The following is a 114,146-nucleotide window of genomic DNA, read 5'->3' as shown; positions in this document are numbered from 1 at the left end:
ATCTAAGTGGATATCAGAACTTGGGATATATATATATATAGCTAACTCCCAGAGTTCTCAAGTAGCATAGGCAGTGGCCATTCTTGATGTGGGATTCTGTTAGTTATAGTCCAAAAAGTAAAAATTCCAAGTTTGGACACAGCACATATAAAAAGCCTAACATGTTGCATTACATCTGGGTATCTGCTACCCAATAAAATTAAAAAGTAAACAAGACTGATGGTTTTTATGCTGTTTGCAACTGCAGCATCTGCAGCATCTGTGGGGAATAGGCAAAATTTCTTGTTGTAGATTATTTTTAAATATTATTAAAAATTTAGAACAGGTTGACTTTTAAACTGTGTCAGTAGAATCATCCTATAGTTATTTTTAGCAACCTCTGAAGGCTTATCAGATAGATACAGTTGTAATCTGCTAAAGGATTTTCAAGTATTCATACCTTAATAAGTGAGCATGGTGGAATCAAAGCTCGCAGTTAACAAAATAAAGCTTTTTTTAAACTTTAAAATAAAAAATTAATATTTAATTACAAATCTTATCATAGATTCCATCAACAGTTTCAGGTCAGTAAACTGATTAGGGAATGGGTGAACATGTAATATGAATATTTAATTACGTTGAAGCTCTGTTTTCAACTGAAAACACTACAGTCTGTTTTAATCTGTTTTATTTCAACTTGTCTTACTCTTCTCAGCAACTCAGTAAATCAAGGTGCTAAATGAGATCTGCCTAATAAGAGAGGCATCAAGCTGTTGATTGCCTAAAAGGCTTTGTATCCAAAAAATGTTCAGATCTTCACATTTCCCTTTCTCAGTTGACATAGGAGACAACCAAAATGTAACATCCAAAGTGGAGAACAAAATTGTTTCGCATCCATCGTAGGGCCCTTCCGGACAGGCCCTATATCCCAGATCTGACCCCAGGTTTTCTGCTTTAAACTGAATTGTATGAGTTCACACTGCCAGATAATCTGAGATAAAAAGAAAACATGGAATCAGATCCTGGGATATAGGGCCTGTCTGAAAGAGTTCATTCTTAGTTTTTTGTGCTCTTAAAAATACAGAAGGCTAAAGGGTGGGCCCATAAATGATGTTAGATAGCAACGTCCATGCTCTAGCCAGAATAGCTGAAGCTGAAGTTTTCCAAGGACCCGTGGATACTGAGGGAAAGCCTGGTGAGTTACGCTAACTGCAAATTTTCAGAGACAGAAATCAGGATCTCACCAGTGTGAAGGCAAAGGATAGAAGCTTTATTCAATCTGCAGATTCGATGCCTTTACACCATTGGATGCTCAAAGTGTACAAGCATAAAGCACAAGCAAAAAGGAAGCATCTTTATACTTAAGAGTTTCCATGCATTAACATCACTATGGTTCAAAATTCCTGCCCATTCCCATGATTGGCCAGTGTGAGAAAGCCAGCCAGCCTTTCCCAGATCTCTGATTGGTCAAGAGGCGTACCTTAGCCAGTGCACACACTGATTGGAGGAGGTGATGATGTGGCTGGGGATCCCCTCCCAGCTGGGCAGGGAAGCCCTGGAGCCTCCAATTATCCAATGGAGGTGGCTTCTGGAGCAGGGAGGTCTCCAGAGGACTGAAAAACCCTGGGTGTATGGCAATGGAATGTAGGAAACAACGAGGGTCTGAATAGGTGAATTACAGGATTATGCAGATACCAGGTCCATGATGCGGGGACAATAGATGTTGGGTCTCCAGACATTTTCCCATGCCAGGAAGACAAATAAAAGGTCCAAAAATGTCTATTGAAGATCATTGTGTCATCAAAGTTTCTTCCTGGGTATATGGCCCAACTTACATGTCCGAACGCATCTCCCCTTAAGAACCATCTAGGACCTTAAGATCATCTGGGTAGGCTCTGCTCTTGTTACCGTCATCATCACAAGTACGTTTGGCGGAGACGAGAAACAGAGCCTTCTCTGTGGTGGCCCCTTGGCTATGGAATGCCCTCCCTATAGATATTAGATTGGCCACCTCCCTTTCAGTATTCTGGAAAAAAAGTCAAGACATGGCTTTTTAACAAGCATTTCCAAATGCAAAATAACTGACATAGGAAAATGGAATGATGACAATGAGACCGGACAACGTTTTTAACAAAGAGACAATATGAATTTATATTTTATTGATTTGTTTAGTTTTTATTATATGTTATGTTTTAAACTATATTTATGATATTGTGAGCATTGAATTTTACTCTGTTAACCACCTTGAGTCACCTACGGGCTGAGAAAGGTGATAGACAAATACAGTAAATAAGTAAATAAATAAATAAATTTGTCCAGCAGGCTGCTTGCATCCCCAAAAGGGGAGGTTTTGGGTGTCCAAGGATGGCTGCCTGCTGGGTGTCAGGAAATACTTTTAATAATAATCTTTATTTATAACCAGTTCTATCTCCCTGAGGGGACTCAATGGAGGACTCAACGTTTGTTCAATAGATTACTGTCCTGGCCAGACCTTGCATCCAGGGCAGAGGAAAATTCCTGGAATAATTTGAGGTTGCCCAAGAAGTCAAAAGAGTTCATCTTGGTTTACCTTCTATTTAATATATTTCATAATATCAAAAATAAAGAAATAAAATAGATAAATAAGGATAGAAACCATGGGAGGTTCCGCCATATGTTTATAGCTAGAAATAGGGGAGAAGTGGGGGTCTGTCTTGGCTGCGTAAAGATAGGAGAGGCTATTCCCTTTTATTTGTTCTTATGATATGCTCTGCGCTGAAGCGGAGGTTCAAAGTATAAAAAAAAGATACATAGTATAGGGCTAGAGGGGAAAGTGTTGGTGAAGTCCCAAAAATTGAGATAAAGTGTAGCATCATAGGAATTATGTGTCTATTTTGCTATAATGGAGGTTTTTTCTTAGGGATCTCCACTGAGGCCAGGCTTCCTTTGGTGCGGATCTGTTAGCAGTTGGGAAGCAGGAGGCTTCCTTTGGCCACTGCAGCATCGGGACCTGGATGACCATCTGGGAAGCTTGGGTGTCACTGGTGTTATGCTACAGCATAGCTAATTTATCAATGGGATTTACCTAAGTGTTGACTTAATACTCAGATGCTCATTCCATAGGTCTGTTTTGGTTAGAACTATCAATTGGATGACAGATATATGCTGGGTCTGAGATGTATATGTGTGTACTGTGTACATCTCAGCATGTAAAATACATGTATATATTAAAAAATAAAGTTATAGTTAAAGAAACAGATGGTTGGGAGATAAAAATAAAAATGCTTTTAATTGCCTACTTAAGAAAGAATAAATTTGATGTGGAATTGTTCTCTTTTAAGTAGGCCACGTAGAGGCCTAAATCCTTGTGTTAGGACACATCTACAATGCAGAATGAATGCAGTTTGACACAACTTTAAATGCTATGAAACCCTGGGGTTTATAGCTTGATGAAACACCAGCATTCTTTGACAGAGAAGGCTAAAGACTGTGTAAAGCTACAACTCCCATGATTCCATAGCATGGTGTCAAATTGCTTTAATTCTGCAGAGTAGTTGCACAGTCACAACTGGTGTGCAGTCATTTAACTGGTTGGATTCACCTATGTGTTGACTCACCATTCAAGAGTTAGAGTTGATTCAATGATGCTACTTTAGTTGGAACTCATCAGTTGGAATTCTAGTTGCATATTAAGGGATTTATAATTCTAGTTGGAATTCTAGTTGCATATTAAGGGATTTATAACATCAGTGAGGTGCCAAATTTCACCAAATATGGAAAACTTCCTGGAAAATTACAATCCCCTGCCCCAAGATTTCCATGTTCTAGTTATATGCAGGTTCTCTCTGTATGTTCATATGCTTTAAATTGCTTGTCAACTTATCATGACTCTATGGATTTTCAGGGGTGATTTTGCCAATCCGTTATCTGAAATATAGTCCACTTGTTATTAATTGGTTCTTTTCCCATCCAAGCATATAGACTAGCATTATTTTCTTTCACTATTTATAGATAGCACAATGTCTATGTTTCTCCTTCCAATCCTTGTCTTTTAGGCCCCTTTCATTTCCCTCTTTTTACTGCTTAAGACAGAGGTTAGAAATCTGTGACTTCCAGATGTTGTTGGATGATGACGTACACCTATGAGCTCCAGTCAACATAGCAAATTATCAAGGATGATGGGAGCTATGGTTGAAAGCATTCTGAAGGGCCATGTTTTCCCCTCTTACTAATCACTTTTATTTCATCAAGTACCTATTTTTTATGTTCCTAGCTCCTCTTTCTCTGGTGTCTTTTTTCCTAATGCTTAGCAATTGATTTTTCGCTTCCTTTAACTCCAGTTATTATTTTTTATTTTTTCCAAGCTGCATTTGATCTATGGCCAAGCTACAGATCTTCCCCTTGTAATGCATTCTTGATTTAACTGTGTTTTTTTGGGCACAGGCTGAGTATTTTCATAAAAGATAAATAGATGCAAAAAACAAAGATTCCTGCATCCCCACCTCAAATTTGCAATATACGCAAAAGGATTTGGCTACTGGAGATCCAACTGAGCCTTGGGGCAATTCTTGTTTTTCTCCAGTCCTTATTTGGATAGAAACTGAAAAACAGAACCCAAAATATTAAAGGAACAGCCAGCATGTGAATACATTTGGTTGGATCCATATCTATCAAATCTGGCAGCTTAATTAATTATAAGGTGTCACAAGACTCCCTATTGCTTTAGATTCATTAGCACTGAACAAGATTGGAGATGGGAGAACTTTTATCACTTCTGTGAACTGGGCAGCAATTTGAATATATTTGTAAACAAACAAGTTACTTGCAGTATATTCCTTTTTTGCAATAACTAAAGACAAGTAAGTTACATTATGACTGTGACATAAGGAGGGGATACCGTAACTCCTTCTTGCAGCATAACTGTAATTGCAACAATTTTTGTTATTTTTACAGTTACACTTAACAGCGGACATACTTGATCTCACTATTTAAATTGTGTTGTAATGCTGGCCAGCATTTTACAGTTTTCTGGCAGCATAAAGGGAAATAGTTTATCCTTTTGCATTGACAATAATGTACTGAAATTCTTGTTAATAAAAATAACTTTCCTATAATAAAATCCTAAACTCTGGATTTGGATGATAATTCCATAGGCATACCCAGAAATCTAGTGGAGCAGTGATGCTTGTGGGATATTGTTCTCTTCAACATAAAATATACTGTATAAAAGCAGGGGGAAACAGGATATGAAAGTTTGTTTTGCATTATAACTTGGAGAAAACATACATTCAAGTTGTTAAAATATTTAAAGGAACTTATGTAATAACACGGAGACTCTTGGTGTTATAGCCAGGGCCCCTCTACACTGCCCTTTAATACCATATAAAGCAGTTTGGAACTACACTATATGGCAGTGTATAGATGAAGCCCAGGTCAAAGAGGCTGTCTGATTCTGGGAATATACTGTTCTGGTCTAGTGCTGATCCTCATTGAACAGGCTGCTTCTTATCAGTGCATCTCACTGTATGAGGCAGGAAAAAAATATTCCTTGGATCAGATTGATTTGCAATCAGTGGGTCTTTGTAACTACTGTCCCAGCTTCCAGCTGGTTACTAAGGTGTCTGTGTAGATGTTCCACAGGGGACAGGGTTTACTTAATCCACATCCTGTTCAGTTTAAATAGCTGTTTAGATGCAGCCTTAGTGTGACTTGTGGGCTTAGTGAGGGGAGGGCTCACTGCAAAATTGGGATGCATGCTTCCTGAGCTCATCCCAAGGGCATCTATGTATTGTAAGGACCTCATCACACTAGAGCATGCATCCACTTTAAATACAGTTTCTGCCTCCTGCAGAATTCTGGAGCTTGTAGTTTAGGAAGGGGCCTTTAAATGGCTCAGCCAGGCAGGTCCTGGGCCTCATTAAACTACAAACCCTGGAATTTTTCAGGAGGCAGAAACCAGATTTAAAATGGATCCATGCTTTAGTGTGATGAGGAAGCAAGTCATGCCTTAAAACATTGACTGAATCAAATTGTTAGTCCCACCTAGAGAAGTTTAACTGAATACATTTCTGACAAATCAGCATTTAGGATTTTATCATATGAGAGGATTTTATCATATGATAGGCTTGTTGTGGATTTTAATAGGTTTTGTTCTGTGTTGCTACTCAATTTTCCCCCTGTTGTGATTGTTTCATTCCAGTGCTGTCTGGATATTCTGGCAGTCATGTGCTATGAGTAAGTGTGGTTCTCATTTTCTTGCCCTTACTATACCCAAGCAAGGTGAAGTCACTCTGTTCTCAGGTTTTATTTTAATTTTAATTTGTTTGGGTGGGGGCAGGATTTTGCAATTATATCAAGGCCCTCCATTTGCAAGAAGCATTAAATAATGCAACTGTATGACTGCAGCATAAAAAATTAAAAATTAAACAGCAAGCATTAACTATATACAGTAGACATGGATAGGAAGGCAGGATCAAGTGATGTAGTCCAGAAGACTGAGTGCAGGAATGTGCATTGCTGAAGTGGCACAATAGTGCTATTGGAGAAAAGGCATTGAAGTTATTGTTTTGATGCTAGTAACCCTCAATTTGCTTAAACAATGAGATTGTTGTGATACAACAGGCTGGTGGGATAAAGCCTTTTGATCAATCCCATTAAGGTGTTCAACTCTATTTGAGAGTAATAATTAGAATGAATTCAAGAATTGAACTGAAATGGAGACAAATCCATACCATGATATATGCAAGTGGAATATTTTCCAACAAAATTGTGTGCAGTCCTTATTTAATTTTGAAAGGAATAACATTTGAATGACTGAAAGTATTTTCAAGAACAAGCTGAAAAAAATAGCTTTCAACGGCAAAATTTTGTTTTGGGCCCTAATATTACTGAAAAATAAGAGAGCATAATTAAACTTTTTTCCAAAGCTCTAGATCTCAAATCAAATAGGATTATATTAATTTATTTTTAGTTTTTAAATTCATAATACAATCCTGGATATTTTATACACCAGTCACACCCTTTGGCTGGGTATCAGCAGAAAGTTATAAAAGCATTATTGTTGCTAAAACAGAAACAGCTTTTATTTCTTGATTTATTTTCACATAAGGATCAAATATTACCACTGTTAAATTTAGCTGTTGGCAGTTTTCTAACGAGTTTCATGGTCACATGAATATTTGTTATCTGCAGTTGTTAAGGCAACAAGGGATTAAAACATGCCTGATCTATTTAATTTTTAGTTTGTTTAGTAATCTTTGAGTTCATGTTTAAACATTATTAGACCAATACAATTGAAACCTTAATATTTTTTGGAGTTAGATAAGCACATATATTAAAATAATACAGTTAATCAATATTTTAAGCATTAGTCCAGCCCTTCCAAAAACAACTAATTTGATTTTTTTTTAAAAACCCTTTGCTTTCTTAAATAAATTTATTATTGTTTTGTACTTTGTAGTCAACTTTGTCATATGGCAACTCTATCATAGAGTTTTATGAGCAACACTTATTCAGAAGATGTTTCCTACTGCCTTCTCTTAGACTGAGAGAATGTGATTTGTCCAAGGTCACCTGCTTCCATTTCTGAGATCTGGTCTGGAGTTGTAATCCAACACTGAAACGATTACACCATTGGCTCACAACTAACACAGCTATAATTATTGTGTTATATAATTTCATTACGATATATGTATAAGTCTAGAAATTTTGGACAAAATTTTAACACAAAAACCATGTTCACCTTTCCATGGGTCAAGGAACATACTGTACTTCAGTGCTGATCATAGAGTGGCATTGGCATTGGTCAGAGGTAGCTGTCCCTTTGTGGTTACATTGGCTCTTCTCTCTCTCTTCTCTCTCTCTGCAGAATGATCCTCAACGTATCTATGGATTATATCTATGGATTATATAAAAATCCATAATTTTGGCCCCAAACTTGCCCTGAACTTGAACTTGATTTATTTCAATGTATTTCTACTTACCTTATATATGTATAAATCAAGTAAGTATTTTTACTTACATTAATTATTTTGTTCATGACATGCAAAGGGGGTGCTTTACCTCTTGGTGAAAGGGCCTTTCCATCTTTTGATGGGTCTTGAACCTTTGACATGCCCCTGAGAGAGAGAGTTGACTGTTGCACAGAATCTCCTTCCTTCCACTTGTTTCTTGACATGCTTTGACATGCCCCTGAGAGAGAGAGAGACAGGGGCTTTGACATGCCCCTGAGAGAGAGAGTTGACTGTTGCACAGAATCTCCTTCCTTCCACTTGTTTCTTGTGCTCCAAAACAGTGTTTGTGCGTTAAGATGTAAAATGTCCAGACATTTTGAAGCCATGAGAAGAGTCTCTCCTCACATTAAATCTTTCTTGAAACAACATGTGGAATATCAACAATCTTTAACGATTGAAGATCACTTAATTGCTTTAAGAAATAATAAAATATGTTATATATAAGACTTGGTTTGGTGTAAAATTATTGTGGCTGGTATATTAAAATACAGTTTATTAAAAAATAATTAGATGCACTTAAAAAATACTTCTTAATAGAGGTACAAGCCTTGAACATACATAAGGAACACATAAAAGCAGGCTCTGTTGTTTTGCCAATTTATGAGATTTAATAATCAATAAAAACAAGATAAATTATTTTGTCTCTATTTGACCTTCATAATTTCAAGCAGTCATTCCTTTTCAGAAAAAGAACTATAAAAGAAAATCAAGACTGGGAATTACAATGATGTCACACTGGTCATTAGTGCTTCTCAGCCATCTGATGTGGGGGAACAGGAATCCCCACCCCCACCCCCACCCCCACCCCAATGTGCCAAGAATTAGTATCATATTAGTGCCCTCTAGCACAATACATCTCACTATTGTACATAGTCTTACATAAAAGACTACATACTATATAGTTTAATAACAATGTCAGAGAATGTCTTCAACAATTTAATCATCATCCTAGTAGAAAATATTTCACAGTCCTTTCTATCTAATCTTTCTTTCAGGTAGATGATTTTTGGGTGTCATGGAAAATGGTTAGTTGTTTGCATTGTTATTGCAGTTTTTCTACCAGAAATGGGAGACCTGCTTGTGGAATTTACTGACTTATGCATCAAAATAACTTAGGCAGCTTTGAATACTCCTTTAATGAGTAGGAGGCACCATTTGCTGTTCAGCTTCAGGCAGCAAAATATATTGGATCATATCTGCCATTCAATAACTGGCACCATATCATGAACTAATAAGACTAATCCCATGAGAGTGGGATTATTATCAGGATTCAGTTGTGTCATATACTTTTTGAAAGGCAAGACTTGATTGTGGAACTCTTGAGTATAGAATAAATGAGAGTACAACTGAGCATGTGCAGAAACCTTGATTGGCTACTAGTATTCATTGTGATACTGAGCATTATCAGGGAGTAGGAAACAAAACTTTCTACTCAGAGGACTGACCAGACATGAGCCTCAATATCTTTAATCTTTAATATGAACAGTCTGAAAATGGGATGCAATTGTTTTAATAATGCAGGGCAACACAGACTTATATTACCCAGATATGTAAGTGATTGATGGAGGTATACTGCTGATTAAATCTTCCAACAAAGTATCATGAATATTATTTCATGATGCTTTTGGTAGTACCAAATTAAGCCCATAGGCCCTTGGTATCTCCACTGGAATTTGGCTTCAAAATCCATGGATGCTCAGGTCCCTACACAGGGGCAGAGTAAAATGATATTCCTAATATAGAGTGACAAAATCAAGATTTACTTTTTGGATTTGTTTTTGAATATTTTCAAGCCATACATGGTAGAATCTATGGATCCATAGTTATGGAGCGCCAACTGTATTCATTTCTCCAGATATTTACAGAATATTGGAAAGGTGACATATGAAATGGGGTGGTTCTACACAGACACTATAATCCAGTTTGGAAGTGGATTCAAACAAGCCGTTTTGTGTCTACACAAACAACCTGGTTCAAGGCTGGGATGGTGGCCTGCTGATTGTGGATCAGAACCTAAACACAGGTAGCACCCATGGCTAAACATCCACCCAAAAATGCAGAGGGTTTTTTGTACTTGGCCTGCTGATGCACATATCCATGTCAGTTTGATATCCGCACTTGACCATAATAAGTGACAAAACATAAAACAAAGGGATGAAAAGCAAGCATTGTCATGGGAATTATGTGGGGGTTTTTTCTCCAAGGGGAGTAATTGTTTACCTTTCAGCCAGCCATGTTTCGGCATCTTTAATGTGCTTCAGCACTAGAGGTGTCCTGACAAGCGCTCCAAATTTTCAGTTCTGGTTTCAAGCCCTGCATGACATATACTCTGATCCAACTGCAGCACATTATCTACCATATTCCAGACTTTCTGGTTAAGTTTTTTAAAACATGCTATTGCAGGCTTGATGCATCCCTGTGGGTGTGTGTGTGTGTGGATTTTGTCGACAACCTGCTCTGGATCCAGCTTTGAATTGCATTATAGGTAGAACTGCCCAGGAGGAGGAGACTTTAATTTTTCCCTTCTTCCCCAACATACAATCCTTATTAAAAGCAATTGAGGAACAATATTAATTATTTAAATTGCCTTATTTCAGTCAGTCCAAATGTACTTGAAATATCAGGGCAGAGTAATTCTCTGAATTGGACATATGGTCAAGAACTGCCTCTTCCAGGGCTATTAGCCGAGCTTTGCCTAAAGCTCCCTTTAAATCTGAGCTGTCTTGTGGTTATGACTGACTACACCCAGGCATTAATTCTGCTTTCTAGCTCAAATGCAGCAGGAATAGATATTTTGTTTCTGTGGGGCTGGATTTCTTCCTTCTCTCCAACACAGGTGTATGCTAGAAAAAGTACGGTGACATGGTATGGTATATCCAAAACCTGGTGTTCCACCCCGCTTTGTACAGCTGGTCTCTAGCAATCTCTAGTGAGATGCCAAACACAAAGCTGCTTTTAGCCAGCATTACTCACTTGACTTTACTAGCCCTGTCACTGATAATTGGATTTGTAACATGGTGAGATGTTTATTTCTTGACTCCCTTTCCCCGCCCTTTTCTCCCACGTGACACATAAATGCAGGAGCTAATGCAAAGCAGAGTTACAATATGAAGTTTCTTAGACATTCTGTATTTACACCTAAACAAATGTGCTTATTCTAGCCGGGGGTGCAGAAGTACAATTAGCTGCCTATATTTGTTGAAATAGAAAGCAGAAGGGATTAACATACAAAGTAATTTCTCATTTAAATTGCATGGTAATTGTTTAGTAGTTCAAAACATACACATCTCTAGCTGGCAAGGATACAAGAGAAGAGCTTTATAGCGACTTCTAGTGGAACTCCCTAGGCAAGGATTTGTTCTGTTTCCGTTCTTTATTCAGAAGCAAAACTTTTAATCACTTTATAATCTCTATATGTACTTATTTTTTCCTTCCTTTTTGTCAATATAGGAACTCAAGGCTGCTGCTGGAAGGGGGGGGGGTGTCTACCTAGTTGGGTGTCTATTATTGTTGTATTTTTATTTCTGTTATTTATTTCGAATGCATATTTTATTATATTTTATATTCTATTTATAACTAACTGGGAGGGGGAGGTGAAAATATGGGAAATGATTTAAATAATAACTAAGAAGTACTATCAGTTCTCCTACATTTGCTATGGTTGAGGGTGCAGGACCCTTATGAAAATGGGAAAATGTGAATTTTTAAATAGTTATTTTTGCTACCCAAGAGAACAACTTGCTCAGAATCTCGAAGTTCTCCAATGCAACTCTATGGTCAGCTTCTGCCAGGATCTAAAGATCATATTAATCAAATCCATGAATAATCAACTCCATAAAAGTTAAATCCACAAATGTGGAGGGACAACTGAACAATTATAAAGCTGAGGTTAGTTGGATCATACTGGTGTCTGGTGACAGGCCCACTTTCTTCTCTGAAATTACTTTTCCTGATCAAGCCTGACTGGAATGGCCATATTTGAAAGATGAAAGGCAAACCAAAGATCATGTGAAAAAGAGGAAAGGACTCCTATATTTTTTATTAGTTATGTGAGAGAGATAATTTTTGAAGCTTGTATGATATCTGCAGAAATCCCATTTCCTATATTACTTTTAAATATATTGTGCATATACTGTTTGTGTTAGATAAGAACAGGGATAGAAACTAAAATAAATTAAGTTGAAATTTTTGTAATGATAAAAGGGTACTTTTTTTAAAATGAAAATTATCCATTTGTGCTGGAATGTCAGCATTAATGTAATTCTTGAGTTAGGTTATTAATTAATAAAATGAGAGGCAATGGTAAGAAGCTGACACATTTTATCTTTCCCAGATGGTTCTTTATTCAAAACCTAATTCTCAAAGATTTTTGCTGTATTCTAGTTCCCCAGGGTTGGGAAGCTATCACTTTTATGTAATTAAATCCATAACACTTGTCTTAGTTTGTGACTGGAAAATGATAGTTAATTCCAAGGTTATAACATTTTAACGCTTTAAGAGCAGCTTTAAAAGGCTTGCATCAGACACCCTATAGAAGCATTGTCCCAAGTGCCACTGTCATCACCCTTCGTCAGGATAGTTAGTGATAAGGAGCTGCAGCTCCACATCTGCAAAGCCAAAGTTCCCCGATCACTGATGTAGGTGAAGGGATACATTTTGTTGCATGAAAATAACATTCTATCCAGAATAAATGTGCTATTCAGAGGACTTTTAAAATTTAAAATGCATACTAACCTGCTGTATAATGCCACCTAGTGGAAAAACACTTTTAACACAACAGAAACACAGCTAAAAACGGTCCAGCAACTGTTTCATGAATCAGCTCTTTCTCTGTGCTTTTTCAGAACCTTAGGGCCCTTCCACACAGCCCTATATCCCAGAATATCAAGGCAGAAACTCCCACAATATCTTCTTTGAACTGGGTTATCTGAGTCCAAACTGCCATATATTCCAGTTCAAAGCAGATATTGTGGTATTTTCTCTCATGATATTCTGGGATATAGGGCTGTGTGGAAGGGCCAACAACAACATGGTACAAGATAGTAGGAAAGATAAGAGGAAGACCACATTTCAGATAGATAGACTCAGATGGATAAAGCTCTAAATGGTTCAGGTCCAGGCTATTTAACTAACCACATCTCCGCAAACAAACCAACATGAATACTGCAGTATATTATACTATATTATTATACAACAATACATATAATACACTACGAGTATTTTATACCATTAGTACTATATAATATATTGTACTGTATCATAAGGTGTATAAGTTAAGGTGAAGGTTTTCCCCTGACATGAAGTCCAGTCATGTCCAACTCTGGGGTGTGGTGCTCATCTCCATTTCTAAGCTGAAGAGTTGGCATTGTCTGTAGACACCTCCAAGGTCATGTGGCCGTCATGACTGCATGAAGCGCTGTTACCTTTCCACCGGACTGTTACCTATTGATCTACTCACATTTGCATGTTTTCGAACTGCTAGGTTGGCAGAAGCTGGGGCTGACAAGGGAAGCTCACACCGCTCCCCAAATTCGAACCTGCGACCTTTTGGTTAGCAAGCTCAGCAGCTCAGCGCTTTAACCCAAATTTGGAGACAATACACTTATCAGGCCAACAAGTGACCATCACTCATAAAAACACTGAAAAACACAGCGACAAAAACAACTCCAACCCCAAAAGGCTGCTAGGAAGGCTGTTAGGAATTGTGGGAGTTGGAGTCCAAAACCCCTGGAGGGCCCAAGTCTGCCCCTACTTGGTCTACACCATGGAATTATTCCACAGCATTAAGCCATGGTAGTTAAAGGGGCCCCATAGGCCATCCAGCCCCACCACTTTTTCAGTAAAGGAAGACACCATCAAAGCCCTTCTGACAGATGGCCATCCAGTTGGAACCCCAAACGCCATCCAGTCCAACCTCATTGGGCGGTAAAGGAAGACACCATCAAACCCTACTCGACAGATGGCCAACCAGTTGGAAGGGCGCCCCAAAGGCCATCTAGTCCAACCCCCTTTGGCCCCTTTAACATGTGTGTCTGTCTGATCATCCATCCATCTACCTACCTATGTTCTATCCATCTACCTTCTGTTCCATTTCTCAATGTCCCTTCCATATGTCTCTATTGTTCCATGCCTGGAATTCCTGTTTTCTGAGGGCCACAGCAACGCCTGGCAGGGGACGGCTAGTATATAATATTACAACATTATTAATATAATATAATATAATCACCCCTCCCTCAATAGGAGGCTTAAGGTTTGATTTAGGTGGAGGATCCATCTACACTGCAGAATTAATTCAGTTTGAGACCACTGTAAGTGCCATGGGCTCACACTACATTTATCTTACAGCGTAGATCAGGCATGGGCAAACTTGGGCCCTCCAGGTCTTTTGGACTCCAACTCCCACAATTCCTAACAGCCTACCGGCTGTTAGGAATTGTGGGAGCTGGAGTCCAAAAGACCGGGAGGGCCCAAGTTTGCTGCTACTTGCTATTCCCAAGTAGGCTGACATCCGGGTCCCTCTTCTCTTTTCCTGTCGGCCGCGCCCACTAAAACTTTGAAAGCTTCTAGCTCCGCCCACTGCAGGTTTTACGCACGTGACGCTCCCTGCGCTGAGAACAGCGAGGAGACGTTCGGGGCTAGAGAAGCTCCCATTCCCCGAACCGGAAGGAGAAGAAGAAGAAGCTCCGGGTCAGGCGCTGAGGGGGAGAAATTGGTTTGTTTGATTCGCGACTCCTCACTTTTCCCTCAGGCGGAGGCTTGTGAGGCGCGGAAGGCCTTGTCGTGGAGTCCGCCCAGGCCGCAGCTACCTCGGGAGCCTTCAGTAGAGCCACCCCATGGCGGCAGACAGAGGCGGAGGTGAGGACAAAGAGGCGAGGCCGGCGAGGGAGGGAAGGAGGCCAGCCCAGGCCCCTTGGCGGGAGGAAGGGTACCTATGACAGGGTTTCCTTCGGTATCTCTCTCCTGGCTTTCTCTCTGGAAATCTCAAGTCAAGGGAATCTCAAGTCTCTTTAAAGCCCTGGTCGCTCAGTTATGTTAGACTCCAGTTCCCAGAATCCCTGATTATTGGCCCAAGCAGCTGGGAGTTGGGAGTCTAAAACAGTTTGGGGATTGGGTTGCTCTGAGTTTTCTAAGCATTATGGCCATGTTCCAGAAGCATTCTCTTCTGACGTTTCACCCACATCCATGGCAGGCATCCTCAGAGATTGAGAGGTCTGTTGGAAACTAGGGGTTTATATAAATGTGGAATGTCCAGGGTGGGAGAAAACTCATGCCTGCTTGAGGCAAGTGTGAATGTTGCAATTGATCACCTTGATTAGTGTTGAATAGCCTCGCAGCTTCAAAGCTTGGCTGCTTCCTGCCTGAGGGAATCCTTTGTTGGGAAGTGATTAGGAGTCCCTCGGTGGCACAATGGATTAAACCAGGGGTCCTCAAACTTTTTAAACAGAGGGCCAGGTCACAGTCGCTCAGACTGTTGGAGGGCCAGATTATAATTTGAAAAAAAAAAACATTAATGAATTCCTATGCACACTGAACATATTATTTATAGTGCAAAAAAAACACATTAAAACAATACAATAATTAAAATGAAAAACAAATTTAACAAATATGAACTTATTAGTATTTCAATGGGAAGTGTGGGCCTGCTTTTGGCTGATGAGACAGGATTGTTGTTGTTGTTGTTGTTGTTGTTGTTGTGTGCTTTCAAGTCATTTCAGACTTATGTTGACTCTGAGCTAGGGCCAGGTAAATGACCTTCGAGGGCCGTATCCAGCCTCCGGGCCTTAGTTTGAAGACCCCTGGATTAAACCCTTGTGCCGGCAGGACTGCTGACCAATAAGTCAGCAGTTCCGAATCCAGGGAGAGTGCAGATGAGCTCCCTCTGTCAGCCCCAGCTCCCTATGTGGGGACATGAGAGAAGCCTCCCACAAGGATGGTAAAACATCAAAACATCCGGGCGTCCCCTGGGCAACGTCCTTGCAGACAGCCCATTCTCTTACACCAGAAGCGACTTGCAGTTTCTCAAGTCACTCCTGAAATGAGGGGGGGAAAAAGCTGTCCTGATTGTTTCTTGTCTGGAATTCCCCTGTTTGTGAGTGCTGTTCTTTATTTATAGTCCTGATTTTAGAATTTTTTTCCAAACTGGTAGACAGATTTTGTTCATTTTCATTGTTTGCTCCTTTCTCTTGAAATAGTCCACATGCTTGTGGATTTCAGTGGCTTCTCAGTGTAGTCTGACATGGTAGTTGTTATAGTGGTCCAGCATTTCTGTGTTCTTTAATAATATTCTGTTTCTAGGTTGGTTGGACACAGCTTGGAGATTTCTCCTTTCAGAGCCTGAGAGAAAGAAGGCAGGGGAAGAAGGAGCTAAAGTTGCAGTGGGGATGGATCTACACACCTAAATAATGCCTATAATGCAGTTCAACTGCATTACAGGCAGTCTCAGAGTTACAAACATCCAACTTAAAAATGACTCATAGTTAAGAACGAGGGTGAGACAGCAGGAAGTAAAAAAAATCTGCACTGCAGAAGGGAAATCCACTCCTGAAAGAGATATCATGGGGGAAAGGTGTCTCCACTGAAGCTCTATCACCAATCCTTGGGCCCTTCAGACAGATCATATATCCCAGGATCTGATCCCAGGTTTTCTGTTTATCCCAGATTATCTGGCAATGGGGACTCATATAATCCAATTTAAAGCAGAAAACCTGGGGTCAGATCCTGGGAATGTAGGATCTGTCTGGAAGGGCCCCTTGTTTCCACAACAAGCCAGATTTTTTCAAAATCCTATTATCACTGGAACAGAAAGTGAAGTAAAAGGGGGGGGGGGGGAGAGTTCCAACTGATATCTTCTCTCTAACAAGAGTAAAAGATTGTCCTTGAAGATCTGCGTTGATTTCTTTCATCTTCTTATATTTCCCTTCTTCTCTTCTCAATTATTTCTTACTTAGATCAAGGAACAGAAAAACATGAAGGAACGGGTATCTCTTCTGGGATTACTGATCAAGAGAAGGAACTATCAAACAGTGCACTGCAAGCATTTACGGTAAGATACGATTCTTCAATTTTGTTATGTTAAACAGAAGGTACATCTGGTTACAAATCTTCTTTTCTGCTTTCAGGAAATACTTTATTTGACATGACAAAAATATGTTTCACTAGGATCCCATCTACACAGCCATATAAAATCCAGATTATCTTCTTTGAATGAGATTACATTAGTCTACATGCCATATAATTCAGTTCAAAGCAGATAATCTAGATTTTATATTGCAGTGTAAATGGGGCCTAAGTGATTGGACTTTTATTATTAATTTCTTTATATGTGTGTGTTACAGATTTTTAATTGTTCTTCTGGAAATTTTTTAGATTAAATTAGAATATTTTATTTCAAAATCAATCTGCATCTTTCTTCCTCTACACTAAATAACAAAAGTACAGTACAAAGAAATCTTATAAATATGCTAACACAATACGGTTTTATGAAAATTAATGGAAGGTTTTATCATAGTCACATGCTGAGTTGCGTATTAATCCAAGAAAAAAATGGGTTTTTCAATGTCTCTCAACTATTAGTTCTTGCTTCTTGGCAGTTACTGTCTTTTCACTTCTGTTTCTGTTGCTAAAATGACATATGCAAAGACAGAAAAATGTTCCATACTTGTGTGCTTATATTTCCTAATAAGTATATTGGTGCTTGTATGTGGTTTAGTTATTACCAAGCTTAACATTCTTTTGCTGAAATGTGTAGTTTGATAACATATAAGGGGTGTTGCATACTGTTTCCTAAGTAAAAATCTAGTCAAATAAGCTTATTTAACATGTATCCTCCCTAACAACAGTAAATCACTGTAGTATAAATTGCCTCAGTTATCAGAATTTTACCATTGATTACGAAATTTGTGAAGAACTATTAGTAGTCAACTTTATTTTTAAATCACGGCTTTTCTTTTATGTCAAACATTATTTGAAATTAATGACCTTGCTTTGCAATTGTATGGAAAAGGTATTTTTCTGTCTCTCCTTTTCTACATTGAATAACATAACATATTGTAAAAAACTCAATTGCTGTATTCCCATGTCATTGGAGTCCCAAAAGATTATGCAACACTAATATTATATTGACCTTCTGCAGAGAACACTGTGGTCAAGGCATACCAAATCTCTAATGCTCTGCACCCAGGAACTCTTGGCTTAGAGCAGAATGGTTTGAGATAATTTTGCCGAACCAAGCGTAGAGGGGTAGTGTTTGGGTACAGACAAGATGTAGCATATATTGATTAAACATGCTTTATTTGGCATCTTTGCTAAATTGGATTTTATGGAAAGCTGTGGTTGAACAGACCAGCAACTGTTCTTCTAAACCTTGTGTTCAAAGGGTGGAGCCACATGTGATCTGCCTTTGTAAGTGTAAATGAACAGCAAGTGCTTTGGGATTCTAATTTTGTTTTTATTTCAACACAGATTTATTCAAATGTTGTAATTTTAACTTATAGATCGGAAACTATGATGTTTGTCTCCAACATCTTAGCTGTTTGCAAGAAATAAACAAGGATGACTACAAAATAGTTTTGAATATGGCAGTAACAGAATTCTGCAAAAGCAATCAGACAACAACCGATAACTTGAAGCAAACACTTAACCAGCTGAAAAACCAGGTATAGTTTTGCAGCATATCTATAATTGCAGTAACCTTTCCCAGTATGTAATTAAAGTTTCTTGTAATGTGCACACACTTCTCAGCACGCACAATTCTGTGAAAATATTTTGTCCTTTAAGGTAATGGAATTAAAAGGACAAACTAGACCAAACTAGACTGCTGTATTGTTTTCTTGTAATTGTGCTTTGTAACCAGACTGAGAAGTTGTTCTCTGTTTTAAAATGTCTTATCATTTTCCTGTAACATTAAGTATTTAATACTCATACATGCAATAAATACAATATAGTAAACCCAGTTACTTGCCTACATCTGTGGCCTTATACTACAATAGTCTAAGAATAGAACAGTGATCACTACTGATTGCTGCAGTCTTATTTTCTTGAATTAGTTCATTCTGGGAAGAATGGGGCCAATTAGTAACACCAATATAGTAACTCAGCTCTTTTTATTTGATTGTCTTCTGTCCGAAAATGTATGGGCAATGCTTCAGTTCTTTCTTTCTCAGGTTCATTCAGCAATTGAGGAAATGGATGGCTTGGATGATGTTGAAAACAGCATGCTGTATTACAATCAAGCTGTTATTTTGTATCATCTGCGACAGTACACAGAAGCAATAGTAATTGGAGAGAAGCTTTACCAGTTCATAGAACCTTTTGGTAAGTTTATAAGGAAGCAAAAGGCTCCTGGTTCTTCCTGTCTCCTCCAGCCTTCTTCTAAGTGGGGGGGGGGGGGGGGGGGCAAGCATCTGTTTTTCAGCAGTTGTGTTCACTTGGCAAAATCCAGTATGAGTCCTAACAAGAGCACACCCATTGAAATAAACAAGTTGTGTTAATTAATGTAAATTCCATTGATGTCAATAGGTAGGATTTACATTGGATTTAGTTTATTTAAATTGTAACTTACACCTGCACCTCAGCTAGAATCGTCAATTTAGAAAAAAGGAGTATGTGTTGCAGAAATATTGATCAATAAAAAAGCAGATGAATTCTACACATCCTTTTCTGAAATACATGTAAAGATGCCTCAACTATGGAAGCAAATAGGCATTTGGATGGACACCTGGCCAAATTAGCTCATTTTTATATGCTTATGTTCAGATCTTTGTAGAATATTATGAGTATGAGGAATATTCTGTTGCATGTAATGCCTTGCAAGGAGTCTTCAAACTAGATATATCTAAGTAAGTTTGATTTCATAAGGAATTCTAAAAATCATACAAGAAAAAAGTTTTCCAAAACATGTCAACCTATATTGGTAGCAACTTGGCACCTACTGGGAAAGGTATTACATCCCGTGTATTGAACTCCCACAGGCAAAAACTAAATGTTTGCTCTGTCTTTAGAGGAGAGGTTTGCCCAAGCAGTTTGCTTTTTGCTCGTGGACCTATACCTGCTCACTTGCCAAGCTGAGAAAGCCTTGCATCTGCTTGCTGTGTTGGAAAAAATGATTTCACAAGGTGGCAACAACAAAAATGGGAGAAATGAGGTGAGTCTAAGGGAACACAGTGACAGTGCAGTAATTGAGTTTTATCAAGCCTGGCCCATCTGTTTTGATCACGGGCTTTCGTGCAGCTTGGATTAGAGCTAGACACATAACCAGTACATTGCACTGGCCAACACACATTTTGGTGCCTCAAAGGTTAGCCCTGTTTTTGAGATACAAATCATACGTCATCTATCAGTCTTTATCTGCTTACTCATAAAAATAATTATAACTATATCTAAGAAACTAAAGCTGATGTGGTCTATCCAATGCAAGAAAGGGCCTAAAAACCCAGATGCCAAGAATTCATCTTTGGTTGGGCTGTGTTATAAATGGCATAGAAATCCCTCCTTTTTATACCCAAATTGTATGGTGGCCTCCTGCTACTGAGATATTTATGTTTGGTAATTTTAAAGTATTGCAGATGCCTGACTCATGATCAACTGTTTGCTATAGAGAAAGAAGAAATAGTTCATAAGTCAATGCCTTCAAATATATAATTAAGATAAAGTGGTCCTCTTTCAAGAGAATATGTTTCTGGAATTGTGAATTCCATGCATTCTGTAAAAATGTTTGGTGCTTTCAAACACTAACAGTCATTTCAATTTGTGACCAGACAGGTAATAACACTAGTAAAGAAGCATCCAATCATAAAGCTGAAAGCGGAACCATTACAGAAGCTGCTAAATCTAAAATACATCAGGTAAGATTCAAGATTCTGCTTTTGGCAATTGGGCTTGTACTTTTTCCACTTGCTATGATTTCAGAGCTAGTTGCTGGCCAGTTTTTTGGGGGTTTTTTTTTGTTTTTTGTTTTGTTTTTGTTTTTTTGTTTTGTTTTGGTGTTAGGAGCAACTTGAGTAAACTGCAAGTTGCTTCTGGTGTAAGAGAATTGGGCCATCTGCAAGGATGTTGCCCAGGGGACACCTGGATTTTTGATGTTTTACCATCCTTGTGGGAGGCTTCTCTCATGTGCCCACATGGGAAGCTGGAGCAGACAGAGGGAGCTCAACCCGCTCTCCCTGGATTCGAACTGCTGACTTATTGGTCAGCAATCCTGCCAGCACAAGTGTTTAACCCATTGCATCTCCGGAGGATTGTTGGTCAGTAAATTATATTTATGTACAGCTTGGCTTACAATAGGATTTTCCAACATTATCTGGTACCTATCACATGGATAAAATAATTAGCCCTGAGACATAGATGCTAATAAAAAATCCTTATTTTGTATAAAGAAAATTATTGTTTTCTATGCCACCTTTATATTTTTTTAATCTGGGGAAAAGGTCTTTTTGAACTTTTAATTCATTTGCAGATAAAGTATTATTAATTATCAGCATTGCTTAGAGTGCAATCCTTGAAATCTTGGATCACCTTGGTTTAGTTTTATTTGGAAGACTTAAAGGTAAAGGTTTCCCTGTGACATTAACTCTAGTCATGTCCGAATCTGGGGAGTGGTGCTCATCTCCATTTCTAAGCCGAAGAGCCAGCGTTGTCCGTAAATGCCTCCAAGATTATGTGGCCAGCATGACTGCATGGCGCACCATTACCTTCCCACCAGAGCAAACTGGTTGGCAGAAGCTGGAGCTAACAGTGGGAGCTCACCTTGCTTCCCAGATTCAAACGGACAACCTTTCAGTCAGCAAGTTTAGCAGCTCAGCAGTTTAGCTCACTGTGCCACCAGGGGCTCCAACCTTTACCATTACCTTTAAGTCTTCCAATCAAAACTAAATCGAAGTGTTTTTGGTTTTTATCAGTAAGTTGTATTATCCATACATGTTACATGTGTCTGAATTATGGAACCCAATGTGATGTAATTTTTGAGTAGTGGTCATAGTTTTAATGCAGGATAATGAAATTATTTGTTTTTAACAGTATAAAGTGCGAGCCTATATTCAGATGAAGTCTCTAAAAGCATGTAAGAGAGAGATTAAGTCAGTTATGAACACAGCTGGAAATGTGAGTACTCCTGATTGTTTATGTCACATAGATTCATTGTTTAAAAAAACCTCTGAACTGCTGATTTAATTATGGCATTATCAGGTTGTGATGTTGAAGGAAAAGTTAAAGCAAAACGAATGGTGTCTCATTTTGGTATTTCAGGAAAAATGTACATTTGTAGTTGTTTGTGACCAATTGCCTGTTCTTTTAAACTGGATAACTATATGGTACATAGTAACTGAATCTAAAAAAATATTTCACGATGCAGGGCTTCAGATAGTTCCTAAGAGTTCATTGACTTTGTGGGTTATTTTGTGCCATAATGTTTGATATTTTAGAACAAGTGTACAGTGGACTTCTAGTTAATATTCTGTTATGCCTTTCTATTTGTGGGATGCAGAAAGAGTTTTGCTTGGTTACAAAGTAGATGATTGCAGTATCTAACAGCTCTCTAACTTTTGTCTTCAAAGGATCACTAACCACAACTTTCATGCTTTTCACAGTCTGCTCCTTCCCTTTTTCTGAAAAGCAACTTTGAGTATTTACGAGGCAATTATCGGAAAGCAGTTAAGTTGCTGAACAGCTCAAATATAGCTGAACATCCAGGATTTATGAAGACAGGTAAGATAAGCTTTACCTGTGGGTTTTTTGGGACAGGGTATAAATGATGGTGTTGGATAGAACCACTCAATATATCCACACAGTATGAACTTGGGTTAATTGTATCCAGTTCCTGTACATAATATCCTCTTTTTTCTGACTTTTGAATGAGAAAGTGAGTAGTATCAGTTTAAACTTGCAGATATACTTCAGTGTACTTGGAGAAGAAGAAGCAGCACCCTCGTACAAAGATATTCAATGTATACCCTATACCCATGTGTAAATTTAGAAATTTTAGTCCAAAAATCAATCCAAAACATGGATCAACTTATCCATGGGTCAGTGTGAGTACTAAGGAGCCCTCGGTGGCACAATGGGTTAAACCATTTGCTGGCTGAACTGCCGACTGAAAGGTCAGCAGTTCAAATCCAGGGAGCGGGGTGAGCTCCCGTCTCTCAGCTCCAGCTTCTCATCTGGATACATGAGAACAACCTCCCACAGGATGGTAACATATCCAGGCATCTCCTGGGTAACGTCTTTGCAGATGGTCAATTCTCTTACACCAGAAACAACTTGCAATTCCTCAAGTCACTCCTCACACACACGCACACACACAAAAAAGTGTGAGTACTGTACCTGAACTCTTGCCAAAAAAAAAAAAAAAGAACCCTTCCCTTTGAGTAGAGTGGTGAACAGCAAGAACTTCGTTTGTCCTGGGAGAACCTAAAAGAAGCACTGACCCTTTCTAATCTCTCTTCCATGATGCCATCTCTGGCCTTTTTGCTTGAGTGGCCAGAGATGGTGGGCCTCCTGGGATGGAGCTCGTACTTGCTCCCTATGTGGAAGAAACTTTGACTTACTCATAGTTTGTAGCCCTCAATTTATACATGAGGGAGTTGTGGGAGTTGAAGTCTAAAACACCTGGAAGGCCAAAGTTTGCCCATACCTGGTATATTCAGTAAAGGATGGGAGATATTTCCAATTGTGCACGAGTCTTTAATTGTAATTAGCTATTATGGCTTTCTGATAGAGAAAATGAAAGTAGTAATATTAAACACCAAATGTGTTTGTTTCTCTACCTTTTTTTTTGCATTCTCCAGAATTCTATCATTTGATCAATATCTATTTCCATCAAGCCACTCAATTATTTTAAAATCTGAAAATGAAAAGCCCCCAAAATAAAAAATGTCACATATCCCTCTCTTAAAGCCTTGAATTGTATTTCTTCCTTTGATTCTTCTTAGGTGAATGCCTACGTTGCATGTTCTGGAATAATCTGGGATGCATCCATTTTGCCATGGGGAAACACAATTTAGGGATTTTCTATTTTAAAAAGGCTTTGCAGGAAAATGACAATGCCTGCGCGCAACTTGGAACAGGAGGCCCAGACCCAGGTAAGGTGGAAAGATAATTGTGTCATGTGGCAACAAAAGAGATATGAAACAACCCCCTCAGTTTTTGGGACAGATCAGTGTATGCAATATACAGTTTCTCTTCTATAGCTTTTAAAATGGAATTTACAATTAAATAATAAAGTTATATATGTGTGTGTGTATACACACATACACATACATAATACAACAATATATGTGTTGGAGTAACGAATAAAATACTTTTTACTGCACAGTGTTATTTTAATGTCATCCAAAACAAAGATTCAAGTCATTTTAATGTTTTCTTTAATGAAAAACAATTCCCTGCCACATCATTTGGCTTCTGAATATTCTTTCCAGCAGCTTTAAAAGGTAGAAGTGTAATTATGCAATATGTGTTGAAGGGAATAGACTAGTTAGAACTGAAAAACCAACAGACAGAGAGAGAGGTCTATAGATTACTTTTGTACATATGTTTTGTGTGTTTGATGTAATTTGTTTCTTTGGCTGTGCCTTTGTTTGCATAATGGTATGTTTGTTTCATTGAATAAAACTTAATACTAATAACAATGCATTTTGCAATACAGTCCAGGTAATCCAGTTTAGCCATTTTTGGGGGGTGTGTGATCTCCATAGCAGGCTGTCCTTCTCAGCTGCAAAGGAAGAGCAACACTTTCTCCCCCGATCATCCCAATTGCTTCCTTTGAGAAAAAAACAAAGAAAAAAACAAAGGTCCTTGCCTGCAACAAGCTGTTTCCCCTGTTAATTGCAGTATTTGTCTCAAGGACAGAACATTTTACAAAACTTACCACTTGTACATGGTTCCTTTTCATCTTACAGCTTCATGGTTAATCTTATTTTATTCCTTTATCACAGGTAAAAAATTCTCAGGAAGACCAATGTGCACATTACTGACCAATAAGCGTTATGAGTTGCTCTATAACTGTGGCATACAGCTTTTGCACATTGGGAGGCCCCTCGCTGCTTTTGAATGCCTGATAGAAGCTGTCCAGGTTTATCATTCCAATCCTCGCCTCTGGCTGAGAATAGCTGAATGCTGCATTGCAGCCAATAAAGGAGTAAGGCTGATTTTGAAGTTCTTTCTAATCCAAAATATTTTGAAAGCTTTTATATCTATTTTATATACCTGGCTTCACGTAAAAATTCCTTGAGTGGAAAGGGGTCGCTAGTGGAAAAGGTTTAGGAAGTCCTGTTCTAGAGGACGACATTTTGTCTGCCAGTAGCTAATCCTTTCTATTTATAGACTGCCCTCTGGTGGTTGCGTCTGAGTGCTACATACATATTTTCTAATTTGGGGGAGGTCTCCCCCCAAAATGAGGTGCTTTTTAAAGTTCATACTCCTCAGTTAAGCTGGATAATGAATGTTTGGTCCAATATTCAGCCATGTACGAGCCTTTGTAGATAAAACACGCAAACATAGGTTGACATAAATAGATAGATAGATGATCGATAATGTAAAAATAAAAGAATAGGTGCTCTTGGATTCATATGTCCCACTGTGCTCTCTCTTACATAGCTGTAGGGAGATCTGAGGTATCTAGTTGTTTTTAAATTAACCTGCTTTCATTTTTAGGTGGGGGAACTATTATTTAAGAGGTTATGGTCATGAGCCACAATTTTATCTTGGCTTCTTAAAACAACAAATTAGTGTTTAATCAGTTTGAACTAAAGGATGGTTTTGGTTAGTTTGAAAATGAGAACAAAAGCTTTTAGCCAGCTGCAGAGTGAGTGATGGGATAGGGAATGCATTTCAGACTTGCTAGGATGATTTGCATGTTTAACATTGAACTATGGTTTGATATAATGGCTGAATGTAGTCATCAGTGAGCTAATGAACTATTGAGTAATAACTTCTCCATTCAGACTTATTGTGCGTTGGTAGAAGTTGTGATGTTACCACTATTATATTTATTTATTTCAAACGTTTCCACTAAAACTGGAATTCATAGTCACATATAAAAATCAAAACAAGTATAGATAAATCTCATAGGGATTCAAAATAAAAGAACAGACAAAAATTAGTTTTCTGGGTTTTCTAGATTTTCAGGAAGGAAAAGATCAGTGTTGGATCTGCCCTTGACAGTCTTGAATTTTGTGATAACATATAGCTTTTAAATGCCACTATGACTCTCTGTAATAACTTCCTTCAAACTTTTTAAAATGTGTTTTAGTCTGCTAATAATAATAAGCATATGAAAGAATCTTCAAAAAGGGGGATTAATGCAAGTTGTGCACATACACAACATGTCTGGGTATGAGAAGGGAAGAATACAATAGAATAATAAAAAAAAAGATCAGGTAGAGAGGATATGTCTTTATTTAAAAGATATGTATTTTAACATCTGTGATATCTTTCTCTCTAGAGTTCAGAACAAGAAACCAAGGGCCTTCCAAGCAAAAAAGGCATTGTGCAGTCCATTGTAGGCCAAGGCTATCATCGTAAAATCGTCTTGGCATCCCAGTCTGTGCAGAACATTGTTTATAAGTAAGTAATTATATACAACTTCCCTTTGGTGTTACCTAAAAGGAAAGATGGTAGTTGGATACAAATATTTTCAAACTGTTTTTGCCTTTTTCTGTTGTTTTGTTTAAGAATACAAAGTATTGATTTATAGAAATGAAATGTGATTTTTGTTGTGATTGTTATAGCACTCATGCCTAAAATATAAGTATATTGACGTATTTATGCATATTATCAGTGTAAGCATAATTTAAAATAAACATAGGAGACTCCACTCCATTTGTGCAATGAGACTTCCCATCCGCTCATTCCCTCTATGTCCCTAAATCTGTTCCAGGGGGTCCTCAAACCCTCAAGGAGCTGGGTATGGACTACAAATTCATTCCTCCAGCAGTGCAGGAAAAACTTGAGTTGAGAATTTCCAAATCCTTGCATGTTAGCAATGTAGTGTCATATAGAACGAAAAATATTAATGTGCTCTTCTCTGTTGATTGGTTTGTTTTTTTCAAGTGATGGTCAATCTTCAGCTATCCCTGTAGCTAGCATGGAGTTTGCAGCCATTTGCCTAAGAAATGCCTTGCTGCTTCTTCCTGAAGACCAGCAGGAGTCAAAGCAGGAAAATGGGTCTAAAGTTGGGAACCAGTTGGGAAACAATGAGAGCAGTGAAAACAACGAAGCTTGCAGGTAAATGTGATAGTAGGTGCCTATTGCTTTTTTCATTGTGACCTCTGTTCTTACCCCAACTATAGACAGACATTCTATAGCTACTAATGTTACTTAGGTGGCTGAAACAAGGGGAGAAGTAGAAGTAATGTAAAGTGATTAAAACAAGTGAACTTTAATGTTCATAAAAACTACCCTATACACAAATGTATAAGTCTACAAATTGTAATAACAAAACCAAGCCAGAAAACCTGCATCAAGTTGTACATGTCCCAGACCCAGGAGAACCTAAAATAGTGGCATCATTTCCGCTGCAACATTGGCGCTTTCGCCTTTTATGTAATTACCCTCGACTTATACTGAAGTTGACTTTTATATTACTTATATGGTAATAATTATTAGGGTCTTTGAAGGAAAGATGCTGTAAGTGTACCAGTAGATTATGACATTTCATATTTATGCCGACTGAACAAAATGTAGGACATATTGCAGGTACGCTGTAACTGTTGGAGCTATGAATTTATCACTGTAATCTAGAAGTCGCCTTGGACATGCATTCTTGGAATTAAGTTAATGACTATATCTACTTGGTTCAGGAAAGAGAAAATGAGCAGTTGCATAAATCACAACTGATTTATGCAAAGAGATTTATGAGAAGTTGACTTGGTATCCATAATATAGTGGAAAGCATTTAAAAGCATTATACATAGTCATTCCCCACATTTGAGCTTAGCCTTCTCAGCTAACCCTATAGATTGTTATCTACGTTTGGATGATCTCTCAGGTTTGCTTCTCCCAGCATCTTCAAGTTCCCAGAGACCATTAGATCCCATTAGACTATGGAGTTTGTCCTATATCTGCTGGGCAGAAGGATGTATATATGACAACCTTTTCTGGAATGAATAAATGTGGCTGCTTTTTAAGGTCTTTTTAAGAAGCACTGCTTTAATATCAAGCAAAAAATGGGTGCTAAAAATAATATCATATGAAAGCTGACTGGCACAACCTGGGGGTGACAACCAGATACAGTGAAGACATCTGCCCTTGCACTTTGCTACTCTGTTGCTGAATATGCATGCCCAGTGTGGAATACATTGCACCACATTAAAACAGTGGATGTGGCCCTTAATGACACATGCCATATTATCACAGGATGTCTACGCCCCACACCACTGGAGAAATTATACTGCTTAGCTGGTATTGCACCACCTGACACCTGTCGGGAAGTAGCAGCCAATAATGAAAGAACCAAGGCAGTGACATCTCTGGCCCATCCTCTGTTTGGATATCAGCCAGCTTGCCAGCAGCTAAAATCAAGAATCCAAAAGTGTCAAGTTAAAACCGAACACCTTAATCAGTGGCTGAGACTGGATGAGAAACACTCTCCTGGGCACACAGAAGATTGGATGAGCTGGAAGGTGCTGAAAAGGCTGCACTCTGGCTCCACAAGATGCAGTGCTAACCTTAAGAAATCGGGCTACAAAGTGGAGTCCACGACATAGGAGTGTGGAGAAGAGCAAACCACAGACCACCTACTACAATGCAACCTGAGCCCTGCCACATGCACAATGGAGGACCTTCTTAGTGTAACACAGGAGGCACTCCAAGTGACCAGCTACTGGTCAGAGGACATTTAATAGAATGCCAAGTTTTTAAAACTTAGTATTTTTAAATGCATTTTAACTGTACCCTCAACTTGCTTCTGACATGATAAATAAATAAAAATTTAAGGCCATCCGATCTCAAATATACTACATCTGAGGAATGAAGGGAAGAGATTTTGTTGTTGTTGAAACCATGTGCAAACTCTGACTAATAAGGTCTGCCTGGGGGAAATCTATTCGTTGAAGCAAAGCTTTTAACATCTAAAGACTGCTTGGTCTTTATCTGATTTGTGAAGCAATCATTCTTCTGTATCTCTCAAGACATTTAAGAATGATAGAATCAAAAGTTGGAAAAAGCCCACAAGGGGCATCCAGTCCAACCCCCTGCCACACAGGAACACATAATCAAGGCATCCCCAACAGATAGCCATCTAGCCTCTGCTTAAAAACCTCTAGGGAAGTAGACTCCGCCACTCCAAGGCAGCATATTTCACTGCTGAACATCTCTTGGCATTAGGAGGTTCTTTCTAATATTTAGTTGGAGTCTCTTCTCCTGTAATTTGAATCCATTGCTCTATTCCTAGTCTCCAGAGCAGTAGAAAAACAAGCCTTCCCCCCTCAATGTGACAACCTTTCAAATATTTAAACATGGTTATCATGCTCCTCAGCTTTCTTTTTTTCCAAACTAAACATGCCCAGCTCCCTAAAGCATTCCTCATAGGGTTTGGTTTCCAAACCTTTAATAATTTTGGTTGCCCTCCTCTGGACATGTGTTACATGTAGCTTGTCAATATCCTTCTTGAATTGTGGTGCCCGGACTTGGACACAGTGTTCCAGATGAGGTCTGACCAAAGAGTGGGACTATGGCTTCCCTTGATCTCGACATTATACTCCTATTGGCAGCCTAGAATCACATGGGCTCTTTAAGCTGTTCCATTACTCATGTTGACTCATGTTCTACTAAGACTCCTAAATCCCTTATTCAACATATTCTACTAAGACTCCTAAATCTCTTATTAAACCTCCAATTTTAATCATGAATTTTAAACTTGCGTCTTGTGTTTAATCTCTGTTCTGTGTATGCTAATATGTATTTTGTAGAAATATGTTTTAATATGTGCATTTTATAGAATGATTTTAGTTGATTATGTGTTTTTAGCGATGTAACCCGCCCCAAGCCATGAGGAGAAGCAGATAAGAAATATTATGATTATGATTATGATTATTATTATTATTATATCTTTTTTCTTTTATTTAAGCAAGGAGTCTCTTAAGATATTTCTAATATTTTAGCAACTGTTCTTAAACATTTTAAACTGCCAGTTATATCTGCTATCTGGTAGTTCTACATGCTTGAAATGTTTTTTATTGTATTTAAAACTGCATTTTGCTGTACAACTTGGATTTTTAAAAGAAGCAGGACATACTGGTGAATATTATAATGCATCCACTTATTCCAATCCTAGTAATTGCCTTTTAAATAATGGCAGGAGGATGTGTAGCCTTCCAGATACTGTTGGGCTGCAGCTCCTATCAATACCCACAGCATAAATGTGATGAGAGTTATAGTTCAGCTATAGTCTGGAAGGTCACACTTTCTCCATCCCTACTTTTAAATGATTTCATTTTTTCTTGGCAAATTGACAGTCCTATTCCTTTATGCCACACTATGCTTTAGTCACTATAAAGAGCAGTGTAGTACAATCTTACAAAGAAGAAAATGCTAAGAGTTGTTTTTTCACCTGAAAGGCATTGCTAAGAAGTATAGGTCATACAATGCCTCTTTCTGAAAGCTCACAAATAAGTTTGGTTTATTTTAGTAAATAGCTAGCAGTTCTTCACCTTTTGGTGTTGTTCCTATTATGTATCTTAAAATATGGCCTTTTTCCCATTGCATTTCCATATCTTTGTTCTTTTATCTTAAGTTGCTGCTTATTGTGAACTTACTTGACCCGATTGTCACCTTTCTTGCTTAAACTACTAATGTCAGTACTCATTCTGCCTCCATTTCAGTAATAAAAGTCACGAAGGAGACAAATGTGTTCCAGCTCCACCATCGTCTCCGCTGAGGAAACAAGAATTAGAAAATTTAAGGTCAGTTTTGGTATCTCAAAAGCAGAAGAGGTTCAGATAATTTTTCACTATATGGAAAATTTGAAGTGTGTGTTACCTGTTATAATGTGATGAAAAGTTTCAGCCTATTTGAAAGGTGTATGATATGAATTTATACTAAATCTTAATTATATCCCAGTTGAGTGAGAAAAAAATACTATAGATTGCTTACACGTGTGTTTGCACAGCAGATGTTTACTGATGTTTTCATTTTGTTCTTAAGCAGCAAAATATGTCACTAGCAAAGGTTTAATTATATATTTTGGGTTCCTGTACATTTCCGTAGTGACTTTTTTCCTACTACATTCCTGGAATATGATCCATACACTATTGAAGCTTTAGAAACTCACCCTCTCATTTTCTAAGAAGGGTCTGACTGTGCCAATAGTTAAATCTCAACATCTTCCTAATACTTAAGGAGTTGTTTGTGCCTATGAATTTTAAAAAGTATCTGCACATAAAGAAATGTAGTGCCTTCATCAGCCTCTCTTATAGTCATGTATGTAAGAAATTAATTAGACTGTTTTCTTCCCTGATGTTGATTTAGGCGTCAGTCATTGTGAAGAACTACAATTCCTGGATTAGAACATTTTGGGGGTAAAGTGGATATGTAATCCTAATGTGGTGAGAACAGTCTCACATTTGGCAGGCCATGTGTTGTAAAGAAAGGAACATAATCTTTCACAATCAGCTGTTGTTCTCTAGTGATGAAACTTGACAACCTGTCAAGAAAATCTTGTCATTACAACCAGAATCGTTTTACTCTTAACTGGAATAAAGCAGCATCACAGAGGGAAAGAAAAACAATGTTTGTTTTTTTTAAAACAAACCTCTTATAAGATTTGCTCAGTTGTTAAAAAATGAGAGAGACTTTATTTCTCAATGGCTTTAATTTTCTGTTTTGGGTGCCATATAAAACTGTGATATACTATGATGAAGAATTAATTGTACCACTTGTTAGTCTCCATTTTTAATAGTAAGTTTATATACTGTTACTTCTTCCATCGAAAGTTATTTTTTGCTTTGCATAACAATTAAAATATATTTATGGAGAAATCTGTCCATGCCATTCCTAGCAGAAGGACAGGTCCTTTGCAGAAAGAAGGCATAAATAAACAGGACTTGTTCGTGGCAGCAGAAAAAGTATTTATCTAAGACTGTTAATGACTTGACCTCTCAGCAGGATTTTTCTCCACAAAGTAATGTAAAGGCTTCAAAAACGATGATGTAATAGGATAGCTGCCTTTGTTCAAATAATTTGGCTCCATTGAACTTTGTCGGCTTTTATATTCTCCTCAACCCACCAAATTTGAAACAGCTACTATCCTATACATTGCCTTGTGTTTTCCCAGTCTGGACGCTCTTGTCCTTTAATTGTGCAAGTGGCATTAGTTGTCAAGCTATTTATCTGTTATGTGCTTTAAATTAAACTTTATGCCAAAATTATTTGAAAAGATGTTTCTTGTTTTTTGGCTGGTAATACAAGCCATGCAAACTTGCAAGTTAGCATTATAGGTTTTTTAAAAAATTTTCTTTAGACCCCTGTGAGTGCTTTCAAATTTGTGCTGCAATAGTACCAACTTTTTGCTGCCAGGATTGCAGTTTTTAAAAGTTATCTTGCATGCCAAAATAAAGCAGCTGTTAAAAGTATGCTTTCCCCGCCGGAAAAGAAGTTGTTAATCCTAGAAGATCGGGTTTACTTTTATGGCATCTGTTCCTTGCAGTGTGTTGAAGGCTTCCTCTAAAGTTGCCTAGAGGAAATTGACCAGCAAGGCAGGGGTCTGCTTTTAGAGAAAGAGCAGGGCTGAACTCTGCGCCAACTGTGTGTGGGTTTAAGGAAGAAAGGCCCTAGGGCTGTGCCAACATATTATGAAAAGTTGTTACATATATTCAAAAAATCTTAAGAAAATGTGGAGAAGGGGCAATGCATTTGATGAAATGGGAGACAGTCTACAAAGTCTTATGCCTGATAAAAATTTCTTGGCTTTAGAAATCTTTTTAGATATATCAAAGAAACCTTTCATCATTTCAGTTTTGCTTTTGGTAATAAAAATGAAAATATTTTCAGGCTAATCAAGGGGTGATTTCAAGGACTTATAATAAGCTGGTTTCTGTCGTTGGTTTAGTTCCTTCATATTGCATCTTGCTGCATGGCAAGGGTTGGACTGGATGATCCTTGTAACCTCTTCCAAAATGATTTTATTCACTACTGAACACCGTGCCACTAAATATTTGCTTTAGTCTTATTGAAAATTTATTTCCCGGGCTGAACCTGCCATGTATGTGACTTAAGAGCTAGTTGCATTTAAAGTTATGATGAATTAAAGTATTACTTCTCAGTAATAGTTATAGTTTTAATTTACTCTGGTTAGGCTTTGCATGTGGTCTAAACCTTCTTGCCTGGCCAAGAATGAGTTAACTTGGTAGGCTAGCAAATTCTGTTGCCCAGTTGTCTTGTCTGGCAAATCGACAGGCAATAGCCTTTCATTTTTTAAAAACGTTGTTTCCTGAGCCCAAAGCATTCTCAAGAGATGTAATTCAAGAATATTGAGTAACTCTGTGGTCATTAAAGGCTGGACTTTGTTTTCCATTTTTGTAAGCTGTTTTGGGTCACTTATTGAGAGAAATGCTATGTATAAAATAAAATTTAATCAAATTATGGCAACCCGAGGGGCAGAGGGTACAGTTCTTATAGAGCCTGTGTGTGGAAATGGGTCAGTGTCTCCCAGTGTTTCTTTCTGTGATGCAGTCACTTTGATCTTCTATCTCAACCCTAATGATTTGTTGTGCTTGGCAGGTTTTGACAGTGTTAGGACCAATATTCTTTATGTCTCCAGATGTTGATTTTGCACGTTATTCTCTGTGTGGCCTATAGGTCTTAACACCTACAGGGGGGTCTGAAAATGTTATTTACAGTTTAAATTCTATAGAAAATTGAAATTGCAAAGATAATTTTCAAACATCTTGTAGTTATGCATATTGCACATTTGCATCAAATGCCCACTTATTGGCAATGAGAGAGGAAAAATAAAGAAACCGAACTTTCCAATTTTGTATTCATGTGAGGTATTTATGACAGTATGGGGGTTATTGCAATTGCAGACTCCTTCCTATCAGTACTGTAACTTGATCTTAGAATTTATCTTTGAAAGTCAATAATAATAATAATAACAACAATAATATTTTTTATTTATTACCTGCCTATCCTCGTGGTTTGAGGCGGGGTACAGCACAATATAGTTAACATACTTTGTGGGCAACAAGTTGAACATGAGCAAACAATGTGATGCTGCAGCTAAAAAAAACCCAGTAAGGTAGCATCAGAAGGAGTATAGTTATCTAGATCGAGGGAAGTCATGGTACCTCTCTAGTCTGCTTTGATTAGACCTCACATGGAATACTGTGTCCAGTTCTGGGCACCATAATTTAAAAGAGATATTGACAAGCTATTGTCAAGAGGAGGCTGACTAAAATGATCACAGACCTGCCTATGAAGAGCAGCTTAGGGAGCTGAGTCTGTTTAGCCTGCAGAAGCAAAGATTGAGAGGAGACATATCCGCGATGTATAAATATGTGAAAGGATGTTATAAGAAGGCGGGAACAAGCTTGTTTTCTGCTGCCCTGGAGACTAGGACTCAGAACAATGGGTTCAAGTTACAAGAAAGGAGATTCCACCTGAACTTTAGTAAAAAAACAAACTTCCTGATTGTATGAGCTGTTCAGCAGTGGTACTCTCTGCCTTGGAGTGTAGTGAAGGCTCCTTCTTTGGAGACTTTTAAACAGAGGATGGATGGCCATCTGTGGGAAGTGCTTTGACTGCACTTTTCCTGCATGGCAGGGGGTTGGACTAGATGGCGTATGTGGTCTCTTCCAACTCTATAATTGTATGATTCTAAAGCACAGAGACAAAATATAATACTGTTAAAATACATTTTAAGAACAAAGACTGGCACCAATGCTAATAAAATGTAAAGTTAAAATACACAGCTTAAAATTGGCTGAGTAGGCCTGCTGGAAGAGATAGGTCTTCAACTGTAACTTGAAATCTAGCAATGATGAAGTAGAAGTAACCGAAATAAATAAATGATTGCTTTTCCGAACTGCTAGGTTTTTGAAGCCAATTTGCTAAGTGATATATCTATACTACAAACAAGCTAGCAGGAACCTGCTGTCCATAAATACCCTCTTCCTCTCAGCAGCTCCAATCGTTGGTGTAAAAGAAACCAAATCCATCTAGGGCCCGAGAGGCCACTTGCTTTCCTTTGCCAGCTTCTGTGTGCCTTGAGATACGATGCGACATCTGGGTCTAGTGCAGAGGAAGTGGGGAGGGAGAAGGGGAGAGGTTTCCTCTCCTGCTTGGGTATAATTAAAGTGCATGCCTCCTGGGACCTGGGAATAAAGGAACCCCAGGCCCTGCCATGAATTAACATGGCTTACTGCAGAAACAAAAGTGGGCTTGACAGTTGCCAGAAGGCTAGCGCAGTAATAGCCCACCTACTGGCTGGAGAGTTTAATGGACTCCTCCTCTGCAGCTCCCCCAGCACCGGATCTGACCAGGAGGATCCACTCGCTCTCTTCTTTTTTTCTCCTCCTCCTCCTCTTTTCTTGCCAAAGAATTGCCTCTGTTCTTTGAGCAAGGCAGGGAAAGGAATATGCCCTGAAGCCAGTGCAGCCTGCCTTGAACTCTGCCTTGTGAAGTGGAAAATATCCCAAAGTGCTGTGTTAAGAGGGGAGGGGGAAGAATTACAAGCTGTAAAAGCCTGACCTAATACTGACATCCTGAGGGGCGCCTTTTGTTTGAAGCTGTGGAATGTGGGGCTCAGATTTCAGGGCAAGAATTTCAGGACCAACTTCGGCCGCGTGATAGCAATGTCCACAAAGCAATTTTCCTGGGGTGCCATACATGGTCAAGCAAGAGGAATCTGCTAATCTGCTTTTTGTTTAAAACCAGCAGTAACACTAGAATTCTTTTTTATTTTATACTAGCTTGGGTACTCGACAATGCCCGGGTTATTTGAAAGAGGTATTGTTTGTTTTTGGATGTTAAGTAATATCAGTTTGGTAATTTGTAACGCTATTTATTAGGAAAAGCAGTCTTTGCTTTTGTTTTTTATGAATGCTCCCATTAGAAAATTCATAATAATGTGGGTGAACTACAACTCCAAAAATCATGGGTCAATCCTCCCCAAGCCCCGCTAGCATTCAAAGTAGGCCATGTTGTGTATCTGTGCCAAGTTCGGTCCCGATCTGTCATCGGCTAGGTTCAGTACTCTTGGGATGCAGGTGAATTACAACTCTAAGAATGCAAAGTCAATCCCCCTCCCTTAAAAAAAAACCCTCCAGTGTGCTCAGTTGGTAATGGGGTGTCTCTGTGCCAAGTTTGGTCCCAGCCTGTTGTCGGCGAGGGTCACAGTTTCTCTGGATGTGGGTGAATTACAACTCCCAGAATGCAAGGCCAATTTCCCCAAACCTCTCCAGTGTCTTCAGTTGGTCATGGAGGTTCTTTGTGCCAAGTTTGATCCCAGTCCATTGTCTGTGGGGTCACAGTTTCTCTGGATGCTGGTGAACTACAACTCCCGAAAATCAATTCCCTCCAAACCCATCTAGTTGGTCATTTCTTTTGGGGCGGGGGAGGTCTGTGTTCAAAGTTTGATCTGGATCCGTCGTTGGTGGGGATCACAGTGGTTTTTAGATTAGGTGAAGGCACTGCAAACCCCATCATATGTGGTCCACCCTCCCTCAAAACAGATCAGGACGTAAAGTGGGTCATGAGGGGTCTGTGTGCCAAGTTTGGTCCAGGTCTGTCATATGTGGGGGACGCAGTGCTCTGTGGAAGTAGGAGCTGAAGAGAGTGAAGATACTGTAAATCCCATAATCCGTGATCCATCCTTCCTCACACTGGACCAGGATGTAAAGTGGGTCATATTGGGGGGTGGGTCTGTCTGCCAAGTGTGGTCCAGGCTCATTTTTCATGGGGGGTCACAGTGGTCTGTGGAAATCTGAGCCCCAGCCAGAAAAATACATTGCCGCCCGCATACACACATACATACATGACTTTTATTATATAAGATTATTATTACTGATACTTATAATAATACAAATATTATATAGATAGATACTAGTTTCATAGGCCATTTGAATATAAAGGACTTCTAAATGATAAAAGGGACAATATATCTAATGCTGTATCTTTCCTCCCGTTTCCTTAATGTAAGTTGAAATATGTTAATCAGTACATTGTCTCATGGTTTCCCCTTTTAGATGCTCCATCCTTGCGTGCAGCGCTTACGTGGCTCTGGCATTGGGGGACAACCTCATGGCTCTGAATCATGCTGATAAACTTCTTCAACAACCCAAACTGTCAGGATCCCTAAAGTAAGCTTGATCCAGTCTTTCTCTCAATATTCACTGGAAATTTCATTCCTATGTATAATATAGGCACATGCAGTAGAAAATTGTATGAAGTGGAAAATAATTTCTGTTCTCCTGTTTTGCTTTTTTGTCATTAATAAATATAATATGTTGGGAGGAGAGTGAAATATAGTGTGCTGTTTTTGTGCCAGGATTTGACGTAAATAGACTGGGGATGGAGCCCCCGATGGCGCAGTGGGTTAAAATTCTGAGCTGCTGAACTTGCTGACCGAAAGGTCGGCAGTTTGAATCCAGGGGGTAGGGTGAGCTCCTGCTGTTAGCCCCAGCTTCTGCCAACCTAGTAGTTTGAAAACATGCAAATGTGAGTAGATCGATAGGTACCACTCAGGTAGGAAGATAATGGTGCTCCATGCAGTCATGCTGGCCACATGACTTAGGAGGCGTCTACAAACAACACCGGCTCTTCAGCTTAGAAATGGAGATGAGCACCATCCTTCAGAGTCAGACACAACTAGACTTATTGTGAGGGGAAAGCTTTACCTTTTACTATAGAGTGGGGACTGTATGATGAGTTAGGTGTCATTGGATTGCGGTTCAACCACATCTGAACATACTCCACATTTCTCTATAATGAAATCTAGCACTCTTGTTGAGTAAAACAGAACCTTTACTAGATGAGTTTATCGCACATAAGGCACATTTGACTTGACAGGAGCAGGTGAGCAACTGGCATTAAGTTTTACTCACAAATGGTTCAAACAGTTGCTGCTCCACCCAAGCAGTGCCTTCTACCCAATTTTTAATGTAGGATTGACTAGAATGATACTGTTTCTCAGATAAAGACATCCATGTTCTCTGCTCTCTCGCAGTCACTTACTTTGTAGGTTGACAGATTGACCTTTGCGACTGTGTGCTTTTTGCCGTTTGTAGGTTCCTCGGCCATTTGTATGCCGCAGAAGCCCTCATTTCTCTTGACAGAATCTCTGATGCCATTACTCACTTGAACCCTGAGAATGTCACTGATGTTTCCCTGGGGATTTCTTCAAACGAGCAGGATCAAGGTTAATGAGTCCATACTTGATTAGAACCGGTCATGCTTTCAACTCTCTTCCTGCTGTAACTTGTAAGAGCTTTGCCTTTTAATGCATTGTTATGAAGGGCAGAGCTGCTGCTTACTTGTTACTTCAAATCTATGCATTTTCCATCCGAAACATTTTATCTTTGTTTTACCTTATCTCTCTATATAAGTAAGCCACGTAGGTTTTAGCAATTTTGCCCTAATATGTGTTTGTTTCTGGTTATAAGTTGCCCAGAACTTAGAATTCTTCAACTTTTGAATGTTTTAATAAGGGTATGGTGTTTTATGTAAGAACACTCTTATGTGTAGGGGAAAAATATTAATTCCTAAATATGCCTGTGCTTACTCAAATGCTATCCATTTCAGTTGCAACTTTTGGCAAATTGAGTAGCTCTAGGTGCACAAATGCTGTTGAGGCATTTGGCATATCTATATAAATAAAAATGTAATGTTCGTTTGTGGGATTAACATAACCCAAAAACCACTGGACAAATTGACACCAAATTTGGACACAATACACGTATCAGGCCAACGAGTGACCATCACTCATTAAAACACTGAAAAACACAGCAGAAGAGACTTAAAAAGCCAAAAAATAAAAAATTACATTACAACGCATGTGCAAAACCACACACACACATATATGCAAACACACATACACGTATACACAAATACATACACACATATACACACACAAACACATATACAGAGACTGGGCCACAGCAACACGTGGCAGGGGATGGCTAGTATTCTATATAATATATCCAGACTTTGTGGAATGGAAGCTAGTTAGTGTGACTATGTAGCAGATTACTTGTTGATATTTTTACATTAAAAAACGTAACTGTGGCTTTTCAAAACACTACTTCAATTAATTTTGATTTTTCATTATGCAATCTGACTTTTTTCCCTTTCTCTACAGGATCTGATAAAGGAGAAAATGAAGCCATGGAAACTAGTAAGCATGACTTTATTTGCAAACCAATATCTTTCTGTTTTGTTTTTGGGTTTTTTTTTTGTGTGTGTGAAAGTATAAAATGAAATAGTGGGAAAGGAATGTCCTATTTATAATTTCCTAGCTAACAAAGAAATGTAGAATAAAGAAGTTGAATAGTGCAGTTCAATAACAGACTTAGTATATGTGCAATGACTGTGGAACCGCTTGGACTACAATTATGGATGGCGTGATTTTAATATAGAATGGAATGTTTTTAAATGTTTAATATGCATTAATTTTATTTTAATTTTAATATCTTGGAAATTGTATGTGTTTTAAGGCATTGAATAACTGCCTCTGGTAAGCCGCCTTGAGTCCCCTTTGGGGTAGAGAAAGGGTATAAATAGAGTAAATAAATAAATAGAAGTACTTATGGGTTTTTTTTTCTGGAAGGTCACTTACTAATTGAACAAGCTATTTCATTCAAGAAGTTAATTTTATGGGACCACATGTTAGGAGGAGTTGTTTCTGCATCCTTAAAAGATTTAAAAGTTTGAGGGACCCTCAAACTTTTAAAACAGAGGGCCAGGTCACAGTCCCTCAAACTGTTGGAGGTCCGAATTATAATTTGAAAAAGCGTGAATGTTTTCCTATGCACACTGCACATATCTTACTTGTAGTGCTAAAAACACTTAAAAACAATACAATAATTAAAATGATAAACAATTTTAACAAATGTAAAATTATTAGTATTTCAATGGGAAGTGTGGATCTGCTTTTGGCTGATGAGATAGGATTGTTGTTGTGTGCTTTCAAGTCATTTCAGACTCAGGTTGACCCTGAGCGAGGGCCGGGTAAATGGCCTTGCAGGGCCGTATTCCTCGGGCCTTAGTTTGAGGACCCCTGCTATACATCATAGAAGAAAGATCTCTAAATGGAATTAAAAACATTCCAAAGTAATGTTATGGAATGTTTGACTTGCTCCATCATCATTCAGCTCTCCCACCAAAAAAGGGCCTGGAGTCCATTATCCCGGCATAGGTCTCCTTATGTCAATCCAGATTTGATGCATTAGGGGGTGGAAAATGCTCCCAAACCAAGATGGCAGAAATACAATCCAGGTAGTACCCTGGAAGGGGAATGGCACAATTCCCCCACATTTCACTTGAATGTGCTAGTATTTGTAGTAGTAAATGCAAAGAAATATCAGGTGACATTGCATCTCCAAGGATGTGTTTTATAGATAGGAATCAGAAAAATGCAGCCAATTGAAGTTTCTCCATAAATATCCCCAAATTTCAAGAGATGTGGCTGTTTGTCACACTTTGTCTTCTGTGCAATGAATGGTGGCTGCCAGTTTATGCATAATAGTAGTTTTTGGCAGTGGGGAATTTTGGGGGAATCTATACCACCTTTTATTGTAAGTGCTGCAATTAATTCAGTTTAACAAGTAAAATCTTTTGTCTGTCCTTGGTATGTTTTTTCCAGCTGGGAAACAGACACCCCAGTGTTACCCCAGCTCTGTGACATCTGCGCGAACCATGATGCTGTTCAATCTGGGAAGCGCCTACTGTCTGAGGAGCGAGTACGACAAAGCCCGGAAGTGTCTGCACCAGGTCAAGAAACTGTGCTGTATTTTTCCCAGAAGAAAGTGTCAAAATACCTGCAGTATTAAATCCAGGAACATATAGGTTTTTTTTTTCTTTTGGAGGGGGAAATTAAAAATAAGAGTAGTTTTTGTTAACATATTCTTAACAATTGGGTTGTTTCCATGTGGTCATGCTTAGCCTCCTCTTTTCCCCATATAACCTAAGTCAGAAAAGAAGGCACATTTTAAGATGGCATCACTCTCTTAGAGCAGCGCTCATTTACAAAATAAACATCCGATGCACTCAAGATAGTTGTGAGAAATTGGACTGCTTCGTTGTGAAGTCTGACTTATTTATTTATTTATGGAGCTGGTTTTAATCTATAACAGTGGTTCTCAACCTCCCTAATGCCACAACCCCTTAATGCAGTTCCTCATGTTGTGGTGACTCCCAAATATAAAATTATTTAATTGCTACTTCATAACTGTCATTTTGCTACTGTTATGAATAGTAATATAATTATCTGATATGCAGGATGTATTTCCATTCATTGGACCAAATTTGGCACAAATACCCAATATGCCCAAATTTGAATACTGGTGGGGTTCGGGGGGGGGGGGATGATATTGTCATTTGGGAATTGTAGTTCCTGGGATTTATCATTCACCTACAATCAAAGAGCATTGTGAATGCAATGGAATTGAACCAAACTTGGCACACAGAACTCTATGACCAACAGAAAATGCTGGAAGGGTTTGGTGGGCATGACCTTTAGTTTGGAGTTGTAGTTCACCTATATCCAAACAGCAATGTGAACTCAATGATGGACCTGGACCAAACTTGGCATGAATACTTAATATGCTCAAATGTGAACACTGGTGGACTTTAGGGAAAATAGACCTTGACATTTGGGAATTGTCGTTGCTGGGATTATAGGTCACCTACAATCAAAGAGCATTCTGACCCCACCAATGATAACATTAGTCAGAGCAATGTGCACCCAACTGATGGTCTGGACCAAAATTGGCAAAAATACCCAATATGACCAACTTTGAATACTGATGAGGTTTGGAGGGGGGTGCTTTCCCTTGCCCGTACATGTGCACCATGCTGCCATGTGCGGAGCATGCCTGCTCTCCCCTCCCTGCTTGGAGCCTCTGAAACAGCCTTCCTCTTAGCTGAGGGGTCGGCCAGTCACAACAGGTGGGGGGCTTTTATGGGAGGATTTGCTGTCTGTTTCCAAAAAGGAAGAGAAGGGCTGATAGGGAGATCTTCAGCCTTCTCTGCTAAAGGGGTTCCTAAAACCATCAGAAACATGAGATGGTGACCCCTCTTACCCCCCCCCCCTTGTGACTCCCCCTACACGGGTACCAACCCCCAGGTTGAGAAACACTGACATATAACATAATGTTTCCTATTTCAGCACAAGCATTATTCTGCTCTGATAAATTAACAAAATAGGAATGATTTCCATCCTGCTCCATTGTATCTGTTTTGAGAATCCCATTCTGGATTAGCCATGATCTTGTTTAAAATAACTAGTTTATTTGTATATTCACTTTTCATGTTCATATTTTTTCCACACTTTGAGTTCAATTCCTCTTTTATCTTTTGGAATAAAGGCTGCCTCATTGATTCATCCGAAAGAGATCCCACCAGAGGCGATCTTGTTGGCTGTGTATCTTGAACTTCAGAATGGTAAATCTTAATTAATACCATGGCAAACTCAAATCCTCAATCAGTATATGTTGCTAGTTGAAGATAGAGCTTCACATACTAAGTGGGCTTGTCAAATAGGAGGCTCGAGGATCTTATCCCTGGACATAATCTGCCCTAAATATTGTAAAGTGCAGCAAACTTATTTCAGAGGAAGGAACTAGTGAACCCCTTCTGAGGATCCTTTTCCTTAGAAAACCCCACAAAATTCATGAAGTTGCCATAAATCAACAGATGACACACACACAAGCTGCAGTGGGAAGTACTCTCTTCTTATGGGACCGTCTCATGCTTCAGCCATTTCCATAAAACCCTTTCAGATTAGCTGCATAAGTGTCAAGAAGGAAAGACTATATGGAGAATGAAGTGGCAAATGACAAAAGATGCATGTGGAGTTGGCAGTCCAGCTTTATTAGTCATTGGAAATATGTAATTTTAAAGATGTTGCAATAGAAGAAAAAGTTAGAACTGCAGGCCTAGCATCTGGTTTTATGATATATCGCTTGTGCTCATATGCAAAGTATTGCCTACTCTTGTTTTCTCTTACAAGCAGATTTATACTTTGGAGCTGTAGAGGAAAATGTGTGAGGAATAAACTATGCTGAATGAATAGAGAGCACAAAGTCCTATCTTGACCAGGGCACCTGTCTTTCATAGCTGCATTACATTTTCTATTCATTGTAAATGGATATGGGTTTTTCCTGCCTTGAAGCTATTGGGAAAATTCCATATAGGAGCATTTCTCGTGTCAGGGAGAGACTTTATGTATTACTAAAGTCCAGACTGGCCCATAATGACAGCTACATCGCATCTAAGTTACTCTGTAGGGCTGCCTTTGAAAAATATGTGGCAACTACAGTTGGTGATATATCATGAAACTTGACCAAGGGTTCTGAGCAGGGACTGTGAGGTTCCCATCTTAAAACCAGTGCACCTGTTTCCATGTTCTGAGTAGGTTTAATTGAAAGTTCTCCGTATAATCTAGGAACCCCCAGTGGCACAGTGGGTTAAGGCGCTGAGCTGCTGAACTTGCTGACCAAAAGGTTGCAGGTTCGAATCAGGGAGCAGTGTGAGCTCCTGCTGTTAGCCCCAGCTTTTGTCAACCTAGCAGTTCAAAAACATGCAAATGTGAGAAGATTAATACGTACCACTCCGACGGGAAGGTAACAGCACTCCATGAAGTCATGCTGGCCACATGACCTTGGAGGTGTCTCCAGACAAAGCTGGCTCTTTGGCTTAGAAATGGAGATGAGCATCACAACCCCAGAGTTGGACATGACTGGGCTTAATGTCAGGGGAAAACCTTTACCTTACCTTATAACCTGAAAGGTGTAGGATAGCTCTAGTGTTTTGCACTGAACTCCCTCAATATTTGATCTTGCTGGAAGAGTAAAGAAGTCCCATCCCATTTAGGATTAGCATCCTTGAAGCTTTGATTGCCTCATCCATGTGAATCTACTTTCCTCTTCAAAGAAATCAGTTCCACACTTTCCTGAATAACCCTTGGAAGTTGCTCAACAGCTTTCTTTTTCCATTATTAATTTTATTTGCAGTGTAGTTCTGCATGTTTTTTGTTTTATGCTATAATGTGATGTTTTGATATTTATTTCTTGCAAATTGGGGTGATTTTGTATTAATATTTGTATCACTCGCTGAAACGCAAGCAAGACTCAGTTTGAGTTACGATGACCATAAACGTTGCTTCATGGGTTCGTCACATGATATTTCAAGTTTCAAAATGGTTTTGTAGGCAACACCCAGCTGGCACTGCAAATCATCAAAAGGAACCAGCTCCTTCCTTCGGTGAAAATGCTGTCCGAGATGCGGAAGAAGCCCGTTTTCCAGCCAACACACCTGGTCCAGCCCATTCAGATGCCAGCATTCACCACTGTTCAGAGGAAGTGACATTTTGTGTTGTAAACTTGTCCTCCAAGAAAAGCACTTGGATCGTTTTTGTAATTTTAAGAACACTGTTTCTTTTATTTGCATACAAGAGGTATGGAAGTGTTGGTATGTGTTTTTCATTAAAAAAGAAACTTCCAAAAATGACTTGTACTTTTGAATCCTTTTGTACCATGATTTCCATTCAGGATTTATACTTGTGATGTGATTCAGTGGTTCTTTTCTCCTTTTTTTCCATCTCGCCCCCACCGCCATTCAGAGAGCAAAGGAAGGGAAGAAGGAACGAAGGAGAAAAGGAGGGGGAAGCAAGGGGGGGGGGGGAAAGAAGAGAGGGAAGGGGGTGGAAAAAAAAGGAGGGAAGGAAGAATATGAGAAAAGGAAGGAAAGGAAAAAGGGAGAAAGGAGGAAGAAAAGGGAAGAGGGAAGAAAAAGAAGGGATGGAAAAGGGCTCAGCAAGAAAGAAAATTTAGCATTCAGAAATTGTAGCGCAGTGGTTTGCACTGAGTTTCTTGAAGCCATGTAGATATATTGTGCATCTCATAAGGAAAGTGGTTGTGAAAAGAATTATGTTCAATGTACAGGGTTAGTCAAAATGCATAGGCCAATAAGCCATTCAATTGAATGGCTTATTGGCCTATGCATTTTGACTAACCCTGTATATTTGCTGCAATGGCGCTCCATGCAGTCATGCCTGCCACATGATGTTGGAGGCATCTACTGACAACATTGGCTCTTTGGCTTAGAAATGGAGATGAGCACCACCCCCCAGAGTCAGACATGACTAGACTTAATGTCAAAGGGAAACCTTTACCTTTACCTTACATTTGCTGTGTCCTATAAACAGGCGTTTGAAGAGAAGAGACAAAACGGCAGATGAAGTGAAACTCACATTTATTTGATTAAACAAAAATAAAATAAACTGCATAGAAACTTTTTAAAGTCCAGAGAGACCATGACTTTGTTTTAAGGCTGCCAGTAGCTGATACATTGTCTCCTTGCTACATCCTCCAGCCTTCTCCATGGACCACAAAGATACATTCAGAAGCCTCCATTAAAAACACACACATTCTAAGATTTTTAGCCCCTTTAAAGAAAACTTGTGCCTCACCTGACCTGCAACGTTTGGAGTTCAAAACACCAAGGGACCAAATTTTTAAAAAGGAAGGGATTTCAACTGGAGAGGAAATACAACAGTCTTGCCCAACTCTGGAAACTATATACCTAAAAACAAGGCTTGTTCGGCTGGCTGTACTTTTTCCTGGTAAACGCACAATAAAAAGCAAAGTCTATAACAAATCAAGGATGCAACCTAAAAACCAACCAGCTCAAGAGAAACAAATTTTCCAAGGACAAGCACACTCTTGAGTGCTCCCTCAACATTGTGCATATTTATTTAAAAGCGAACATCTTGTTTGACAAAAAGTGGATTTACAAATATGGAAGAATTTAATCCACAGGGGATTTTTTTTCTATACTAGTTGGAAACGAGGTGGATTTTTTTGTTTTTCTTGGTCTTAGACCAACCACTTTGTGTTCAGGCACATAAAAATACTGGAAATATATATTTAAAGTAACAAGTCGCACTATTACTACCTTTTTTTTCAAAGAAGAAAAGTACCAACATCTGAGCAGACGCACAGCAGGTGAGGCACAATACAAGCAATACCACATACAGTAAGAAAAGTCACCATCTGTCTGGATGACGGAGTACACGTTACATCAAGAATGTAAAAGTCATAAATGGGAGGGGCTAAAAAAATCTCTCCCTGGGAAAGAAACTACAGAGACTGAGAAATACTCTATAATCCTACAAAAGAACTTCTTACTGGTTTGGCGGCTTAAAGAACACCACCTATTCTATTACATACACTTAACATTCAGTCACTAAAGCTCTGACAAAGGAGCTTCAAGCAAAAGAAAAAGGCAACCTGAGTTTGTAAGTTGATACAATCACTGAAGAGGTCTAAGACCATGCAGGTAACACAAAGTTTTTTTCCCAATTTCTTCCTGAAGAACCATTACTGGTTAAATGCCAACGGAGGAAAAAACAATGCCACCCAATCTTGGCTTGTTAACCCGTAAGATTACTGAAACACAAGACAAAAGGTACACACACCACTGAAACATCTACCAGGTTCAACATGGCATCATCACTAGTGGTTTTCTGTACCCATTTCTTCAACGTCTTTTATAAGTAAGTCAGAGGAAGAGGCAGTACTCCATAGTGTGCCAAAACCCATAGTGTGCTTCTCATCTAGCTCTACTGTCCATGAAATCCATGGACAAAAGAATTCAGTCTATGCTGCCTTTGGTATGAATATAGTAACACTGCCTCTAAACATCCCATTTGAACCAAAACTTGGTAACTCTGTCTCATTCTCTTCCATCAAATGCAATACTTGGAATGCAGGAGAATGGTCACTGCATTCTTGCAATGGACTCTCAACTACCAAGGAGAGGCTTCTTCACACCAGGTCTATCAGGTTTCCAGAAAATTACTTTTCAAGAATCTTCCTCTAGATGTGAGCAGAATCCTTCCACCTCTTGTAGAGGAGACCTCTAGTCACACAAACACTACAAATAAGAACCGGCCCATCCTCTGTGGGGGAAAGGGGTATCTAGCTGACCATGGGTTGGTTCCCTTAATGTTTCTTATTTACACTTTCCATAACGGCAACCAAACATTTCTAGAGAAATGCAGCCATATGCATATGCTTCAAAGTATTTAAAATGCATTTCCACAGGGGAGAGGGCCTTAGCTGTATACAATCAATCCCATTCCCCCTTATATTGAAAATCCACTTTCTTCTAAGACATTTTGATATTTATTGAGGTAAATGCTGTGCTTTTTTAAAATCCAAAAATGAGGTAGAATTTTTATATATCTATATATATAAATTCAGGCATCATGTATCACAGCAAACTGAATTCCGCTGCTTTCCTGAGGACTCAAGAAACCGAAACAGTGTCAAATGCAAGTACCAGTGTTTACCTTTCTACACAGCTCAAAACCGTGTATGTGTGTGTGTGTGTGTGTGTGTGTGTGTGTAAGTAAAGATCTTTTAAAAAATCCTATTACCTTTTGGCACCATTTGGACATAGTCATGTTAAAAACAACAACAAAAAGAACAACACTACAACAGAACATGCTTTGGCACATCTTAATTTAAACCAGAACTAAATACAGGAATCTCCTGACCTTCAGAAGAAATCAGAGATATGGCTAAAATCAAGCAGAGATTCCTCTTCAATAAATTAAGTTTGGCTCAACTAACTAAAACAGACATCACCACTCTTAGGCCATTCTATTGGAAATTGCTATAAATCCCACTGCAATCTAATTAGCTTTAGAAATCATATAATTTATGGGATACTTCAGGGTACCATTGCATCCTATATTTATGGTATGTCCTAGGTTTCCTCGTTTTGAAAACTGGATATGGAATCCCTTGAGGTACTGCTGTTTAGATCATGAATTCTTACTGGGCTTAAAGCAGAAAAAAGGAGAAAACTCCTGAGTTAGCAAAACATTCAAAAGTTGATTTAGCATGGGGTAATCATTTAACAGAGATTTAACATTGGGCAGAGCTAAAAAAAACCCAATGTGTATCATAACGCAGATTCAAATACAGTTAGTGCAAATCTAATTTAATCTAATAGAAAGTATTTTATGACCCCACTTTTGTGTCCCCATTTGAGTTGAACAGTGTGAAAGACTGTGCTCACAGTTAAAGAGAAATCGCTATGTAGGACTCCCTGACTGTTCTACATTCCGTCTCTCTATATCCAAATTACCCAATAAGCCCATGAACATGAAACCAGATAGACTTTAAATGCTGTCAGTTATATATCCAATAAAAACCAAGCCCCTGAGGGGCATTTTATGTTGGCATTAAAGGTTTCCTGTATTATTACACTACTTAGCTTCATAGCATTATAAACACCTTTATGTCAGAAGCTACTCTAATACTTTTAAGTGGGATAACACGTGCTTTGCACTACCTTCTGTGGTAACTGGACAGAGATTCACTGGGTAGACAGACAGCAGATTTTAAAAATGTTATATATATGCAAGCTAGAAACATTTTTAGAAATACCCTTTTTGGTAGTTGTTCCTTTGTGCCAAAGCAGCAGATTTGTAGTTCTGCCAGCAGAAGTAAACAGCATATTCATGGAAGAAGAATAACAATGTTAACACCATTCTTCCTCATGTTTGTATGCAGCAAACACATTCAAAATCAAGACGTTCAAACAAGGGTTCCACTTGAATCAGGGCTTGAAATCATGCAGCCTTCCAGGAGTTGGACTGCAACACTCACCAGCTTAAACAGTCTTGCCAATAACAAGGAACGTTTGGAGTTGCAATCTACCAACAAGGAGGACTTTATAATTCCTACCTTGATGCTCAATAGTAGCTGGCAGGAGGTGGGGAGAGAATGGCACAAATATCTCATTGGAAAATAGGGGAAATAATAAAAAAGGAAAAAAAGTTTGCCTAACACACAAGACACAAACACACACACACAAACAGGATTCTGCCAACTTACTCAATTAAAGCTTTTAAACCAATTATCTTTGGTAGTCATATCAGGAAAACTAACTTCTATCATTTTGAGTAGCAAATAAAGTTCTCGAACTAAAATGCTGTCACAATTCGATGATATGCTGGTCTCACAAAAAATGTGGACACAAGACTGGAAGCACAGCACTGTCTCCAGAGGTATATGGTGCTCAAGCCCCTCCTCTGACTGCAACCATTTTGGACAAGCATTCTGCAAAAAGTACGCCAACTACCTTGTCTCAGAAGGTGAGGCGATGGGAGGATGACTATTAGTGTTCTGAGAGAAAAATAATACATCTTTCAAGTATAATGCACAGAAATACGTTTTTGGTGTAGGTGAAGATATTAAAGCCATGTCCACTGAGTCCATCTCCCTACACAGTAAAGCTTCATCAACTACATCGCCTGGAGCAGTCTCCAGCATCATTACTTCTGGCAGACTAGCAGGGCAGTGGTCACTAGGCTAGCTCAGGCGTGGGCAAACTTCGGCCCTCCAGGTGTTTTGGACTTCAACTCCCACGATTCTTAACAGCGTAACAGTCGGTAGGCTGTTAGGAATTGTGGGAGTTGGAAGTCCAAAACACCTGGAGGGTCGAAGTTTGCACATGCCTGGGCTAGACAGAATCACTGCCCAATTAAATAATCTAAGTCTGGATTTGTCCTTTAAAAATAATGTACTGCACACCTAAAAGACTGGCATCCTCTTCATGGCATTCTTTACATCTACACCTCTCTCTCTCTGTTCAATGAGAAGGTTGGCATTCCCTCCCTCGGTACTTACCAAAGGCCCTTCAGGCCTACTGAAACCTTGACCCCTGTGCCTTCAGAGAGTGGTGGCCATGTCCCCACAGCCAGATACAAAATAACTCTTTGAGACCTTCAGAGATCTCCAGCAGTAGTAGTCATGTTGTAACTGGCTATAGAGACAAAACCAGATGCTTCTCCCACCTCCCACTGTTCTTATCTGGCACATACAGGCCATTATAGCTTCACCAGTTTCTAGGTCTAAATAAGGGTCAGTCCATATACAGGCCATACAGGGTTGTGGCCACTGTCTGTACAAATATTTCTGATGTTCACTGAAATAGGGTTTCCACAACATGTAGAAACACAATGTTTACAACTAACACTAGAAATGCTAAGTCAGTTCAAAATCTCATCAATTCTATCTCATTTCTGGAGCATATGATTAGCCAGAGGAAGAGTCATAAGCTCTCAGCTTTGCATATGCCACAGTCCAATTCAAGGACAGAGAACTGAGCAGCTTATAGCTAAACATTGCTCTCTAGAAAAGCAAGGAAAGTGCAACTCACAACATCTTTGTTTGCACAGAAACCCTTGAATACATATCTCTGGGCAGAGTTAGCTGGCAAGCATTTCTGCCTTGATGTTATATCATCATAGCTCACTTTTCCTTGCTGATGATGTTGCAGGATGAATATAAAAAGGAGAAAACTCTCACTGCTGAAATGAAAACATTCAGACCATATTATCAGCACTTCAGATCTCCAACCAGGAGCCTAGAGGAGACATAATAACACAAAACAAATGTGTCTCCTGGTCTTGGCATAGGTCCTAAGCACCCGAGCTACAATCCATCACACATTTGCTCCAGAGCAAATCCCCAATTCCAATCCAAAGGACTTGCTTCTAAAAACATGTAGTTTAAAAGGGCATCATGCAAACTGGTGAGAATAATGACACACAGAAGGAATCACATTCCTATGACTTGGGACAAAAAGTTCAAATCTGAAGCTTCTTGGAGAAGTATAAGAATCCACAACTTTTTCAGTGCTAAACTTTGTGGATGACTAAATTCAAAAAACTCACTAGCTTTGTTCTTAAGATACTGCACCCCCATTTTACATGGCATTCTTTGGCGCTGGAACAATTGAGGTAGGGTTTAGGGTGGCTTCATTTCCACAATCTCTGCTGCAACAGAGGAAGGCTACATGGGTGGATATCATTTGCCGAAGTTAAATTTTAGGGGGATTGTTGAGGGAGAGGGCTGAGGAAGGCAAAAAACCAGAAGACTCGTTACTATGAAAATGTTTTCCTTCATCTGGCATTTCTGAAACACACCCTGAATATCCAAAATGTCTGCTACCTGTTATTTAGACCAGGAAATATACATACATATATATATATACTACTCTTGATAGAGTAACACCTTTACAAAACAGAATTCTTCTACTCAACATTTCAAAACAGAAGAAAGGGGAAACTAGGCTGAAACATTTGACTCACTGTCTATCATTATATGTTGTAACTGCCACAGACAGGCGTAGTGTAAAGGGAAGTGAATCTTTTTTGGAAAACAAAATCCTGAAACAAAGACCATGAGAAAAATACTAACTCAAAAGTGGAGTCCTCACTCACTTTTGACTAACAACCACTCCAAAGTCTCCTTTTGAAATCAGGAAGAGCTTATATTTGTGCATTAGAGTTTAATTAACCTTTCCTTACACACTCGGCCAAGGCAACAGCTCCACAAGCTGCCAATTGAGGTAACTTTTGAGGATCCCTAATTTGGAGAACCACCTTGTCCAGCAGCAGTACATAGGGCCGCTTTCCCTCCACATGGGCAACTCCTCCTGGGTCCTCCTCACACATGGATTACATTCACCATGTCACTCTTTCACCAGAGTCCAAAGCCACCAAATAAGAAGTTAAGCATATAACATTTTGTGCATTCTTAAATGGTTGCCTTCGTCTTGTGGAGTTACTGCATTTCTCTTTTCAAAATATACATGCAAACAAATAAAATTAAACAAGAACCTAAACCCCCTCGCCCCACCACCCCAGTGAATCCCACCCCACTTCAAAAGACCAAAGCCTTCTGCTAACAAGACACTATGTCGAACAGTATGTCAAATGCACTGAGGTATTTAAAAAAGGAGAACAAGGAAAGAGTTCTCTGCTGCAGCAGCACCTAAAACACACAATCTCCTTTACTCCCCCCTCCAAAAAACAAAAAAACCCAACCCACAATATGAACAGAACACAAGAGCATTAAAAATACCTAACACTACTATTTTTTTCTTTCAAAGATGAGAGTGTGCCTTCTTGGCAGAACCTACAGAATTTATCATATAAACCAGCTAAATGTGCACAGAAACATGTTTTTGCATTAATGTCCCATCCAGGGAAAAGAGGCTTAATTTTCAACTGCACCGTGTATACTGTGGAGGTAAAAGAACACAAAGATAATGAGGTAGATAAGAGTTCATAACAACACCACAGGTCCACTCCCTGCAGATAAAAAGGGAAAGTACATTCATCTATAAAAAATTAAAGATGAGGTAGGTTTGAACTAACATTGTAATATTTTGTGTATGTGTTTGTGTGTGTTCTCTTAAAAGGATTTTTCCCTGAGACAGACTTTTTGGAGTACAGATAAACACAGATTAGAAAACGAGAATTCGATTGTTTCCAAAGTCAACCACAACAACCATGCCGTCTGGGGTGACTGTAATACCTGAAGGACGGTCCATCTGACCAAAGCCACTTCCCTGAGTGCCAAATTTGCATAAAAAACTACCATTCGGCTCAAATATCTGCACACGATGGTTCCTGGAATCTGCCACAATGATACGGCCTTCCTGATCAACTGCCACACCTTGTGGGCGCAAAAACTGCCCGTTGCTCGTGCCTTCAGACCCTAGGAAGCGGGCTGACTGACAGTCTGGATGTATGACCAAGAGACGATGATTGTTGAAATCTGTCACAACTAGATGGCCTTCGTGATTGAATGTCACACCTCTCGGGGAATCAAAGTGCTTCCAGAGTGCTCCTTCAAAGCCATACTTATTCAGGAACACTCCGTCAGGACCAAAAAGCTGAACCCGATGATTCCTTGTGTCGGACACCAGGATTTTTCCCTCAGAGTTTACTGCTACATCCCATGGGTAATTGAACTGCCCGTTCTTGGTTCCTTTCTCCCCAAATTTCAGAATGAACTGGCCATCGAACGTGAAGATCTGGATGCGATGATTGTCCTTGTCTGCCACTATGATCCTTCTTGATGAGTCTGAGGCAACACCAGCAGGCCTATCAAACTGGCCGGGCCTGGAGCCCAAGGTGCCAAACTTATGGTGGAAAGCCCCACAAGGCTTAAAGACCTGGATGCGGTTATTGCTTCGATCAGCAACAATGATATAGCCTTCTTTATCTACACTCACACCCCAGGGGCGGCACAACTTCCCATCACCATCTCCCTCACTAGCAAAACAGAGCCCTGGCAGTCCAATACCAACATAGCTGCGCCCCGATTTGACAGTGACTTTGAACGGGCTGTTTTCTATATGCTGGTTGCACATCATGATTGAAATGAGGTGCTCCCCTTCCATCTGTGGCCTGTAATTGACAATATAGGTTCCATTCTGCTGGTCACCAATATCTGCCCCAAAGAGATTCCCATCTGGCCCCATGATGACAGCAGAGATCATGTCTCCCCCAGAACGGCGCAGCTCCCCATCGTGGTCATAGCCAATAACTGTGAAAGAGGCTACTTTGCCTTGAAGTGCACGTTTGAGACCTTCCCCAGTGGCTTTGGTCAGAGGAGCAAAGGCCCCACTGCTGACAAACCCCATGGACTTGATGGCCATATACAAAGCCTGATCGGGAGGCGTGAACATGACCCTGTCATCCTCTTGAGGCTGCAGGAAGCCTCTGACATTCTTCAGCTCCTGAACCTGAGCAAGCATCCGGTCCCGAGCCAAGAGGATATCCATGTTCCGACCCTCCTCTAGGACTTGTTGGACGGCACTGATGGTGTTGTCTAGCTTGTTCAGGTTTTGACGCAGCTTTTCCACCTGAAGGTAGAGTGACTTCGCTTTCACTTGGCGGATTTTTTCCACCTAGAACAAAGATCATTGCATACATATAAACTATCAACGATCACATGGAAGCATCTGTACATAGGCGCATGCATACATATATATTTGGAGTTGTGAGTGATATAAACATATTTCTGATGGTTTTGTCTTAAAGATGTAGATAAGTCATATTTGTAGAATGTGGAACAGTTGTCTTGCCAAATGCATCACTACAGTGATGACAGATATAAGGTTCAGCAATCGTTGGGTTAAATGGACCACAGAAATTGGAGCACAGGTGACAAGTGCAAAGTCGATCCGTTTTTACTCCTCGGTCTAATGAAGAAGAGCCAGGGGCTAAAAGAAAATATATTTTCACTAAGCTTAACAGACTGCACACATTGCCGTTGGAAGTTGTCTGAGCTGACATACATACCAAAATCAGTCAGAAGCACATGAATGAGGTAAAAGTGCACTCTGAAGAGAACAAGACCACTTAAGATGTTTTGAATGGTGTAAAAGAAACCTGCTGTGAGAGGAGCTGACCATGCAAATAAAGGTTGTCTTAATGAGCCCCATTTCTAATAGAAGTAATAGCCATTTACCAGCTAAAAAGTTACTCAGCTCTAGATTGTTCCTATATGAGGGTCTGAGAAGATGCAAAGTCCATATGTGTGAGTCAGACAAAACAGAAAGTCACCTAGGCTAATGCAGGTGCGTCTAACCCATTAGCTGAGAAATTCATTTTTCCTTTGACTATATAAACAAATATACTTTGAATGTTTATTAATCTTTTATTTTTACCTTCCACAGCAGTTCACATTCTCTTTCTTCTAAGGCCTTCTTGTGTCTAGATGTCACTGCCTTCACTTCAGATTGTACCATCTTGGCCTTCATCTCAACTTGTTCTGCTACAGCTTGGGCCTGCTCAATACTCAGCTAGAATGAAAAGGAGGAAAAAAAACATTGCTTGGTTGAGGAAGGAAGGAAGAATATACCACCCGGGCATTAATCATGTAACCCAATGTCTTTAGAACAAGTATAAAACGATGAGCTTACATTTTGAGACATTGTGTGAGAAATAATTATGGAACACTAATAGCTGGAAAATACAGCACTGTACGCAACACTTACAAATGTATGTCTATTGTAATAAAATAATAGTATGAAAGCCTACAAGTTTATACCCATGGGGAATCCATTATTTCCTTGGAGAACTGTAGAGAATAACAATTTGTTAGTGAAGCAAATATCTGTTTATGTAGTTTTCCAATCTAAATGAAAAAAGATTGGGGGTGAAAGAACCTCATAGAATAATTTCAGAAAGCGTGAAAGTTGGTGCATGATCCTCCTTTCCAGGTTTAGGATTAGCTTCCCAGCTTGCAGATGTTCCTTCACAAAGATGGAAATTCCACAAGTTCATTTAGTATCTCTTATCCAGAGACCCACTGAGCAACTGAGTACCAGGCTTTGTCAGAAAAGTCAACCAGTGTGAATAGATGACTCCTCTTTGGTGCATTCAAAAGATCAAGTGTTTCTTTAAAGAGGCTCCATCAGGAGAACAGATACATGACATTTTAAAAGGTCTTTTTAACTAACAAAGTAAAAATACTGCCTCCTTATTTATATGATCTACCAATAGCACACAGCAGAAAATACAGCAACTGTCTCAGCTTTCTCCCTTTAATATACAGTTGTTTTATTCATGTAGAAAATTCAAGCTTTTCCTGAACTGTATCCTTCAATATGTGAGGATTCACATGTTTAAAATGAGTCCCCAAAGGCAGATAAATTGAAACCTTCCTATTGTGTAGAAAACGAGCATTTCAGGCAATAATTTATCCTAAACTTCTCTTTTGTGTGTTCTTCTTTTTCTAGAAGTTTGCATGGTACTGTCAAAGTGTGGAAATCCCTCTACTCTGCACCCTAAAGTGGAAGTAGTCCAGGATAAGTTTTATCACTTTGTTCATCTGTATGCATAAAATGAGCAAATATTTGGAGAAAGCTTATGCTGTGTTTTGATCAAAACAGCTGTAATGACTTATCCATATTAGCTTTTTTGAAATGGTGATACGTTCTTTCTTATGCCTTCTTCCTCAGGACAATACTCAGGCTTTGCATTCCTTAGAGGTGTTCTCCATATCCCATTACCAAAAAGAGATGTGGCAAATGGGAATTATAATTAGAAAATGCTGAAGTTAGGCCAAACAAACCCAAAACCAAACATGATTTAGTTCTACATTCAAATGAGGTCAATAAATAATATCAATATAGATTTATCGGTGTGTGAGCTTTATCTTTCAGTAATGTTGGATGAATTCCTAACCAAGTTCCTACATGTTAAGCAATTAACTGATATTAGCCATGTAGGTTGAGGTTTCTGGGAGCTGAACTCCAAAAAAGCCCGTGCATCAAAGGTGGCAAGCACCAATATTAACTTTTCTGAGAATCTACTTCTTTGATTTTAAAAGAAACCTCTCATCTTCATAATTTCCCCCCTAAAGTAATGATGTCTAGCATTCAGGGATTGTAAGTGCACATGCTCTAATACTCTGAAGATCCAAACGCTTCCTTCTTTTTTGTTTTTTTAAATGATTTTATTAACTCTAGTGCCAGCAGATGGGGCTGTTTGGTGAAGGAACAGAGTTTTTGTGTTGTAGAAGGCTTTCATGGCTGGAATCACTGGGTTGCCGTGAATTTTTCAGGCTGTATGGCCATGTTCCAGAAGCATTTTCTCCTGACGTTTTGCCCGCATATATGGCAGGCATCCTCAGAGGTTGTGAGGTCTGTTGGAAGCTAGGCAAATGGAGTTTATATATCTGTGAAATGTACAGGGTGGGAGAAAGAACTCTTGTCTGTTTGAGGCAATTGCAACATTCACACTTGCCTCAAACAGACAAGAGTTCTTTCTCCTCCTCTGGACCTTCCACAGATATATAAACCTTACTTGCCAAGTTTCCAATAGACCTCACAACCTCTGAGGATGCCTGTAGGTGAAACGTCAGGAGAGAATGCTTCTAGAACATGGCCATACAGCCCAGAAAACTCACAGCAACCCAACCGTTTTTTCACTTCAAATATATACAGAAATTCACATAGCAAACAGGATAGTGACAATCTTTCCTAAGTACTGATGATCCAGGAGGCTTATGTGCCTCTCACCTTCCATTTCAAAAAGCAGCAGAATATGATCTATACAATAAAATATGCTCCTGACTGTAATTTTTTTCCATTTCAAGATGAGCTAGATCAGTTAAACCTATTCAGAAGCATACGTCTAGGACACAGGGCTGAGTGCCCATCCTTAAACAAAAAGAAATCGTTTTTTGATTGTTTATCATTATAAAGGAAATAGTTCTGATGCACGAGTTTCTGAAACACTGAGATGACTGGATCACTTCCCACAAACCATACTGTGGAAACACATTAGAGGCACTCATGTTTTGGCTTGTGTCATCAGAGAGACTTATTATAAAGATACTTCAGGAGGATTTGCAAGATGATGAGAAAATGAAAAATAGGACCCATGTTACACATGTTTATTGAAACGTTTGCAGTTTGGATCATCTCTCGGCAAAAGTATGATAGCTGGGACCCTACGAACTCTACGCTGGTTGCGCAACAAGCATCAGAATTAATGAAGGGAAGTCGCAGATGCTGGGGCTGCTTTCTTCGAAGGGGAGAAAGTGTGCTGGTGGCCAGGAGAGATTTTTTACAAAGCCCTAGTGCGAACAGAGTGGCAGGAGCCGGATTCCCCCCGCCCACTTTCTGACAGTGGAGGAGCCGGTGCTCCGGGAGGCCAGGACGTGTGAGCCGTAGACCCCCTCCTCCTCCCTCCCTCACAGTTGTGTCTCTCACTCGCTGCGCTGTCTCACGCACATCTTTCCTTCATGAATTCTGACCTGCAGTGCACAACCAGTGTAGGGTCCCAGCTATCATATTTTTGCCCATCTCTCTAGGTTCCTTTCGCTATCCCTTCCCCTTGAAAGCAGTGACAAAGAGAAGATGAATCAACAGTCTAGTTATTGCAAATTTTCAAGTTTCTCACAAAACAATTTAGCTTACATGCATGTGTAAATCTTCAGTTGGAAACCTTGGTGCCTTAGGGTAGTAAGATAGAAAGAAACTGGTATTTTTCCACGGAGATAGAAATTAATGTATTTCCCTTTATCTTGTGCCTTAGCAATTTGGTGGGATTTAAATAAATGCTGTTATCTATAAATCAAAGCATATTTGGCTGTTATTACTTTTATTTATATCCTTCTCCACTCATGCACAACTTCCAAATTAACTCTAAGCAGCTTGAATTTTTTTTTAAAAAAAATTAAAAATACAGAACAGTACAAATTTAAAAATACAGAAGAGTACAGTACCGGCATGGTGGGTGATGACCTGCTCAACCACACTGCTCAAAGTTGACCATATAATCATTCCAGAGGAAGTTGAAATGCTAGAGAGGTGTCCTCTCTAGGCCTTTTAGCAGTCCTATTGTATGCTTCTAAATGAAGTTTTTCATCTGTTTTTATCTGTGATTTCAGATTTTCACATTAGGTCCAGGAATGTTTCCTGTGCAGATATGGAGGTCGGACTGTACCACAATAGTTTTGTTAATCCTTACAGTTCCATGCATCAGAAGATCTACTTATTTGGAAGCTTCATCATTCGGTATGCATTAATAGTGGTCTCTTTGTGACCCAAATGAAAACAGAAGCCAACTGTAGGAGCAGGATTTTAAAGGTGCAGTATGCATTAAATGTAAAAATTATTGACTGATTACTACTACTGTGATTAATTGTATTATCTATTGGCAACTGATACAACAATTCATCATACATACCAGGCCTGGGGAATTTCAGAACCAACGGCAGTGGTTCTCAACCTCTAGGTGTTTTGGATTTTAGTTCCCACAATTCCTAACAGCTGGTAAGATGACTGGGATTTCTGAGAATTGAAGTCCAAAACACCTGGAGGACCAAAGGCTGGAAACCACTGCGAATTTTCCCCATGCTAAGTGTACACTCACCTGAATGGCTTGGCGTCCCTGTTGAGCATCGGCTAGTAGTTGAATGGTTAGCGTTCGAGAGTCCTGCAAAGCATCTTGGAGGTAGATAAAGCTGTGACCCACATGCCGTTCCATGGTACATTCCCGGCAGATGGGGACAGAACACGTGTCACAATAAAAATGCAACACCTGCAAGAGAGAAGGTTTAGGAAAATGTGTAAGAAGAGAACCACGTATTAAAAAGTTGCTTAGTAATTATAAAAGTCCCACAGCAATGCATAATCCTAACAACAATTATCACCTGTAAATGGGGGTGGCCTAACAATGGCACCAGAAACTTCTCTTTAGAAACCAAAGTTACTAATTTGAATAATAATCCAAGGAAGCGATTGAATATCTTTGAATATCAATTCTCCCATTATGATGTATATCCTCTTGCTTTTATATGCATTGAAAGCATTCCTGCTTCATTCTTCATTTTGTTTTCAGTAAGCCATCTTCAAACAGGCTATTCAAAAAACTTTCTCAAAACCCTGCATCACAAGGATATATTTATACACTAGTAAATTATAAGACCCATCATGGCACTACATTTCATTTGTAGTGGTGAGGCTGCACGCTCCCATGAGGAAAGAAGATATGCTGATGGTAGCACTGCAAGTTGCTTCTGGTGTGAGAGACTTGGCCATCTGCAAGGATGTTGCCCAGGGGATGCCCAGATGTTCTGATGTTTTACCATCCTTGTGGGAGGCCTCTCTCATATCTCTGCATGGAGAGCTGGAGCTGACAAAGGGAGCTCATCTGCTCTCCCCCAGCTTCGAACCTCCGACCTGTCAGTCTTCAGTCCTGCCGGAACAACAGTTTAATCTATTGTGCCACTGGGGGATCCTACTATGCAATTATTTGAAAATAAATATTCAGTGATTTAAGCATGGACAATTTGTGAGCCACCAGATATTATTGTTCTGCTACTCTGAACTATCTTAGCTAGTTTAGCCAATGGTAAGGAATTATGGGAACTATAGTCTATCACCTTCTGAAGAGCCACAAGTTGCTCAGTCTTGCTTTAACTTTTTTTTTTCGTGTCAGGATTGGCTTATGGCAGTTTTACATTTATCCCCAGAGAAACACAAGTAGTTCAAAAGGCATAGAGTTTGAAACAGTGGGTAAGGGTCAACCAGAAAAAAAAGATAATTGCACCAGACATTCCTGAATGTCACACCCAAAAATTAGTTCCTCTTTCAAACAAATGGGTAGGTCAGATATTTTCTCCAATGCATCATGTTTAGCCAAACATACTAGATGGTGAGAGGAATTTGGGAGAATGCAATAAATGTCGGTATTCTTTTTGAAAATAATTCTAAAGATACTTTATGAAATCTACGTTATAATTCAACCCCATGACGTCCCTAACCAAAACACAATCCACAGAGCAATGGTTTTAAAAAAATTATATGTGTGCTGGTGAAGAAACCTTAACAAATATTCAGGATTCTACAAAGCTTTGCCCTTTGTTGGGAGATAGCTGTATCCTGCTTTGCAACACACTTCCACTGAAGAGTGTCCCATCAAGAAAAATCCTCTTCTCATTTTTAAAGCACTGTAGCAGAAAGAACTTGAGGCCGACCAGCCATTGAGTCACATGAATATCACACAATTCTCCTGGTTGTTAAAAGTATCACTCCCACCCCCACCCTGCTTCTCTCTCTAGTCAAAAGGGGCCAGCAGAAGAGAAAATGGCGTCAATATGAGCAAGGGTTCAGCCTCAAGCTAAACCTACTATTAACCCGCTGAAACAGTTAATGCCAGAAGCAAAGCTAGGTCAAAGGCCAGAGAGCAGTCCTGTCATGCACATCCAGATGCTGCTTTCTGCAAGAATACAAGGCACAGTGTAGGAGGCACCAAGCCACAAAAGAGAGGGAAAAGTAATCAAAACAATTAACAGATTGTTAAAGAAATCCTTTCGTCCACTGACATATCAAGCAACGCTAACTCAAAAGCAGAAAGGTTTTTAATTCAATGCCAAATATGTTTGTTTATTTAAGATGAACTTAGCATAAAGGAAAGTTGTTTTTTAAAAAAAATTAAAACATCTTGACCATAAAACTGGTTTTTCAAGTTGCCATCAGGAGTGCAAGGAACTCTTCCTAGGCTACCTACTGGAAATGTCTCCAATAATAACTGAGTTCCTTTCATCACAGAAGGCGGTAATAGGATAAGATATGTTGATCTTAAGGTTCTGGGGGTGTAGTGGGCACCAGGGGGAGAGTAGCCATTTGGCATGCCTGCTTTCTCCATTTCCCAAATTGGTCTCTCTCACTCTGACCAAAGGCTCAAATGCCATTAAATTGTTTGCAGTGTTATTTTAAACTGACCTTCCTCAGAGGCTGGGTATGTGCCTTCCTCTTCTGGAAATTAATAACATTTGGATCTCTCCTCTCAAGTTGCTGGGTTCTGGTAAATACCTGTGATTTTCTGCTATCTGCTGCTGAGAATCCCAACCGCATGTTTTATGCCCTCAACCCTGGGAGCTCATGCATGTGCCAATTACCACCCAACATTTCAAGCACTTCCACAGAAAAGAAAACAGGAGTAACTCTGTTCCCCAGAGAAGGGAAGGAAATGTCATTCCAGTCATGTCACTCCAAAATTTAAAGGTGCACGCACACATGTTGGGCATGACCCTGTAAAACCTATCAGTGGGGAATGAAAGCAGATTAACTGGTTCACTCCCACCCACCAATGACCTTCTTCAAACTTCCAACAGTGAGGGAGCATTATTTTATTCCTCCATCCATCTGCCTTTGACTTAGAAGCAGAAGAATAGCAAGGAATGGGAGATCAACAGCCCTCCAAATGTTATCATATTATAATTTCCACCAACCAATTGCTAATCTGACTTGGATTGATGGGAAGTTGGAAGCCAAAGCAACTGGAGGAAGAATGCTTTTCCAAATAAGAACTTCAATGGATTCTGACTAAACAATGGCTTTAATTATCAACCTAAAGAGTAAACTCTTACAACTGTTTATTATCTTGCAGGAATGTCAACTGTTCTTTTAAAATCATGGACAGAAGGCAGAAATTGGTTGAAAAGTCATGAACGTGTGCATATCTTTATAAAACGAAACCATGCAAGAGTCTATAGAAATGCGAACCAATAGAACAGCAATCTTTTAAAGCACAGGTGGACAACTATGGTGGGCATGGAGGCCAATTTTCTTCCCCTGGAACCCTGGAAGAGTGGTTGGGTATCTCGAACAGCTGAAGGTGGCCACTTCTGGTTTTGAAAAAATTGGTGTTTTTAAGATGTAAAATTGGGGGGGGGGGGAGAGACTGAAATTTTATGTTAAAGATGGATTGTCTCAACCTTTACTTTCTTAAGATCACTTAGTATTTAAGGTGCTATCACATTTCCTTCCTCCTCTTCCTTTGTTTTTATGCTGCAAGAAACTTAAATGGCATTTTTTTCTGAAAACTGCAGTTATTGTGTGAATGTGCACCTGAATGAGGACCTTTCCACACAACCCTATATCCCAGAATATCAAGGCAGAAAATCCCACATTATCTGGAGTGTGGACTCAGATAACACAGTTCAAAGCAGATATTGTGGGATTTTCTGTTTTGATATTCTGGGATATAGGGCTGTGTGGAAGGACTCTAAGAGGCATTATTTCAGTATAGAAAATAACTATTATAAAATTATGTAATACTACCTTGATTATTTAAGAAACTTAGCATCTACTTTTTAAAATACGTGGAGATAGATAGGTATTTTTTAAACTGCACTTTACAATATTATCCCCAATTTAAGTTTTTTTCTGTCTTGCTTGGGCCAGGCCCACCACCCCATAAAACAAAGCAGATATCCAGCCTTCATAGTTACACATGTGACTTCAGTTGTTTTTTGTAGTTATGTGCCTTATGGCGACTCTAAGATGGCCCTATCATGGGGCTTTCTTGGCAAGATCTGTTCAAAGGGTCATTTATATTCGCTTTCCTCTGAGGTTGAGAGTGTGACTTGCCCATGACAGTCCACTGGGTTTCCATGGAGAAGAAGAGATTTGAACCCTGCTCCTTAGACTCATAATGCTACCCTCAAACCTCATATTATTTTGGTTGTATGCCTATAGCTGGAGAAACAAAAACAGATAGCTCGGAACGTTCAAGAAGCAAAAGCTAGTTAATTGGCTGGAAAGAGCCATTTTCACTGAATAAGCACTGAATGGTATATACAAAACTTAGAACTTCACATTTTAGGAGCAGTCTGTAGCTTATGACCTTTACAAGACAGACTGCTATTTTACTTGTTCTTAGCATTCATGTTGCTTTTTCACAGTTGCCTTTCTATTTATTAAAAATAATACAATTTGACATTGCAGAATTACTCCCTAAAGCACACTGTATAACAAGCTCTCAAGTCATGTTAATAAAATTGAAACATTGAATTATTAATATAACTAAAAACTGAAAATTACCACTTTTCAGAATGGATGTCAAAAATGGAGTATATTACAGATAACACTGGCACTTGTAACATTTTACCTTTAAACTCCAGAGAAGGACACTCAATTTATGTAAAGATGATGCAATAGAAAAGAGACAAAAAGGAATTTCTAATGTGCTTTATGTGTCTCAACTAAAATGAAGAAAGTACACTAAGTACAATCTAAAGAATGTCCCTATAGAATGTAAAGACTAGGAAAAGCCAGATTTGTAATACCAGTATGTCTACTCTAAGGCCCCTTCCACACAACTGAATAAATTCCCCCAGTTTTTGCTTTGAATTAAAATATATGGCAGTGTGCACTCAGATAACTCAGGGACTTTCCACACAGCCCTATATCCCAGAATATCAAGGCAGAAAATCCCACAATATCTGCTTTGAACTGGGTTATCTGAGTCAATGTGCCAATTACCTAAAGAGTAAACTCAGATAATGTGGGATTCTCTGCCTTGATATTCTGGGATATAGGGCTGTGTGGAAAGACCCCCAATTCAAAGCAGATATTGTGAGATTTTCTGCCTTGATATTCTGGGTTATATGGCTGTGTTGAAGGGCCCTAAGTGGGGGTCAAAAAAACTGTGGCCTGAAACCAGGGACACTTATAGTGAAGAATGCAAAAAGATAGTATTGATAGGCAAAAAGGAAAAAAATTGCTCTAAAAGACATGGGAGCACGCTTTTTCCCTTTCAGAGGAAGCCAGTGGCAAACTCCCTCTGAACAAATCTTGACCCAAAAAAAACCTATAATGGAGTCCCCTTAGGATCACCATAAATCAGAAACCACTTGAAGACACACAATAACATCAGCAATCCCATCTGATCTTGGATGCTAATCAGAGTCAGTCCTGGTTAATAGTTGGATGGAAGCTTACTAATAAATACCAGGTGCTGTAGGTCATATTTCAGAGAAAGAAACTGACAAGACCAACCCTGAGTATCCTTTCTTAAGACTCCTGTGACTGGTAGTTTGGTGAGTCTCTAAACATCCATGGCTGAGAACTCTAAATACCTCTTCCTAAACCCCCAGGAATCCGTGGAATGGAACCCATACTTTCCAACTACCTCAATGTGGTAGGAACATTCCCAATTAATCCTCTGTTGTTTCACTTTCTAAGTGGTTTTAAAATGTCTTAGGCCCCTTCCACACAGTTGAATAAAATCCCAGATTATCTGCTTTGAAGTAGAATATATGGCAGTGTGGACTCAGATATTCCAGTTCAAAGAAGATACTGTGGGATTTTCTGCCTTGATATTCTGGGATATAGGGTAGTTTAAACTGCCATATAAAGGACCCCCAGTTTCACTTCCCCTGCCAAGAAGGAAAAAACTAAGGCAAAGTTACACAGTGCATATAGCTCTTTTAAATTCCCATTAAGAATGGTCTCTCTCTGATTTGATGGTTTCCAGGAGCAAAGGCAAGATGTTAACTCCCCCTCCTCTTGTACAATCCAGTGAATGTCAATCAGACAAAACCGTGATTGTACAATTTGATGTAAATATTGTGGGAGCACTGTAAAAATACAGCAAGGTTGCAGAGATGGGGTCTTTACTTCCTTGTCTCTTCCCCACTACAAAATCTTCTCTCATCCTTCCAAGGCATTTCCCATCTGGCTGGGTGCTGTAAACCAAAACAACCTTCATCAAAAGAAAAACAGCTCATCTCACTAGAGAATGAATCCACTTTAAATCCATTTTCTGCAGAATTCTGGGGTTTGTAGTTTAGTGAGGCTGTTAAAGGTTCTTCCCTAAACTACATACCCCAGAATTCCGCAGGAGGCAGTAACCAGACTTAAAGTGGGTTCATTCCCTAGTGTGATGAAGTAGCTAGAGAGAAAATTGTGGATGAGAGGAAGTTTCTCCCTTTCATTTTTCCCAATGCTTAGCATGGCCTCCCTTTCCCACCTCACAACTGGAATTGAGCACAATTTACATTAATCTTAGGAGTAACTTTTCAGACAAGTCATCAAGCCCTCTGTGTCTCCTACCTGTCGCATCAACTACCATCATTTCCAACCAGATGTTCCATACTAAAAAGGCCATGTTTTCACACTACATTTTAAATACCACACACAGGTTGGAGCCACTCTGTTTAACAAATTACACTCAAAGAAGCATAATGCATCTGCCTCGGGGTCTGGAACATTAATAGAAGGGACTATTAAATTCTGAAAGAACTGTTGAAAAATATGTTGTTAATCATAGCATGGTGGAGGGAAAGAAAGTTAGAACTGAACTGGAAAGTGTTCTCTAAAAATCCTGTCTGTGGCATTTTATGCAGATTGTAGCTTTACTTATAAGAAACAGAATGTAAGGCAATTCTTTCCAATCATGTGATGATTTCTAAAGTTAAGCCACACTAATGGTTAATGGAAGCAATTGAGATGGGCGAGTGCTGTTCCATATTTTTCCTGGAGTAAGCAACTTTTTACATTAAAACAGAAGACATAATCCAGGCAGAGATGTAAAGAAATCCACTCTTAAAATTGTTCTTCATGTGAAGATGAATTGCTGTCTGCCAAAAACAGCAATAATTTGGTAAAGGTTTCCCCTTGACACTTCCAAGGTCAGGCATCCAGCATGACTGCATGGAGTGCTGTTTACCTTCCCGCCGAGGTAGTATCTATTTATCTACTCACATTTGCATGTGTTTGAAATGCTAGGTTGGCAGAAGCTGGGACTAACAGTGGGAGCTCTCCCGGCTCCCTAGAGTCAGCAAGTTCAGCGGCTCAGCAGTTTAACCCATTGTGCCACTGGGGGCTCTGTTAATAATTTGGTATGATCTCTTGAAATAATTTAAAATTAAAAAAAATAAAGTTATTGAAATGTCTTTACTACTAAACATATTAAAGCTAAATACAAAATTTGTTTATTTATTCACTTTTGGCTGAAAAATAAGGAAATGGCTATGGAATATATACGGAAGAAAAGTAGAGAAAATAAGTGACTACAGGCTTTCAAGCAGGAAAACCAAGAATTGGATTGAATGCATGGATACTATCCTGCATGATCACTGAAGCCTTGTGTTCTACAATCATTCATATACAGGTCTGACCATTCCCCACCACCAGGATGGACAGCTGGCTGTTTTGTTGCATGGATATAATGGGAACTGATTAGTTTGGGAAATGCTAATTAATATTTGCAGATGCATCCTAACAGTTATTTCCAGTGTACGACTATAGAAGGGCCCTTTCCCATTATATTGTCACAAACTAGCATTCGACTTTAATGGATTCCAAAGTATATTGCCATGGCAATTAAAGCAGAATCATATTACTATAATATTGTAGCATGAAAGGACTTCAGAAATTCTAGGACTAACAATGAAGTCGTTACAAGAGACAAAGATACACTGAGGAAGAAAAAGACTGAAGATTAAAACACTTTAATTCTATAAATGGGGACCCATGGTATTTTGGGAAGTGTAGTCCAGGGGAAATACTAGAGAGCTTTAAGAAACAATCCTACACAGCTCTCAAAATCCCAGAATTCCTCAGGATGAAAAGGAAAGTGTATAAAACTAATACATAACTATGTAGCACTGTCTTACAGTCAGTAACTATTCTGCCACCTGAATTCCGGGCAACATTTTATAGATAAGCTGTAACAGTCAAGAAATTAATGCATCCATACAGACAAGCAACAGCTTAACAGGCTGAGAACAGGGGTTTTATTTGATTTTTAAGGGAGGAGGAGGCTCAAATCCAGGTCCAAAAATGTAAAGATGTTGATTAACAACAACAACAACAACAAATAACAAAATTTAAAAAATGATTACCAATCATGACTTTTTAAACTTTTCAAAATTATACAAGTGATATTACACTGTATTTCACACCTTCCGATATATGAAGACTGATGAATACTCAAGCCCCATGCTTGTTCTGGATAAATAGCATGGCATCTTGAAAAGAGGCAGAAAAATGTGAATGTGGGACCCTGCTCTTGGTCCCACCATCCTTGCAAGTGCAACTGGTGGGGACGAGGGACAGAGGGCCCTTCCATACAGTTATATAACCCAGAATATCAAGGCAGAAAACCCCACAATATCTGCTTTGAACTGGGTTAACTGAGTCCACACTGCCATATATTCCAGTTCAAAGCAGAAAATGTGGGATTTTATTCAGCTTTGTGGAAGTGGGCAGAGCCTTCTCAGTGGTGGTCCCTCATTTTTGGAACTCCCCAGTGAAATTAGATAGGTCACCTCCCTCCTGGCCTTCAAGGGAAAAAAAACTAAAACATGGCTCTGGGATCAGGCCTTTGGACAGTAATGGGAACAATGAAATAAGAGATTATAAATTAACATTGATGACTGGGACTGACCCTGGATTATGTGATTTTAAATTTTCGTTTTAATGTGATGTTTTAACTGGTTGGTTTTAATGTTTTTGTTTATTTTTTGATGATATGATATGTGTATGTGGAATCTAATTGTTGCCTTTGTAAGGCTGCTCTGAGTCCCCTTTGGGGTTGAGAAGGGAGGGAAAGAAGTGTGATACTTAAATAATAATATAATATAATATACTAGTGTGTATGTGCCTTTGAAGTGGCTTTCAATTTGTGGCCACCTCACAGGAGGTTTTTAATCCAGGTTTTGCCAGTCCCTTCATCTGAAATATAGTTTACAGCATATCCTTTGGTGGTCTTCCATCCAAGTACTACCCAGTGCTGACTCTGCTTAGCTTCCAATAAGAGACAGGATCTGATTCCTTAAGAGTATTTAAGCCCAAAGGTACTTAATCAACTTGCACTCATTCAGTACAACTGTTTAGTGTAAGTCAATTGCTCACTTCCGATGCAGAGATATTTCTTGTCCCTACACATCTTAGAAATGCAAAATAAAAAAGTCAAACAACAGGAACCTGCTTCATGAGCTGGTGAACAAGGCTATTCATCTTTTATAGCCTCAGCTGGACAAGAGGTGCTAGAGCCAGGCCATAAACCAGATTGCTCAAGGAAAGGGCTTTACAGTGCACTATAAAAAGGAAGAAAATTTCACAACATACAGAATTCCTGGGTGTCATTACCCCCTGCTTTTTTGTCCATCTGCTTTCAAATGGAATTGGGAGGGGGGTGTTAGCAATTCAGTTAAATGTCTCCTAGGATTCCACAGCAATCAACCCACATCTGATGAATGGCTGCCAGAGTTAAACTCTGACCTGAGTGGACAATTCCAATACTAGCCCCCTCCCCCTCACTGTTGGTCAGCCTTCCACTATGCCCCACCCACCTGCCTCCTCTCTCCAAAAGTTTCAAGTGCCAGGCACAGTTAACAAAAGCAATGGAATGTGGATTTTTCCCTGTCACAGCTTCTAGTGAAAGCAGCGATGCAAAAGAAGCTTAGACTCTCTGTGAAGCTCGCTGGAGACTTGGCTTTCAGCTTACTTGTCATGCTTTGCCTAATTATTCATGTATGAGTCCAAGAGAGAGAAAGGGGGCTTGACTTCCCACTCTTAGTCCTAGGATCAAGAGACAGTGGAACAGTGAGTATATGAACTCTGAATACCACCTACAGGCTTGACTCTAAAATTGAACTTTTAATTGACATGCACTTGATTGAAATCTGTGGCCATTCATGGCTTCTCAGTGTGAGGATATGGATTAATAAACATGAGCATGATGAGTACACATGCTTCTCCCAAGCCATGCACATTGGAAAATGCTAATACAGTGGACCCTTGGTATCTGATGTGGTTTGGCCTCAGGACCTCCACCACCTTCTCGTAGATGACAAAAATCTGTGGATGCTCATGTCCTATTATGCAATGGTGTAGGAAAATGGTGCCCCTTGTATAAAAAGGCAACATCAAGGTTTTCTCCTTGGATTATACACACACACATATTTTTAAACCATTGTTGGTTGAATCCTTGAATACAGAAGGCTGACAATACACACAACACATGTAAATACAGACAGACCTCACAACCTCTGAGGATGTCTTCCAAAAGACCTCACAATCTCTGAGGATGCCTGCTATAGATGGAGGTGAAATATCAGGAAAGAATGTGTTCTGGAACATGGCCATACAGTCCTGAAACCCAGTGATTCCAGCCATGAAAGCCTTCGACAACACATATACTGTATATAGACAGTTATGCAAGATTTCATAGATGTGTTGTGTAAGCAAGTGTAATCCACTCTCAACATATTTCAGAAGTAACAAATTTTAACTCTCCTAACACGTTACATTAAAACACTTCAACAATCCCTCCAATAACTATGTTCAATCACTGGTGTTGATGGCATCATGGCAAGAAATATTACATTTTGGCTGTGGTTGTTGTTTCAAAATTGGCATACCATGTTCAGTGGGCCCTCATTAAACCACTTTTGGCAGAGTGCTATTAACTCCCTGAATAAATCATATTCCATGTTTATTCTTGAACAAAATGCCATGTAAGATCACAGAGAGCAAACCCTGGTTGCAGAAGCCTTGGAATGAAGGAAACAAAGGCTTACAAGAATCAAAAGGAACAGTCATTATTTCAATTTGAATTAGTAATAAAATGTTGCCTGTTTTTGTAATCTAATTCATAGCATCATTCCATTCAAAGTTAATGTTTTCTGCTATGCAGTACAACCTCAAACATCATTTATCTTTACTAGATATACACACTTCTTAAAATCTAAATGTATCCCAGTCAGTAGCATTGTAGTATTGTTTTTTCACAGGGCAGGAGTTCCTGCTGTTGTGCTACAGAACTGATATTGCTGCCAACAAATGCATTACTGTAGTGATTTAAATGAGATTAAATGAATTCACTGCTTATTGGAGTATTTAATAAAGTTGTTAGTCTAGTTGTATTCTTCACTACTAAGACCAATTTCAGCTATAAAGGCAAAATAATACAAGTTCAATGCCCCTTATCCAAAATGTTTGGGAACAGAAGTTTTATAGGGTTTTTAAGATTTTGGAATATCTCTATTTCCATATATGTACATATTGAGACATCTTAGAGATGGGAACGAAATCTAAACACAAAATTTGTTTGTTTTGTACACACCTTATACATATAGCCTGAAGGTAATTTTACACATATTTTTGAACAATTTTGCACACAGACCATCAGAAAGCCAAAAATGTCACTAGCTCAGCCACCCATGTGGATGATTTTGGAGTATCTTGGATTTCCAGAGAAGAGATGCTCAATCTGTATTCTGAGGGAATACCCTCTGTTTTAAGGAAGCAATTTCAATGTTACACTCTCCCAGGTCTCCATACAACATTGCCCTTTAAATGCAAATACTATGCTCAGAGATCCCAGAACTATTTTTAAGGTTTGGGACTCAAGATTGGCAAACAAGGTTATGAATTTTGCATATGTTCATGTATGTTTTTAGAAAACGGCAAAAACAGAGAATACAGAGAGTTTAATATCACCATCTAAATCAGTTAACAATGTCACTACCATGAAGACAATAAAAAATAGTGAGAGACTATAAAACTGTTTAAAGCAGTGGTTCTCAACTTGTGGGTCCCCAGATGTTTTGGCCTTCAACTCCTAGAAATCCTAACAGCTGGTAAACTGGCTGGGATTTCTGGGAGTTCTGGCCAAAACACCTAGAGACCCACAGGTTGAGAACCACTGGTTTAAAGCATACAGTGAATATATCAAGGAAAGGGGGAAAATATAAACTCTTATTAATGGAATGCAAGCATAGCTATAAGCCAGGATGCATCTGACTGGAAGATCTTTATGGGATCCAACTGCACAGGAATCTTGGTGGAAGTGATCCTTGGTGTTCAATTAAAAATGGGGGGGGGGGGGGAGCACCCTACCATCCCAACCTACATTCTGGAATTTATTAATGAATCTGACATCTAGAGAAGTGGTTCCCAACCTTTGAGTCTCTGAATGTTTTGGACTTCAGCTCCCACAATTCTTAACTGCTGGTAAACTGGCTGGCCTATCTGAGAGTTGAAGTCCAAAATACCTAGAAGACCAAAGGTATGTTCTTTGCAGAAACTCCATACAAACACAGACCAGGGTGCCAGGCATGACAGTCCATAAGTGTCAACCTTTACTTTAAAACTGTTTAGTTTTGTAAAGCATACAAAGATCACCTGATGAAATTGCTGATGGTAACAGCTATCAAACAGGGCATTACATAAAGAAAAAGCAGCAGGTTTTTTTTTTTTCCTTAACATTTTTTTCAAATTATTTCTTATATGGTTGTTGTTTCTTGGGCGTTTCTTATATCTGATGTACCCCTTTAACCTTACAAATCTTTGCTAAAAAGTTCTTTGAAAGTCATCATGAGCCATCAATTTATTTGAAATATATAAAAGACAGATTTACTTTCTGTGTATTAATATTCATCTTAGCACACTATTTGTGTCAGCTTGGCACAATGCACACTGTTCTGTTCACATATTGAGGGAATATATTCTCAGAATAGGGTTAAAAAATGAAGATTTTAAAAAATCAGTATTACTATCCGAGTTAGCGGAAAGGAATATCCTACTGATGCAATAGTCACTTCTCTGATTTTCAGTTTGTAGAAATGTCTTCCTCCTTATTGAAGCTTGTTTCCGTAAAACAGTTCCTCAGTGCTTTGTCCTACACATCTAGATATCATTTTAAAAATGTGTTGTCCTTTCAACCTTCAACCAGCTTCACATTCTCTCCCATTTTGTTTCATCAACCCACTGGGATAGCACAATGTAATGCCATCACTACCTTAACCATGGCTAAGAGACTGACAGCAGGCCTGCAGGCTCATGTGCCTCATTCCCCCCACCTCACCCCCCAAAAAACTCCCTGCTCCGGCAAATCCTTACATTGTTTCCCTTGTCAATATCAATCATGGAGCTTCATTTAGTACCAAAGCTAGGTGTGGTTAAGGCCAACAAGAAAAGGGAAGGAACAAATTTGCACAGGAAAGGGGAAGAGAACACACTATGTGAATTTCATAGCCCACTACAATTACATTACAGTTAGTCTTTTCCCCAAATAGAGATAACTTGGCTACTTCCTTCCAAACAACACCAAGCATCCTCTTTGCTTAATTTGGAAAGTCTAGAGTACACGGATGTGGGTGTTATCCACAAAGTTTTCCGTTCATACCTACTTTTTCTGTAGATTATTACAGGTTATTACTAGAAAAAATTGTTTCATATAGTGTTTTTAGTGTCATAGACAGTTGGTAAAACACTAATGAAATCTAAAATCAAACAAGTAGATACATCCATGGCTCTTTGGGTATTCAAAAATGTGTTTCATGAAATGGAAGTAATACTGGAGACATGTATGCTAATGAATCAATATATCAAAATAGTTTAAAAATTGAGTTGCTGTGAGTTTTCGAGACTGTATGGTTATGTTCCAGAAGCATTCTCTTCTGACGTTTCGCCAATCTCTGAGGATGCCTGCCATAGATGTGGGCGAAACATCCGGAGAGAATGCTTCTGGCACATGGACATACAGCCCGGAAAACTCACAGCAACCCAGAGATTCTGGCCACGAAAGCTTTCCACAACACCATTTAAACATTCTAGTAAAATTAAGTTCCATGCAAAGCATTGAATATAATGTTCCAGTATTTCCACTGCATTTTACTGGGTTTTTGACATTTAAGTTCAGCAATTTTGGACTGCTGCAAAATATCTGGGATAATTATTTATGTCCTTCATAATAGTTATTTGGCATATTCTAAAAAAATTAATGTACAAAAGTTGAACACATTCCAAATCTGCATGGATTTCTGCGTTCGAAGGGTTCAAAGTTTTCTAAGAAAACTCATATCACTGCTATATACAATAAATAATTATGTACATGCATATATTCTCACATGTGATTGCATTACAATTGAACCTAAACTGTTTACTGAAAGAAACCACAGAAGATACATCAAGGTAACGAAGATCTCAAATTATGATAAACTATAAACGGGAAATTGATTCTCAATAACCGTGAGATATGTTGTACCTCCAACATTACACTTGCTTCCTTCACACCAGACTTGGTACTGGCCAATTCTTCCTATCTAATTCTTCCTATCTAGAAATACTACTAAACTTTCCAGTAATTTCCTTTTCAAATAAGCAGATGACAGCCATATCCACCTTAACATTGAGAACTGTTCTTTTCTAAAGAAGCTAGGCTCACGTGCCATGAAAGAAACTCCTGACATCAAATCATTAAGATCTTATATTTCAAAAGATCTCATTCATTAGCAGTTAATTAGTACAAAGTAATGCATTAGTTTATACAAAGTGGCCAAATACTTGGAATAAGTCTGCAGTAAGCACAGCCTTGCTTTAGTAAAGTATAAAAATGCATTTTACTTCTGCTCTTACTGACTCACTAGACAAAAAGGCAGAAACTGCTGGAAGTTTACATCGTGGGAGGCCTTTCTTTGTTGCAACCAACCCATGCTAATTCTGAATGCAAGAGAATTTTACTGCACAGCAGAGGGAGCTGTTGAAATAATCTAAATATTGCATCATACGGGGTAAAGAATCAAGGTGTGGGATTTGATGTTTGTACTACAGATAGAGCTTTCTTGAAATGTAGACCATTTCATTTTAAATATTGTATTGTTCTTTTGGGGTTTTTTTTTTTTTTGCATTACAGGTAAGATATGTGCAGTGTGCATAGGAATGTGTTCATGTTTTTTTCAAGCTATAGTCCAGCCCCTCAACAGCCTGAGGGACAGTGAACTAACTCTCTGCTTAAAAAGTTTGAGGACCTCAATCTAGGATGTAGTTTGACCTCACTTTTAACTACCACGACTCAATGCTATGGAATCCTGGGAGTTGACGTCTGATAAGGCAGGAGCACTCTTTGGCAAAGAAAGCAAGACCTTGCTAAACTACAACTCAAAAGGTTCCACTGCACTGACCCATGGCAATTAAAGAGGGACCAAACTGCATTAATTCTTCAGTACAGAGACACTTCTGGAGTTCTATTTAAGACGCTTACATAAGGTAATGGAATATGAATGGTGAGGAAACTGCTGCAGACACTTGCAACAGCTGTGGAATGTTTGTATACTTGATGGAGGATGTAGATAGCTATACCTCTCCCTGTTATGTTAGCTCCACTGCCTGCCAGTTTGCTACAGAGCACAATTCAAAGTGCTGGCTTTAGCTTTATAAAGCACTAAACAGTTCTGGCTCCAGCAAAGGATCACCGCCTTGTCGGGGCGCTGGAGCTTGAGCACCTCAATGATGTCATGAGCGAAACCGTGAAGGGACACCCAAGACGGGACGGTTGTGGCAGAGAGGTCAGACCAAGCGTGATCCCTGGGGAAGGCAATGGCAAACCACTCCAGTATCCTTGCCAAGAAAACTAAATGGATCAGTACAACCAGAGATATGTCGGTATGCCATTGGAAGATGGGACTCCCAGGTCGGAAGATGGCCAAAATGCTACTGGGGAGGAGCAGAGGATAAGTTCAACTAGCCCCAGATGTGATGACGCAGCTAGCTCAAAGCCGAAAGGAAGGCTAGCGGCCGACGGTACTGGAGGTGAACGACGAATCCGATGCTCTAAAGATCAACACACCATAGGAACCTGGAATGTAAGATCTATGAGCCAGGGCAAATTGGATGTTGTTATTGGTGAGATGTCAAGACTAAAGATAGACATTCTGGGGGTCAGCGAACTGAAATGGACTGGAATGGGCCACTTCACATCAGATGACCACCAGATCTACTACTGCGGACAAGAGGAACATCGAAGAAATGGAGTAGCCTTCATAATTAATAAGAAATTCGCTAAAGCGGTGCTTGGATACAACCCAAAAAATGACAGAATGATCTCAATTCGAGTGCAAGGAAAGCCTTTCAACATTACAGTGATCCAAATATATGCCCCAACCACAGCTGCTGAAGAAGCAGAAGTAGATCAGTTCTATGAGGATCTGCAGGAACTACTGGATAATACACCAAAAAGAGACATTATTTTCATTACAGGAGACTGGAATGCCAAGGTGGGAAGTCAAATGACAACAGGGATCACAGGCAAGCATGGTCTGGGAGAACAAAATGAAGCGGGACGCAGGCTGATAGAATTTTGCCAGGAAAACTCGCTGTGTATAACGAATACTCTCTTCCAACAACCTAAAAGACGGCTTTACACATGGACCTCTCCAGACGGTCAACACCGAAATCAGATTGACTACATCCTTTGCAGCCAAAGGTGGCGGACATCCATCCAGTCGGTGAAAACAAGACCTGGGGCTGACTGTAGCTCAGATCACGAACTTCTTGTTGCCCAATTTAGAATAAAACTAAAGAGATCAGGGAAAATACACAGACCAGTTAGATATGATCTCACTAACATTCCTAGCGAATATACAGTGGAAGTGAAGAACAGATTTGAAGGACTAGATTTAGTAAACAGAGTCCCAGAAGAACTATGGACAGAAGTCCGAGACATTGTTCAGGAGGCAGCAACAAAGTACGTCCCAAAGAAAAAGAAAACCAAGAAGGCAAAATGGTTGTCTGCTGAGACACTGGAAGTAGCCCAAGAAAGGAGGAAAGCAAAAGGAAACAGGGATAAGGGGAGGTATGCCCAGTTAAATGCGCAATTCCAGAGGTTAGCCAGAAGAGATAAGGAACTATTTTTAAATAAGCAATGCATGGAAGTGGAAGAAGACAACAGAATAGGAAGGACAAGAGACCTCTTCCAGAAAATTAGAAACATTGGAGGTAAATTTCAGGCAAAAATTGGCATGATAAGAAACAAAGATGGCAGGGACCTAACAGAAGCTGAAGAGATCAAGAGAAGGTGGCGAGACTATACAGAAGATCTGTATAGGAAGGATAATAATATTGAGGATAGTTTTGACGATGTGGTGAATGAATTAGAACCAGACATCCTGAGGAGTGAGGTTGAATGGGCCTTAAGAAGCATTGCTAACAACAAGGCAGCAGGAGACGACGGGATCCCAGCTGAACTGTTTAAAATCTTAAAAGATGATGCTGTCAAGGTGATGCATTCCATTTGCCAGCAAATATGGAAAACACAAGAATGGCCATCAGACTGGAAAAAATCAACTTATATCCCCATACCAAAAAAGGGAAATGCGAAAGACTGCTCAAACTTCCGTACAGTGGCCCTTATTTCTCATGCCAGTAAGGTAATGCTCAAGATCCTGCAAGGAAGACTCCAGCAATACATGGAGCGAGAGTTGCCAGATGTTCAAGCTGGGTTTAGAAAAGGTAGAGGAACGAGAGACCAAATTGCCAATATCCGCTGGATAATGGAGAAAAGCAGGGAGTTTCAGAAAAACATCTACTTCTGCTTCATTGACTATTCTAAAGCCTTTGACTGTGTGGATCATAATAAATTGTGGCAAGTTCTTAGTGGGATGGGCATACCAAGCCACCTTGTCTCTCTCCTGAGGAATCTGTACAAGGACCAAGAAGCAACAGTAAGAACTGACCACGGAACAACAGACTGGTTCAAGATTGGGAAAGGCGTACGGCAAGGCTGCATCCTCTCACCCAACCTTTTTAACTTGTATGCAGAACACATCATGCGATGTGCGGGGCTTGATGAATGCAAAGCTGGGGTGAAAATTGCTGGAAGAAACATTAACAACCTCAGATATGCGGATGACACCACTCTGATGGCCGAAAGCGAGGAGGAGCTGAGGAGCCTTCTAATCAAGGTGAAAGAAGAAAGCGCAAAAGCTGGGTTGCAGCTAAACGTCAAAAAAACCAAGATTATGGCAACAAGAATGATTGACAACTGGAAAATAGAGGGAGAAACCGTGGAGGCCGTGACAGACTTTGTATTTCTAGGTGCAAAGATTACTGCAGATGCAGACTGTGGCCAGGAAATCAGAAGACGCTTACTTCTTGGGAGGAGAGCAATGTCCAGTCTCGATAAAATAGTAAAGAGTAGAGACATCAGACTGGCAACAAAGATCCGCCTAGTCAAAGCCATGGTATTCCCTGTAGTCACCTACGGATGTGAGAGCTGGACCTTAGGGAAGGCTGAGCGAAGGAAGATCGATGCTTTTGAGCTGTGGTGCTGGAGGAAAGTGCTGAGAGTGCCTTGGACTGCGAGAAGATCCAACCAGTCCATCCTCCAGGAAATAAAGCCCGACTGCTCACTGGAGGGAAAGATACTAGAGACAAAGTTGAAGTACCTTGGCCACATCATGAGGAGACAGGAAAGCCTAGAGAAGACAATTATGCTGGGGAAAGTGGAAGGCAAAAGGAAGAGGGGCCGACCAAGGGCAAGATGGATGGATGGCATCCTTGAAGTGACTGGACTGACCTTGAAGGAGCTGGGGGTGGTGACGACCGACAGGGAGCTCTGGCGTGGGCTGGTCCATGAGGTCACGAAGAGTCGGAGACGACTGAACGAATGAACAACAACAACAAACAGTTCTGGCCCAGTTTACCTGTTCAAACTTATCTCCCTCTATGAACCATCTCATGGGTTAAAATTTTCAAGGGAGGCTCTGCTCTTGGTCCCGCCTATGTCGCAAGTGCAGTTGGTGAGGACAGGAGCCAGGGTCTTCCCAGTGGTGGCTCCTCAGCTCTGGAACTCTCTCCCCAGTCAGATTAGACCAGTGCCCTCCCTCCTAGTCTTCCGAAAGAAAAAAAAGATGTGGTTGTAGGACCAGGCTTTTGGCCAGTAACGCAATGCAAAGAACAATCAGGAAATATGTGCTATGACAATCGGAATAGCCATGGTGGATGATTTCTGAATCATGTGATTTTAATATTTATATTAGGATTGTTTGAAAGCTTTGTCTTAGTGTTTACATGTTGTATATGCCTATGTTTAATGTTGTTAATTATTTTAATTTACAGTTATATGACAGTGTTTAGTTATTGTGATTTTTTCTATTATACGGATGTTGGCATCGAATTCTTGCCATTAATATGTTGCAAACTGCCTTGAGTCTGTCCAGGGGTGAAAAAGGTGGTAGATAAATGTACTAAATTAAATATACTGAAGTTCGTACCTAGCAATATATCTTCAATATATTAGGGATAATTTCTAGAGCAGAGCAGACTGTCCTTGGTCAGAAACACACAGAGGATGTTTCTGAGGAAGAGATCAGTTCCCAAGGACAAGAGATGCTTCCAGAGGAATGTGACACATGAAGTAGAACAACAAAGGATCATTTTTGTGAGTTTGGAATTACAAAATTGATTCAAAGCTCTCTCACTTATCAGTGATGAGGAACAGCAACCAGACCAACAGCGAAAGTCCTCAGAAAACATGCAAGTAACCTTGAAGGGTTCAGCACATAAAATAGCCCGTCAATCCTCAGAGGAGACATAGAGTGGAAACGCTGTCATACTGAAGATGGAGTAAACTTGTTTTCTGTTGTTTGAGTAATTAGGACATGGAACAACAGGTTCAAACTACAGGAAAATGGATTCCATGTAAATACAGTATTAGGAAGAACTTTGTTATGGCAAGAGCTATTAGATAATGGAATATGTTACCTTGGAGTGTGGCTGGATAGTCATCTATTGGAAGTGCTCTGACTTCATCTTATTTGGGGTAGAAAGTGAAGGGAATAAATTTCTTACTGTAGCATTTAATTCCTTTCCATTTTAAGAAAAACTGATAAAGATATTCAACCCCCTTCACATGCAAGGAACTTTGTCCATTTCCACAGAAATCCTCAATGTTCTGAGCTATCAATATATTTCCTATCTGTTCTGCAAGACTTCGTATTTCTGCAAGACTTTTTTGTTTTTATAAAAAAGGGAAACTTTGCAATTGCAGAAGTCATTATATTATCATTATTACTGTAATTACTTTTGTCAGATATATGTGCACTTAGATAATCAATTTAAAAATTCTTCCAGGGCTTTGTGGAAGACCATCCCCGGCATTTCCAATTATTTGTAATATAAAAGGAAAAACTCAAAATTAACATGCATTCTGAACCCCACCAACAATGGAATTGAACCAAACTTGGCACACAGTTCTCCCACGACCAACAGAAAATACAGGAAGAGTTTGGTGGGCAGTGTCCTTTGGTTTTGGAGTTGTAGTTCACCTACATCCAGAGAGCACTGTGGACTCAAACAATGATGTATCTGGGCCAAACTTGGCACGAACACTCAATATGCCCAAATGTGAACACTGATGGAGTTTGGGGAAAATATACCTTGACATTTGGGAGTTGTACTTGCTGGGATTTATAGTACACCTACAATCTGAACTTCACCACTGACAGAATTGGGGCAAACTTCCCACACAGAACCCCCATGAACAACAGAAAATACTTAAGGCCATCCAGTCCAACTCCCTTCACCAGGGCAAGAAAACGTAATCAAAGCCCTCCTGACAAAGAGCCATCCAGCCATAGATATAGGTAGATATATATAATTCAAACACACATATGTATATGACAGATATAGTATCATAGATTTGAAAGGGACCCCTAAAGAAGGACAATTATATGTTGCATGTTCCAGAGTAGGCAAACCAGACAATCTCCACATCAACACTGGCAAAGAAATAGCAAGAAATACTTTTATCCCACAAGCATTACATTTATTACAAATCAACACTTTCTCATTACTTTATTTTCCAGCTCATGAGACTGGGCCACAGCAGCGCGTGGCAGGGGATAGCTAGTAGTCAATAAAACAGAAATAGATGTTTTTCTGAAACTCCCTGCCTTTCTCCATTATCCAGTGGATATTGGCAATTTGGTATCTTGTTCCTCTGCCTTTTATAAATCCAGTTTGTACATCTGGCAGAGGGTACAGGGTGGAAAAGACAAGGACAATCAGAAAGATAGCATTTCCTAGAGTTCCTAGAGCTGTAACTACACTGAACTCCATGGTTTCGCATTGATGTGGCATAAGGGGCTGTGCGGCGGTAGTTGGAGGGTGGAGGGAATTATATGTTGTTTTTGTGATGTGTGCTAGGGAAAACATTTAATTTCATTGTACAATGATAATAAAGTTATTCTATTATTACTGGAAAGGAGATTCCATCTGAACCAGTCTGTTATAAACTACAAAGCTTGTATTTAATCTTGAACATGGCTGCTTAAGTAAGTCAGCAAGTACCCAAGAAACAGCAACAGTCATTCATCTAAAGAGGAAAAATCTGGAACTTCCTCTTAAGTTGATTTGTTTAACTATACAATAACTAGTAATCCAAAATACATGTACACATATACATTGAATATAACCTGTAAAAATAGAGTCAACTTGCTTCATGCTCATCTTACAATGGAGTACAGTTTTTGACTATGCCTGCCAACATTACCTGTGTATGAGGAAGCTGAGAGTTAGGCAGAGTCTACTAGCCAAAGTTTTTGTAGAAATTGACATGGTGAATACAAATCAGGCTCAAAAAAGGGTGCCACTAAGTCAAAGTATGAAGAATGAATGGTGATTCCAAGTTCAAGTACCATAAGAAAAGCCAAAGATTATGTGGAAAATTAAATACATATAAGGCATGTATAGGCAGTATACTGAATTTGTGTATTTCAGGGGAATCCTTCAATTTAACACAAGAGGAACACTAAGGAATCATACAAAGTGAGGAATGTAAAATCAGGCTATGACTCTTACTTATTTTATATCCAGCCTTTCTCCCAGCACAGAATTCAAACAGAAGAAGAAAAAGAAAGCAAGGAAATGACATGGGGGGGGGGGGGACCAAATTCCATAGTTGGCAATGACTTTAGTAGTGCCAAACAATGTCAGGCAAGAATGTGCACAGAACTCTTCAACAGACAGGGTAGAACAAAACACAGATGAGAGAACAAACCAAGAAAGAAGTTAAAAGGTTAGGTCAGGAGTGGCTGTGAGGTCTGCATTTTAAACCTAGGCTTAAGATGGGGGTTGAGAATTGAAGAAATTAATCACAGCTACATGCTTTAAGTTATTCTTAGGATTTGGGGGCCCATTCCTGTTGTGCATACAGGCCAGCTATAGCTCTATCTCTTGTCTTGTGCAAACATGAAAGCTTCTAGGTAAGCAGAAAGGAGAGGTAAATGGTAATGTCGTTTTTTTAATCAGCAAAGAAATTAATTTTATGTGGCGTGACTACCAGGTTCAAGTCAACCATGTGCCTCCGTGAATACATAAAGTGCTATTTCTTCTTTCTGCAACTGCAGCCTCTTGTCATTGCAAATATGTGATGTAAAACCAGGCCTGGAACTGACCACATTTTGTCAACAAGATACTATATCCAGCACACATGTATGTGTTCACCTCCAACTAAGCAACTTCCCCTCCACCATGTTCTTTTCAGCAAACCTCCAGAAAACCCAAGTTATTTTGGCACAAGTCTTCCCGCCTCCATTGTAGGAACACTTCTTCCAACACTTCTGAGCATGTGGAAAGAGCAGTAGAAATCTACCTTCCATCAAACATTGTTATGTCTCTAGACCATATTCAATGGAAATTCAACTCAAGTAATAAACAGTTCTTCCTACTAGGCTTTTTCAAGTAGATCAGGAATGTCCAAACTTTTGGCTTCCCTGGACTACATTGGATGAGAAAGAATGGTCTTAGGTCACACAAAAAATATGCTAATACTAATGTTAACTGGTGAGCAAAAGAAAAAGAAGATTCATGTATAATTTTCATGATATCTACCACCACAGATAAGCAAAAAAAGTCCTCACAAATTAACTCTAATTATCATAATCATTGTTCGATCACTCGTGTCGGAGTATGATTGTCTTCCAAGTGTAGTGTCTTCGAAGTGGGTCCATAGGTGACTGTAGAGACTTATTCTTAATCCGTATGTACTTCCGCAGTGAGGACACCTATTTCCAGGTGGAAGGAGGTCCTGGTCAGGGTTGGCTTGATGCGCCTTCCTCTTGACATGTTTCTCCCTTTCGCCCTCCATTAGTGCCTCTTCAAAATCTACAGCTGACCTCCAGCTAGAGTGCTCAATAAGTAAAGAAGTAGCCCAGGAATACATGACTAGAGCATCCAAAAAGAGGACCCAAATGATTACCATCCAGTCAGCCTGACATCAATACCAGGAAAGATTCTGGAGCAGATCATTAAGGATGCAGTCTGCAATCACTTAGAAAGGAATGTTGTGATTACCAAAAAGTCAACATGGATTTCTCTAAAACAAGTCATGCCAGACTAATCTTATACCTTTTTTTCAATAGAGTTACAGGATTGGTAGATGCAGGGAATGCTATGGATGTAATGGATGTAGCATATCTTGATTTCAGTAAAGCCTTCAACAGAGTCCCCATAACCCTCTTACAAGCTAAGTAGTAAAATGTGGGCTAGGCAATGCTACTAGTAGTAATGTTGATGTTTTTGATAAGATGTTTTTCTGATAATGATGAATTGTGGATTATTTTGCACTATGTTTTGTAATTTGCACTTGTTTTTTCATGTTGTACACCGCAATGAGTCGCCCTTGGGCTGAGAATTGCGGTATATAAGCGCAGTAAATAAATAAATAAATAAATAATACTATTAGGTGGATCTCTAATTGGTTAAGTGACTGAACCAAAAGGTACAGAATGGGTGATGCCTGGCTCAACAACAGTCCATATGAAAAAGATCTTGGAGTCTTTGTGGACAATATGTTTAACATGAACTAATTGTGTGATGCAGTAGCTTAAAAAGCCAATGGGATTTTGGGCTGCATCAAAAGTAGTGTCTAGATCAGTGGTTCTCAACCTGTGGGTCCCCAGATTTTTGGCCTTCAACTCCCAAAAATCCTAACAGCTGGTAAACTGGCTAGGATTTCTGGGAGTTGTAGGCCAAAACATTGGTCTAGATCAGTGGTTCTCAACTTGGGGTCCCCAGATGTTTTTGGCCTACAACTCCCAGAAATCCCAGCCAATTTACCAGCTGTTAGGATTTCTGGGAGTTGAAGGCCAAAAATATCTGGGGACCTCAGGTTGAGAACCACTGGTCTAGATTGAGGGAAGTATTCTGCCTTTGTATTCTGCTTTGGTTAGACCTCACCTAGAATACAGTTTAAAAGAGATATTGATAAGCTGGACAGTTTCCAGAGGAAGGCAGCTAAAATGATCAAAGTTCTGGAGATCATGCCCTAAGAGGAGCGTCTTAAAGAACTGGGCATTTTTAGCCTGCAGAAGAGAAGATTGAAAGGAGACATGATAGCCATGTATAAATATATGAAAGGATGTCATAAGGAAGAGGGAGCAGGCTTGTTTTCTGCTGCCCTTGAAACTAGGACTTGGAGCATTGTGTTCAAATTACAGGAAAAGAGATTCCACCTGAACATTTAGAAGAACTTCCTGGCCATACAAGATGTTCAACAGTGGAATTCTCTGATTCGAAAATTGTAAACATAGGCTTGATGGCCATCTGTCAAGGACACTTTGATTGTGCTTTCCTGTATGGCAGGGAGTTGGATTAGATGGCCCATGTGGTCTCTTCCAACACTATGATTCTACTAACAATGGACAAATAGAAAACCCATCAACTACATTTAACCATTAACTAGTGTCCAGTTCTCAGTTTACTGACTTTTCCCTCCTTGGATAATCCTTCCTGGCTTTAATTCATGTCCCTCCAACTTCCCCCTCTCTTGCATTCAGAAATAAAGATCTTGCTCTAATTTAGTTTAACAGAAGAAAATGCCAGCAATAATGGAGGGGATTAGCTAGCAAAAATTAATCAAGAGATATAATGACAGAAAAATTCTGAAAAATTCTAGGGAAGGGGTGTATGCTACTATCATACAGAATCTGTCCAACTCTGAAGAAAGTAAGGACAAGGAAAAAGGAGCCTTCATCCTACCAATTCTATCAATAATCTTATCATAAAATAAAAAGGTAATCTACTATTCAAGGGTACTGTCAACAGTATTAGACAATGGACAAACAGAAACCCCATCAACTATATTTAACCATTAACTGGTCTCTAGTTCTGAAAACTCGTTGCTATGGCTCCCTTACTCCACTACAACAGTCTGGAGTACCATGACAAAGGTACAAAACTAAAAAGCCTGCATGTAATTTTTTAGTGAAACTAGAGATTCGGAAAGGAGATCCAGGTTCAATTTTTTTGCTCAAATATAGCAATCTATTATTTGTATCTCACTTTTCTACAGGGGTTATTAGATCAGTGGATGAAGGGAGAGAGAGCACAATTTAAAAATTAAGCCACAACAATACCAGATCAAAACAAAAGATGAAGCATTAGTTTACCTTTGGCCAGTGACCATCTCTCAAGTTGCCCCAGAAAGGGGGGAAAAAAAGGAGGAAACCATTCTGAATTCATTACAAGAAAAATGAGGCAACAAAAAATTAATAAAAATGTTCAGCAACCTCTCTCTTCCCTTCTTTGCAGAACTTATATTTGGAAAAACAAGCAAATAGCTGGAATCTTTCAGTTGGAATGCATTAATACTTTGGTTGAAACTTTCATAGCAAGTAGAAGAGAAATTATAATCCTGAAATGGATTCAAAATGAGATCACTTATAAGTATCCAGGATCTTTTTTTGTTGAGAATTAGGCAACCACAGGACGAGTTCTAGCTACTGCAAGGGTTAATCTATTTTATATATATATATATATATATATATATATATATATATATATATATATTATCACTAGCAATCAATCAAGACTCACTGAAGTACATACAGAAACCAAAGCTGTGTCTTTTTCCTCTCCTTTCAAGCTTAAATGTTTCCGTGACATGTTGTAGGGCATCTAATTTGGCAACAGGCCACAAGATACATCTGGAAAGAGACAAAAGCCCAAAGCCCAGCAGTACTGGGAAATTAAAATACTGGGTCAGATTCAAACGGACTAGAAAGTCAAAGGTCAAAGCAGCATTAAATCATTAGTTCCCAGCTGCCACCAAGGCGTGGTATTGACCTTTCGTTTTTGTAAGATGTGGCCCATGCAATTTTCTGGTGGCAATTTGGCAGAATATTCTACCCACCCTGTACAATTTCCTACTATGGTATTATGTTTTTAAAAGTCACAGGCACAATTTTTTTTAAAAAATACTACACTAGCAATTAATCTCAACAGTAAAACTAAAATATATGTTTGATTCTGTGACATTTGTACATGGGCTTTCTACAAAGAGTTGAATTGTATCTTGATAGCAGCCACACACATTATAAACTAAAATAAGGAACTTCATTTTGGCTTTTCTTTTGAATGCAGTAGGCAAAGTACAATAATCTTTTACCAAAACTCCTATATCATTTACTGTAGTATGATCTCAAAATAGAACAGGATAAAGAGCTACAGTAGAGTCTCACTTATCCAACCTAAACGAGCCAGCAGAACGTTGGATAAGCGAAAATGTTGAATAAGGAGAGATTAAGGACAAGTCTATTAAACATCAAAGTATGTTATGATTTTACAAATTAAACACCAAAACATTATGTTTTACAACCAATCTACAGAAAAAGCAGTTCAATACATGGTAACGTTATGTAGTAATTACTGTATACATGAATTTAGCACCAAAACATGGCAATGTATTGAAACAGCCGTGGATCTGGGCAGGAGGCAGACAGTGTTAGATAATACAGAATGTTGGATGAGCGAAGGTTGGATAAGCGAGTCTCTACTGTATGTTTAAAATGTCCTTTGGTCACTGCACACATCCCACTCACTACAAAATTATTCCTCAATCGTGTCTGTCAATCTCTAGTTCCACATTCAAATAGTTTTGGGATTATGGGAACTGTCATACAATACACCTTGTAGGAAGCAGTTAGAGAAGGCTCAGCTAGTAGGACTGTTGCACTTCCTACTGAATAATTGAACTGTTTCCTACATTTCTACCTTTGCCAACATTGCTGCGAATTGACGCATTCTGCTATCAACTGGCAGAACTGAAAATTTAAATTGGAAGCTTAAAATGGACATCTTCCTTAAATCATCCTATTTTGAAAATAAAAGAACTCTTTGCAAAGCAAAATGTGTTAGATATGGAAGAATGAAGAATGTCAGGCTAAGAACTGATCTCCTACAAAATTTCTGAAGCAGGCAGTACAGCTTCTGAAATTATTTCTCCTTAGCAGTTCTACAAAATGGAAGCAGCAGCAAGCAGAAGAATTCACAATAGTGATCAATGCAACATGCTAGAAAAAGAGCAAAAGGTCAAAGGAAATGATTAATTCAGTGCAGATAACCAACAGGATGGGGTCCTAGACTGCCTCCAACTCCCTCCCTAATACAGGCATCTTTTGACCTTCTAGGAAACACAAGAATTTGTTACACTGTGAAGCTCAAGAATCCTGCTATGCAAGTGCCAGAAGTACATACTGTGATGGTCAGTTTCCTATTCAGGTTTTCATCTGGTCCTCTTAGGTTTCATATTATTCTATTAAACTTTCATGTTTTTTGAGACATTTTCAAGTTCTTATAAGGTACTCTGCACTTAGCTGCTGCAATGGAAGGATTAGGCACAAATAATTAAAAGAATGGTGCTGTTTTAATTGAAGACCCCCTGAAATGGAAACCTCTTGAAAAAGAACATTGACATTTCAGTAAACATGAATGAAGTGTTTAGAAACGGGGCATTTCTGGAGCCGGGCAGCTATTGATTCCAGACGCTTAGAAGTGGCAAATGATACATATTATGGTGTGATAGCAACTGTTGGATTTTTCCATGTAAATATCATTTTATGGCATTTATTTGTGGGCGTTAAAGTGGGCAGTCGTAAGTTTTCCTCAATTCTACTCTTGCCACCATTTCGCCATGAGGACAGACCCCTGTAGTAAGTGTGTGCATATACTTTTTCTACAGGATGAAATTCCGCAGTTCCGCAATCTTATTCATTTGAGGTATCAACAGTAAGCCTAAGCAATGGTAAAAAAAAATGTGAACCATATGAGCCTGAGAAAGAAAGCCATACAAACTTGCTAGGTCTTGGTTTTTAGTAGTTTCCCTTTTTTTAAGAAAATGAAAAATAAGTGATGTGGATAGAAATTTCACTGCCCTGTGTGATGGCAACTGAAGTGGATGATTGTTATTGAGATGATATGAGTCTATCATGTATGATATGGAAGACTAAATTCTATGTTTTTAAAGGCACAAAATACAATGATAAGAAGACTGCCCGGTTTCCCCCCCAAATAGGATAAGGTCCTATGTCCATGAGGAAAAATTATCCCCAAAAGCAATTTAAATCATAACTATAAAATACAGGACTAGGTGAATTTCTCTAAACATCATGCATCAAAGATAAGAGGTCCGAAAAGAAAGAAAAAAGGTTTTCTTTACTTGCTGAATTTAGTTATCTAAAAAGGTTGGTCAAAGTGTAGCTCAAGGCTGCCTGTGGCTCTCCAGGATTGTTTTTTGTGGGCTCTAACTCAAAAACCTTTTTTTAAATCCAGATTGCACCTTATGTATTATGGACAGTATTGCTATCATGATCACTTCCCATTTTTTTCTCCTAAATGTCCACTAGAAGTTGCGGGATGAATTTACCTCAAATTTTGTGGGACCCAGGGCCAATTTTGGCTCAGGTAGATTCTTTTTTTGAACTGCTAAATAGGAAAAGCCATTTTTGAACCTAGAGAGGTCTGTGTGCAAAAAAGTGTGATTTTCTTTTTGCAAAACCTCACCTGGAATACTGTGTCCAGTTTTTACCAAAATGGTAAAAGGTTTGGAAACCAAGACCTATGAGGAGCAGTTGAGGGATCTGGGTATGTTTAGTATGAAGAAGATAAGGTTATGAGAGGATTACATGATAGCCATGTTTAAATATTTGAAAGGATGCCATATTGAGAAGGGGGAAGCATGATTTTTTGCTGCTCTAGAGCCAAGCTTCTTAAACTTTTTCTACACATGACCCCTTTCCACAGGTGAGAAATTGTTACATGGCCCCAGGTATATAGGTATGGAAAATCAGAATTTGCAAGGCTTGCTATACAAGCTGATTTTCCTTGTGGAGTACAACTGAAGAATTTTCAACAGAGTGCACTGTAAACACTGCATGTTGCTAACCGATTCAGGTAAAGGTCTAGGTGGCATTTAGAAACCTTTCACTGTTGCAAAATTTTACTTGACCCCAACATTTATCTAAGAGGACCCTGTTTGGGGTCAGGACCCACAGTTTAAGAATCACTGCTCTAGAGACTAGGATAAAGAGCAATGGACTCAAATTGCAGGAAGACTGCAGATTCCACCTAAAAATTAGGAAGAATTCCCTGACAGTAAGAGCTGCTTGATAGTGGAGTGTGCTGCCTCATGGGTAGTGGAGTCTTTTTTCTTTGAAGGTTTTTAAACAAAGGCCAAATGGCCATCTATTGGCAGTGCTTCCAGCCCCCTAGCCTCCCACAGTTGAACAGCCCTGTACAAGAACACAATGAAACTAGGTTTAACCAGTATGAAACAGTATGCTGGCTTAAAATTTGCATTGTAATGCAGTTTACACATTTTTATATCAACCTTATCAAACCAGTGCCCTATAGATGTATTTAAACATCATTCCCAATTGCCATATTGGGTGGGAATTGTGAGGATGATAATCCATATTAAAATGTTCCATGTTAGTCAAGACTGCACTACATAAATGTACACACATAGATTAACTCTAGATAAAGTACACTCTTGCTCTAAAAGAAAATAATATTTAAAAGCACCAAGGCAATTAAATAAATAAATCACAAATTACCCCTTTTGTTCAATGTAGCAGTTCAAAGCCAACCTCAAGAAATGGGGCTACAAAGTGGAATCCACGACATGTGAGTGTGGAGAAGAGCAAACCACTGACCACCTGCTGCAATGCACCCTGAGCCCTGCCACTTGCACAATGGGGGACCTCCTTGCGGCAACACCAGAAGATCTCCAAGTGGCCAGATACTGGTCAAAGGACATTTAATTAACTATCAAACTTGCAAATTTTGTGTTTTGTCTGTTTGTTTGTTTGCTTGCTTGTTTTGTTCTGTTAGAAATGTAATACAATTGACTGGTTGCCCTGGCACGACAAATAAATAAGTGAAGTTTTGCAAGATCTGCAAATTTCTTTCACTGTTCCATACATAAAATGTTGTAGAAGCATGTTGCATTCCAAATGAGATATTTGTATCAAGAATAATAAAAGACAATACACATCTGTACTTAACAAGTCTGAGTTAGCAGTAATCTTTACTGCACGCAACAGAGAGGGAAAGGGAATGAATGGTAGTCTCCCAAGCAGCTGAGTCACCACCCAGGCATGCCAACAGAACATAAGTCTAGAGGGCCCAAACTGTCAATAGTTCTCATTAAGGTCATCAATTTGTTCCTCTTTTAAGAGGTGGAAGGGGATGTGTGAGACATCTTGTGCATTTATAAAAGGTTAATTACCTTTTTAAACCTAATGTAAGCACGATCAGCATCTGCTTCAAAGAGAAATCAGAGAATGTCGGGTGTCCTTAACTCAATACTTGAAAAAAAATGGCATCTCTTTCTAAGTCCATTCAAGGGCTCTCCAACATTGATATGTTGATATTTCTATTTTAAAGACTTCCTGTACCTGCACATATGGGGCTTTATGCATTACATTATTGTAAGAGACGCAAGATCTATTGTCGGGAAATGTTAAGATCTCAAACTGCCACATACAAAAGTTAACTTCTTATATCTCAATGCAAGGGCACATTGCAACTGATGTATCCAATTGCTGGTCCTGCCTTTTCCATACCAGCAGCCTACCAAAGATCACATTGTGCTCAATAAGCTGGTATCTTCTGAGCACATAACATGAAGTACAGTCATCCCTCCACATTGCAGTCATTCCTATTCTAAGATGAATTTGATAATCAGAGCAACTGTTTGAAATGAATCCACAATTCTGTTGTAGATTAGGAAAAAAAATCAAAAAAGAAGTTTCAAGTCAGGAGAAGGCATTACCAGTTCAACTCTTGATCTCTAAATTCTGCAATCAAAAGACCACCCCTGTGAAAAGACTGCAAATTTTTGCCAATCTGTCCAAATTCAGTATCGGTTTAGCATCAATTTTGGAAGAACTGGATACAAGTGGATATGGCTGGTGGCTATTCCTCTTCTGCTCTTTTCCAACTTTAGGAACTTCACCCAACCCCCACGTTCACAAAGACAGCACATAATGGGTCTGCATTTGACAACCACTGGTCTTCATCATTGCCACTATTTTGTTTCTAAGGAAATGCAACTTCCTGGTTTTTAGAGCACAGTTAAGATGGCAAACGTTTCGGATATAGAAATGTGTATAACGTATCCAGGTGAAGTTGAAACACAGTTGTTTCAGTTTCAGGTTTTTAAAATATATTGTTCCACAATTCATTCTTTAATTCTTTGTTTGAGGTTTGCTGTTGCAAACGTAAAGAAGCCTTTACATCACAAGACTTACAGTTAGTGTATATTAAAGAGGCACAATTTCATTTAGGCTATTCAAGTCAGCCCATTCTTAAGTTTCAAAGGTCATCAGCTCTGTCAGTCTAGCAGCAAACACATTCCAGGATGTACAATTACATACGTTTTCCCCTTTCAGCATAAGCACAAAACTTGAATTTGTTTCTCATTTTAAAAGAATGGTTGGAACTCAGATTCATGCCAGGGTCATTTTTAAACAAGTCTAATTGATACCAAACTTCTTACGTTTGTTTTAACTGATAATAGTTTATATCACAGAAAACATTCAAAGCTTTTTTCATGGATAGCAATGACTAAGGCTAATGCGTGTAAGGGAAGGAAATGAGTGAAGCCATCTTATAGCCTGTAGAAGTCATGTTGTGGACCTTGTGAGGGTTAATGACATTAAAAAACAGTATCCCATAATATTTCTTTTATTTTTTTCGTGTCAGGAGGAACTTGAGAAACTGCAAGTCGTTCCTGTTGTGGGAGAAATGGCCATCTGTAAGGTTGTTGCCCAGGGGACACACATATGTTTTTGTTGTTTTGTCATCCTTGTGGGAGCCTTCTCTTATGTCTCCACATGGGGAGCTGGAGCTGACAGAGGGAGCTCATCCATGCTCTCCTCGGATTCAAACCTTCTACCTGTCAGTCTTCAGTCTTGCTGGCACAAGGATTTAACCCACTGCGCCAGCGGGGGCTCCCATAATGAAAAAGCCCTTATTTTAAAAATCTAATACATATGTAAAATTAGGATTCTCTTCTAGAGAATCAAACTATCCTCTTGTGTAGCCCTGAAAAGAAACCCCTCCCCTTTTAAAAGTTAACATATAAGGAGACCCACTGTCCTTTGTGCCCCAGATAAAAACAATTGCATAGATCCTGTTTTTTCATGCAGAAAACAGTTTACATCAGGGAAAGGAAATGTGTGGCCTTCCAGATATTCTTGGATCACAACTATAACCACTTTTTACTACTGATTAGAGCTGATGAAAGCTCACTTGCCCAAACATAACTAAAGTGCTGCTCATTTTCTATATAGGCAGTTTATTTATTTATTTAGCAATTTTGTATACCGGTCTTCTCCCCTCTATCGGGGGACTCGGGCCAGTTTCCAACAATAAAATCACAAAACAATCATTAAACATCATATAACATATTCAATTAAAACATTATAACAGCAAAATGCAATCACATAATAACAATGGTCAGTCGTCATAGTGAATTCGTTGTCCACCATTCATCGTCATCTATCCGATCACGGAAATATTGATTCACTCGTCGAAAGCCAAACCCCATAGCCAGGTTTTCACCTGTTTTCTGAACGACAGAATGGAGGGGGCAGTTCTGATCTCCAGTGGGAGAGAGTTCCAGAGTAGAGGGGCCACCACCGAGAAGGCCCTGTCCCTCGTCCCCACCAGACGTGCCTGAGAGGCTGGTGGGACCGAAAGCAGGGCCCCTCCAGACGATCTTAACAACCTAGATGGTTCATAGGGGAGAATACGTTTGGACAGGTAAACTGGGCCGGAGTCGTTTAGGGCTTTATAGGTTAACACCAGTTAGTGAGTTACAAACATCCGACTTACAAAGAACTCATAGTTACAAATGAGAGTTTGTTGCTGTTGTTTGTCGTGTCAGGGGTGATTTGAGAAACTTCAAGTCACTTCTGGTGTGAGAGAGTTGGCCGTCTGCAAGGATGTTGCCCAGGGGACGCCCAGATGATTTGATGTTTTTATCATCCTTGTGGGAGGCTTCTCTCATGTCCCCACATGAAGAGTTGATAGAGGGAGCTCATCCGCCTCTCCCCGGATTCGAATCTGCGACCTGTCGGTCTTCAGTCCTGCCGGCACAGGGGTTTAACCCACTGCGCCACCGGGGGCTCCTTACAAATGAGAGTGAGACAACAGGAAGTGAGAGAAACCCACCCCTGTGAAGGGAAATTCACTCCTGGAATAGTTATCATGGGGAAAAGGTGTCTCCACTTAAGCTTTATCACCAATCCTTGTTTCAACAACAAGTCATTTTTTTTCAAAATCCAATGATCACAGGGACAGAAAGTGAAGTGAAATCTTTTGAACAGGGGCACAAACAGCAAAACAAACACCACAGGGGCGTTAAGCCCTACCTGTGCTATCCAACATTAATATATGTATAAACATTTGACTGGAGTTGCATTTTAAAAATGTACCTCTTCTGACTTACAAACAAAATCAGCTTAAGAACAAACCTACAGAACCTATCTTGTTCCTAACTAGGGGACTGCCTATACATTATTTATGGTGGCAGCCATCTTTTATACCAGATTCTTACAAAAATGTTCCAATGGCAATATACCGGACATATCTCTCACAGTTTAATCAACTTTTCTTTCAAATTTCAAGTCTTATATAGAAAAGAGATACAAAAACAGGAGTAGGACAGAGATGGGAGTGGGTAGCAAAACAAAAGACATTGCTTCTTGTAGTGAAATTTTCTCTATAATATTATTTTTGTTGTGTGCCATCAAGTTATGGTGATCCTACAACTGGGTTTCCTCAACACAGTTTATTCAAAGGGGGTTGCCTCTGCCTTCCTCTGGGCTGAGAGAGTGCAACACACCCAAGGTCACCCACTGGGTTTCCATGGTCTAGTAGAGATTTCAAGCCTGGTCTCTAGAGCCACTGTCCAATGTTCAAGCCATTATGATGATGGACCATCCCCCCCCCCCCTCGCCTCGCTAGCTGAAATCACTAGATTCCGGTCACAACTACACCATACTATTATTTTAAAACTGGAGTTTTAAGTTATAGTTATACTGGAAATTCATTTTAATTTCATTTGGGCTGTAGAATTTCTATTGGACAACAATACTCTCATTTCGCCCCTTTTGTAATGAGCCCCCAATGGTGCAATGGTTAAACCCTTGTGCCAACAGGACTGAAGACCAACAGGTCGGAGATTTGAATCCGAGGAGAGCGTGGAGAGCGTGGATGAGCTCCCTCTGTCAGCTCCAGCTCATGCGGGAACATGAGAGAAGCCTCTCACAAGGACGGTAAAACATCAAAACATCCAGGCATCCCCTGGGCAACGTCCTTACAGACGGCCAATTCTCTCACACCAGAAGCGACTTGCAGTTTCTCAAGTCACTCCTGACACAAAAAAAAAATCCTTTTGTAACACCCTGATAAATTTTCAAACTTTACTTATACACTTCAATCCCACAAATTTAAAAAGACAAAATAAACTATACAGTACAATAAAAACTTTTATGTTTACTCATAACCAACCATCAGAGGAAAAAAAATCACTCTTATTTAAATTAAGATCACAAAGGGTATTACACCAAACAAAGAACAGCTGATAATACAAGATGGAGACATGTAGTGAAGGATCACTCCACATTGCAACTGTATTGCAAGCTGCCTTGGTAACCTGCCTGAAGGATGAGACATGGATCTAAATAATAAATAAGGTGAGCAGAAGAGAGGAAATTACTAGGGGCAATTCTGAGTGCTTTAAAAAAAAAGGATCATGTGGAGCTAGAAAAACTGCAGAAAAGGGCAACCCAAACGATCAAGGGATTGAATTAACTACCTTTTGAGGGATAGTTACAACATTTGGGGCTGTTTAGCTTAGGAAAAAGCAAGCGAAAACATGATAAAGGTGTATAACATTGAGCAGTGTGGGGAAAGTAGTTAAGAAGTATTTCTCCCTCACACATAACACGAGAATCTGGGATTGTTCACTGAAGCAGAACAGTGAAAAATTCAGGACAAATATAAGGAACAATTCTTTCACTTTGTACATACTAAACACTTAAATTCACAACTGTGAAGTATAATTATGGCCTATAGTTTGGGTGGCTTTATAGGGGGACTGGACAAATTCAGGGGAAATGGAGCTATCAGTGGGCTACCAGATAGGCCAGATGTTACCCCCAGTGCTGCTGGCAATATGCCTCTGCATATTAGTTGCCAGGGAACATGAGATGGAGGATGCAATTGGACTCATGTTTCACCGGCAACTGGCTGGCTGTTGTGTGGACAGAATGCAGAACTAGAAAGACTCTTAACTTGATGCAACATGGCTTTCCTTACAATAGGCTTGCTGCACATGTTAAAAATGGGTATTATGAGCTAGGTAAGTCTAAATACCCTAATGGCACCAGATGCCACCCAATCTTGAAAGCTAAGCAGTGTCAGTCCTGATTAGTACTTGAATGAGAGACCATCAATGTCAGTGGCTGCAGGAGTGTATTTCAGAGGACAGAATTGGCAAAAGACCCCTGGCTATTTCTTACCTAGGAAGACCCTACGAAATTAATGGGACACTATTAAGCTGACTTGAAGGCACATACACACATTATATGCTAGAGATGTTTTAACATACCGTTCTGTAAGATCTTTATTACTTATTTCAGGTATCATCCATCAACAGGAAGACACTACTCTGTAACAGCAGTTTTAAATTCCATGTCATGAAACTGTTTTAACAATTTTGGGCTCTAGGGAAACATTTTCTTCTCTCATTTTACAGTACATAATAATAAAACATTCTTAAACATTCAAATTTTTTACTTATACAATTCTCGGTTATCCCAGGTAAGCAAAGATTATCAGGGCAAGTTAACACTGTTTTAAATTGATCCATGGGTCAGCTGTCATCACATATCTCACTGTATAGATTATTGGGATTCACACACTTATGCACAATATTAAGGATTCCTACAGCCTGTTGCAGTTAGTGACAAGAAGATACTGTTTACCCCACTAGGTCAGGAATTCTCAAATGATTTCCACCTGGGACCCCTCTCTAACAGGTAAATTTTACATGACCCCAGGTATATAGGAGTGTGTGTGTGCGTATAGAAGGGGGGGGGTATAAAAATCAAACATTTACTGATATTAAATCAGCATTTGAAAGACTTGCTAAACAGGTTGATTTTCCTTTTTGTGGAGTAAAACTGAAGCATTTTCTGTAGAGCCCACTGTAAACACTGGACATTGTTGCTGTAAATAGATTTGAGTAAATGGGTGGCATTCAGAAACCTTTTACTGTTACCAATTTTTGTGACCCAAACATTGAGCTAAGGAGATCTCATTTTGGGTTGGGATCCACAGTTTAAGAAGCAGTGCACTAGATGAGCATCTAACCATGAAATTACCACCACACAGTAGTTGTGATGGCAGGACAGCCCTATAAGGACTTATTGAACAAATAAGGCAGACACAGAGCTTTGAACTAAGAGAAAGCTTTGCACTGCTAGATTTTCTCCTGCAATTAAGATGAGATTCTCTATTTTCATTATCCTGCTATACCTATTGCACTCCATACTATAAGCCTTGGAGCGTGGTAGAAGCTCCTTCCTTTGAGGCTTTTAAACAGAGGCTGGGTGGGCATCTGTTGGGGGTGCTTTGATTGTGCTTTTCCTGCATGGCAGGGGATTGGACGAAATGGCCCATGAGGTCTCTTCCAACTCTTTTATTCTATGATTCTACTAGCTTTATGGGTACCCCGTCTTCAAGATCAGTGGGTGATGGTGAACTAAGTAGGTAGGGGAAATAAGGGGAGGGGGGGTCCCTGACTTGTAAAGGTTTCCCCTGACAGTCATCGTGCCTGACTTTGGGGGGTGGTGCTCATTTCTATTTCCAAGCCCCCGGTGGCGCAGTGGGTTAAACCCCTGTGCCGGCAGGACTGAAGACCGACAGGTCGCAGGTTTGAATCCGGGGAGAGGTGGATGAGCTCCCTCTACCAGCTCCAGCTCCACATGTGGAGACATGAGAGAAGCCTTCCACAAGGATGATAAAACATCAAATCATCCGGGCGTCCCCTGGGCAATGTCCTTGCAGACGACCAATTCTTCCTTTTTCGGCTTGTACAAAGGTTGGAAGCTTGAATCTGGAAGGTAACAGTGCTCCAAGGTCATGTGGCTATAATGACTGCATGGAGCACTGTTACCTTCCAGATTCAAGCTTCCAACCTTTGTACAAGCAGAAAAAAAGCTGCCACTGAATACAACCCACAGCATTCCTTGGACAGCTAACCTTAAATTAATAAACGAACATTCTGCCAAATTAATATGTATGTTTGTGCATGTGTTTTATATGTCTGCATTATAAAATACAATGCATTTAAAAAAAATCATTAGATCCAATTTTAAAGAGTAGAACTTTATGAGGTTGATTTTTCTTTTAATACATAAGTAATTCCCAAAGTGGCTAACCTTTGAGTGCCTATGTTTAAGGTTTTAGCAAGCAAAACAAAGCAAACCCCAGTGTGTAGGAAACAGAAGTGGCAAACTTTCCAATTACATATTCCCGATCTATTGTAAAATAACTATTTATAACCTGCCATGGATTAGATGGGCACATAGTCTGAACATTCAAAAATATGACCTTTTAAAAAGGCAATATATTCAAGTGATTATGTACAGAAAATTTTTATAAATGCAAGTAAGAAAAGGATGAACGCAATGTAAAGAATAGTAAAGAATACTTTCAGAGCATATATAAGTTCTCCCCATCCTTTGGAAATAAATGTTTAATAGCAACAATTTCCATGAGAAAGATACAGCACAGTGCTGTTATGAAATAAAGTATTTCCAGTTTCTTACATCACCCTGTTAAAAGTTACCCAGTTTAACTTAACTGAATAGCACAGAAAATACTTGCAGGGGATCAGAAGGGTGATTTTCTTTCTTTCTTTTTTTTACACACAGACACCCATGGAAAGACCTTTTTCATTCTCAATTTTCAGTTGGAGTAGCCAAATATCCTTCAGATGTTCACCAACAGTGGAGTGTATTTGTCAAACACTAGAACGCTCAGTGGGAGAGCCAAGTGCTAATGAGGAGATTTTTTGCATTTCCTCAAACCCTTCCTGAAAAGCTTTTCTAAACATTCCTTTTATTTGGAAATTGCATCAGCCCCTTCCCCCCACTCCCTAAATAACCACACAGATAAACTGTAAGTTGTTTGGCACAAAAAGCACTTCATTACTCTGCTGAAGTGGGAAAAATACATTCAGGGTTTTTAGTTTTGTTTTGTTGGCTAAATACAGTATTTACACAGCACTCATCAAGGGAATTCTTCACCTATTCAGCCCTCAGACATGGATCTTATCTCAAAACTAGTCGGGACCAACTAAGAATTTCAGCAGGGAGAGCAAGCTATCTTCTAACAATTGAGCTAATGGAAAATTCCACTGGGCCACCATGCAAACCACCAAGAGGAATGTCGGCTCACAAGTTGAACTTCCAGGCCATGCAGCATGTTATTCTCTGGGGTCAGAAACCCCGATAAATACAACCAATTTTTAAACTAACTATAGATTTACAAAGGCCTTAAAGGCTTTTGCCAAACTAAAAACATCAATGTATTTCTGCTTTTTATTTACATATTAATCTAACATTGGGCTGCTGTGAGTTTTCTGGGCTGTATGGACATACATTTTCTCCTGACAATTAAAGATAATCTAACATAATCTTTAGTCTACTTTTAAAATGCAATTTTAAAACAACAAAATGCAATGGCAAGTGAAAGAGCAGTATTATGTTTACATTCTGTCCAACTATTTCTTCCTAATCCCACTGAATGAAAAGGTACACTACAAAACATGTTATAGTATTAGAAATTCATGTCTCTTGGCTCAAACACTCAGTTTCAGAGATGCAAAATTCTCTAAAAGTTATAATTCTCTATTATAAATATCAGGTATTTTGGTACTAAAACTTCCCAAAGTCCTTCAGTCAGCATGGCTATCTACTGTTTACTGGCCATACGGGTTGGTGTATAATGTGGCAGAGTGGTTTGAGCCTTGGGCTACAACTCCCGGAGACCAGGGTTTGAATCCCGATCAACACAGAAACTTTTGTGAGTTTGGGTAAGTCACACTCTCTCAGCCACAGAGGGAGGCAAAGACCCCCCCCCCCCCAACAAATCTTAACAAGGGAACCCACAACAGAGTCTCCTTAAAGGTAAAGGTAGTCCCCTGACACTAAGTCCAGTCATGTCTGACTCTGGGGTGTGGTGCTCATCTCCATTTCTAAGCCGAAGAGCCAGCATTCTCCGTAGACACCTCCAAGGTCATGTGGCTGGCATGACTGCATGGAGCGCCGTTACCTTCCCGCCGGAGCGGTACCTATTGATCTACTCACATTTGCATGTTTTCGAACTGCTAGGTTGGCAGAAGCTAGGGCTGACAGCGGAAGCTCACACCGCTCCCCGGAATCGAACCTGCGACCTTTCGATCAACAAGCTCAGCAGCTCAGTGCTTTAACCCACTGCGCCACCAGGGGACCTTTCTGACTTATGATGACCTTAGGGTCATCATAAGTCAGAAATGACTTGAAGACAAACAATAGCAAAGTCAAAAAAGTAACCTTCACAAGCTCTGCTATTTTCCTTCAACAAAGTGAAATACAATTTCTTTCTCTCTGTAGCATAAAAAGTTTCATCAAGCACTTGTCTGTGCATCATATATGTGGATTTTTTCCAGCCATCAAGAAGAACCCAACATTTCATTTCATTCATTCTTTCAGAATGCAGTTGTCTTGATCATTAACTATTACATAAGGAACCCAAATGTCCTCCTCCATTCATGAAGTACTGCCAGAATCAGCAACTCATTCACTCACTTCCTTGTTTCTTTCTCCACATTATCTCCACTCTTATCAACACTGATACTCAATGTAATTGAAGATGTCAACAACAAAAATACAAACACTAACAACTATGAACAGGTGATCCAGTGTTTTGCTTTTAAAAAGAAAGAAGGAGAAAAAAGACATAGTGTCCATTTCCCTTCTAAACCAAGAGCAAATTCCAGAAACTGTGGGGGAGAGATCAAAGTTTTCTTCAAGCCACATCCTCTAAACCTGAAAACCTTTGTCTATTTATCTCACACGTGAGGCTTGGCCATTACAACATAAAGAGGTAACACATTCTCAGAGGCATTTAGACCTCATGTTCTACAATTCAATCATGGTTCAAATTAGGTCCTGAAATAAAAAAAGTACTTGCTTACTGCATCCTTTCACACACAAAAGAAACAAATGAAATCTTCTGCTTATCTTCTTTTCATGTGTTAAAGATGATGACTTGATGCCCTTTCTATAAAGAGCCTGGCTGCATGTGTGAAACAAAAACAAGAGCTAACAAATAAGGTGACAAATATAGCTATCAGCCCAACATATGCCTCCTAATTCAAGGGAAAGGGGGGTAAAACCCCTTTTGAAGCAGATTAAGTGTTAGATAATGCTTCTGTAATGCTGGGAACAACTATTAAGCTGATAGATGACTTCCAGCAAAGATGGGGGAAAGGTGTTCTAGCTTTTTAATTTTTTTAAGGGTTATATCAGTATGTATGCTATACTTCCCTCCCCATTGCCATAAACATGGTAGACGGTCCTGTTTTTCAAAGAATGGCCAAATGGAACAGATAACACCAATGTGCCACATCCCCCTCCTCTGCTCTGTGTTGTTTTTAACACTCCCGGCCATCCATCCCCCACATCCTTGCAGCACATGCAAAAATCCTGCGACTTTGCAGAGCGCTATGGAGATTTCCTCCAGTTAAGCATGGACAGCTCCACGTGAACAAAGCATGGAAGAAAGAGGGAACTAAGTAGTGGAACCAGCCAGGGCGGCAAAGGAGAGGCATGAAAGAATGAAAGATTTTAAAAGGGACTTAAGGGGTCCAGATGTCCTGGAAATGAAGGGCCATCCCGGTAAATGGTGGGGTGAGGGGGCAGCAAGAACATGACAGCTCCGCAGAAAATAAATGGGTCTCTGCTGCTCTCAAAAGACTGATACAACCGTCTCTAGACCTCCCAGATATAAAAAGTCTTATATTCAAGAAACATGGTTACAAACGTTATCCATTGGCTGAAATGTGTAAAATAGACACATGATGTATCCCTGCTGTCATGGCAGTAGCATTTTTTTTAACCATTTGAGCCTTTGTGTGAAAGGAGTAATATTTAAAGCATATTTTAATAATCCTCCCAACACTGAAAAGTCAATTAGAGAATGTCACAAAAACACCCTCAAACTAGTATATTCCTGAACTACATTTGGATTACTGATTTGTGTTTGGAATCAGCATCCTGTTTGCTTCTGGAGGAGGGCAGCAGTAGCTTTGTTAATCACTAACAAAGACTCGGGACACGAACATGCCTTGAATACGGTTGTTGTGTGCCTCTCAGGCATTTCCGAACTTATCACAAGCGTTTTCTTGGCAAGATAAGTTCAGAAGAGGTCTTGCCACCTCACAACCTCTGAGGATGCCTGCCATAGATTCAGGCGAAACGTCAGGAAAGAAAGCTTCTGGAACATAACCATACAGCCTGGAAACTCACAACTCATTTTTGCCATTGCCTTCCTCTGAGGCTGAGAGACTATGCCTTGCCCACAGTCATCCAGTAGGTTTCGTAACTGAGGATTCAAATCCTAGTCTCCAGAGTCATTTGAACCACTTTGCTTACTGAATCCAAAAATTTAAAATATCTCATGCAGCAAATGGAGACCTCGCTGGAAGCATCCCATATTTTAGGCAAAGTTGATCCAAGATGGATGTTTGTGCCTAGATGAAAAAGCCCATCTTTATACTTGCAATGGTGGGGGGGGGGGGGAGGACGACCACTGCCACACAGTCAGCTATGGCCGCTAAGGACTCATGGGAGGGGGGGGGGGTCTCAGCCCCAGACCTCAACAGCACGTGTGCAAAGCAAAGTCTTTCTCCTTCAGTTAGCTCAGACCACACCTTTTCCTCCTTCCACTGAATGGAGTACCTCAAAATACCAGGGGGAAGGGGCCAAGGACCACTACCTAAGACTCAGAGTCCCAATACCTCACATCCTACTACTTAAAGGTGGGAAGTTATCCTCAAAGCCATTCAAGTGTGTATTTTGAGTGTTGGACCAGGGTCTGAATTCTAGCTTGGCAATGGAAACTCATGAGGTGTTTGCTAATCATAGAATAATAGAGTTGGAAGAGACCTCATGGGCCATCCAGTCCAACCCCCAGGAAGAAGCAAGAAAATCACATTCAAAGCACCCCCAACAGATAGCCATCCAGCCTCTTGGGCAACTCACACTCCGTCTCAGAGGAGGGCAATAGCTGCCTCCCTCTGAACAAATACTGCCAATAATTGTTAGCTGTCTCTCCTCAGGGTAGACTGCCACAGATGTTTACCTTAAGGTCAGGCCCACCACCTTGCTTAGTACCAACTCCACAACAGACACTCAAACGTGCAATAACAACAACAACAGCAGCAATAATACATTTAATTTCTTATCCACCTCTCCTTACAGCCGGAGTTTCCCTTAGGACCCTTTCACACAGCCGTATTACACAAAATATCAAGACAGAAAACCCCACAATATCTGATTTGAACTGGATTATCTGAGTCCACACTGCCATATATTCCAGTTCAAAGCAGGCAATGTGGGATCTTATTCAACCATGTGGAAGGGGCCTTAAGAGTCTTCATAAGTCAGAAATGCAAGCACCCACATGGGCAATACTACTAATACTACTACCAATACATTTTATTGGTTACCTGCCTCTCAAGGCTTGAGGTACGCCACAACATAGTTAAAACACGAAATTGTCAAAAAACCATATATTCCAGTTCAAAGCAGACAATGTGGGATTTTATTCAGCTGTGTGGAAGGGGCCTTAGAGTCTCCATAAGTCAGAAATTCAGGCAACCACATGGGCAATACTAAGAATGCTAATATATTTTATGAGTTACCTGCCTCTCAAGGCTTGAGGTGGGACACAACATGGGTAAAACACACAATTGTCAAAAATATTCAAGCATATTTCCGTCAAATATACACATGGAGACAAAGATTTGCATTCCGGTCACCCAAAGTTAGATTTGCCTTCAGGTCACCCTAAGTCAGGCAAACAAGGACTTGCTCTAAAGGCTCACCACGTTGCATGGCAGCAGCTCCAAAGTACACACTCACACATGTATTATTATTATTATTATTATTATTATTATTATTATTAATCAGTGGAGCTCCTGGTGGCACAATGGGTTAAACCTGATACGGCAAGACAGGTTGGAGGTTCAAATCTGGGGAGAGCGCAATGAGCTCCCTCTGTTAGCTCCAGCTCCCCATGCGCGGACATGAGAGAAGCCTCCCGCAAGGATGGTAAAACATCACACCCTAGGTAATGTCCTTGCAGACTGCCAATTCTCTCACACCAGAAGTGACTTCCAGTTTTTTGAGTCACTCCTGATGCACACACACAAAAACATTATTGATCAATTATATTTGTTACTGGGAGCCTCCAGCTTCCCAAGCGGAGACATGAGAGAAGCCTCACACAAAGAGGATAAAACACCCAAACACCTGGGCATCCCCTGGGCAACATCTTTGCAGATGACCAATTCTCTCACACCAGAAGCAACTTCCAGTTTCTCAAGTCGCTCCTGACACACACACCAAAAACTATTGATCATTGATATTTGTTATTGGGAGCCTCCAGCTCCTCATGCGGGGACATGAGAGAAGCCTCATACAAGAAGGATAGAACATCCAAACACCCGGGCGTCCCCTGGGCAACATCCTTGCTGACGGCCATTTCTTTCATATCAGAAGCGACTTGCAGTTTCTCAAGTTGCTCCTGACACATTTTTTTTTTAAAAAATCAATTATATTTGTTACTGGGAGCCCAGAGAGCAAGAGAGAGGTGTTTGCCTTAAGAGTCGCCATAAGTCAGAAATGCCGATAAAAGCACACAAGAGGCACGCACATGGGAAAGACTTGGAATGAATAGTAAGATTAATAATAGGCTGGGAGGAGATAATAATAATGGTGTTGATATATATGAGGTGGATGCCAAGTTGGGCCCTCCAGGTGTTTTGGACTTCAATTCCCACTATTGCCAACAGCCTCAGGCCCCTTCCTTAAGCGGCTGAGGGGGGAAAGGAAAGGGCCTGAGGCTGTTGGGAATGGTGAGAGTTGACGTCCAAAGCGTAAGCAGCTGAGGGGAAAAAAGGAAGGGGTCTGAGGCTGTTGGGAATGGTGGGAGTTGAAGTCCAATGTTTAAGCACATGAGGGGAAAAAGAAAGGGATCTGAGGCTGTTGGGAATGGTAGGAGTTGAAGCCCAAAGCTTAAGCGGCTGAGGGGGGAAAGGTAAGGATCTGAACCTGTTGGGAATGGTAGGAGTTGAAGTCCAATGTTTAAGCACATGAGGGGCAAAAGGAAGAGGGGTGAGGCTGTTGGGAACGGTGGGAGCTGAAGTCCAATGCTGAAGCAGCTGAGGGGGGAAAGGAAAGTGTCTGAGGCTGTTGGGAATGGTGGGAATTGAAGTCCAACCTGAAGCGGCTGGGGAGGGGGGAGGAGGAAAGGATCTGAGGCTGTTGGGAATGGTGGGAATTGAAGTCCAATGTTGAAGTGGCTGAGGGGGGAAAGGAAAGGAGGCTGTTGGGAATGGTGGGAATTGAAGTCCAACGTTTAAGCGCCTGAGGGGGGAAAGGAAAGGGTCTGAGGCTGTTGGGAATGGTGGGAATTAAAGTCCAATGCTGAAGCAGCTGAGGAGGAAAAGCAAAGGGCCTGAGGCTGTTGGGAATGGTGGGAATTGAAGTCCAACCTGAAGCGGCTGGGGAGGGGGGGGGAGGAAAGGGTCTGAGGCTGTTGGGAATGGTGGGAATTGAAGTCCAATGTTGAAGTGGCTGGGGGGGGAGGAGGCTGTTGGGAATGGTGGGAATTGAAGTCCAACGTTTAAGCGCCTGAGGGGGGAAAGGAAAGGGTCTGAGGCTGTTGGGAATGGTGGGAATTAAAGTCCAATGCTGAAGCAGCTGAGGAGGAAAAGCAAAGGGCCTGAGGCTGTTGGGAATGGTGGGAATTGAAGTCCAACCTGAAGCGGCTGGGGAGGGGGGGGGGAGGAAAGGGTCTGAGGCTGTTGGGAATGGTGGGAATTGAAGTCCAATGTTGAAGTGGCTGGGGGGGGGAGGAGGCTGTTGGGAATGGTGGGAATTGAAGTCCAACGTTTAAGCGGCTGAGGGGGGAAAGGAAAGGGTCTGAGGCTGTTGGGAATGGTGGGAATTAAAGTCCAATGCTGAAGCAGCTGAGGAGGAAAAGCAAAGGGCCTGAGGCTGTTGGGAATGGTGGGAGTTGAAGTTCAACATTTAAGCGGCTGAGGGGGGAAAGGAAAAGGTCTGAGGCTGTTGGGAATGGTGGGAATTGAAGTCCAATGCTGAAGCGGCTGAGGAGGCAAAGGAAAGGATCTGAGGCTGTTGGGAAGGTTGGGAGTTGAAGTCCAACGTTTAAGTGGCGGGGGGGGGGGGGAAGGTAGAGGTCTGAGGCTGTTGGGAATGGTAGGAGTTGAAGTCCAATGTTTAAGGGCATGAGGGGCAAAAGGAAGAGGGGTGAGGCTGTTGGGAATGATAGGAGTTGAAGTCCAAAGCTGAAGCGGCTGAGGGGGAAAAGGAAAGAGTCTGAGGCTGTTGGGAATGGTGGGAGTTGAAGTCCAAAACACCTGGAGGACCCAACTTGGCCCATACCTCATATATACCACAACACAGAACAATAAGTGTCGTGACACGCCTCTCCACAAGCCTATGAGGAGGCCTTCGGGTGGACCCTAAGTTGGCCTCAGGGTCGCCATAAGTGAGGCAAGCTTCGAAGGCGAACACTTTGCCCCCACGCGCTTCACAACAATAGTAATGCTGAGGAGAGGCCTTCGCAGCCTGAGGCGCGTTGAGGGAGGGGGCAAAGTGGGGTCTCTCTCTCTCTTTCTCTCTTACCTCGTCGTCGTGCTGCTGGCAGTAGCTGGCCCGGTCCGGGAAGGCGGCGGCGAGGATGCTGTAGGGCGAGCCGAGGGCCGAGGCGGGCCCCACGGAGGAGGAGGACGAGGAGGAGGCGGCGGCGGCGACGAGGCTCTGGCTCTGCGGGGCGGCGCCGGGCCCGAAGCGCTCGATGAAGTGGTCCTTGGTGAGGCGGACGCGCTGGTGGGCGCGCACGCAGTTGTCGCAGAGGTGCTCCTGGCAGTCGAGGCAGCGGGCGCTGGCGGCGTTGCCTTCGTCGCAGGAGCTGCACCGGGGATCCCCGCCTTGGCGGCTGTGCGGCCTCCGGAGCAGCAGCAGCGACGACGAGCCCGGGGATGAAGCCCCTGCGCTGGCGGAGGAGGAGGAAGAAGAAGGCGGGCGCTGCTGCTGCTGTTGCCGGGAGTGTTGGTGGTGCCGGTTGTTGTTGGCGCTGCTGCTGCTGTTGTTGGTGCTGTTCCCCCCTCCTCCTCCTCCGGGCCCCCCTCCGGGCCCTCCCCCGGGTCCGCTGGGCCTGCCGTTGTTCTGCTCCTCGCTGGCGTTGTTGGCGTTGTTGGCGGCGGCGACCACGACGTCGAGCAGGTTGCTGAGGAGGAAGTTGGAGGAGGGCAGGGCGTCCATGCCCGACGGCTCCGAGATCACCACCTTCTGGTCGCAGAGGGGGCACCGCAGCTGGAGAGGGGCGTCCCCCGAGGAAGAGGAGGAGGAGGAGGAAGAAGACGAGGAGGAGGAGGAGGAAGACGAGGAAGAGGAGGAGGAGGGCGGGGGCTGGCGCTGGGCCTCGAGGCACTGCCGGCAGAAGGCGTGCAAGCAAGGCAGAACCAGCAGGCGCCGCCGCGAGGACGAGGAAGAGGAGGAGGAAGGGCAGCTCGCGCCGGGCCCACCACCAACAGGGTTGCCACTTCCTCCTCCTCCTCCGGAGGTCTGCGACGAGGAGGAGGAGGACGACGACGAGGAGTTGTTGCAGGAGGCCGGCGCCGGCGAGCCGCACATCTCCTTGCACAGCGGGCAGATCTGGAAGTGCGGCTCCGGGAAGGAAGCCATGGGGGAGGGGGAAAGGGGAGGGGAGGCTAGCTAGACCCCTCTCGGAGTGGCATTAAGATCCCCACCTCTTCCTCCTTCAGCTTCTTGGGGCGCTCTCGCAATTGCCGCTTTCTATCTCTCTCAAGCTGTTCCTTGAGGCGAGCGAGGAAGCCCCGTTTTGCAGACCCCTGGGTGTGCCATCAAAGGAGCCCACCCCCTCCCCCTCCTCTCCTTCGGCTTCTTGGGGCACTCCCGCTATTGCTGCCTTCTGTATCTCTTTCAGGCTGTTCCTTGAGGCAAGCGAGGAAACCCCGCTTTGCAGACCCCTCGGACTACCATCCAGAAGACCCTCACTCTCTCCTCTCTTCCTCCTTCAGCTTCTTGGGGCTCTCTCGCACTTGCCGCTTTCTGGATCTCTTTCTCAAGCTGTTCCTTGAGGCTAGCGAGGAAGCTCCGCTTTGCAGACCCCTCGGTGTGCCATCAAAGGGACCCCCCCCCCCTCTCTTCCTCCTTCAGCTTCTTGGGGCGCTGTTGCAATTGCCGCTTTTCTCTCTTCTTCCTTCAACTTTTTGGGGCGCTCTCACGGTTGCCTCTTTCTGTGTCTTTCTTTCAGGCTGTTCCTTGAGACTAGTGAGGAAGCCCCGCTTTGCAGACCCCCCTTCCTCTCTCCTTCAGCTTCTTGGGGCGCTCTCGCAGTTGCCTCCTTCTGTGTCTCTTTCACGCTAATAAGGTAACCCCGCTTTGCATACCCCCCGGAGTAGCATCCAGAAGACCCCCACCCCCTCCTCCTCTCTTCCTCCTTCAGCTTCTTGGGGCGCTCTTGCAATTGGATCTCTCTCTCAAGCTGTTCCTTGCTTGCAGACCCCTCAGAAGACTCCCACCCCCCTCCTCTCTTCCTCCTTGGGGGGCTCTTGCAGTTGCCGCCTTCTGTATCTCTCTCTCAGGCTGTTCCTTGCTTGCAGACCCCTCACAAGACCCCCTCCCCCTTCTCCTCCTCTCTTCCTCCTGCTTGTGGCGCTCCCGCAGTTGCCGCCTTCTGTATCTCTTTCGAGCTGTTCCTTGAGACTAGCAAGGAAACCCCGCTTTGCAGACCCCCCGGAGTGGCATCAAGAAAGACCCCCACCCCCTCCTCTCTCCCTCCTTTAGCTTCTTGGGGCGCTCTCGCAGTGGCCGCCTTGGAGGCCTCTCTCTTTCAAGCCCTTCCTCCTCCTTCCGGGAGGAACAGTCCATCAGGTCTGTCGCCTTGTCTTCGTCCGGGGGCGGGGGGTCGTTGCCTTCACTCCTCGCTCTTCGGGGCTCCCTGCACGAGGCTCGGGTGGGAGGAGGGCTCGGGCGGGACTCCAATCCCCTTCCGGCCCCGCATGGCCGAGAAAAGGAGCAAAGAAGGGAGCCGGCAGCAGCTTCTTTCCTTCCAAAGGCAATGAATGAATGAATGGATAAGGCGAGCAGCGTGACCTCAGGCTAGGGCTCTTTCCAGCCCCGCATGGCTGAAGCAGGGAGCGAACACGGCAGCCGGCAGCAGCTTCTTTGTATTGTCGAAGGCTTTCCTGGCCGGGATCATGCTTCAAAACATGGCCAGGCAGCCCGAAAACCCACCAAAGCCGCCGGGTGGGTGGATGAATGAATGAATGAATGGACAGACGAGCAGCGTGACCTTACGCTACCACTGCTCTTCCGCCACCCCACGCCATTCCCGCTTTGGCACTGACGAGGCCTTCTCTTCTTCCTCCTTTTGGACCCCACGCGCTTCCTCTTCCTCCTTCCAAGAGACAAGCCTCCTGCCTTGAAGGAGAATAATTCTTATTCATGGAGGACGCGGAAAGCGGGGGAAGGGAAAAGAAGTGGGGGGAGTGCGTGTTTGCGAAACCGGTCCCGGCCTCAGGATCGCGTTTCCTTTGTCAGATCCCTTTTCCTCGCGTGGTGGCGGGAGTTTGGTTTCAAACCCTCCCTTCACGTTTTGGAAACAAAAAGGTCGGATCAAAAATCCACAAGGGAGGAAAGGTGCGTGGTATTTGCGCCATTAGCCTCCTCCACTCCCTTCAGGCTTTTTATTTCTTTGCTCCTTCTGTTGCCCCTTCTTTCCTTCCTCCCCCTTTTCTCCTTCCCTCTTGTGGATCCAGCGGAGGATCTCCTTCCCTTTCTCCCCCCCCCCCCCCCGTGCCTTTCTCTCGCCCGCTTTTGGGCCAGAATGCCTCGCGTGAAACTGATCCCAAGCACGGAATCCTTTGAATCTCCGAAGGAGCGGACCCACTTCCGCCGGAGCTCAAGGAAAGGGAGGGAAAGAGAGGAAGGAAGGAAAGGGGAGGCTGGGAAAGCCAACAGGAAACTTCCACCCTCCTCTTAGGTCCAAGGTCTTCCTATTGTGCGTATTCCCAAATGGGGAAGGCGTCTCATAGGGAAGTCCCGTCCACACCACGTTTCGTAACCCGGTTTCGTTCCGGCTTAAAACGAATTTCGTTAGTGGACTTCCCCCTCAGCCAAAGCACCCTCTTTCCCACACTTTGTGACCAAGGGCTCTCTCTCCTTAGGAGGAAATCCCCTCGCTTTCCCTCTTTTTCTTTTATCCCAGAGTCACAATATGGGTGAATGCTGAATTTGGGTTGCTGTGAGTTTTCCGGACTGTTTATTTATTTTATTTATATTTGTACCTCGCCTTTCTCAACCCCCCGGAAGGGGGGGGGGACTCAGGGCAGCTTCCAGCTGGCAACAATTATAATAAAATACATAATAAAATCAAATAATTACATACATTTAAAACATTAAATCACATTAATTAATTAAAATGTGTTTCCATAACAGCCTGGTGGCTTTCTCTGTAGTTTGTCCATAGTCTATTTCCATAGCGATTGTCATCATTGTCAGCAATATTACCCAAAAGCCTGGTCCCACATCCATGTTTTTAACTTTTTTCTAAAGGAAAGGAGGAATTTTGATAATCTAATTCTGCAGACAGGGGGCCACCACCAAGAAGGCCCTGTCCTTCCTCCCCACCAAGCTCGTTTGCGACAGAGGCAGACCGAGAGCAGGGCCTCCCCAGAAGATCTTAAACTCCAAGGTGGGATGTAGAAGGAGATACGTTCTGACAGGGCCAGAACCGTATAGGGTTTTATAGCCATGTCCCAGAAACATTCTCTCCTGAAGTTTCACCCACATCTATGGCAGGCATCCTCAGAGGTTGTGAGGGCTGTCGGAAATTAGGCAAGGGAGGTTTATCTGTCTGTTAAAGGTCCAGGGTGGGAGAAAGATTAATTGCAACATCCACACTTGCTTAGAAGGAGATACATCTGCACAGGTACGCAGTAAAGTAACCGCTTTGAGTCGCCTGAGGGCTGAGAAAAGCGGTATATAAATGAAGTAAATAAGTAAATAAATAAAGCAAGAACAGACTTTCTTGCTTTACTGCTCTGATGTTGGAGTATTTTTAAATACTGGTCGCCAGATTTTGTTCATTTTTATGGTTTCCTTTTCATAGCTTTTCAATGCAAATAGAGGTGGCCAATTGCAGCATTCACACTTGCCTCAAACAGACAAGAGTTCTTTCTTTCACCCTGGACATTCCACAGATATATAAAACTCACTAACTTAGTTTCCAAAAGACCCCTCAATTCTGAGGATGCCTGCCATAGATGTGGGTGAAACTTCAGGAGAGAATGCTTCTGGAACATGGCCATATAGCCCAGAAAACTCACAGCAACCCAGTGATTCTTACCATGAAAGCCTTCAAGAACACTTTGTGCAGTTTGATAAACTTTTCCCATTTTTAGTATCCAACAAACCTCACAACCTCTGAGGATGCCTGCCACAGATGCAGGTGAAACATCAGGAGAGAATGCTTCTGCAACATGACCATACAGCCCAGAAAACTCTCAGCAACCTAGTGATTCCAGCCATGAAAGCCTTTGACAACACAATGCTGAATTTCTGTGTGTGTATGTGTGTGTTTTCAAAATTCACATTTGGACACTGTTCATTACAAATGGAAGTGTGGCTACTGGCTATATAATTTCATATACACATATTTGCTGAATGGGAGAAAGAACCATCCAATCAAGAGTAAGAGGCAATTATTTTAAAAGTATTTGGATGTGGGAAAGAGAAAATATTTATTGCAATTTTCCTTTACTACAAGTAATTATTTTGGAAAATGGATATTCAGAACCTTTTGGAAAGGCATGCCCTTGTTGTTTGTAAACTATAATCTTCCTAAGAAGAGTTAGGTTTATTTATTTATCATGTCAGGGGCAACCAGACAATTACATTTCTAACAGAACAAAACACAAAGTTTGCAAGCTTGGTAGTTGATTAAATGTCCTTTGACCAGTATCTGGCCACTTGGAGTGCCTCTGGTGTTGCCGCAAGGAGGTCCTCCATTGTGCATGTAGCAGGGCTCAGGTTGCATTGCAGCAGGTGGTCAGTGGTATGCTCTTCTCCACACTCGCATGTCGTGGATTCCACTTTGTAGCCCCATTTCTTAAGATTAGCTCTGCATCTCGTAGTGCCAGAACACAGTCTGTTCAGTGCATTCCAAGTCGCACACAGAAAAGTTAGGTAAAAGTAATTTTTTTCCTCTGACATTAAGTCCAGTCGTATCCAACTCGGGTGCGGTGTTCATCTCCATTTCTAAGCTGAAGAGCTAGCATTGTCTGTAGATACCTCGAAGGTCATGTGGCCAGCATGACTGCATGGAGCGCCGTTACCTTCCCGTCACAGTGGTACCTATTGATCTACTCACATTTGCATGTTTTCAAACTACTAGGTTGGCAGAAGCTGGAGCTAACAGTGGAAGCTTACCCCACTCCCCTGATTCGAACCTGCGACCTTTTGGTCAACAAGTTTAGCAGCTCAGTGGTCTAACCCACTGTGCCACTGCGGGCTCCAGTTAAAAGAGTTAAAACTAGCTTAACTCAACCTTCTCCTTAGTGGCAAAGATCCAGTAGTATTCATGCAAAGCAACTTAGGTTTCTCAGCTGTCACACTGATATACCTAGATACCTCTTTGAACTGTTAGGGACAAAGATATGCCAATGCACAAAAACATATTGCAGTGTTTCAGAAGTGTTATTTCAGTTGCCCAAAAACAACAACTCCCTCTTGAAACATCTTGGTTTAAATCATCCTCTCAAGAGACTCAAAATAAAGTAGTCTTTGTTAAAACAACTTTTAAATAAATAAATACGGGTACATTGCATATTAATCCAGATGCAGATAGGAAAACTGCATACCATTACACACTTATACAATACAGTAAGCAATCTGAATTATAGAGAAACAAATTACTACTGGAGGCTTGAAGAAGGTTGCTATTTCTCTCCTCTATATATAGAAAAAATATTTAAAAATATTTGGACATGAGAAAAATAAAATATCTATTGCAATTTACCTTTCCTACAGGTAACACTGTTTACAACCTGTCAAGACTACTTTATTCATTTTATAAAATGCTTTCAGATAAAGGAGAAATGTATGATTGTGTGCCTTCGAGTTGCCCATCGCACCCTCATTGCCTATTACCACCAAACTATGCTGCCATCGAGTGGTGGTGCAGCTGACACAGGAGGGAGGAAGGAAGGAAGTACAAGAAAGAAACATGTTGCTTCCCCTTCCCCTCTGGAAGCAAAGGATACAGTTTGTCCTGTCAAGTAGCAACACTTTATGAAGCAGGAAGGCATCCCCCAAGACCATAGAGATGCACTGCGCTTATTGAAGAACCGTTGTAGGCTTCTCTTATGTCCCCGCATGGGATGCTAGAGCTGACAGACAGGAGCTCACCCTTCTCCCTGGATTCAAGCCACTGACCTTTTGGTTATCAGTTCAGCCGGCACAAAGGTTTAACCAGGGGCTCCTATATCACTTTATGTACATATACGCAAACACAAGTACAATATGCTCTTGATATCTGCTGGGATTTGGTTCCCTCTGGATATCAAAATCTGTGGATACTCAATGGTATAAAATGGTGTTTCTTATATAAAATGGCAAAAACAAAGTTTGCTTTTTTTGGGGGGGGGGGTATTTTCAAGCCATGGATGGTTGAATCTGTGGGTGCAAAATCCATGGATATGGAGGACTGGTTGTATTTCAAGATAATATTTTGCTCTTGGAGGCTGTTATAAGTGAGGCATTTCATTCCTTTTTGTCAATGCGATGAGATAGCCTTGGAAACTGCATATGGCCACAAGGCCACACTAGCCACCCCTTAATCCATTTGGGAAAACAATTCAATACTCCATAGTTGGATACCGTAATACCTTTAGGAGGGCTAAGGAATCACAAAATAGGCCACTTCAAACCCAGCCTAACAAATTTTCTGAATATATTGTCGAAGGCTTTTGTGGCTGGAATCACTGGGTTGCTGAGAATTTTCCAGACTGTATGGCCATGTTCCAGAAGCACTGTCTCCTGAAATTTTGCCCACATTTATGGCAGGCATCCTCAGAGGTTGTGAGGTCTGTTGGAAACTAGGCGAGTGAGGTTTATATATCTTTACATTAAATCCTTAAACATTCACATAGCAGGAGAGGACCAGGCCAAAGTAAACTGGGTATAATTTATAATCACACGCATTATTTTTCGAAAGGTTGGACACAGGATTATACCATAAAAGGCTAATGCCAATTTCAAAATATTTTAAAACCTTGTGAAAAGTATTATTGTTCTTGTTGTTGATGATGATATTATTATGTTTATCCATACCCCACTTTTTCTCTCAGCAAAGGAGACATAGTCTTCTCTTACGAAAGATGCAACCTAAACACGAGATGAAAATGCTCCTTGTAAAATTTCCCAGTAGTCAGCCATGCCCTACATAAGAGTTGGAAGAGACCACAAGGGCCATCCAGTCCAACCCTTTGCCATGCAGCAACACACAATCAAAGCACTCCCGACAGATGGCCAGCCAGCTTTTGCTTAAAAACTTTCAGAAAAGAAGACTCCACCACATTCCAAGGAAACATACTGCACTGCCAAACAGCTCTTAGTATGAGGAAATTCTTCCTAATGCTGAGCTGGAATCCCATTTTCTGTTTCATTCCATTTCCCTTCCTTCCTGTTGTTCCTTTCTTATTCTAATTGTCGATTAGCACTTGATAGCCACTGAGCTCACTAGGACGCAGGGTACTTTTATACATCTATATAAATAAAAATGTAATGTTCGTTTGTGGGATTAACATAACTCAAAAACCACTGGATGAATTGACACCAAATTTGGACACAATACACGTATCAGGCCAATGAGTGACCATCACTCATAAAAACCCTGGAAAACCCCCAAAAACTAAATGATGATACAGTGCATGCATGGAAACAACTCCCCTGACCCCACCCCCTCCTGCGCAAGGGAAAGAGCTGGCCATACCAGCTTTGAGAGAGAAAAAAGAGGTAGAGGAGTATGAAAGGAGAGAAAGGAAGGAAAAGAAAAAGTGGGGAAGGAAGGAAAAAGGGAGGGAAAGAAGGAAGGAAGGAGAAAAGGAAAGAAAAAAGAGGGAAAGAATGAAAGCGGGAGGGAAGGAAGGAGAGAAAGAAGGAAGGATGGAACGAAAGAGAAAGAATGAAGGAAAGAGACATATAAAAGGATGGAGAGAAGGAGGGAGGGAAAGAGAGAAGGAAGGAGAGAAGAAAGGAAGGAAAGAAAGAGATAAAGAAGGAAGGAAGAAGAGAAAGAAGAAGGGACAGAGGAGGAGGGGGGGGGGAGATAAGGAAGGAAAGAGGTAGAGAAGGAAGGAACCAGACTGAGGCCACAGCAAAG

The 114,146-nt window shown here is 40.5% G+C and overlaps 2 protein-coding genes across 2 annotated transcripts; one reads left to right on the top strand and one right to left on the bottom strand.

Annotated features, from left to right (window-relative positions):
• Window positions 1-14,576: 14,576 nt before the first annotated feature.
• Window positions 14,577-44,624, top strand: CNOT10 (CCR4-NOT transcription complex subunit 10). Its single transcript, XM_060781863.2, has 19 exons — window positions 14,577-14,825; window positions 16,919-17,013; window positions 18,464-18,625; window positions 19,133-19,283; window positions 19,970-20,112; window positions 20,726-20,812; window positions 21,984-22,067; window positions 22,553-22,670; window positions 23,894-24,043; window positions 24,899-25,101; window positions 26,407-26,528; window positions 27,015-27,188; window positions 30,785-30,865; window positions 37,145-37,258; window positions 38,186-38,316; window positions 39,256-39,291; window positions 40,759-40,886; window positions 42,482-42,557; window positions 44,326-44,624. The coding sequence occupies exons 1-19, from the start codon at window positions 14,804-14,806 to the stop codon at window positions 44,478-44,480; spliced, it is 2,232 nt and encodes a 743-aa protein (XP_060637846.1). The 5' UTR covers window positions 14,577-14,803; the 3' UTR covers window positions 44,481-44,624.
• A 7,221-nt stretch (window positions 44,625-51,845) lies between these two features.
• Window positions 51,846-107,653, bottom strand: TRIM71 (tripartite motif containing 71). Its single transcript, XM_060781862.2, has 4 exons — window positions 105,362-107,653; window positions 58,879-59,046; window positions 54,660-54,794; window positions 51,846-53,897 (listed from the first exon to the last, which is right to left on the bottom strand). The coding sequence occupies exons 1-4, from the start codon at window positions 106,421-106,423 to the stop codon at window positions 52,446-52,448; spliced, it is 2,817 nt and encodes a 938-aa protein (XP_060637845.2). The 5' UTR covers window positions 106,424-107,653; the 3' UTR covers window positions 51,846-52,445.
• Window positions 107,654-114,146: the final 6,493 nt, after the last annotated feature.

The sequence above is a fragment of the Anolis sagrei genome, chromosome 6, assembly GCF_037176765.1.
Source record: "Anolis sagrei isolate rAnoSag1 chromosome 6, rAnoSag1.mat, whole genome shotgun sequence".
Taxonomy (NCBI): Eukaryota; Metazoa; Chordata; class Lepidosauria; order Squamata; family Dactyloidae; genus Anolis; species Anolis sagrei.
The sequence above is the reverse complement of the archived record's forward strand: the minus strand, read 5'-3'. Positions and strand labels throughout refer to the sequence as shown.

Bases quoted from the DNA above. Each gene is read 5' to 3' on its own strand.
- TRIM71 (XM_060781862.2), bottom strand. From the start codon at position 106,423: ATGGCTTCCTTCCCGGAGCCGCACTTCCAGATCTGCCCGCTGTGCAAG. The intron at 59,047-105,361 runs GTAAGAGAGAAA...TCTCTCTTGCAG, and splicing joins GCCAGCAGCACGACGACGAG to GTGTTGCATTTTTATTGTGA. The intron at 53,898-54,659 runs GTAAAAATAAAA...TCTTTGTTCTAG, and splicing joins AATGTGAACTGCTGTGGAAG to GTGGAAAAAATCCGCCAAGT.
- CNOT10 (XM_060781863.2), top strand. From the start codon at position 14,804: ATGGCGGCAGACAGAGGCGGAG. The intron at 19,284-19,969 runs GTAAGTTTATAA...CTCTGTCTTTAG, and splicing joins CCAGTTCATAGAACCTTTTG to AGGAGAGGTTTGCCCAAGCA. The intron at 42,558-44,325 runs GTAAATCTTAAT...ATGGTTTTGTAG, and splicing joins GTATCTTGAACTTCAGAATG to GCAACACCCAGCTGGCACTG.